This window comes from Pseudopipra pipra, chromosome 27 (assembly GCF_036250125.1).
Source record: "Pseudopipra pipra isolate bDixPip1 chromosome 27, bDixPip1.hap1, whole genome shotgun sequence".
Lineage (NCBI taxonomy): Eukaryota > Metazoa > Chordata > Aves > Passeriformes > Pipridae > Pseudopipra > Pseudopipra pipra.
Genome location: NC_087575.1, coordinates 4,741,773 through 4,859,338, shown reverse-complemented (window position 1 = coordinate 4,859,338; position 117,566 = coordinate 4,741,773). Strand labels below are relative to the sequence as shown.

Genomic DNA, 117,566 nt, shown 5'->3' with positions numbered 1-117,566 from the left:
AAAGGACCGAGAGAGAGAGAGAAAAGAGGCAGAAAATTAATAATTAATTGGGTTTCTCTGAAGCCCTCCAGACACGGCGAGCGGGACCCGGCGGAGCTGGGGGCGAGCAGAAGGTGGTAGACCACAGACAGGATATAACTTTATTTTCAAATAGGGCTCGTCTCACGTACAAACTAAACCCCCCCACCCCACACCCCCGGAGCAGCGCCGAGAGAGAAAACTGCCGGGAAATGAGAAATAAGAACCAAAAAAAAAAAACAAAAAACACCAAAAAAAAAAAGAAAAAACAACAACAACAACCAAACCGGCCGGGGCAGAGGGAAGAGCGGGTTAAAACCGGGGGAAGGACGAGCCCGTTCCCAAATCCCGGCACCCCGAGGGGCTCCCGGGGGTTCGCGGCCCCCGCGCTGGCACCACCCCCCCCTCCAGCTCCGGCTTAGGCCCGGCTTAGTCCAGCCCACTTCGACCCGGGTTTGTCCCTGCCCACGTGTCCGTCCTGCCTTCCCAGGACCACCCCGGCCAAGCCAGAACGCCCCCGGGTTTTGGGGCAGCCCCTCGGGTTTCCCAGGTTTTTCCCAGCGGATCCCTGGTTTCTGGGGCGGCCCCCCCAGATGCGACTTCCCCCCCCCCGGGTTTTGGGGCAGCCCCTCGAGTTATCCCACGGACCCCCCGAGTTTTCCTGCACACCCTCAGGTTTTCCTGCAGACCCCCGGGTTACCCCACAGGCCCCCGGGTTACCCCACAGACCTCCGGATTTTGGGGCAGACCCCCCGGATTTTGGGGCAGACCCCCCGGATTTTGGGGCAGACCCCCCGGATTTGGGGCAGACACTCGGGTTATCCCACGGACCCCCCAAGTTTTCCTACAGACCCTCAGGTTTACTGTGGCCCCTCAGGTTTTCCTGCAGACCCCCAGGTTACCCCACAGACCCCCGGATTTTGGGGCAGACCCCCCGGATTTTGGGGCAGACGCTCAGGTTTTTCCCTCAGTTTTTGGCACAGCCCTCCCGGGGTTACCCTGCAGACCCCCGGATTTTGGGGCAGACCCCCAAGTTTCCCTGCAGGCCCTCGGGTTTCACTCAGACCCTCCGGTTTTGGGGCACACCCTCAGGTCTCCCTGTGGACCCTCGGGTTTTGGGACAGACCCCTGGGCTTTGAGGAAGACCCCCAGGTTTTCCTGCAGCCCCTCAGGTTTTGGGACAGACCCTCGGGTCCTGCCCCAGACACTCAGGTTTCCCAGCAGACCCCCGGATTTTGGTGCAGCCCCTCGGGGTTTCCCTGCAGACCCTCAGGTCTTGGGACCCTCGGTTTTTTAGGACACAGGCCTGGATTTCAGGGAAGACCCCCCAAGTTTCCCTGCAGACCCCCGAGTTCCGGCACAGACTCCCAAGTTTTGGGGCAGACTCTCAGGTTTCGGGACAGAGCCCTGGATTTTGGGGCAAATGCCCAAGTTTTCCAGCAGACCCTCAGGTTTCAGGGCAGACCCTCGGGTTTGCTGCAAACCCTCAGGTTTCCCTGTGGAGGTTTTGGGACAGAGCCCTGGATTTTGGGACAGACCCCCAAGTTTCCCTGCAGACCCTCGGGTTTCCCTGTGGACCCTCAGGTCTTCCTCCAGATCCTCAGTTTTTGGGACAGATTTTGGGGCAGAACCCCAAGTTTCCCAGCAGACCCTCAGGTTTCAGGGCAGACCCTTGGGTTTATTACAATCCCTCAGGTTTCCCCGTGGACCCTCAGTTTTCCCAGCAGACCCTCGGGTCTTCCTGCAGACCCTCAGGATTTCCAGCAGACCCTCAGCTTTCGAGGCAGAGCCCTGGATTTTTGGGGGGCAGACCTCCAAGTTTCCCTGCAGACCCTCGGGTTTACTGCAAACCCTCAGGTTTCCCTGTGTAGCCTCAGGTTTTGGGACAGAGCCCTGGATTTTGAGGCAGACCCCCAAGTTTCCCTGCAGACCCTCAGGTCTTCCAGCAGACCCTTGGGTTTATTATAAACCCTCAGGTTTTCCAGCAGACCCTCGGGTCTTCCTGCAGACCCTCCAGATTTCCAGCAGACCCTCAGGTTTTGGGACAGAGCCCTGGATTTTGGGGTAGAACCCCAAGTTTCCCTGCAGACCCTCAGCTTTCCCAGCAGACCCTCAGGTTTCAGGGCAGACCCTTGGGTTTATTACAAACCCTCAGGTTTCCCCGTGGACCCTCAGATTTTCCAGCAGACCCTCGGGTCTTCCAGCAGACCCTCAGCTTTCCAGCAGACCCTCAGGATTTCCAGCAGACCCTCAGGATTTCCAGGCAGAGCCCCGGATTCTCAGGGGCAGAACCCCAAAGTTTCCCCGCAGCCGCCCCTCGGGTTCATGGCAAACCCTCAGGTTTGGGGGCAGCCCCTGGGGTTCACTGCAAACCCTCAGGTTTGGGGGCAGCCCCTGGGGATCATCACAAACCCTCAGGTTTGGGGGCAGCCCCTGGGGTTCATCGCAAACCCTCAGGTTTGGGGGCAGCCCCTGGGGTTCATCACAAACCCTCAGGTTTGGGGGCAGCCCCTGGGGTTCACTGCAAACCCTCAGCTTTCTTCCCCCCCCCCAAGTTTCCCCGCAGCCCCCCTCAGCTTCGGGGGGAAGGGGGGGGGGCAGCTCATCTCAAACCCTCCAGTTCCGGGACGATTCACGGCATTAAAAAAAAAAAAAAAAGGAAAAAACCCGCAAACGTTTCCCTTCCCCCCCCCTCCCCAAGCCGGGTGCCCAAAACTTTTCCTGCCGCTTCTCCGCCGCTTCCTCCCCCTCTCCCGGCGGGGGGAGCCCCCGGCCGTGCCCCCCCCTCGGCCCGGCGCTGTCCCCGCTGGTGGCCCCGGCGGTGGCCCCGGTGGCCCCGGCGGTGGCCCGGTCCCCTCCCCCACTCCCCTCCCCCGCCCTCCCGAGGCTGTGGCACCAATAATCCGCCTTTGCTGACATGCTCGGGTAGCTGTGCCTATCGGGCAACTCCCAGGATGCACTCCCGCTCCTCCCTGGCACCCCCTCACCCCTGCCCACCCTCCCCTCCTACTTCCCAACCCTCTTTTCCCCCTTTCGTTTTTCATTTTTTTTTTAAATTTTTTTTCGGTTTTGTTTTTGTTTTACCCCCCCCCCCCTCCCCACCGTCACCCCCCCGAACACCCCCGTCCCTGCCCCTCACCCCAATAACCCCCCCACCACCACCCCTCGCACGTCCCTCAGGGGGTTCCCTCCCCCCCCCCGCCATGTCGCCCCCCCACCCCTCATGGCCCTCCCCACCTTTTGCCCCCCCCCCCTCCCTCCTTGCCCTCAGCCGCTCGCCCCCCGGGCCGGGGGGTGTGGGGGGTGCGGGGGTGTCCCCCCCTGTCCCCGCTCCCCGGGGGGGGTGTCCGGGGGGGTGGGGGGCGCGGGTGTCACTCACTGTCCGGAGCCCCCTCAGAGCCGCCTCCTCCTCCTCCTCAGCGGGGCCCGGCCCGGACTGGGGCCGTGGGGGGAGGGGAGGCGGCTCCCTCAGGTGGCCACTGACAGGAGGGGGGGGGGGCGGGGGGGCTGCGCGCGCAGGGGGACCCGCCCCCCCCTCACCCTCCGCCCCCCCCCCGCTGCCCCCCTTCTCTCACCCCCCCCCTCGCCCTCCGACCCCCTCCCCTTCCCCCCCCTCCCCTCCCTCATACCCCCCCCGGGTGAACCCCGACCCCCCCCGGCCCCCCCCGTTGCCAGGCAGATTTGGGACACCCTCGCGCCCGGCCACGCCCCCCTGCCCTTGGCCACGCCCCCCCGCCGGGCCTGGGGCGCTGCGCTGGGGTTTTTTTTAATCTTTAAACTCGTGACTGACGGGTGAGCCGCCCAATCAGAACAGGGCTTGCCCGCGTCGCGGCCAATCAGCGCGCGGAGCCCGCCTTCGCCCCGCCCCCGTAGTAAGCGGCGAAGAAAAGAGGCGTGGCCCCTTATTTGATTGACGCGTCGTGAGCCCCGCCCCCGCGAGGGGAAAGAGGCGCGGCCTCTTTGATTGACGGGCAGTTTGCCCAGTGAGCGCCGCGCCGCGGGCAGCGGCGGCCAATGGGAGCGCGGCCCGCAGGGAGGGGGCGTGTCCCGAGGGGCCGGGCCGGGAGCGGCTCCGCCCGGCGGGTCCCCCCGGGGCCGGGAGCGGCTCCTCCCGGGGCCGGGCCGGGGCCGGCTCCTCCCGGGGCCGGCTGAGGTGATGGCGCTGCCCGCGGGGAGGGGCCGCGGCCGCCCTTATCCGCCCGCGCAGGCCGCGCTGGGGCCGCAGATAGGGAGGGGGGGGGCGGGGAGCGGCGGCGGGAGGAAGCGGCGCGGGGGTGGGATGGGATGGGGTGGGATGGAGGCGGGGGCTCGGCGGGGCCGGGGGGCTCGGCGGGGGCAGCCCCGGGACCCGCCAGTGCCGGTGCCGGGGGCTGGGGCATGTCCCGGGGTCGCAGCTCCAGCCGGTGCCGGGATCAGGAGGAGCCGCTCCCGGAGCAGCTCCAGCCGGTGCCGGGGCAGGTCCCGGCCCGTCCCCCGGTGCCGGTTCGGTGACTCAGCCCCGATGTGGGTCAGGGTTCCCCGGCCCTTCCCCCGCCCCGGCCGCGCCTCCCCCGGGATGTTCCCGCAGGGATTTTTAACCCTTGGGCTGCGGGGACGAACCCGGGCGGGAGCCGAACCCACCTGGCCGAGTCGGCGCCGCAGAGCCGGGAACAAAGGAATTAATAAATGAATTTTCCTCGGGAGACTCCCTGAACAGTTGGATTAATACATTAAAAAAAAAACCGTGTGCTGAGCCGCCACTCCCCCCCCCCCCAGCCCGGCTCTGCCACAGCCCTCGGGATTTGGTATCCAGCGTTTCCAGACACCTGGAAGGGAGGTTGTGCTTCGGAGGGAGAGAAATAAATCTCGGGTGAAGCAGTTTTCTAATGGAGGGGGGGATAAAGTGCCAGGGCTGCACTTTCCAAGGCCAGCACGGAGCTTTCCCCGAGTGTTTTCCACGTGCAGCTGATGGGATTTGAGGTGGCTCCCATCGGGTTGTTGGGGTGCTGGTTTCACTCTGATAACGCCGATTATTTCCATTTATAATCGTCAAGGAGCACGAGGGGAGAATGTTTCCCGTTTTACCGAGGCAGGAGAGGCACCGAGTCGAGGCTTTTGAACCAGAGCTCTAATCCAGGGCTCTCCTCCCTCCCTGCATCCAGAGCCGGGCAGGGAAGCTCCAACAAACTTCACTTTTGCCACTCAACAGGTCAAAGATTCCCAATTTCTGGGAACAACTTTGTGCTCAGCATCCTTTGGGAGAGTGAGCGAGGGCCTGGAGGGACAGGACACAGGGAATGGCTTCCCAGTGCCAGAGGGTTGGATGGGACATTGGGAAGGAATTCCTCCCTGGGAGGGTGGGGAGGGGCTGGGGTGGAATTCCCAGAGAAGCTGTGGCTGCCCCAGCCCTGGAAGTGTCCAAGGCCGGGTTGGAGCAGCCTGGGAGAGTGGGAGGTGTCCCTGCCAGGGCAGGGGGTGGCACTGGGTGGTCTTTCGGGTCCCTTCCCACCCAAACCATTCCAGGATTCCATGAGTTTTCCTGTTAAAAAGCACCTTCTCTCCCCCCCTTTGCACGGCACGATTTTGGGCACTTCTGAGAGAAGTTTTAACTCCCAATTCCCGGTGTTTGAGGAGCCCTGGTGTTATCCCAGACACCTGCTGGAGTTCCAGCAATCCCAGAGCAGCTCCAGCCACGTCCTCCCTGCCCGGGGGGAGCATTTCCAAGCAGGAAAATCCGGGCTGTGGGCCCAGCAGCGACCTCCCCGGGGCTGGGCTGAAGGAATCAATTCTACAAAGCGGTAGAAGAAGTAAAATTTCACTTTATTTAAAAATTCTTCTAATATAGAAAACGAGAGGGGGCCCAGAGGGCGGGGGGCCAGGGCCAGGCCCCCTCTCCTTGCAGGGGTTCAGGGGTATTTACAGGGAGCAGCAGGGGCTGGGGGGCCCTGCCCTGCTCCTGGGGGACATTAAATACAGGGGGGGGCAGGGACAGGGGGCACTGCAGCCTCTCTGCTCCCCCTTTTTCTGCACAGCCAAAAATAAAAAAAAACCTCCCCAGGATTCCCTTCACCCCCCTGTCCGTGGCAGGAACTGCTGGAGGGCTCAGGGAGCCCTGACATCCCTCAGCTCCTGCAGAATTTGGGAAAACTGGATGAAATCAGAGCAGGGGAGCTCAGGCAGCTTCAGGCCCTCGTTTATCAGGCAATTTTTTGCTCCTGATGGGTTTAATTCTTATTTTATTTTGATTTCTTTTGAACTCCCCAGCCTGATCCAGGTGCCCTGGGTGGTTGGGCCTTTGCTGTTCCTGCTGCAGGGAATGGGATACAAGGGGCAAAAACACGTCTCCAGACTGCAGCCTCTATACATATATCAGTTTTTTTACACTATCTACAACCAGGGATTAGGTGGGTTAAAGTTCCTGCTACTCCTTTAAAAATACCCAGAGGAAAAAACCAACCAACCAACCAAAAAAAAAACAAACCCAAACCCCAAACCTGTACATTTCTCTAAATTACATCTTTAGAAGAATAATTTTTTTTTGTGTGTTTTGTGTTTTTTAGAAGCTCATAAAACACTTCAGGGGTCGTTTGGAGAGAGAGAGAGAGAAAATTAAATGATTGGACAAGACAGGTTAGAAATTTGTTCAAATCAAGTCAAACAGACCAAGCACTTTGACAGAGTTATTTTTGTAAACTTCTAGTTTTGCTGTTCAACTTTACACACTGGAAATGAGCAGAACTTCAGCTGAGGGCCTCGTTTTCTCAGCCCTGTTACAATACAAAAGGTACTGGAAAAGCAAAAAAAAAAAAAACTATTAAATAATTTAATATACAAGTGTAGTTAAAAAGCTTCTGTACATTGTCACTGATGTACATCGGGCTGGAGAGATAGAAAATCACCGGGTTAGGTTCAAATTTACACGGGGTTGGAGTCCTGGGGGGGGAAGGGGGCTCTGGAGCTGAGTTTGGGACAGGGGGAGGGGTTTGTTGGGCTCAAAGCCGAGCCCAGGGCGATCCCAGGTGGATCCTCCTGGTGTGGCAGCACATGGATCCTGCTCCAAAGCCCTGAGATCAGCACCAGCCTTCCCTCCAGTCCTCCCTTCCCTCTCCCCTTCCTTTTTGTTCCAGCCTGGAACTCTCCAGAGCAGCCTGGATCACCCCCCCAGGACCAGGAGGAGCCACACTGGGAATTGTCCCTGGGAATTGTGTCCCTGCCCCCCATCTCCAGCTCTGGGGGTCCCTGAGCAGCACGAGGAGGTTGGGAAATGAGCCTTCCCCAACAGGCACTGCTGGACATCTCCCTGCAAGAGGCTTTTCTTCCCCAAGGCCCAGCCCCAACCACAGCTCTCTGGGGTGGGGGTTTTGTCAGTCCTGCCCTACAGGAGCAGCACTTTGACCCTGCCAACATTTCAGGCCCTGGCTGCCCCAGCCCTGGAAGGGTTTAGGCCCAGCTTGGAGCAGCCTGGTCTAGTGGAAGGTGTCCCTGCCCGTGGCAGGGGGTGGGAATTGGATGATCCTTAAGGTCCTTCCCAACCCAACCCACTCTGGGAACCTGCTCCTGAAATTAAAAGCCAATTTCTGAAGAGCTGAGATTAAAGGGAATCACAGAACATTCTGAGCTGGAAGGGACCCAGTTCCTGACAGGGATGGACAGACAGACAGGAGGGAGCCTGGAGCCCCTGCCTGGGACTGGCTTTCCAAGCCCCTCTTTCCCAGTTGCTCCTCGTTCAGGAGCTCAGGGCACTGCCAAGGGCAGGGAAAAGCATCTGGGGGCTTAAAAACTGACTTGTTGCAACTCAGTGACTTCCAGAGGGGAGGAAAAAAAAAAGGGAGATCCTGCTTCCCACACCAGGGAAAGGCAGAGGAGCCCATGGGGCATCAACATTCCCAAGGGGGGTCGTTCCTGACCCCAGTCCCAGCACAGGGGGGGTGCTGAGCTCCTGGGGGTGCAGCAGTGGGACCCCAAAGCTCCCCCCAAACTGGGGGCCCACTGGCCTGGAGCTGCCATGGGAATGCCTTGGGATTCAGAGCCTCAGGCACACCCCAGGAGCTGGATCCCCCCCGGACTGGGACCTCTGGATCCCACATTTCTTTCCTATTTTTTGAGTTTAAACAGCCCTGAGGGTTTCCCTTGCAATGCCAGGGACAAGATTCCCTGCCTGCAGTGGTGTCAAGGCCACATTTTCCCCTCTGGAGACTTAACAAGGCCTAAAACACACCAGAGCCAAGGTCTGGGATCAGGATCTCCACGGGAGAGGAACCACAAAATCCTGCTTTGGGGACTGGACAAACCCCTGTCCCTGGAATGTCCTTCAGAGGGGAAAACTGAAGGGTCTGGATTGCAAAAAAAACACCTCTGAGCTGCTGAGAGAGAGAGGGGAGGGGAACTGGGAAGGAAAAATGAGCCCTGGGGGCTGAAGTGAGATGATTTTAAGGTCCCTTCCAACCCCTCTGTGACTGAAGAAAAGGTTTAGGGGGTCAGTGCCCTCTCTGACTGAATCACTGAGAGCCCTGCACCTTCCTCTGCCCTCCCCTGTTTAAGCTGGGAGATGAATATCCAGAGCTACCAACGGAGAAAAACACCTTTATTCAACCCCAGGGGCCTCCCAGGCACTGCTGGGCCCTGGCAAAACCTGGAATGAACTCCTCCCAGCTCCCTGCAGGCCCAGCCTGTGCCCTGCTCTGGGGCTGCACAGGCACAGGGAGGGAGAACTCACAGCTGGAGAGGCCAGAAAACTGAGCTAGAACAGGGAATCTTACCTGGGAGAGCCTGGAAACTGGGCAGTTTTGCCCAGGGCAAGACTGTGGGTTTATGTTAAGCCTCTGGCTTAGGTTGGGTCTGGGTTTAACCACCTGGTTTAACTCTGTAAATCCTTAAGGCACAGGTGCCTTCACTGCCAGGCTGCAGCAAAGATGCAAAAGGTTGTTTTTTCCCCAGTTGTTTGGCCCATGGAGGGATCAGACAGGAGGAGAGGAACGTTCCTGCTCCCACAAACCCCACAAACCCCACAAACCCCACACAGAGAGCTGTGGTTCTGGGCCAGGGACAGGGAAGGGAGGCCCTCACAGGGACACAGTGGTGGCTCTTTGTCCCACTCTGGTGGGACCTGCCCTGGGACACCAAACCCTGCCCCAGCTCCTCCTTCCCCAACAACAGCACAAAAAAACCCAGAATTCCACCTCAGGAACTACACTGGGAACTTCAGGGCACCCCAAAATCCATCATGATTTCACCCCATCACCCCCAGGGAGGGCACAAGAGCAGGGTCACACTCCAGGGGAGAGGGGGGAGCGGATCCAACGTGGATCCAAGTGAGTCCTCTTTGCTTCCCAGGAGCTCCCAGCCAGGAGGGATCTGAACAGAGTGAAGGAACACGAGTCCTTTGGACTAAAAACCTCAATTCTCAGCCAGAGGGGGAGCAGCTCAAACCAGCACACACACACCCCAGGATATTCCTGCCTGGAAGGAGCAGCTCCTGCTGCCCTTCCCACCAAGGGCTCCTCTTGTCCTTCTGCCACCCCTCTCCCAGCAAGGCCTCCCTCCCAGAGGAACCTGCTGCCTTTTCCTGGCAGAAAAGGGGTTTTGCGTGGATTCTTTTTTTTTTGTGTCTTTTTTTTTCTCCTTTTTTTTGTTTGTTTTGTTTTTTGGCTTTTGTTTGGTGGAGGTTTGTCCTGAATAGTTACTGTGGTTCACAGGAGGCTGGCCAGGCTGGTGGTGGGGCCGTTCTGGGCCTGGAACTGCACGGGGGGGGGTCCATCTGTCCACTGCAAGAAGAACACACGCCGTGAAAATTCCCGGGAAATTTTCTCCCTGGGAAAAGGATTTCTCCCTGGGAAAAGCAGGACTGGCCACCCAGAGCTTCCCTGAAACTTGGGGGAGCCCACCTTTCACCCCCCACACGCCAGGTTTGGGTTTTCCACGTCCCTGGAACGGGTGTTTCTTGGGGAGCCCCTGCACACCCCCACCATTCCCAACCCAGGGGAAGCAATTCCTGCTCTTCCAGGGACAAACTGGACCCCTGAGCACAGGAAAGCCCAGGCAGGGACCCACCTGGATGTGCCAGAGGCTCCCAGGGCAAGGCAAAGGGTGCTCATTTCGTTGCTTATCTCCCCTCTCACCTCGGCCAAAAATCTTCCAAAATTGGGTATTTATTTCTTAATCCTTTTTTTTTTCCCCCTCCAGGTTTTTAATCCAGGGCATCTCTGTGCCTGGCTCAGGATGGATGGGGGCTCAGGGAGGGATGGATGGAGGCACCTGGCTCTGGGATCCCCCAAAACTGCTGCTCACAAACCCTCAAAGCTCTCAGGCTCCCCCCCAGTGAGCAGAGCCAGCAAACAGCTCCTCCCCACTGGCCTTTCCCCCTCCTTTTCCTCCCAAAACATGTCCAGTTCCTCACATCCCACGTTCCCCTCTGGATGTTCTCTCAGTTATTTCAGAACAGAATCACCTCCTGCTGTTGCTGAGGGAACTGTTCCACGTTTTTAAACCTGTGTTAAAATGCTTCTGACAGGAAAAACAGATAAATAAGGTGAATATTTATAGATAAATGGGGAGGGGGAAAAAAACCCCACTTGGGAATGCTGGAGTCCCAGTGCAAACTGCCTGGGACTGGGTTTCCAAGCCCCTCTTTCCCAGTTGTTCCTTGTTCAGGAGCTCAGGGCACTGCCAAGGGCAGGGAAGAGCATTTGGGGGCTTAAAAACTGAGCTGTTGCAACTTCAGTGACTTCCAGAGGGGAGGAAAAACCCCACTTGGGAATGCTGAGGTCCCAATGCAAACTGCCCTTGGAGCTGTGCCCAGCAAAGCATCCCCAGGACAAGGCTTTGGGATGGCCCAGAGCCTCCAGTGGAGTTCAGATCAAAAGCAACAGCTGGCCCCCAAAACAAGAGGCCACCTGATCACATCCAGTGGCCACAAAAGCCATTTCAAAACCCAAACAGGAGCTCTGGGGGTGGCAAGGAAACACCTGTGAGAAGCAAAGCCCAAGAATGAACTCGCTGGGTCCCCTCTCCTGCCGGCAGTGCCACCAACCAACCCTCACAAAAATCACTGTTTGTCACTTTTCCTGCCCTCAGAGCAGTTTGAACTGCAGGGAGCTGACTGAATTCGGGGGGCTGGGTGGGGAGGGGGCAGGGGAGGGCAGGGGCTGTGCCCTCACCGTGATCAGGTTGTGCTCAGGGAGGCTGCAGGCCTCGATGTGGTCCTGGAGCAGCTGCTGGGAGAAGTTCTGGTGCATCTGAGCTGCCTCGTGAGCGTCCATGGCATTCCCACAGGCCTTGTTGAGGTCTGGAAGACACCAGGGGAAACAAATAACCCCCCTGCTTTGCCCCCCAGTGCCAAGGGAGCAGCTCCCTTTCTCCCAAAGCACCGACCCCTGGGTGGGATGGGGATCATTCCAGCCCCAAACCACGTCGGTCCAGAGCAAAAACCCCCCGAGGAAACCCCAACCCTCCCCTTTCCCAGCAGGATTCGCTGCTGTTCCAGCTTCCAGCTATCCAAAGGAACATCAGAGCAGCTCCACGAGGAGGAAGGAAACTCCTGACACCACTGGAAGCCCCTGAGCAGCCTGGGCTGGGATTTTCTGCCTTCCAGCCCCATCTAGTGGGACTGGGACAGACCTGCTGCTTCCACCACACATCCCAGGGATCAAACATCCAACCTTGGGCACTTCCAGGGATGGGGCAGCCACAGCTGCTCTGGGAATTCCATCCCAGCCCTCCCCACCTCAGCCAGGAATTCCTTCCCAGTATCCCATCTATCCCTCTGGCACTGGGATCCATTCCCTGTGTCCTGTCCCTCCAGCCCTTGTCCCCAGTCCCTCTCCAGCTCTCCTGGAGCCCCTTTAGGCCCTGGAAAGAGCTCTCAGCTCTCCCTGGAGCCTTCCCTTCTCCAGGTGAGCACCCCCAGCTCTCCCAGCCTGGCTCCAGAGCCAGGGGAGATTCTGGGTTATCCCATTCCATGTCTGGGCATTCCCAGCCATGCCCAGGAAGGCCCTTTCCCCCCTCACCTCTGAGCAGGGCTGAGGACCAGAGCTGCACAGACATGTCTGGGATCTTGCTGGCCAACTGCATGGCTGGGACCACCATGTTGTTGCTTTCCTGGGGGAGAGCAGAGGGCAAAGCAAACAAAATAAATGGGATATTTGGGGTGGGTTTTTTTCACCCCCTTGCAAACACACAGGTGTCAAATCTGCTGTGAAAAATCTGCCTCCTTTAATTTGTGCCACGTTCTGTCACTCCCAGCTGGGAGCCTTTGATGGGACAACCCCAAAAACTCATCCCAGAGCTGCCTGGGATTTGCTCCATCCTGGGAATTCCAGTGCAGCACAGCAGAAATATTCCCTGTGCTCCAGCACAACAGTGAGATTTCAGGACTGCATCCACAATTCCTCCCTGAACAGTCCAGTGGGACGATGCCACTTGTCCTTTTCCAGCCCCTTTTCCTCAGGCATCACGGAACAGACACCTGATTAAAGTTATTAAATGTGCAAACCACAGATCCAAGGCAACAAAATGCCAACTTTTTGTGGGACAGCAATAAAAAAAAAATGCTGTAGGATCTCTTTCTCACCCTGTGGTTGCCCAGCACGTAGAAGATGTGCCCCAGCAGCACCAGGGAACAGGCTGTGAGCCGGTTCAGATCCTCGGCGTTGGACATCTTCAGGGTCTCCCTCAGGAACCGCCTGGAAAATGGGGATAAAAAGGGGTTTTACAAGAGAAAAACCACCATGGAAAGCTGAATCGAGAGCTGAAGTAACTGGAAAACATCAGGAGTAGGGAATGAACGTGCTGAGGGTGATCTTAAAGCACTGAATTCCCAAAGCTCGGCAGAAAAGGCTGTGGCAGAGCTCCCCCCTTTGGAAAACTGCACCAAGGACATGAGATTCCAAAGGATCCCACGGGAGAGATCTGGATTTTCAGTGGGACAGACCCAACCCAGGCTGAAGTACATCAAAACTACTTTAAAACTTCACCTTGTCTGTTAAAAAGGGGGGAAAAACACGCAATAAGTGATGAAAAAGCACAACCCTTAACTAAATTTCCTGGGAGGGAGTCGGGAATTCAGCTGATAGCTCCAGCTCTGAGAGGCTTGGGGTTCTCCAGGAGTTCTGGGTTCAGCTTTTGTGGGATGGGTGGGCAGGGATTAGGGGAAAGGAGGAATTAATTCAGCTTTTTGGGATGGGAGTGGAAACCCCGAGGCCTCGTTTCTGCCTCTTCTCCCCGTGGGTTTCTCCAACCTCCTGCTCTGTTCAGGGGAGAAGAGCAGGAAAAGCTGCTGGCTTTGGATCCCCCAGGGGTTTGTACTCACTTTGCCTCGTTGTATCTGCCCTGGAAGAAGGAGAAGAGCCCTCGGATGTAAAAAGCTGCAGCTCGGAGACAGTGGGAGCTGGGGAGGAAAGCACAGGTTGGGATCTCAGCCCTGGGCAGGGATCAGGGAATCACACACGGATTGCTGGGAATTCCCACCCCCTAAAAAAAACCCAACAGCTTCCCAATTCATTATTACATAGGTCAGAACTTCTGCCTTGGAAATAAGTGGAGTGTTTTGGTTCCTCTTTCAAACCCTGCCACAAATCCCCTGTTCCCATCCCCGGAATTCTCACCTCACGGGGAAGTTGTGGTCTGGATTTATCCTTTCCAACAGGCTGTAGAGCTGCAGAGTGGGAGAGGAGAGGGAACAATCAGCATTTCTCACACACACAGCCCGACAGAAAGTGCTTTTTTTTGAAGTGTAAGTGGAACCAGAAGGGTGCAAATCATCCCAAACACACCCCAATTCCCCCCCTCTGGTGGGATCAGGGCACACACACTCCAGCATTTGGAGTTTTCGTGCCCGTTTTGATCCCCAAAATCAAGTTCTGGATAAAATATCCTTCCTCAGACCTCAGATGATTTTCTGGACAACTGTTTTATTTCCCCAGGAAACTGGTGGCTGTTGTGTCTCAGCTGTCCAAGAACCCCAAACCAGTGCTGGGTCAGACCTGGGGTTTGATTCCCACCAGAATTCCACTCAGCCATGGAAAAATGGTCCATTTTTAATCATCATTTTTCTCTCTCTCTAAGCCTCTTTCCCCCCCCAAAAAAGTCCTTTTGTGGGTTGTGGCAAAGTTCACGTGGAGCCTCTTCCCCAGACCCCTGCAAACACACCTCTGAGGGCCCCTCACACCCCTGGGAGGGGGGAAATGGGGGATTTGGGGGAAATTTGGGGACTGGAAGGGCCTCAGGGTGAAGCCAAAGGAACACAACACCTGCAGGGACCTGTTGGTGGCTGCCCAGTTACTGATGGAACCTCCCAAAACCCCGAGCAGAGGGACAGGGGAGCCAAAAGGGCGGGGGGGAAGGTGGGAGGAAAGCCACCATTCCCATGGGAAGCTGGGAAGAATCCTGGGGATGAGCCAGAATTCTGGGGATGAGCCAGAACACTCTGACCCAGGACACTCTGACCCAGGACACTCTGACCCAGGACACTCTGACCCAGGACACTCTGACCCAGGACACTCTGACCCAGGACACTCTGACCCAGGACACTCTGACCCAGGACACTCTGACCCAGGACACTCTGACCCACGACACTCTGACCCACGACACTCTGACCCACGACACTCTGACCCACGACACTCTGACCCACGACACTCTGACCCACAACACTGATCCAGAACATTTCTGGCCCAGAACACTGATCCAGAACACTCTGATCCACGACACTCTGACCCAGGACACTCTGGCCCAGAACATTCTGACCCACAACACTGACCCACAACACTCTGATCCACAACACTGATCCAGAACACTCTGACCCAGGACACTCTGACCCAGGACACTCTGACCCAGGACACTCTGACCCAGAACACTCTGACCCAGGACACTCTGACCCAGGACACTCTGACCCAGAACACTCTGACCCACAACACTGACCCACAACACTCTGACCCACAACACTCTGACCCACAACACTCTGACCCACAACACACTGACCCACAACACACTGACCCACAACACTCTGACCCACAACACTCTGACCCACAACACTCTGACCCACAACACTGACCCACAACACTCTGACCCACAACACTCTGACCCAGCTGATTCCTCTCCCACTGCCTGGTGAAGGAGCTGCTGTGCCAGGCAAGGCTCCCACTGCACAAACCCCCAGGGAAAAGCAGAATTCCAAGGCCAGGAGGTGTTTTCCCTGCAGGGAGGGGGGTTCTGGGGGCAGGCAGGGCCCATTTTTACCTCCTGGTGCCTGTTGCCCTCCCGGATGTACACGCTGGCCAGGTTGGTGACAATGAATGCCCAGAGCTCCTGGTGTGTCGTGAGCTGGGAGGGACAGAACAACAACAGCACAGTCACATATTCCACGGATTCCAGAGCCTCCCCTGGCATCTGCTCATCCCATAAACATCCCACATTTTATGCCATAAAACCCTCCAGGCTGGAAGCACAGGAAAAATTAACAGAGCAGTGAAGGTAAATACAGATTATTGCCAGGTTTCCCTTCTGACCTGGCCACTCCCACACAATTCCAACAGCCCCACTCCCACAGGAAAACCTGGAAGCAGAAATCTCACCCTCAGTGCTGTAGTGAATTGTGCTTCTGCATTGTCCATGCAGTTAACAGAGATGCAGTAGAGGCCCTGGAGGAGGAGAAATGTAAATTATGACCCTCACAGCGAAGAAAGGCACCCCCCAAACCCACAGAGATCCCGGGATATCGCCAGGGAAAAGCAGCCAGCAAGCCCTGGATGTGCTTGGCTCCGGGAAAAATAAGGAATTCTTACAGAAAGCCCTTTAAAATAAGTTCATTCATGTAAAAAAAGCTTCATTTAGCTGAGGAAACCTTCATAAATGTCACGCAATGCTCGAAATTTCCTACGTGACAATTCCCATAAAAAACCATCTCCAGCTGCTTTAAACCTCCTGGATTTACCTCCTTGACTATTCGTGACACAAAATCCAATACAAATCTTTTTCCAGAAAACCTGTGGGTTCCCCATCCCTGGAAGTGTCCAAGGCCAGGCTGGAGCAACCTGGGACAGCAGGAGGTGGGATGGGACAGGATGGGATGGGATTTAAGGTCCTTCCAACCCAAACCCACTCCAGGATTCCCCAACACTTATTTCCAAAGGGTTTTAAAAGCCCCTGACAGGTGGGAGTCCCACCAGGGGTGAGGATTCCTGCTGCTCCCCTCCCTGCCTGCCCTGAGCTCCTGGGGATGAGCAGGAGTGGGATCTGGTGCTCCCAGGGATGAGCAGGAGTGGGATCTGGTGCTCCCAGGATGAGCAGGAGTGGGATCTGGTGCTCCCAGGGATGAGCAGGAGTGGGATCTGGTGCTCCCAGGGATGAGCAGGAGTGGGATCTGGTGCTCCCAGGGATGAGCAGGAGTGGGATCTGGTGCTCCCAGGAGCTGCCAGGGCTCATTCCAGGCACTCACCAGGAGCGTGTGGAGCTGGGCAGCGTGGTTGGAGAAGAGCCTGGGTGACTGCTGGCACAGCTGGCACACCTGGGAGATCTGGCACAAGAGAATCACATTTTAGGACACTTTTTCTCCGTTTCCTGCTCCAAATCCACCTCCTCCCCCCCCCACGTGTGTCCAGGTCTCAGTGATTATCCCAAGGATCCCAAATTCTGCTCCTGGGTAGAAGCTGGAGGCTGGATGTGCCCCCAGCCCAGGGACAGGCACTGCCCCATATCCCAACTGCTCTGGAATGGTTTGAACTCCAGCAGCTCCACCCCCTGCAAACCAAGTCACAGATCCCTCCTGACAGACCCCAGACCTGACATTCTGCAGAAAAACTGGGATAAAATATTTCAGGGAACAGGTTTGGGATTGGTTTTACGAGCCAGGAGCAATGACCAGTTCTGGACCTCCCTGCTTGGGATGATCCAGCACCTCCCCTAAACACAGGATGGATGAGCAGGATTTGAAAATGCCTGGGAAAATGGGAAAAGGCTCAGTCCTTCCTTGCACTGAACAACACAAACCCTCCCCTGCTCTCCTTCCACTGTGTGGGAGGAAGGGACAGAGAGGCAGGAGGTCTGAGAGCTGGGAAATGCTGGGACAAGGAAGAGGAAGGAGCCACTCTGGGAAGGGGAAAGACACCCCAGTCAGGCTGTAAATGCAGCAGGAGGGTGTCAGCTGCACCATCAGCCACTGTCCAGCTCCAAAGTGTCCTGGAAATACTGCAGAGGAGCCCATCCCACAGCTCCTGAGCTCCATCCATCCATCCTGGCTCTATCCATCAATAACTCAGCAGAATTCCTGCCTGAGCCCAAATATCTCCCCCCAAACCGAAATTCCCACGTTTTAAAGGCCATCCCTGTGTCCATCCCCATCCCAGGGAGTGCTGGAATCCCAGCCCATCCCAGGGAATACTGGAATCCCAGCCCATCCCAGGGGATGCTGGAATCCCACCCCATCCCAGGGGATTCTGGAATCCCACCCCATCCCAGGGAATGCTGGGATCCCACCCCATCCCAGGGGATGCTGGAACCCCACCCCATCCCAGGGGATGCTGGAATCCACCCCATCCCAGGGAGTGCTGGGATCCCAGCCCATCCCAGGGGATGCTGGAATCCCACCCCAGCCCAGGGAGTGCTGGGATCCCACCCCATCCCAGGGAATGCTGGGATCCCACCCCAGCCCAGGGGATGCTGGGACCCCACCCCATCCCACCTCATCCCAGGGAGTGCTGGGATCCCACCCCCCTCACCTCCTGCAGGGCTGTGGCTTTGTGTCCCGTCACCAGCCGGCACATGATGATGTGTTCCAAGAGAATCACTTGGAATGAGGACAGGATGGGGCTGCAGTCCAGCACTGGAGAGGGAGGGAAGGGAGCACAGCAAGTGGAGTTACCTCAGGAATTTACAACCCAGTTCACTGAGCCACAGCAAAACCCCCCCAAAACTTGATGTTTTAACAGTAACAACATCATTAACAGTATTACTACTAATAATAAACAAACCACTGATTTTTGTGCTCAGAGCAATCAGTTAAAAGAATAAGAGTGGAAGCAGTGAAACAAACTGGGAACAAACTGTGGGAAAAGTTGTTATTCTCAGTAGTGTTTCTGTATTTAAAGCAACCACCCAGCCTTAAAAAAGAACAAAAGTCTCAGTCTGGTCTTTGACTGCCCAGGGAGCCAAAAAAGGCCGTGTTTGGTTTAAATTAGCAACAAATACTAGAATTTTGCAGCATCAGCTGAATCCCAAGCCTTCTCCTTACTTTTTAGCTTCTCCAGCTGCATGAGGGCTTTGTCTGTGTACTTCTGGGCCTTCTCCAGGTACCCTGCCTGCATGGAATGCATCACTGTCACCTGCAGGGAGACACAGCACGGCTCACTCACCTTCCTCAGCCTCCCAGGAGCACTGGGATGGGATTCCCAGACAAACTGGGCACGTCCCAGCCCCTGGAAGTGTCCCAGGGCAGGTTGGAGCAGCCTGGGACAGCAGGAGGGGTCCCTGCCCGGGGCAGGGGGTGGCACTGGATGAGCTTTAAGGTCCCTTCCAACCCAAACCATTCCAGGATTATCTAAAAACTCCTCTGTGCCAAGAGGGAAGGGCTGGCAGCTCCCACGAGGCCTGGGAGTCCCCACAGCTGAGCTTTTCTAGCTCACCCTGGACAACATTTGGGATTTTGAGTCACATTCAGGAAGTGGAACGACCAGTTCCAGAGACCTGGAGTCCAACTGTCACAGCACAGGTAAAAATTGAGCCAAGGTGGCTCCTCTTCACACAAATTAACCCACTTTTCTTTGAGCTGGATATTAATAGAGTTTAATTTTAGTTTTTGGGGTTCTTTCCCCTCTCTTCTCCCACTGGTGGTGCCAGGGATGCCGTGGCAGGATCCAGCTGCTGGTGCAGCACGAAGCAGCCGAGATCCACCCCAGCAGTTTCTACCCAACCCCTCATTAATTAGCGACTAATTAGCGAGCAGAGCTCTCACCAGGTAGACCAGCACACACATGTGCTCCTTGGGCAGCCAGTGGAAGAGGTCAGCGGGGTTGCTGGGCAGGATCTCGTCGTCGTGCAGCGTGGAGATGGTCTGGATGCACTGCTGGAGCTGCTTCAGGCAGGGCTTCACGCTCTTCACCTGGCAACCCACACGGTCCAGAGGCACCATTCCAGGGGGGAAAACCTCCCAGATAACAAATAACACCCCCCCACCCCCAGTCAGGGAATTGCTTTGTGCCCAAAGTGTAACAGGATGAACAACACTCCGCCGTTTGTGGGTGAAAATCTGAGCAAAGTGTTTCCCAAAATCACAGTTTTTTGGCTGGTGGGTGTTACCCCCCCCCAGCAGCACAACACGGAAGCAAAAGAGGCCAAAGAGCACAAAAACACCCCAGAAAACCTTCCCTTGAGGGAGAAATTCAAGTACTTTTCCCCCTCGTTTCACTCGTGACGAAAACCTACAGAAATTCAGTTTTGTTCCCCAAAACCCCCCCAGAGGTGTTTGTGGAGGCAGAGCTGCTCTTCCCAGATTTCCCTGGGATCTCCCACCTACCTGCCCAGCATCCAGGTAGTGTGTGACCTGCAGGACCAGGAAGAAGACCCGCAGGGATTCCTTCTGGATGGGGTTGCCCTGCCAGTTCTCCACGATCTGCCCGCACAGGGTGAGCAGGGGGTGAACCTCCTGCAGCTTCCTCTCCATCAGGAGCAGCTGCAAGTCCAGAGGGAAGAGAAGGAAAACCATGGATTTGGTGTTGAGCAGTTCAAACACTCAGAGAACCACAGCAGAGCCCACTGGGAGGGGCTGAGATAGATGGGATGGAATTCCCAGGGAAGCTGTGGCTGCCCCATCCCTGGAGTTTTCCAAAGGCCAGGCTGGAGAAATCTGGGATAGTGGGAGGTGTCCCTGCCCATGGATGGGCTCTGAGCCCCTTCCAACCCAAACCACTCCAGGATTCTCATTCCAGGCCCATTTGATTTATTCATCCCATTGCAAGAGCCCTTTCCCACAGCCATGGCTTCCCTCCCTCCAGTGACAGTTTCCAATCATCCAATTCCCAGTTATCCTTTTCCCTCCCAGAAATCCTTTCACAGTTCCCAGTTATCCTTTTCCCTCCCAGAAATCCTTTCACAATTCCCAGTTATCCTTTTCCCTCCCAGAAATCCTTCCACAATTCCCAGTTATCCTTTTCCCTCCCAGAAATCATTTTACAAACCTTTCACAATTCCCAGTTATCTTCTTCCCTCTCAGAAATCCTTTCACAATTCCCAATTATCCTTTTCCCTCCCAGAAATCTTTTCACAGTTCCCAGTTATCCTTTTCCCTCCTAGAAATCCTTTTACAATTCCCAGTTATCCTTTTCCCTCCCAGAAATCCCTTCACAATTCCCAGTTATCCTCTTCCCTCCCAGAAATCCTTTTACAAACCTTTCCCAATTCCCAGTTATCCTTTTCCCTCCCAGAAATCCTTTCACAGTTCCCAGTTACCCTTTTCCCTCCCAGAAAAATCACATCATACTTAAGAAGGAAAAAAACCCCAACCCCTCAAACCTATTCCTGAGGATTTCACACCAATCCTGCAGACTCAAAGCTTATCCCAAATATATTTTAAGGCCCTGCTTGCTCACAGGGCAAACAGGAAGATAAAAAAGCACAAAAAGGCACACAAGGCACCTTAAAAATCAGTTTATGGCCAGGCAAGTCTTGTTCATTTGCTCTGGAACTTGCAATAAATGAGTGAAGAGGTTATTTAAGAGAACATCCAACTCACCATCCCCTTGCTGAGCAGGAACAACGCTCTGAAATGGAATAAAACAAAGTTGTGCTCACAGAGAGTTACTCAAACCACAGTTACATGTTAAAAAATAAAGAGGAAAAAAATAAGGATTTGCTTTTCTCCCCCCTTGAAGAGCAGAAGGAAAAGGGTATTAAGGGACCTGCCCCAGGAAACCCATTTCAAAGCTAAGTGGGAAAAGGGCTGCAGGAACCAGAATTCCAGCCTCAGCTTTGCATCCCAGCTTTGGGCAGCTCCAGCTCCAAAAGTTTCTGAGCTCAAACCAGACAAAATTCAGCTTAAAAAGCCCCTCCAGAGTCTGAAGAGGACATGATTGGGTTTAATGGTTCTAATGGTGTGGTGGGAGGTTGGAACTGGAGGATCTTTGAGGCCCTTCCAGCCCAAACCATTCTGGGATTCCAGCAGGAAAGAGCTGGAAAAACCTCCCCAAAGCTGGAGAAACCAACTCAGAAAGGTGATTTCCAGGTGGGTTTTAGAGGCAAACCAACACCTTTAAACAAAACCCAGACCAGCTCTAAATAAAACTGGAGGAAACCAGGATATTCCCCGTGGGGAGGGAGGGTCTCACCTGGTGTACTCGGAGCCCACCACCCTGGCATACTCTGCTCCCACCCCCAGCAGGTCACAGGCAGACACCAAGTCCTTCTCCAGGGTGTGCAGTTGCTGGAATGACAAAAAAAAGGGCCCCAAAAAGGTCAGGGTTTGCTCCAGGAAACCCATTCCTGAGTTCTCCAAGTGTCCCTATCCCTGTGCTTTCCATGGGCCAAAATACAAACCCCCAGACTTTACATTCACACTTCATAATTTAATTATACATTCAATTTTTATATAAATACACTCATATATATATTTATTTTATATACAGTTCTGAGCATATCCCAGAACAGGAATTCAATTCATATCTATTTTTACATAAATACACTTTATATATATATTTATTTTATAAACACTAGTGATCATATTCCAGAGCAGGAGCAGTAACTTTCCCTGGACACCTTTCACCTGCTCCTTTTCCCCCTCCCACACCTACCAAGGCAGTGGAAAACTTTAAAAAGACATTTTAAAAGAAGTTTTAAAAGATATTTTAAAAGGAGTTTTAAAAGACATTTTAAAAGAAGTTTTAAAAGACATTTTAAAAGATATCTCTGAGAAATTTTAAAAGATGTTTTAGAGACATTTTAAAAGCTGTTTTTAAGACCCCAACAAACCCTCAGAGCCTGGCAAACCCTAATTCCAGCAGGATTTTGGGCCATTCCCTGCAAACCCCAATCCCAGCAGGATTTCAGACCATTCCCTGCAAACCCCAATTCCAGCAGGATTTCAGACCATTCCCTGCAAACCCCAAACCCCAATCCCAGCAGGATTTCAGACCATTCCCTGCAAACCCCAATTCCAGCAGGATTTCAGGCCATTCCCTACAAACCCCAGTCCCAGCAGGATTTCAGACCATTCCCTGCAAACCCCAATTCCAGCAGGATTTCAGACCATTCCCTGCAAACCCCAATTCCAGCAGGATTTCAGGCCAATTTCCCGCAAGCCCCAAAATTCCTCCTTTCATTTTTTCCCTGCTCCCCCTCTGGAGCTGTGTGTTCCTGCTTCCCATGGATTCCTCCTTTTATTTTTTTCCCTGCTCCCCCTCTGGAGCTGTGTGTTCCTGCTTCCCATGGATTCCTCCTTTCATTTTTTCCCTGCTCCCCCTCTGGAGCTGTGTGTTCCTGCTTCCCATGGATTCCTCCTTTTATTTTTTTCCCTGCTCCCCCTCTGGAGCTGTGTGTTCCTGCTTCCCATGGGATGATCCCTGCTGCTCCCTGCTGCTCCCTGCCCCACCTGCCTCCCTCCAGCCCAACCAACCCCCGGATCTGTGGCCCGGATTTCTCTCTTCCCTCCCCGTTAAGAGCCCCGTTTGAGGGGGGTGAGAAGGGCATCCCAAAGGGAATGCAGGGCTTTCCCAGCCCCTTTTCCTGCTGCAGGGGCAGGGAGCACTCACAGCCAGCTGGAAGAGCAGGCGGCAGTGCCAGTAGGGAGTCTGCTGGGAGATCTGGATGGCTTTTCGCAGCAGGGGCTTCGCCGTGTCCACGGAATTCTGCAACACAAAGGGGGGACACTGGGAATCCAGGCCCTCCCAAGGAGCTGCAGAGCAGTTCTGGGTCGTGGAGGTGAGGGATTCAAAGCCAGGGAAAGCAGCAGAAGCAAGAGGGGAGAGCCTGGAAGAGGATTCCAGGAGAAGCTGTGGCTGCCCCATCCCTGGGAGTGTCCAAGGCCAGGCTGGAGCAACCTGGGATAGTGGGATGTGTGGTGGCACTGGAGGGGCTTTAATGCCTTTCCAGCCCAACCCCATTCCAGGATTCCAAACCCCTGAGGAAAACCCTCGACTCCCCTCCCACCTCCCAAAATCAACCTCTGCCAAAGCGAGGCCTCACTTCGGAAAATTTGGAAAATTTCCCTTTGGAAAATCCACGTTGCAATTCCAGCAGCAGCTTCCAGAATAAATAAATAAAAAAAAAAAGACAAAAAGCCCTTCATGCCTTTTTTTTTGTTTTGTTTTTAACTCCTCCATATTTACAACCCCAACCCTAAAAATCCCATAAAGTCGTCCTGTTAAGGGGAATCAACTGCTCCAGGGTCTGGAAAGGCAGCTCCTGGTGGTGCCACTCACCTCCTGGCAGTGCCACTCACCTCCTGGCAGTGCCACTCACCTCCTGGCAGTACAGCTCCGACAGCAAACTGGCTGCCTCGAACTTCACATCTTCAAACTGGGGGATCTGGCACCAGAGTCAAGGAATAACGGACACGGGGTGGGAAACAGCCCCAGCCTGGCCCCCAGAAACTCTGAACCCCTCAGGAAAGCTGGGATCAGATGGGCCTTAAGGTCCCTTCCAAGCCAAACCCTCCCGGGGTTCAATGAAAGAGGCCCCCAGTGATGAAAGAGTTTAAAAATAGATTTAAAATAGAATAAAAGCACCAGTTAAACCCCCACCCCAGGCCCTTGGAGGTGCTTGAGGAGTTTCCACGGAGGTGTTTTGTGCTCAGCACCTGTAAAGGACAATTAACTCTCTCTTCAAACACCTCAAGGCTCTTTGGGAGGGAATTTTTCAGCCCTTCCCAGTACTCTGGGATGTGCTCCCAGGAGAAGCAGCAGTGCTGTGCCAGGAAAAGGATACCTGCTGGGATATCAGCCACTGCAAGGGAACACAGGGGGTTAGTCTGGGACCAGCACCCACCGGGACCCCTCCACCAGCCCCTCCCTCATCCCCTCCATCCTGCTCACCACCTTCTCCAGGTGCTGGGACACCTCCCTCCCCTACTCCAGGACCCCCCCGAGCCCCCCAAACCCCTCTCACCACCTTCTCCAGGTGCTGGGACACCCCCATCGCCTCCCTCCCCTACTGCAGGACCCCCCCGAGCCCCCCAGACCCCTCTCACCGCCTTCTCCAGGTGCCCGCGGGCCTGGTCGCCGTTGCGGGTGTGGTGGTAGAGGACGGAGCCGAGCTGGAGGTGCGTGCGGGCCTCCATCCTGGCGGGGGGCTTGCGGGGCAGCACGGCCTGCAGGCAGTGCACGCACAGCCGCACCTTGGGCGGGCTGGACGTGCGGAAGTGCTCGGCCAGGCCCAGCAGCGCCAGGTACCACGACTCGCCCGCGGCCGCGCCGCCGCCCGACCCCGAGCCCGGCGCGGGCCCGGCCGCGCCGCCGCCGCCTCCGCCCGCGCCGCCGCCGCCCCCGGCGCCACCCGCGGCTCCCGCGGCGTCCCCGGAGCCCGTCCCGCCGCCTCCCGCCGGCTGCGGCGGCTGCTGAGGCGGCGGCGGCTGCTGAGGGGCCGCCGCGCCCGCCGCCACCGCCGCCATCTTGGGGCCGCCGACAACACGGGCGGGGGGCGCGGGGCAGGGCGGGAGGTGTAGTTCGCGCGCGGGGGCTCATGGGAGTTGTAGTCCCGCGGCCTAAGAGCGGGGTCGGGGCCTGTCCTGCCCCGTTTAAAACTTCTCTTTTTTTAAAGCTCCTTTTAAAATGGCTTTTAAAATTTATCTAAAACCTCTTTTAAAATGTCTTTTAAAATATCTTTTAAAAAGCCTTTTAAAACTCCTTTAGAACGTCTTTTTAACAAAACTCTCTAGAACGCCTTTTAAAACGCCCTTTAAAATTTCTTTTAAATTTTTTTAAAAAAAATGTTTTTAAGGCGTTTAAAAAGCAAAAGTTCTTTAAAAATGTAAACCCCTCTTTAAACGGAAAGCCCTTTGAAAAATTAAAAATGGCATTTAAAATAGATGGTGTTTAATATATAATATGTAATGTATAATATGTGATATGCAATGTATATAAATTATATGTAATATAAAATATACTATATTATACGTTATAATTTATATTATATAGTATATAGTGTATAGTATATAGTGTATATATAATAGAACTATGTAATATATAATACGTAATACTATATAACACACAATATATAGTAGCTAAAATTTTTATACAATATAAATATATAATATAATATATAATATGCAATCTACTGATATATAATATGTAATATATGTTATATAAAATATAGTACATAATATATAATATTTTTCTCCCACGCTTTGCTCACTGTAGCACCTCAACACTGATTTAGCAAAACTTAAAATTCTCCGATTTTTCCCAAATTTTCCCCGAAACGCCTCGCGGCGCCAAACGGCTCCGCCGGCGATTAATTACGCAATTAACCGTCAAACTTAATTAACCGCCTTCCTCCCTTTGCCCCCCCCCGGGGACCACAACTCCCAGCAGCCCTTGCGGCGGCGCGGCCCCCGCGCGGCGCGCCCGGCGCGGGGCACGCTGGGAAGGGGACTCCAAAATGGACAACCACCGGGATGCTCCAGGTACGGCCCGGCCCCGCTGCTCCCGCCGCTCCCCCCGCGCTCCCGCCGCCCCGGCCCTGCCCTCCCGCCTCCCTCCCGACGCTCCGGGAGCCGCGCGTGGCTGCCCGTGCCCCAGGGGTGGCTGCGTGCCCGTGGGGTGCCGTGGCTTCGCTCCCCCCCCCTCCTCCTCCGTTGGTTTCCTTCTCCCCCCTCCCCGGTTTTCCCGCTGGGAAGGCGGGACGCTCGTTTGCGATGGTCCCTCCGTTAAGATTCCCCTCGGCTTTTCCTGCAGGGCGGTGGTTTGGGATGACCCTTCCCCCCCCCTTCTCCTCCCTTTTCCCATGGGGAAGGCGAGCCGGGGATTTGGGAGACCCCACTGTTGATTTTTTTTTTTTCCCCCAGTGAAGACGAGCCGAGGTTTCGGGGTGGCCCCCCCCCCCGGTTAATTTCTCCCCCTTTTCCCCAGGGAAGCCCAGCCAGTGATTTGGGATTACCCCCATGAATTCCCCCTATTTTTCCCCAGGGAAGCCCAGCCGGTGTTCCAGGACGATCCCCATTAATTCCTTCTCTTTTCCCCAGGGAAAACTAGCCGGTGTTCCAGGATGATCCCCATTAATTCCCCCTGTTTTTTCCCAGGAAGGCCCAGCTGGTGATTTGGGATTACCCCCATTAATTCCCCCTGTTTTCCCCCAGGAAAGCTCAACCAGTGATTTGGGATTACCCCCATTAATTCCCCCTATTTTCCCCCAGGGAAGCCCAGCGGGTGTTCCAGGACAATCCCATTGATTCCCTCTCTTTCCCCCAGGGAAGCCCAGTGGGTTTTCCAGGACAGTCCCCACTAATTCCCTCTCTCTCCCCCAGGAAAGCCCAGCGGGTTTTCCAGGACAGTCCCCATGAATTCCCTGTCTTTCCCCCAGGCAAGGCCAGCTAGTTTTCCAGGACAATCCCATTGATTCCCTCTCTTTCCCCAGGCAAGGCCAGCCGCTGGTTCGGGGTGTTCCAGGACAATCCCCATGAATTCCCTCTCTCCCAGGCAAGGCCAGCCGCTGGTTTGGGGTGTTCCAGGACAATCCCCATGAATTCCCTGTCTCTCCCCAGCAGGCCAGCCGCTGGTTTGGGGTGTTCCAGGACAATCCCCATGAATTCCCTGTCTCTCCCCAGCAAAGGCAGCCGCTGGTTCGGGGTGTTCCAGGACAATCCCACTAATTCCCTGTCTCTCCCCAGGCAAGGCCAGCCGCTGGTTCGGGGTTTTCCAGGACAATCCCATTGATTCCCTCTCTCCCAGGCAAGGCCAGCCGCTGGTTCGGGGTGTTCCAGGACAATCCCCATGAATTCCCTGTCTCTCCCCAGGCAAGGCCAGCCGCTGGTTTGGGGTTTTCCAGGACAATCCCACTAATTCCCTCTCTCCCCAGGCAAGGCCAGCTGCTGGTTCGGGGTGTCCCAGGACAATCCCCATGAATTCCCTCTCTCCCCAGGCAAGGCCAGCCGCTGGTTCGGGGTGTCCCAGTCGAAGGCAGCCAAGACGAGCGTGAACATCCTGCAGCAGGAGGAGCTCATCGCCCAGAAGAAGCGGGAGATCGAGGCCCGGCTGGAGCAGCAGGCGAGGCAGAATTCCCTGAGCATCCCCCAGCTCCCCCTGCTCGGAGAGTACGTGGAGCCCCCACAATTCCAGGGGGAAGGGGGGAGGCAAAGGAGGAGCTCTGCACCTGGAGGGAATTCCTGGGAATGTAGCGAGGGGTGGGATTGGGGTGGCCATGGGGGCACCGGGGGTTTCAGGCTTTAATTTAATTTAATAGAACTAAAATAACTCTAATTCTAATAATTTAATTTAATTTAATAGAAATGCTCCTCAGAAATTGACTTACATATATATAAATACATTTATATATAATTTTTAACCTTATATATTATGATTTACAGTCATCATGTCCTATATATGATTTATTAGCATATTGATATATTTATGACAGAACCTGTATGTTGATATATTCATTACAGTAATTATGTGTGATTTATTAATGTATTGATATATTTATGGTATATTTAGCTTAGGAATTATACCTATGATGTATTAACATTGGTATGTTAGTGATAGAAATTATATATTGACATACTCTAGAATTATATATAGATTTATTAATAGATTGGTATATTATGGTTTATCTATTATAAAAATTATATATGAATATATATTTGTATATTTATCAGAAATTATGGATGTAATTTATTAGTGTATTTATTAGTGTACTGATATATTATGATATATCTATGATAGAAATTATGGATGTGATTTATGAATGTATTTATTAATGTATTGATATATTATGATATATAATATGATATATCCATGATGGGAGTTATATATGGATATATTTATCATAGGTATTATGTATATGATTTATCAATATAATGATATATTATGTATCTGTGATAGGAATTATATATGGATATATTTATCATAGGGATTATAGATGTGATTTATTAATGTATTGATATAATTATGATACATTTGTGATAGAAGTTATATATGGATTTAATATCCTCAGGGGCTGGGGAGCCTCCTGAGCTCCATCTCCCCCTTTCATTAATAATTCCTGGGGGTTTTATCCTGTTTTCTGCCCCCAAATCCCGCTGTGGGAGGGGCTGGGAGGCTCCTCAGCTCCATCTCCCCTTTTATTAATAATTCCCAGGGGTTTTATCCTGTTTTCTGCCCCCAAATCCCTGTGTGGGAGGGGCTGGGGAGGCTCCTGAGCTCCATCTCCCCCTTTTCTCCTCTCCCAACCAGCGACGATGGCTCCGAAGGCGACTCCTCCGTGTCCAACAAGTTCGTGAACGACGGGAGTTTCCTGCAGCAGTTCCTCAAGCTCCAGAAGGAAAAGTCAAATGCTGGTAGGTCCATCCCGAGCTCCAGGCTCTGCTCCTGCCTAAACCCCTGCTAGGAAGTTCTGAGGCGATGATTATCCCTGAAAATTGGGGTTAAAATCTGCATTTTGGATGCTCCAGGAAGGTTTTTCCCCTCTTTCTTTTCACCTTCCTTGTGCTGTGAAGTCGAGCAGTTCTCTCCTGGCTCGAATCTCACTTTGTGAAAAGTCATCAGCAGGGGTTTTTTTGGCTTCTGTTTTAAATTAAATTAAATTTAAATTAAGTGAATAATAACAAATTAAATCGCTTGAATTTCAATGTATTTAATTTAATGATATTTATTTGAAATTTCTTAAAGTCCAGTTCCTTGGGGTCCAGTTCCTTGGGTCCAGTTCCTTGGGGTCCAGTTCCTTGGAGTCCAGTTCCTTGGGGTCAGTTCCTTTCCAAGAATTTTAACTGAAGAAATTCTCCCAAATTCTCCCCAAATTCTCCCCAAATTCTCCCCAAATTCTCCCCAAATTCTCCCCAAATTCTCCCCAAATTCTCCCCAAATTCTCCCCAATTCTCCCCAAATTCTCCCAAATTCTCCCCAAATTCTCCCCAAATTCTCCCCAAATTCTCCCCAAATTTTTCCTTCAAATTTTTTCTCAAATCTCCTCAAATCTCCCTCAAATTTCCCCTCGATTTTCCCTCGATTTCCCCTCGATTTTCCCCTCGATTTTCCCCTCGATTTTCCCCTCGATTTTCCCTCGATTTTCCCCTCGATTTTCCCTCGATTTTCCCCTCGATTTTCCCCTCGATTTTCCCCTCGATTTTCCCCTCGATTTCCCCTCAGATTTCCCCTCAGATTTCCCCTCAGATTTTCCTCGATTTTCCTCAGATTCCCCTCAGATTTCCTCAATTTCCCCTCAGATTTCCCCTCAGATTTCCCCCTCAGATTTCCCCTCAGATTTCCCCTCAGATTTCCCCTCAGATTTCCCCTCAAATTTCCCCTCAAATTTCCCTCAAATTTTCCTCAAATTTCCCTCAGATTTTCCTCAGGTCTTCCTCCAAATCTCCCTCAAATCTCTCCCTCAAATCTCTCCCTCAAATTCCTTTCACTAAATTCATCTAATAATAAATTCAATAATTAACCTAATTAAACCCCAAACCCCACTGCTGTTACTCCGCTTTCCCCTCAGCCCCTCACCCCCCACACCTCACAATGTCTCCCCTGCCCCGGCTCAGGACTCCTTTCCCTGTGTTCCCCTCAGAGCCGCCCCCCGAGCTCCAGTGCGGCCCCGCTGCGGCCCCGAGCGCGGGGGAGCGGCTCCCCGGGAAGCGGCAGCTCCTCAGCCGGATGCTGCACCAGGCCCGCAGCCTCCCCAGCCCCCGGCCCGGCCCCGGCCTGGCCCTCGACAGCGTCTTCCAGGGCCCCGACGAGGACGACGACGAGGACTACGAGCAGTGGCTGGAGATCAAAGGTCAGTGGTCCCTGTGCTCCATTGGTTTGGGATGCAGGAGCACCCATCCTGGGATGGGGTCAGTGTAGGGACAGGACTATGAGCAGTGGCTGGAGATCAAAGGTCAGTGGTTCCCTGTGCTCCATTGGTTTGGGATGCAGGAGCACCCATCCTGGGATAGGGATTCAGTGTAAGGACCTGTGCTCCATTTGGGATGCAGGAGCACCCATCCTGGGATAGGGGTCAGTGCAGGGACAGGACTACGAGCAGTGGCTGGAGATCAAAGGTCAGTGGTTCCCTGTGTTCCATTGGTTTGGGATGCAGGAACACCCATCCTGGGATGGGGTCAGTGTAGGGACAGGACTGGAGCTTTGGCTGGAGATCAAAGGTCAGTGGTTCCCTGTGCTCCGGAGCTTTGGATGCAGGAGCACCCATCCTGGAGAGGGGTCAGTGTAGGGACAGGACTACGAGCAGTGGCTGGAGATCAAAGGTCAGTGATTCCCTGTGCTCCATCAGTTTGGGATGCAGGAGCACCAGTCCTGGATAGGGATTCAGTGTAAGGACCTGTGCTCCATTTGGGATGCAGGAGCACCCATCCTGGGATGGGGTCAGTGTAGGGACAGAGTTATGAGCAGTGGCTGGAGATCAAAGGTCAGTGGTTCCCTGTGCTCGGAGCTTTGGATGCAGGAGCACCAGTCCTGGATAGGGCTCAGTGTAGGGACAGGGACTGTGAGCTTTGGCTGGAGGTCAAAGGTCAGTGGTTCCCTGTGTTCCATTGGTTTGGGATGCAGGAGCACCCATCCTGGATAGGGGTCAGTGTAGGGACTTGTGTTCCATTTGGATGCAGGAACACCAGTCCTGGGATACGGGTCAGTGTAGGGACAGGACTGCAAGCAGTGGCTGGAGGTCAAAGGTCAGTGTTCTCTGGGTTCTGGAGCTCTGGGATGCAGGAGCTCCAATCCTGGGAGAGGGGTTCAGTGTAGAACCTGTGCTCCATCAGTTTGGATGCAGGAGCACCAATCCTGGGATAGGGATTCAGTGTAGGGACCTGTGCTCCATTTGGGATGCAGGATCACCCATCCTGGGAGAGGGCTCAGTGTAGGGACAAGACTACGAGCCGTGGCTGGAGATCAAAGGTCAGTGATCCCTGTGCTCCATCAGTTTGGGATGCAGGAACACCCATCTTGGGACCATCATCCCTGCTGGAGTTCCTGGGCTTTTTCCTTGGCCCAGAAGCCAAATGCAGTTTTTTTGGGAGCAGGACATGGGGCAGTGCCAGCAGGAAGAGCTGCTGCTCCAGCCACACAGTGTCTGTGCCCACGAGCTGGGGACAGGGAATGTCTTGGGAACTGGAATCTGGAATCTCCAGTGAGTAACGTGGTGGTTCAGCCCAAATTCCTGGCCCTCCCTGATGTGTTTTTTATGGAATATAAACAGTCAGGAGCCAGTTGTGCCACGGCTGGAGGGGGTTTGGGCTCAGCTGGGTTGAGCTGAACCTCCACCCGGGGATGGAGCCGTGGATTCCCCACCCCTGGAAGTGCCCAGGGCCGGGTTGGAGCAGCCTGGGATAGCTGGAGAGGCATCCCTGCCCCTGGCAGGGGGTGGCACTGGACGAGCTTTGAGCTCCTCCCAACCCAAACCCGGTCTGGATCCGCATTTTGGCTTTCCTCGTAGGAACCACCCAGCCTGTTCACTGCCACGGGGGTCAGAGCCCACCAGTGAGCTGGGAACGGGGATTCCACGCCCGTGTCCGACGGATGCCCCATTCCCTGCTCCCTGCTCCCGCTCCAGGGGCGTGCAGAGGTTGCTGTTCTGTGTGGTTGTGGGTTGGCCCCAGTACTGGACAGCCTGCTTAAAGTTCTGCCCCCAGAGGACGTGAGACCCGGGAGGTGGTGGAAAAGCTGGCCAGGTTCGTGGCTGAGGGGGCCCCGAGCTAGAGAAGGTCGCTATGGAGGACTACAAGGATAATCGGCGTTTTCGTAAGTCCGGGAGGAGCCTTCCCAAGGGAAACCTTGGCCTTTCCCCAGGGAGGAAACGGCGGCCTTGGGGTGAATCCTTGGTTCCTGGAGGGTGGGGAGGCCCTGGAGCTTAAAATGTGGATTTGGCATCTGTGGGCAGAGCTCTGATCCAAGGATTTGTGTCCCAGTTCGTGTCCAGCCGGGATGGAGGGGGGATTGCCCATCCCTGGGAGTGTCCAAGGCCAGGTTGGAGCAGCCCTGGGGTAGTGGAAGGTGCCCCTGCCTGCTGGAATTGGGTGGAACTGGATGATCCTTCAGATCCTTCCCAACCCAAACCAGTCTGGGATCTTCATTCCAGAGGGTTTTTTAAGCCTCTGATGGGTGGAAATGACACCGGGAGTGAGTCCCCCTGAAGGGGATGATCCATCCAACCCAAACCATTCCAGGATTCCATGATTCTGCATTAAAACCCTTATTTCCAAAGGGTTGTAATCCTCTGATAGGGTAAGTGACACCAGGGGTGAGTGTCCCCCCCTCCTGGGAATGGATGATCCTTCAGATCCCTTCCATCCCAAACCATTCTGAGATTCTGGGATCTTTTTTAATCCTCTGACAGGGTGAGTGACACCAGGGGTGAGTCCCCCCTCCAGGGATGGATGATCCTTCAGATCCCTCCCATCCCAGACTATTCTGGGATCTTTTTTAAACCTCTGACAGGGTGAGTGACACCAGGGGTGAGTCCCCCCTCCTGGGAATGGATGATCCTTCAGATCCCTCCCATCCCGAAGCCTTCCAGGATTCCTGGGTGGATTTAAGCTCTGTTGGGAGTCCCTGTTTCCTGGCTGAGGCAGAAGGTGCCCCTGTGGTGGTGCAGAGGAGGGAACAGAGCTCCTGTGGCACTTCCAGCAGGTGGGAATGCTGGACTGGATCCCAGGAGTGGTGGGCAGAGGGTTCCCTCCCGTGTCAGCACAGATTGTTCCTGATTCCCCTTCGAGTGAATCTGGATGCAAGTCCTTGGATCAGAACTCTGTGTGTCCACAAATGCTAAATCCACCTTTTAAGGGCATTCTGAGGGATTTCTCTGGTTTTCCTTTGGGATTTGAGCTGTTTCTTTACCCCAGAGTATCAATATTTAGGAGCTGCTGATCCAGGGGTGTTTCTTTAGCTGGTTTTTTCCCTCCCTCTCCAGGTTTTTGCACGATAAGAACAGCAGAGAATTCCTTTACTACAGGAAGAAAGTGGCTGAGATAAGAAAAGAGACCTACAGGAAGAAAGTGGCTGAGATAAGAAAAGAGACTCAGAGCTCTCAGGGATCCTCTTCCCAGAAAGGTAATTCCCACTGGGAGCCGGGGCAGATGAACTGCACGGGTTGGTTTGGCTGCCTTGGGACCGTGTCAGCTCTGTCCTGGGAGCACTTGGGGGGGATGTTTGACTGTTAATTCCTGCCTGGAAATCCTATTTTAACGTGGCAGGAGATGGGCACTAAACCACCACCAGGGAGTCCCATTTTTGGGGCCCAAAAAGGGGTTGTTTCCCAAGTCCACAGCGAGATGTTCCACGCTCCAAAGGGGTTTTTTTGGAAGGGATTTTTCCCTTGTGCTTCTCCAAAACCCTTGAACTGAACTCAAATAATTCTCCCATGGGTGTTTCAGCCCTGAAAAAGGGTGGTGTTGTTTTTTTTTTCCCCCAGTTATTTGATTTGTTCCAAATGGAAATGATTTGGTTGGTTTTTGACCCCAATCCCCGTTTCTGCTGCTGTTTCCTTCTCTGAAACTTGGATTTTTCCCGCTTGGGATGTAAATCCTTGCAAGGAAGGGAATGTTTCCAGGTGGGAAAACAGCAGGATTGGGTGATGCCTGCAGCAAATGTCACAGGAGGCTGTCCTGGATCCTTAAATTATTCCCTGGCTCCTTATAAACATGGGATTTATCCTGGAAATCTCCATGGCTGGAGCCTTCTCCATGCCTTGGGAAGAGCCACCTCTTCCAGGGGAGGATTCCATGGGGAATTCCCTCTGCCTTCCCCTGCCTTCCAGGCGTGGAGGGACAGGTGGGATTGTTGGGAATATGGAGTTGGCCACTTTTCCAAAGGTTCTCCCCCTGCTCCTGGGCACTTCTGTGGGAAAAATCCTGAACCAGGGATCATCCTGAGGGGTGCAAGCCTGGGGAAAAGTGCCTGGCACAGGGAAAAATGGGAACCAGGGATAATTCTGAGGGGGTAACCCTATGGAAAAGTGCCTGGCACAGGGAAAAATGGACACTAGGGTAATCCTGAGGGGTCTAACTCTGTGGAATAATGCCTGGCATAGGGAAAAATGGACACCAGGGATAATCCTGAGGGGTGTAACCCTATGGAAAAGTGCCTGGCATAGGGAAAAAATATAAAATCTTTTAACTGGGGATAATCCTGAGTGTTTTAACCTTATGGAAGAGTGCCTGGCATGGGGAAAAATGGAAAGCAGGGATAATTCTGAGGGGTGTAACTGTGGAAAAGTGCCTGGCACAGGGAAAAATGGGAACCAGGGGTAATTCTGAGGGGGGTAACCCTATGGAATAATGCCTGGCATAGGGAAAAATGGAAACCAGGGATAATCCTGAGGGGTGTAATCTTATGGAGAAGTGCCTGGTATGGGGAAAATGGAAACCAGGGATGATTTTGAGGGGTGTGATCTTACAGAAAAGTGCCTGGCATGGGGGAAAAACGGACACCAGGGATAATCCTGAGGGGTGGACCTCTGTGGAATAACACCTGGCCTAGGGAAAAGTGGCATCCCAGCAGGGAGGACCGAGTGCCCCCCCTGGAAGGGGGCCTGGGTGTCCCCTGGGTGTCCCCTGGGTGTCCCCTGGGTGTCCCCTGGGTGTCCCCTGGGTGTCCCCTGGGTGTCCCCTGCCCCGGTGCCAGGGCCGTGCTGTTTGTGCTGTTTTGTGCTGTGAAACTGTTTCTGTGCTGCCGTTTCTCCCGATTAAACTCCACTTTTGCCCTTATTCTGCTCTTGGGGTCCTTAGAACCAGGTAGGCTTTGACTGTTGCTTGTTGAGTTGGGCCCAGTACTCACGGCCTGCTTAAAGTTTCACCCCCAGAGGACGAAGAGACGAGGAATTCGGCGGAAAAGCTGGCCAAGTTTGTGGCAGCCGGGGGGCCCGAGGCGGAGGCAATTGCCCTGCAGAACAACAGAGAGAACCCTGCTTTCAGGTACAGCAGGCCCCTGCTTTTTCATCCCCCCTCTGTGGCTTTTGGGAAGGGGGGGAAGGACAGGCGGGGGCGTGGCGAGGCAGGGAGAGAAGAAAACTTGCTTTTTCCCCCCAAAATAAACACACAGCTTGCACCCCTGCCCGGTTCCCTGCTGCACTGGGGCAGCTGGAACCTTCACACTGCTCCCCATAACTCTGTTTCTTGGGGGCTCCATCCACAACCCTTCATTCAGTCATTCATTTATTCATCTCCTGCCTTGCTCCTTCCAGCGCCCTCACCAAGTGCAGGTAGAATTCCATCCCCCTTTCATGGGAAGAGCCTTTAGATCCCCCTTTGGAGTGTCCTTTCCAGCCCTCCAGGGGAGGGTTGTTCCCTCCAGTGCTCGCTGGCAGCTGGTTGATGCCTCCCCTTGGTCCCCTCCACGTCTGGTTTTGTGCCCTCACAGGCACTCTGGAGCATTCCCTGGCAGGGAAGGCAGCCCTGGGTTTGTTGCTGGTGTTTTTGGCATTTTATTGGCTCCCTCCTTGGCCCTCTGGAACCCTCCCCTGGTGCTGGGAATTGCCCTGGGCAGATGTGCTCCTGCCTGAGCTGCCCCAGTGTTGGCTCCAAAACAACCTCTGTGGTCCCAGCTGAGCAGGGTCAGGTTAAAACACCACCCCCCTCTGGATTCCAGCGGGATTCCCACAGGGAAGGGCCCCATCCTGCCCTCTGGAGCAGTCCCTGATGGTGGTGCTCAAACAGAGGGGTGAGAAACCACGTTTAGGGGATTTTGCAGCCCCTCAGAGAGCTGGTTTTTGCTGCCTGTGCCCGTCGTGTGGCCACGGGTGGGAAGGGTCTGTCATCCCTCGTGTTTTCCTTGGGCAGGAGGATCCCAGTGTTAAAGCCATGGAGTGTTAGACTGATCCCACCAAAAGGGAGGATTGTAGGGGAGTTGGGAACAGGCAGGTTTCCCGTGTGGAGGATTTGGGGTGAGCCCAGAACCCCAACCTGTTTGTAACAAACTTGTTGATTCTCTTCCCTTGCCTGGCTGCTGGATTGAGGGTTCTTCCTGCTCTTCCCACAGACCCCCAGGAGCTCTGTTTTCCCCAAAAAGCTCGGAGATGTACCTATTTCTGGCAGGGCTGGCCAATAAATCCATGCTTTTTTGTGGATGAGGGAGCAGAGGGAGCAGTTGTGGTGTAATTAAGCAGGCTGGTAATGGCAACGCTTCCAGCTTTAACAGGGGGCTTGGGAGCAGTTTCCTCAGGCAGGGATTTGACTTTCCCACTGCTAAAAAATGTTTGTTTTTCTCCTGTGAACTGAAACCCAACACTCCGGAAAACCCGGCAGGTTTTCCAAGCAGGTGGATTCTGGGGGAGGGCTTTGCCTCCCCACGAACCTTTTGCAGAACCCCGGGTTCGTTTGGCACCAAAACCAGGGAACCCCGACCCGCGGGATACGTGGGATCAGGGGGTGGGAAAAGCCCTGCACTGGCCGCGGGCGCACACGGGGCGGTGCTGGAGAGCCGGGAATGGTGTGGAGAGCCGGGAATGGTGTGGAGAGCCGGGAATGGTGTGGAGAGCCGGGAATTGTGTGGAGAGCCGGGAATGGTGTGGAGAGCCGGGAATGGCGTGGAGAGCCGGGAATGGCGTGGAGAGCCGGGAACTGTGTGGAGAGCCGGGAACTGTGTGGAGAGCCGGGAACTGTGTGGAGAGCCGGGAATGGTGTGGAGAGCCGGGAATGGTGTGGAGAGCCGGGAATGGTGTGGAGAGCCGGGAATGGTGTGGAGAGCCGGGAGTGGTGTGGAGAGCCGGGAACTGTGTGGAGAGCCGGGAATGGTGTGGAGAGCCGGGAATGGTGTGGAGAGCCGGGAATGGTGTGGAGAGCCGGGAATGGTGTGGAGAGCCGGGAATGGTGTGGAGAGCCGGGAATGGTGTGGAGAGCCGGGAGTGGTGTGGAGAGCCGGGAATTGCGTGGAGAGCCGGGAATTGTGTGGAGAGCCGGGAATGGTGTGGAGAGCCGGGAATGGCGGGGAGAGCCGGGAATTGTGCGGGAAGGCTCCTGGCACTGCGGGAAGGGAGAGCCCCGAGCCCAGTGCTGGAGCCCGGCCCCGTGTGTGGCTGCCACGGCTCAACTCTTGTCTCTTTTGGGGTCTTTTTTTTTTAGGTTTTTGTATGAGCCAAACAGCAAAGGCTACAAGTATTACAGGCAGAAGCTGGAGGAGTTCCGGAAGGCCAAGGCCAGCCCTGGCTGTGCCCCTTTCCCTGGAGAGCCCAGCCTGAAAAGGAAAACCAGCCCCGAGGCCTCACCCTCCCCTCTGTGCTTCCCCTCCCTGCCTCTGCCCCTTCCCCTGCCCGTCCCCTCCCCTCTGCCCCTTCCCCTGCCCGTCCCCTCCCCTCTGCCCCTTCCCCTGCCCGTCCCCTCCCCTCTGCCCGTGCCCTTGGCAGTGCCCCCAGCCCTCCCCGTGCCCTCCTGCCCCTCCCCATCACCATCCTCCTCCTCCACAACCCCCCCTGAGCAGACAGCCCCAAACCCAGCCCCAAACCCAGCCCCAAACCCCACCACCCCCCCGGCTCCGGGCACCACCAAGAAGAAGCGGAAGAGCCGGTGGGGGCCGGAGGAGGACAAGGTGGAGCTGCCCCTGCCACAGCTGGTGCAGCAGCTGGACTCTCCCTCCCCTCTCTCAGGTCAGTGGGGCCGGGGGATGCCCCTGGATTTACCCTCCTTGCCCCTCTGCCCGAGCTCTGGGTGTGGGGGGAGTTCTCTCCTGCTGGATCTCCTCGGTTGCCAGCTCTTCCCTGGGGGGGATCCCAGATAACCCACCTCACCTCCCCGGCACCAGGGCTTGGATCCCATCGGATCCCATCGTTCCCCTGCTGTCTGGAAGCCCTGCTGTGCTCTCACAGCCACTGCCTGGGACTGCTCCACTCCCAGGAACCAGCTGTCAGAGCTCATTCCCCGTGCTGGGATGGATGGAGTCACTGGAAGCACTCCCACCCCTCACTGGGAATGGCTGTTCCCTGGGATGGAATCCCTGGAAGCACTCCCACCCCTCACTGCTCACTGGGAATGGCTGTTCCCTGGGATGGAATCCCTGGGATGGAATCCCTGGAAGCACTCCCACCCCTCACTGCTCACTGGGAATGGCTGTTCCCTGGGATGGAGTCCTTGGGCAGCACTCCCACCCCTCACTGCTCACTGGGAAGGGCTGTTCCCTGGGATGGAATCCCTGGGATGGAATCCCTGGAAGCACTCCCATCCCTCACTGCTCACTGGGAGTGGCTGTTCCCTGGGTGAGGGGGGACTCGAGCAGAACTTGGGGTTTTGAGCTGTTTTGGCTCAGTTTTGAGGCTCACAGGCCTCACCCAGCTGGTGCTGCTCCACCTGCCCAAGTCCATTCCCACTCTTTCCAAGGGCTGGAATATCATCCCTCCAGCTGAGGCACTTCTGGGGAGCTCTGGAGGCTCAGCTCCACCTGGGCCTGTGCAGAGCAGTAATTGGGAGCTTGGGGAGGGCACAGAACCAGTCACAGGTGAACACAGACACTTCCAAAGGCATCTTTGCCCAATTAGTGTGGAGTGGGAAGGGAGGTGGGAGAAGAAAGGGAAGCCATGAGGCAAATTGAGAGGATTGATGGCCCCAGGGTGGAAGCACAGGAAGAGCAAGAAGGACCTTTTGAAAGAGCAGTAGCAGAACCAATGGAGTGGGACAGGGGCTGGGAAAAGCTCTAATTTTCAGATAATTTGTGGTTCATTTCTCCAGCAAGTCCCTGGCACTGCTCCTGGGGCTGGAATTGCTGCTCAGCATTAATCCTGGGATCAGGCTGGCTGGGCTCTGCTGCCCTGGGCCTGCTCAGGGAGGAGGGAGGAGGGCTCCTGCCCCTTATCCAGCACTCCCAAAGCAGGTGGAGGGGAGTTCCTGGTGACTGTGCCCTGCCCAGGAATCCTGGCTGTGCCTCTGTGCAGTCACTGGCCTGGGGTTGCTGCTCCTTGCAGGGCAGGAATCACATGCAGAAATCTCTCCTGGTGGTTGTATTTCCAGGAATTTCCCCTTGCAGACGTGGATGAAGCTGAGCAGGGGCTCTCAGAGCTGCAGGGGGGGGCTGCAGGGGGGGGCTGCAGGGGGATCCATGTGCTGGAATTCCCCTGGCTCCCTCAGCCCCCCCCAATGGGACAGGGACACGCTCCTGGTGCTGCCTTTGCTCAGGGCTTTGTGTCAGGCAGGAGAAAAGGACAGCAGCCACTTTGCCAGGCAGAACAAATCAGCCCTTAACGCTCTGCAGGGGGAAGGATTAATTCCTGCTATCAGTTCAGCTGGACTAATCCCTTTTGGAATTAACAGCCTCGACCTGACAGGTGAAGGGAGCTGCAAATTGCTGCTCCTGTGGAAGGGGAGAGCTGCTCTGGTACCTAAATGTCCGTGTCTTAGTCCTTTATCCTTAGCAATTGTTTGGGATTTGGGGGAGGATTCTCCTCCTGTCCTCCCTGGGTGATAAATCAGGATGGTGGAGAGGAGAAAGTGTGGCCCTTTCTGGAGAGAGAGACAAGACTCCTCTTCAATATATTGACACCCAGACACTTCCCTGGCTCCCTGCAGGGGCTGAGGGATCCCAAAAGCTGAGCCAGAGATGTGTGATTAGTGAACTCTGGGGGTCAGTGACAAATCCCAGGCTGTCACTGGAACCTGGGGTTGGGTCTGATTAGCCTGGATTAAGATCTGCAGGCTGGGAAGGAGGGAAGCACTCTGAGCTGGGGTTCCTCCTGCCGTCCTCCAAGGACGTTGTTCCCTTCTCCTGTGACAGGCTGCTGCTCCTCAGGCATCTGGGAGAGGGATAAAGCTCCGGGTGCTGCTCTGCCAGCGCTGCAGACACACTGCACCATTCACCCCCTGGGCAGAGCTGATGGCACTCCAGGCAAAAAAAGGGACCTTTTTCCCCCCAACCCTGCTGAACCTGAGCCCCTTGTCTTCTGCACAGTGTTTACCTGGTGCCAGAAAGCTTGGGGGAGCTTATAAACCTTATCTATTTCCAAATCTATTCCCAAATTCCTGGGGGTTGTTAGTGAACACTTTTCCATCTGCAGAGGGAGCTCGGGGTGGAGCTTTTCCCTTTTTTTTTCCCCAACTTTGCCCGTCGTGATCCTTTGGGCTGAGGCCACAAAAAAACACCTCCCAGGGCTGAATTCCTGCACTCAGACAGCCCGGGGGGTGGTTTTGGGAAGGGGAGGAGCAGCGGGATCTCATTCCTGGCAAGGGGAGGGGGATGCTCAGCCTCACCTTTAGGGTTTGCTGGGAAGGCACTGGAGCCTCTGGAGCTCCCAGCTGGGTGTTCCTGCAGCTCAGAGGGAGCTGCTGTGACCTCTGTGAAGGGCAGAGCTTTCCTTGGAGCACTCAGGGAGAGCTTTCCCGTGCCCTGAGCCAGGGGGGTGATGCCAGAGTGCCCACACATCACATGTGGGGCCGGGTCCTTTCCCTGGATCAGCCCTGAAGTGTCCATTAAACCCATTCCCAGCTCCCCCAGGCAGGAACCAGGCTGGCTATCAGCGAGAAATAGGTTTATTCTCCTGTTTGCTCCCGTTCCTGGGGAGCTGACAGTGCAATTCCCAGCACCACACTCCATCCCCTGCTCCTGGAAAACCTCTGGTGGGGTTTTATGTAAAAAGGGGTGAGTGTGCAGGGCCTGGAGCTGGGGGAGGGGGTAAAAGAGCTGGGGAATGTCCTCCTGGAGTTCAGGAAACCACTGGGAGACCTGTGGGGAAGGGGAGGGGGCTCAGAGTGCTCAGGGAGAGGGAGACACCGACCCCGACACCACCACCCTCCCCCCGGGGCAGTGAACAACGATCCTCTCCTAATTGGGGCTCCATAATTAATAGCTCGTGAATAATGAATGAAGCATCACTTAACTGGAGGCTGACCCCGGCTCACACACACACAGGGGGCTTGGCAGGTCGTTAGGAAGAAGAAATCCTTCCCCTTGTGCTGAAAAATGCTGCTCTGAGGCTTCTTTCAGGCCCTTAAATATTTTAACCCGGTGGCATCTGAGCTCTGAGGTGCTTTGGAGAGGAGCTGCCAGCCCTGCTGGAGATGCCTGAACCAAGTTTGCAAGGCAATCTCTCCTGGAAATCTCTTTTTTTGCAGCCCCAGCAGTGGTTTTATTACTTCCCTTCACGCTGCAGCCCTTTATAAATAGGATTTCTTTCCTTTCCCCCCCTCCTCTCTTCCCTTTAACTTGCCCTCTGAACCCGGTGTGGTCACCTCAAATCACTGAGTGCTCTGCCCAGGTGATGAGAAGATCTAATTTCGGGGGTTCAGCTGATGAAGCAGCAGAAATAATTCCAAAGGGGAGCTTCCCACGGGAGATGCTGCAGGGAAAAGGTGCCCCTCTTTGGGAGCACATCCCTGGGGGTGCTGCTGCTGAGCCTGGACATGGACACTGAAACCTCCCCGGGGGATGGCACCTTCCAGGGGCAGGATAACGTGGGAATTTTGTCCTGATGTGGGAATTTTGTCCCGATGTGGGAATTTGCTTTTCATCTGGGGAGGAGTTGCTGTTGGGGGTCCTGGGCCGCTCGTGGCTCCACCTGGATGATGAATTATCACTTTTTGGGATGGCTGGGGTTCACCAGGAGCCTTCTGGGGAGAAGGATCTTAAAGAGAAGGGATTTTTAAAGCAGGTTTCCACACAGTGTGACCCCCCTGGGAGTCTCCCAACACCTCTGGGCAGAGCCGTGGGCCAGGGGAGGGAGGCAAAGGAGCTGCTGCCCAGTGACTTCCCTGCTCCTGGGGCTCCTAAATCCATCTGGATCGAGCCTCTCCAATGCTGGAACCACGAAATGAGTGTAAAAACTTGGGAACACCCCCATCCCTGGGCGACCTGCTCTGGTGGGAGCTGTCCCTGCCCGGGCAGGGGGTGGCACTGGGTGATCCTTTGGGTCCCTTCCAGCCCAAACCAGGCTTTGGGATTTGCTCTCCCTGGTCCCTCAGGTCTCTAATGAGCCTTTTAACCCCTGTTTGTCACAGTTCAGGACCTGAAGGGCCTTGGCTACGAGAAGGGGAAGCCCGTGGGGCTGGTGGGGGTCACCGAGCTCTCCGAGGCCCAGAAGAAGCAGCTGAAGGAGCAGCAGGAGGTGAAGCCCCGAAAGGGTTCCCAAAATTCCCGGGAGGGGGGTGGGGGGGGAGCAAAAAGAAACCTTTTGCAGCGGCCACAAATAAATCTGTGGGATTTGTGCTGGATGCCTGGGAAGCACAGGATGCTGCAGTCAGCAGGAACAGCCCTGGGGCTTTGGGGAATAAGGGTGGAAGCAGCCAATTGCTGCCCTCCCAGCCTAAACCCGAAATCTATAAGGTCTGTGGTGTCACAGCTGCAGCTGGATCAGGGCTGGGGGGGAGGAGGGAGGGGAGCTGAGGGGATTCCTGCAGGATTTGGGGGGGATGGGAGCAGAACTGGCTCTTGGGGATGCTCGGGGGAACAAGTGGGAGCATCCCGGGGCTCTGCTGGAGGAACCAGCCTGGGAATGTGCTGTCTGAGGGGAGGGGGAGCAGCAGCTCTGCCCTGGGGGGTGTGGGGCTGCCCTGGGCTGTGTTTTGGGGGGCAGGGCAGGGCAGGGCTCTGGGCAGGGCTCTGAGCAGGGCAGGGCTCTGGGTAGGGCTCTTTGGGCAGGGCAGGGCTCTGGACAGGGCTCTGGGCAGGGAAGGGCTCTAGGCAGGGCTCTCTGGGCAGGGCTCTGAGCAGGGCAGGGCTCTCTGGGCAGGGCTCTGAGCAGGGCAGGGCTTTGGGCAGGGCTCTGGGCAGGGCAGGGCTCTGGGCAGGACAAGGCTCTGGGCAGGACAAGGCTCTGGGCAGGGCAGGGAAGGGCTCTGGGCAGGGCAGGGCTCTGGGCAGAGCAGGGCAGGGCTCTGGGCAGGGCAGGGAAGGGCTCTGGGCAGGGAAGGACTCTGGGCAGGGCTCTGGACAGGGCTCTGCGCAGGGCAGGGCTCTGAGCAGGGCAGAGCTCTGAGCAGGACTCTGGGCAGGGCAGGGCTCTGGGCAGGACAGGGCAGGGCTGTGAGCTCTCTGTGCCCCGCAGATGCAGCAGATGTACGACATGATCATGAAGCACAAACGGGCCATGCAGGAGATGCAGCTGATGTGGGAAAAGGCCATCCAGCAGCACCAGCACGGCTACGACAGCGACGAGGAGGTGGACAGCGAGCTGGGCACCTGGGAGCACCAGCTGAGGCGCATGGAGATGGACAAGACACGAGGTGGGGGGGTCAGGGCCCACCCCGGGGACATCTCCCACTTCCCACGGCAGGATCGGAGCTGCAGGGTCACCTTCCCCTGAGTGGGGGTGACAAACGTCCATCCCTGTGCCCCACAGCCCCCCTGGAACCCCAGAGAACACCCTGCTATCCCTCTTTCCTCTCTCTTGGCAGAGTGGGCCGAGCAGCTGACCCAGATGGGCAGAGGGAAACATTTCATCGGGGATTTCCTCCCGCCCGACGAGCTGGAGAAGTTCATGGAGACCTTCAAGGCGCTGAAGGTGACACAGCAGAGACTTCCTGGGGTGGTGGCAGCACTTCCAGGGCCAGGTTGGAGAAGGGAAGGCTCCAGGGAGACCTTGGAGCCCCTTCCAGCACCTGAAGGGACTCTGGGAGGGCTGCAGAGGGACGTGGGACAAGGGTCTGGAGAGCCCCAGAGGGCAAGTTTAGATGGGATAGTGGGAAGAAATCCTTTGCTGTGAGGGTGGGGAGGCCCTGGAATGGATTTCCCAGAGGATTCCCCATCCCTGGAAGTGTCCAAGGCCAGGTTGGAGCACCCCTGCTCCAGTGGGAGGTGTCCCTGCCCCTGGCAGGAGGTGGAACTTTAAGGTCCCTCCCGACCCAAACCATTCCACGATCCAACAGTTTTTGGGGGTCTCTGGAATTCCAGACAAGAGCTCTCAGACCACCCTCCTGCAGTTCCTGTTTGGGATAAGTGGCTGCTGATGCCAAGCCAAGGGAAATTTGAATTTTTATCCAGATGATTGCAGCAAAGTGGAAAACACAAAGCCTGCAAAGAGCTTATGCAAAGCACTCCGGCACCTGCCAATTCTTCCCAAAGCCCAGAACTCCTGGATGTTGGCACATCCCTCCCTGTTTCCCTGCATCCAGCGTGGGGCCTGATGTTCCCTGGGGGGTTCAGGCTTAAATAAGAACCGGATCTGCAACTTGATCCATCGAGGAACTTAAAATTCAGGAGCTGATTGTTCCCCAGCCTGATATCCCAGCAGGGCCTGATTCCCTCCCCTGTGCTGCTCCAGAGGAGGAATCCCGGGGGTTATTGGCCAAAACCAGCCCGGCTTTGGGTGCCTGGAGCTGCTTTTTCCCCTCCCCAGAGTGGGAAAGGACCCCCAGGAAAGCTGAGGCTCCCTGTGTGCCCCTGCAGGAGGGCCGGGAGCCGGATTACTCGGAGTACAAGGAGTTCAAGCTGACCGTGGAGAACATCGGCTACCAGATGCTCATGAAGATGGGCTGGAAGGAAGGAGAGGGGCTGGGCTCAGAGGGGCAGGGCATCAAGAACCCCGTCAGCAAGTAAGCACAGCTCTACTCTCCTCTCCCTCTGCTCTCCTCTCCTCCTGTCCCTTCACTTCTTCCCTCCCCGGGATCGGGGTCGGTGCTCCTGCCCTGGGATGCATCACGTGGGATTCTTGGGCACAGGAGGGAATTCCTGCTTTTTTCTGGGCTCTCTTCCCCCCCACCCAACCTGGCTTTGCTGCTGGAGCTGTGGGCTGTGTTCCCCACCCCAGCCTGCACAGGGAGGTGCCTCCCCAGCTGGAAAGACAATGGAGTATCTTTTATAAAGACAACACTTGTCTGCACCTCCCCTCCCTCCAGGGCTGAGTCTTTAAAGGCATAACTTTCTCAGAGCATTAAGGAGCAGTGGCAGACCCAGCCAGAGCTGTGTGTGAGGGGTCTCAGCCCAGCTCAGAGCTCTGTGGGGTCCTGACAGGCCTTGACGTGGCTCTTTGTGCCCAGAAATGTCCTGGATTGATCACACTCTGTGTGTTGCACAGCTCTGGGAGTGGCAGAGTGTCCCTTTTTGGGTGGAATCACCTGTTGGTGACGTGTGTTGGGCTTCAAAGCTGAACACTGGGGAGGGGGAACACTCCTCGAGTTGGTTTTTAGGGATGGATCCCGGTGGGAAGAAGTTCCCTGCTTGCTGCACGGCAGGAAATGTCTGTGCAAAGCTCTGGGGATGTGGTTGTTGGTTCAGAGGTGTTGCCTGGGGTGAAAGGTGGGAAAAACCAGGCTCAGATTCCCGGAGGGAAGGCAGGACGTGGCCGTGGGCCGTGTCGGAATTGCTGGGGAGGGAAGGGATGGATCCCACTGGAGTGACAGAGCAGGAGGCAGGAGCGTGGCTTCCCCATCCCTGCCCCTCCAGGGAGGGAGGTGTTCCTGCTCCTGCTCCCCTGTGGGCATTCCTGCTTCCGTGGGACAGCAGGAGACCTCCTGGGTCTGGGAAGGGGATCCGGGAATGTGGCAGCGCCCGGAGCGGCTCCGTGTGGGATGAACCCCCGGCAGCAGGATGAGTTCCACAGGCTGCTCCTGGGGGAAGGAGCTCTCTCCCACCTGCTTCCCTCCCTTCCCTCTTCCCCCCCAGGGGAACCACGGCCGTGGATGGGGCTGGATTCGGGATCGACCGCCCTGCTGAGCTCACCAAGGAGGACGACGAGTACGAGGCCTTCCGCAAGAGGATGATGTTGGCCTATCGCTTCAGACCCAACCCCCTGGTGAGGGGGCACCCACACTGGGGATAGGAGAGAGCCAGGGGCTGCCAGGGACCTGGGACAGGGCTGGGAGAGACCAGGGATAGGGCTGGGAGAGAGCCAGGGGCTGCCAGGGACCAGGAACAGGGCTGGGAGAAACGAGGGATAGGGCTGGGGGAGAGCCAGGGATGAGGGAGAGAGCAGGGACAGGGCTGGGAGAGATCCAGGGGTGAGGGAGAGACCAGGAACAGGGCTGGGAGAGACCAGGAACAGGGCTGGGATAGGGCCAGGGACAAGGGAGAGACCAGGGACAGGGCTGGGAGAGATCCAGGGGCAGGGAGAGTCCCAAAACCAGGACTCCAGGAATAGGGACAGATCCACTGGTGGGGGAGAGGGCAGGGAACAGAGAAAGGACAGGGAGAGATCCACTGGTGAGGGAGGGTCCCAGAATCAGGGCAGGGACAGGGACAAGGACACCTTTTGAGCTGTAATTGTGGGGCAAAGCTCAGGTTTGCAGGGCAGAAATGACGCGTTTTCAGCGGCTTTTTTGGGGCAGTCGAGCTCAGCTGCTGGGCAAAAACCCCCAGTTGTGATGGTTTCTCTCCTCCTCCTTCCCCACAGAACAACCCACGGCGACCCTATTACTGAGGAGGCTCCAGGGCTGTGAGAGGAGCTTTGCTCCCTGACTGTGAAATGTTTCGGAACCGCTTCGTCCATCCCTCCTTTCCCGGTATTGTCCCAACTCCCCGAGGCCACAGCACCCCCCTCATCCCAGGGGAAAGGCCTGGGAGCCCTCCCAGGTGCCCCCACGGGGGTTTTTGGGGAGGGAACGTGCAAGGGCAGCACCAAAGATCCCCCAGGGAGGAGTTCAGGGGGCTCCCCCTCCGTGCTCCCGCCTTCCCAGGAGCGTGGGGGTGGTTTTTTTTGGGATAACAGCTGGTCTTTCATTGTCCACACCCGAAGCTTGTGCTGCTCTGGGGTTGTTTTTTTTTGTTTTTTTCCCCCCTGGATTTTATGTTTAAATTTCCCACCCAAGGGATTGTGTCCCCCCCCCCAGAGCAGGGTCAGGGCGTTGTTCTGACGGTGCCAGAGGTCTGACCTCCAGCTGACACTGCACCCCAGTGCCTCTGTTTGCCCTCTGCATGGGGTGGATCGTGGATCCCAGGATTTTAAAGGGGGTGCAGGGTGAGTTCCCTCCCCCCCAGGGGTCCCACCCCCCTCGTTTTCTGAGCACTACGTTCCCTCCCCCCGGCACAACCAGAGACTTGCCAACAACACCCCTCCCGTGCTCTGGAGGGGGAGGAAGGAGGAACCAAACCCTCAACCACAGTTTGGCAAAGGCCATTATTTGGGTTCTGTTGTCATTTAAAAACAAAAACACAAAAAAACCAAAACGAACCTCCGAAATATGAATTTTCTTGGTGGAGTCTGTAAATAAAATAAAACTTGTTTGTTCCTTACTTTTAATGGGAGGATTTTCGGGCAGAGAGGGGCTCCTGGGGGTTTCCTCGGGTCGGGAGGTTGCTCTGGAGCTCTTTCTTCCAAGGATTTTGGGGAAAACCAGCTTGAATGGGTCGATTTGGTTCCTTCCCTGGACACTTTGGGGGGTGATTGTGTTTGACTTCCCTCGACGACCTCGAGTCCAGGACTTGGCTCTCAATAAAAACACCCCAAGTGGTCCATTCAGTGGGTTCAGGGGGGTTTTATTTGGAAAGAATCCAAGGTGTGGGAGCCTGGAGCTGGGCCTGGTGCTGTTCCAGTCAGGAATTTGGGAAGGTTGGGAAACCCAGGTGGGAAATCTGCCAGGGACTGAGGTCGCTGTGCCAGCCTGGGGGGGCTGGGACACCCCTCTGCCCTGTCCCCTCCCTATTCCTGCCTGGCACAAGCTGGTTTTCCAGGGTGACCAGAGGCTGGAGCTGCCCAGGGCTCTCCTGGGCTTTCTCTGGGAACCTGGAGGTGTTTGCAGAACCACTTTCATTCCAAGTGTCCTCAGCACAGCAGGATTCTGGCACCAGGGGTGAGGAATCACTGGGAATTCCCGCTGTTCCCGGTGGCATTTGAAGCTGACTGGGCACTTCAATCAGCCCTGTGCATCCCACGGATGTCCCGTTGGCAAAACTGGTTTGATTCCTTTATTTCCCCAGCCTTGGCCCCCCTGAGCCCCCTCTCCCCATCCCTGCAGGGAGGGTTCAACGTTTGGGAGGAGCTGAAGGTCATTGCAGCAAAACACCTCAAATCGCCCACTTTGACCCCTTTTCTCATCGTTGTGCTGCTTTTTGTGCCTTTTCCCTGCACAGCCGGGTGGTTTCTTCAGCCCGAGCCCCGAGTCTGATCCCCCTCCGCTCCCGGGCGCGTTCCCTGCTGGAATTCCCGGGTCATTCCCCTCTCCCTGAGCCGTTCCAGCTCCTCCCCGGGGGCACCGGGACCGAGCCCGGGGCAAAGTGCGGGTTCAGCCCCCGGCCTGCGGGGCACGAGGGCGCAGCAGTGACCCGGGGACACGTTCGGTGACAGTTTTATGACGGAGGGGAAAGGTTGAGCGGCCGCCTCTGGGGGGGGGTGATAAAAGTGCTCCGGGAGGTTTTCCCTCCGTTCCCAGCTCGGCGCGGCTGTGCCGGGGGTCCCCCAGCCCTGCCGGGGGGGTCTCTGGGGGGGTGTGAGCAGAGGAGGGGGCCGGGGCAGCGCAGAGACCTCGGGGCTGCAGCTCCTGCTCCTGCTCCTGCTCCTGCTCCTGCTCCTGCTCCTGCTCCTGCTCCTTCCAGGCGGGGATGAAGCGCTGCCTCCCATCAGCTCCGCTCCCTCCCTCCCTCTCCCGCAGCTCTGAGCAGCCGCCGCGTCCTCTCGGCTCTTTTTTTTAAGATTTCCAGGATGAATTGGAAAAGCGAAAAAGAAAAAATAAAAATAATAATAATAATAAAAAAACCAACCCAACAAAAAACAACAACGCCCCCCCCAAAATTTGCAGTTTTCCCCCCAGGACCTCCTGTCCTTCCCCCTGAGCCCCCCTGTGCCAAAGCCCTGTCCTTCCCCCTGGGACCCCTTGTCCTTTCTTCCCCCTCAGGACCCCCCGTCCTTCCTCTAGGACTCCCCTTTCCTTACCCCGGGACCCCCGTCCCTCCCCCTGGGACCCCTGACCTTCATTTCTCCCAGGACCTCCCGTCCTTCTCTGTGACCCCGTCCTTCCCTCCAGACCCCCTGTCCTTCCCCTTGTGACCCCCTGTCCTTCCCCTTGTGACCCCCTGTCCTTCCCCAGACCCCCTGTCCTTCCCCCTGTGACCCCCTGTCCTTCCCCAGACCCCCTGTCCTTCTCTGTGACCCCCTGTCCTTCCCCACGACCCCCTGTCCTTTCCCAGCCCCCCTGCCCTTCTCCAGCCCCCCCGTCCTCCCCCTGTCCCCCCCTCCCCGGTCCCCACTGTCCCCCCCGGGGCGGCTCTGGCTCTTTAAGGGCGCTGCCCGGGCTCGGTCCCCGCCGTCGGGGCGAAGTCCGCGGGCTCTGTGGCGGCGGCGGGGCCGGGGATGCAGCTCCCGGCGGGGCCGGGCGCCCTGGCCGCCCCCCTGCTCTCCATCCCCGTGGCCTTCGGCATCACCGGCGCCACCGCCCTGGCGGAGTGAGTGCGGCCCCCCGGGGACCCCCGGGCTCGGGGTTTTGGGGTCCTGCTCGGGGAGGGGGACGGGACCAGTCCGGGAGCGGGGGGAGAGTCCGGGCTGTCCCGGGACACGGCTCCGTGCGGGGCTGGGGGGATCCAATCCCGCCCGGGACAGGGGGCCCGTCCCGGGGTCCCACCCGGACCTGGAGAACAGGGAGCGTGTCCTGGGCGGGGACTGGGGCTGTCCCGGGACAGGGAATCCAGGGAATCCATCCCGGATCGTGGGGTCCACCCCGGACAGGGGGCTGGGCCTGCCCGAGATCTGACCCTAAAGATCAGGGGGGTGAGGAGCGTTTCCCGTGGGCAGGGGGGAAATGGGGCTTCACCCCCGGGCTGTGCCTGGTGCTGGACCCCCCCCTGCCCCACAGCAACCCCCCACTGCTGGTGCTGACGGTGACCCTGGTGCTCCTCGGCCTCTTCTCCCTCATCCTCCTCGTCGGCGGCGTGAGCCACTTCCAGGACCCCCTGTTCTGTGGTGAGACCCCCCCCAGGCTGTGGGGTTTGGGATTTGGGATCTGGGGGGAGCCGTGGGCCCCTGGCAGAGCTGCCCTGGCTCCCCCCCCACAGTGTTCGTGGTGTTCTCCTTCGTCTCCGGCGTCGACCTCATCATCGCCCTGGAGGAGGACGGGTTCATCTCCGGCTTCATGGAGCTCTATGTCAGAGAGGTATCACCTCATCCCACCCCAGCCCACCCCACCACACCCCACCACACCCCGGCCCCCTGCTCCCCTGCCCGTGAGGGGCTGGATGGAGCTCTCCCTGCTGGAGCTGCTCCTGCAACACCGGGATCACACACAGGGATCATATACTGGGATCACACACCGGGATCACACAGCGGGATCACACACTGAGGTCACATGCTGGGATCACACACAGGGATCACACACAGGGATCACACACTGGGATCACACACCGGGATCACACACCGGGATCACACACTGGGATCACACACCGGGATCACACACTGGGATCACACACCAGGATCACACACAGGGATCACACACTGGGATCACACACCGGGATCACACACCGGGATCACACACTGGGATCACACACCGGGATCACACACAGGGATCACACACTGGGATCACACACAGGGATCCCACACCAGGATCACACACCGGGATCACACACCAGGATCACACACAGCGATCACACACCAGGATCACACACCAGGATCACACACAGGGATCACACACTGGGATCACACACTGGGATCACACACCGGGATCACACACTGGGATCACACACCAGGATCATATACTGGGATCACACACAGGGATCACACACCGGGATCCCACCCGGAGCAGCCCCATCTCCCGTGGGGTGCCCTGAGGAGGGGGTGGGAAGGCAGCTGCCCCCTCCCTGCCTGACCCAGTCCCTCCCCACGGGCAGGGCGAGCCCTACCTGCGCACGGCCCACGGGATCATGATCTGTTACTGGGATGGCGTCGTCCACTACGGGCTCTACCTCACCATGGTCATGGCCATCGGCCACAGGTGAGCGGGGACCAGGGAGCTGGAGGGGTTCGGGGGGCTTGGAGCATCCCAAACTCCATGGGGAGGGAGCTCTGAGCCTGGCAGAGGTGCCTGAGGAGCTCGGGGGGTTGGAGCATCCCAAATTCCATGAGGAGGGAACCCCAAGTCTGGCAAAGGTGCCAGAGGAGCTCAGGGGGGTTGGAGGATCCCAAATTCTATGAAGGGAGGTCTGAGCCTGACAGAGGTGCCAGAGGAGCTCAGGGGGGTTGGAGCATCCCAAACTCCATGGGGAGGGAGCTCTGAGCCTGGCAGAGGTGCCAGAGGAGCTCAGGGGGTCGGAGGATCCCAAATTCTATGAAGGGAGGTCTGAGCCTGGCAGAGGTGCCAGAGGAGCTCAGGGGGTCGGAGGATCCCACATTCCATGGGGAGGGAGCTCCGAGGTGCCTGTTCCCGGTGTCTCTGCAGGAAGAACTACAGGAACCTGGGGCTCTTCTGGCTGGGCTCGCTGCTGATGAGCGTCGTGGTCTTCCTGCTGGGGAACATGATCGGTACGGGGGGGGAGGAGGGGGCTCCGTCCCCACCGCCCGTGTCCGGCGGGTTTGCTGCTCCCCGCGGGCACAGGAGGGAGGTGCCGGTGCCTCCTCCGTGTCCATCCCGCGCCCTCCTCCCCCAGGGAAATACAGCTCCGAGCTCAGCCCCTCCTTCCTGCTCAACCTGCCCTACATCCTCCTCCTCCTCTGGGCCGGGGCGAGGCTGTTCCAGCAGCCCAGGGAGCCGCTGCTCCTCAGCCCCGAGAAGGTGAGCTGGGGCTCCGGGGGGGCTGCCCCGGGAGCCCGGTGCCCCTCCCGGGGCCGGGCCGGGGGGTGCAGAGCCCAAACCGGGGCGTTTCCCCCCTGGCAGGTGGCGGAGGAGCAGCGCAAACCCCTGTACCGGCGGCCCCAGGACGCGGCCCTGGTGCTGGTGCTGCTGCTCATGGCCTCGTTCACCTTCTTCAGGGGGATGGTGAGTGCTGGGCCCCGCACGGGGGGGTTGGAGGGGCCGGGGAGGGGCTCGGGGAAGGTTCATCCGCCCCCTCACCCGCCTCCCCTCCTCTCTCCACCCCCCAGGTGGTTCTGGACTGTCCTGCCGACTCGTGCTTCGAGTACATCTACCAGCACGAGCCGTACCTGCGCGACCCCGTCGCCTACCCCAAAGTGCAGGTGAGTGTCGGGGGGGTCCAAATGGGGCCGGAGACCCCCCCGGCGGCACCGGGGACGGGGTGACCTTCTCTCTGTCCCTCCCCAGATGCTGATCTACATGTTCTACGCCCTCCCCTTCTTCCTGCTCTGCATCTACGGGCTGGTGCTGCCCGGCTGCTCCTGGCTGCCCGACTGGAGCCTGGTGTTTGCCGGGGCCGTGGCACAGGTGAGGCCGTCCCGGCGCACGGGGGGGCAACTCTGGGACCCCCAGGGCTGGGTTTTGGTCCCAGCCAGGGGCAGGGGGGGTTGGGGCTGAGCTTGGGGGCTCAGCTCTGCGCCCGCACGTGGAGCAGCAGCTCTGCCGCTGCCTGGAAATTGCTTTGGCCCCGGCGGATTTTCCCGGGCCCGGGGATTCGCTGGCCAGAAATAGGCTGGGGCAGGGCTATAATAGGATGTGCCGCCCGTGCTGCTGCCACCACACACCCTTTGGGGCCGGGCGGGCCGCACAAGACCCTCCCCCTCCCCAGTGCCACCCCTTCCCTGTGTCCCCAGGCTCAGTTCTCCCACCTGGGCTCGTCGCTGCACGCCCGGACCCCCTTCCCCTACCAGACCCCCGACGACGTCCTGTGGAGCTTCCTCCTCTCCAACATCCTCTACGCGCTGGGCCCGCAGCTCCTGGTGCTCCGCTGCCTGCGCTGCCCCGCCTTCTTCCTGCCCCCCGCTCCTGCCGGCCTGCTCCGGGCAAAGAAACACCAGTGACGGGGCCTGCCCGGCCCGGGGGGCTGCTCTGCCCACCTTGGGGGCTGCTCTGCCCACCTTGGGGGCTGCTGTGCCCACCCTGAGGACTGCTGTGCCCACCTTGGGAACTGCTGTGCCCACCCTGGGGGCTGCTGTGCCCACCTTGGGAACTGCTGTGCCCACCCTAGGGACTGCTGTGCCCACCTTGGGGGCTGCTGTGTCCAGCCTGGGGGCTGCTGTGCCCACCCTGAGGGCTGCTGTGCCCACCCTGGGGACTGCTGTCCCCCCCCGGGGGCTGCTGTGCCCACCCTGGGGGCTGCTGTGTCCAGCCTGGGGGCTGCTGTGCCCACCTTGGGAACTGCTGTGCCCACCCTGGGGGCTGCTATGCCCACCCTGGGGGCTGCTCTGCCCGGTGCCCCCATCCTGCTCGAGGAGCCCCAGAGCAGTGGGACCCAGAGATGTCCCAGAGGGGCTGCCAGAGGTGTCCCCAGGGGTGCTCTGGGGGTCCCCCGGTGTCCCCAAAGGCTGTGGGGACCCCCGGATGCTCTACAGCGACGTTGTGGCTGCAGCCACAGCCCTGCCCGTGCCCAGGGGGGTCTCACTGGTGGGGGTCTCCCCTCCCGGCGGGTCCCGGGGGTCCGTGGGTGCCCTGTCCCACCCCGGCCACGCCGGGAGGACTCGGGAGGGGGGGCAGTGCCAGGAAAACACTGTTTACAAAATAAAGGAGCCAAGGGTCGTTCCGGAGCCGTGTCCCTGCCGTGCCCGGGGATGTCCCTCCGTGCCAGCGGTGGGAGCACAGGGATGGGACCCCCCCGGGCACCCCCAGGGATGAAGAGCCCCACGACCACTCCCCTGCGGCCCTTTGGGGTGGGGCCGGGGGGTCCCCGCGTGTGCCCGCGGGGGGGTGCGGTGGGCACGCGGGTGTGGGGGGGTTGTAGGAGGGTTTGTGAGGGTGGGCTGGGGGCGCACGGGTGGGCGGTGGGCACACGGGTGGGCGGTGGGCACACGCTGCCCTTGCCGTGCCCGGGGCGGGGGATTTCCCCGACAAAACTCCCCGTGCCCCGCGCGTCCCGCGGGGGTCCTGGCAGCACCGGGGGGTCCCGGGATTGGGGAGCAGGCGGGCGGGCCGGTGACCTTGGCGAGCCGCCGGCCCTGCGCAGCGCCGGGAGAGCCGGGGCAGGGCCGGGCCGAGCTCCCGGTGCCGCCCCCTCCCTGCGCGGAGCCGCACCGGCGGCACCGGCGGCACCGTCGCGCTGCTGCGGGCGGGCCCCTCCCGCCGCCGGCACCGGGGACACGGTGAGTGCGGGGCTGCGGCGGCTCCGCTCGCTGCGGGGCGGGCGCGGGGCGCCGGGACGGGACCCCCCCGGTGCCGGTGCCGGTTTCCCGCCCCCCCCCTCCCCGCGCTGCGCTGCCCGGGCACCGGAGTCCCGCAGCCCCGGGGCCGCCGCCGCAGTGTCCCGCACTGCAACACCGCGCCGGGCCCGCGGCCGCGGGCGGGCACAGCCGGGGCTGCCGCATCCCCCCGCCCCGCCCGGGCACCGCGACCCCCCGGAGGGGCTGCGCAGCCCCCTCTGCCCCCGCGCTCGGCACCGGGACCCCCGGGAGGGGCTGCCCCGCTCTCACTGCCCCCGGCACGGGGCACCGGAGCCCCCCGAGGGTCTGCCCCGTTCTTTCTGCCCCCGGAGGGAACACCGGAATCCTCGAAGGGGACTTTCCCGCTCCCCCTGCCCCGGCCGGGCACCGGGACCCCCGGGGGGGCTGCCCCGCTCCACAACCCCGCGGACCGACCGGGGCTGCCCCGCTCCCCCTTACCCTGCACTTGGCACCGGGACCACCGGGAGGGGCTGCCCCGCTCCCCCTGCCCCCGGACATGGCACCGGGACCACTGGGAGGGGCTGCCCCGCTCCCCCTGCCCCCCGCTCGGGCACCGGGACCTCCGGGGGGGGGGCACACACGCTCCTCTCCCTATGCCCCCAGACAGAGCAGCGAGACCCCCGGGGGGGTCTGTTCCGCTTCCCGTGCTCCCGGAGCGGGCACCAGGACCCCCGGGGGATGCCCCGCTCCCTCTTCCCCCGGACTTGGCACCGGGACCACCGGGACGGGCCGCCCCTCTCCCGCTGCCCCGATCAGGCACCGGCGCTCCCGGGGGGCTGCCCCGCTCCCCCCGCCCCACATCCAGCTCCCGGCGCCCCTTCCCCACCCTCCCCTGCGCTTGGGGGGGGCTCATTCCCGCGGTGAGGGGGGACGCGGAACCAGGCTGGGATCTGGGGCACCCCCAGAACGCGGGGCTCGGGATCGCAGCCCCCGGGGATCAGGAGGCCGTGCCCCGGGAAGGGGGGGGGGGGGGCGCAGCCGGGGGTCTCGGGGGGCTCCGGCCGCCGCCGCCGCCGCTCCAGCCCCATCAGTTCGGTTTCCAGATGTGCCGGCGCTGCCATAAATAACTCAGGAGAAGCGGCCCGGCGCGCCTGCCATGAAATATTCATCGCGGCTGTAACCGAGCGGGGCAAGCCGAGTTCAGCGCCGGGGGCACGGGGGTCCCTGGGGCACGGGGGGGGCGGCGCGGGGAGACAACGAGAGCCCCAGCGCTGCCGGTGCCCCCCCTCCACTCGGGGCGGGTCGGGGGGTGGCGGTGGGTGATGGCACCCGGGGGGGCGGGTCGGGGACCGGCGTCGCTGCTGGGGGGCTGCCGAGGCCGGGGGTCGGGCAGAGCGGGGTCTCCTCCCGGGGGGGGCTGGAGGGGGTGCTGAGGGCTCTGCTGTCCCCCCCAGATGCGTCCCCAAAGCCCCTGGGCCGCCGGCCCGGCAGCTCTGCTGCTCCTCGCGGGAATCCTCGGCTCCGAGGCGCTGCAGAGCCCCCGGGGCAGGAAGAAGGTGGTTCATGTCATGGGTGAGTGGGGAGGGGCGTCCCGGGGTGGGGTGGGGTGGGATGGGTTAGGATTAGGGTTAGAGTGGTGACAGGGACAGGGCCAGTCCTGAGCTGGGTGTCCCTTGTCCTGAGCAGGGTGTCCCTTGCAGAGAGTGACAGGGCCAGCCCTGATCTGGGTGTCCCTTGTCCTAATCTGGGTGTCCCTTGCAGAGGGTGACAAGGCCAGTCCTGAGCAGGGTGTCCCTTGTCCTGACCTGGGTGTCCCTTGCAGAGGGTGACAGGGCCAGCCCTGATCTGGATGTCCCTTGTCCTGACCCGGGTGTCCCTTGTCCTGACCCGGGTGTCCCTTGTCCTGGCCTGGGTGTCCCTTGCAGGGAGTGACAGGGCCAGTCCTCATATGGGTGTCCCTTGCAGAGGGTGAAAGGTCCAGCCCTGAGCAGGGTGTCCCTTGCAGAGGGTGACAGGGCCAGCCCTGACCCGGGTGTCCCTTGCAGAGGGTGACAGGGCCAGCCCTGATCTGGATGTCCCTTGTCCTGACCCGGGTGTCCCTTCTCCTGACCCGGGTGTCCCTTGCAGAGGGTGACAGGGCCAGTCCTGACCCGGGTGTCCCTTGCAGAGGGTGACAGGGCCATCCCTGACCCGGGTGTCCCTTGCAGAGGGTGACAGCGGGGCCGTGGTGGTGCAGACAGCCCCGGGCAAGGTGGTGACTCACCGGGGCGGGACCATCATCCTGCCCTGCCGCTACCACTACGACGTGTCCGCGCACGACCCGGCCGAGATCCGCCTCAAGTGGACCAAAGTGACGGAGCCCATGGCGTTCGTGGACGTGTTCGTGGCGCTGGGCGAGGCCCGCCGGGCGTTCGGGCCCTACCGCGGCCGCACGGCCCTGCAGGAGGACGGGGCGGGCGACGCCTCCCTCATCATCCGCAACGTGACCCTGCAGGACTACGGGCGCTACGAGTGCGAGGTCACCAACGAGCTGGAGGACGACACCGGCGTGGTCAAGCTGGACCTCGAAGGTACCGGCATAGGGGATGCTCCTGGGGGCTTGGGGAAGGGCTGGACGGCACCAGGTGTAAAACCCGATGCCCAAAATGCCCCCAAAGGACCCTCCGAGGCTCTTTTTTGAGCGTCAGAAAGCAAAAGCACTCATTTATTTATTTATTTATTTATTTGTTTGTTCCTGCTGTCCTGGGTGCGTGGGGATCGTTCCCGAAGTGCCCCCACGCCGAGGTGCAGAGATGCTCGTGGTGGTTTTGTGCCCCACGCAGCCCCCCCCCCCAAAAAAAATGACAGGCAGGGGAAGTTCAGGAAAGTTTGATCCAAAAAGTCGGGAACGCCGGACTTCGAGAGGAAAAGCTGCCACCCCTCCTGTTCCCTGAGAAACACACCCCCTCCTGTGTGGGCTTTTATCTTCCCTGCCCTCCCCTCCCAGGCCCTGGGAGTTTCTCTCTCCTCGTACCTGTGACTTCCCTCTGGAATGCACGAGGAGAAATCCCCCGGATTATCCTCATTACCCCCGAGCAAGGCGCTTCTCCCGGGCCGGGACAGCATTCCCGGGCGGGACGAGCCCCCTCCCCTGGCCACGAATCCCCCAGGAGGGATCTCCCCCCTCCTCCCCCCGCGGTGTGGGATGGTTGGGATGCATTTCCCGGTGCCTGTGTCCCGTTCTCCCCGGGGCCGGGCGCTTTTCCCGGCGCGTGCCGGTGGTTTATTGCCGCCGTTCTTGGTTTTTACTGTTGCTCCGGGTTTATGGGATGGCAGCTCGTAAACTCCGAGGGCAGGCGGCGGCTCCGGGGCTCGTAAAGCACCCGGCTGGGGGGGATGAGGGGCTGGGAGCAGCTCCGGGGCTCGTAAAGCACCCGGCTGGGGGGGATGAGGGGCTGGGAGCAGCTCCGAGCCCTCCGGGATGTCGGGAAAGGGGGAAAACCTTCTTTTTGGGGGCTGCTGCGGGGGTGGAAGGGCCTGGCTGGACACCAGTGGTGTCCCCGTTCTCCCGGAGCCTGGGGGTGGAATGGGGATCCCTGGGGGTGGAACGGGGATCCCTAAAGCCACAGCGTGGAGGGTCTGGGGGCTCTCAACCTCCCCCCCGAGCACAGGCAGGGGCAGCTCATCGTGGCCGGGCTTTGCAGCCGTTTGTGGACAAATCTCGGGGGCAAGAAAGAAAAAAAAAAAAAAAGGGAAAAAAGCAGCGAGGTTTGAGAAACGTTGGATCGCGAGACACGGAGTAAAAACTGAACCTGAAAACGGCTTTTCCAGAAGGTGACGTTAAAAACTTTTAGTGAAAGCAAACTGAACCGCAGCCACCCCGACCCGGGCAGTGCCGACCCCAGCGTTCAGGCAGGGGAGAACCTCCCGCCCCCAGTTCCTCCTCCCACCCCTCCTCTCCATTTCCCACCTCCATGGGTTCAGGCAGGGGAGAACCTCCCGCCCCCAGTTCCTCCTCCCACCCCTCCTCTCCATTTCCCACCTCCATGGGTTCGGGCAGGGGAGAACCTCCCGCCCCCAGTTCCTCCTCCCACCCCTCCTCTCCCCCCTCCAGGCGTGATCTTCCCGTACCACCCCCGCCTGGGCCGCTACACCCTCAACTTCCACGAGGCTCAGCAGGCGTGCCTGGAGCAGGACGGCATCCTGGCGTCCCACGACCAGCTGCACCAGGCCTGGCTGGAGGGCATGGACTGGTGCAACGCGGGCTGGCTGGAGGACGGCTCGGTGCAATACCCCATCTCCCGGCCGCGGGAGGAGTGCGGCCGCAAGGACACGCCCGTGGGCGTGCGGAACTACGGCTACCGGCACAAGGAGAGCGAGCACTACGACGCCTTCTGCTTCACCTCCAACCTCAACGGTACCCGCGGAGGGGCCGCCGAGCCCGCCCGGGAGGAGGGGAGGGATGAGGGGGAGGTTCCCATGGAGACCCGGGAGGATGCTCCGCCCTGGGGAGGGGGGAGGTGGCCGCGCGTCCCTTCCCTGGATCCCTCCCTTCCCTGGATCCCTCCCTTCCCTGGATCCCTCCCTTCCCTGGATCCCTCCCTTCCCTGGATCCCTCCCTTCCCTGGATCCCTCCCTTCCCTGGTTCAGTGGTGGGGACCCCCCTTCCCCTCAGCAGGGACCGGCCTCCACCCTTGTTGGTTCTGGGGCTGGAACACCCGGTTTTAGCAACACCCTCTCTCTTTTTTTAGCAAAAACCTCTCTTTTTTTAGCAAAAAATTCTCTCATTTTTTAGCAAAACCCTCTCTTTTTTTAGCAAAAACCTCTCTTTTTTTAGCAAAAACCTCTCTTTTTTTAGCAAATCCCTCTCTTGTTTTAGCAAAAAACTCTTTTTTTTTTTTTTTTAGAGAAGACCTCTCTCCTTTAGCGAAGACCACTCTTTTTTAGCAAAAACCTCTCCTTTTTAGAGAAAACATCTCTGGTTTTCAGCAAAAACCTTTCGTTTTTAACTAAAACCTCTCTTTTTTTCTTTTTTTTTAAAAACCCTCCTTTTTTTTTTTTTTAGCAAAAACCTCTCCTTTTTTTTTTCCTATTTTTTTTTTTTTAGCAAAAACCTCTCTCTTTTTTTTTCCTTTTTTTTGTCAAAACCCCTCCGGTTTGTTTTTTTTTTGGTTTTTTTTTAGCACAACCATCTCTGGCAGGCAGGAGCAGGGCACGGAGGTAATTGCAGCAGCCCCGGGTGATGGATGAGGCCGGGCCCACGCAAGACAGATGGAGCCAGGAGGGCTCCCGGGCTCTGTAAATCCCTCCTGCCTGGCAGGGGGGGCCGGAGGGGGCCCTGCTGATGTTTATTTAGTGGTGGCAGGTGGGATAAATAGCGGGTGACACCGGCACAAGGAGCTGGCACTGCCCTCACCCCCCTAAATCTGCCCATGCTGCGGGTCCCCAGAGCCCACCCAGCCCCTCACCCCCTCCTGCCCCCCAAAATGGGTTGGGGGGGTCCTCAGGGCTTGTATCACGTGTTTTTTTCAGCCCCCTCAAAAAAATGCACTGGGGGGAGTCCACAGGATTGCACCACCCTTCCTTCAGCCCCCCAAAAATGTGGTGGGGGGAACCCTCCAGGGCTGGCATCACTCGCCTCCTCCAGCCCCCCAAATGTGCTGGGGGGGTCCACCAGACAGGTACCACCCACCCTCCAACTCCAGCCCCCCAAAAATGCATTGGGGTTGGTCCATAGGGTTTGTGCCACTCACCACCTCCAGCCCCCCAAAAATGCACTGAGGGGGCTCCAAAAATGCGTTGAGGGGGCTCGACAGGGTTTGTGCCCCTCACCACCTCCAGCCCCCAAAAATGCACTGAAGGGGCTCCAAAAATGCGTTGAGGGGCCTCCACAGGGTTTGTGCCACTCACCACCTCCAGCCCCCAAAAATGCACTGAGGGGGCTCCAAAAATGCATTGAGGGGGCTCCACAGGGTTTGTGCCCCTCACCACCTCCAGCACCGTCAAAAATACACTGAAGGGGCTCCAAAAATGCGTTGAGGGGCCTCCACAGGGTTTGTGCCACTCACCACCTCCAGCCCCCAAAAATGCACTGAAGGGGCTTCAAAAATGCATTGAGAGGGCTCCAAAAATGCATTGAGGGGGCTCCACAGGGTTTGTGCCACTCACCACCTCCAGCCCCCAAAAATGCACTGAGGGGGCTCCAAAAATGCATTGAGGGGGCTCCACAGGGTTTGTGCCCCTCACCACCTCCAGCACCGTCAAAAATACACTGAAGGGGCTCCAAAAATGCATTGACTGGGCTCCATTGGGTTTGTGCCCCTCACCACCTCCAGCACCCTCAAAAATGCACCGAGGGGGCTCCAAAAACGCATTGAAGGGGGCTCCAAAAATGCACTGAGGGGGCTCCACATGGCTCGTCCCCCTCGCCCCACCCCAGCCCACCGATCCCACAGGATGCTCCAGCACTGACCTCCCCCCCCCCCTCCCCGCTCTGTGCCCCCTCCCCAGGCAAAGTTTACTTCCTGAAGACGTTCCGCAAGCTGAGCTACCCGGAGGCGGTGCAGGCCTGCAAGAACAACGGCGCGGCCGTGGCCAAGGTGGGGCAGCTGTACGCGGCCTGGAAGCTGCAGCTGCTGGACCGCTGCGAGGCGGGCTGGCTGGAGGACGGCAGCATCCGCTACCCCATCGTCAACCCCCGCGCCCGCTGCGGCGGCCGCGAGCCCGGCGTGCGCAACCTGGGCTTCCCCGACAAGAAGTACAAGCTCTTCGGCGTCTACTGCTTCAAAAAGGCCGGGGATGCACCCCAGGAGAAGGCCGCGGGAGGGGGGACGCACCCCAACCGCGTGTGAGGGAGCATCTCCCCAGGTTTGGCCGGGGAACGCGGGGCCCCCCCAAAAAAAAACGCGCCTGGGTGTTTGTTGCCGGGCTCCCCGGGGGTCGCGGCGGAGCTGCGGGCAGCCCCCGCCTCGGGCCGGAGCCCGGTGGCGCTCGGGGGGGGGGAAAAACTTGAGGCAGCGGGAGGGGAAGGACTTTGGGAGCGCTGCCCGCGCCCGGGGCTGGCTCCCCGCGCTCCCCGCTCGTCGCAGCTCTTGCTTCTCGACCTGCCTGTTGCATGTGTGCTAAAGGCCCATCGGAGCCTCCATCCTCACCCCCTCGGCGTCCCCCCCACAGCGCTGATACCCCCCCGCCCCAACCCCCGGGAGGTGCCGCGGGCCACCGGTGTCACGGCACCGTCAGGTCTCTGCAGGGGACCGACCTGCCGCGGGCTCCCCAAAACGCCTCTTTGGCGCTGGGCAAGGACTGGGGGCACCGGGCAGCCTGGGGGGGCACTGGGCAGCCCGGGGGGGGCACTGGGCAGCCTGGGAGGGGGCACCCACAGCCCCTCCAGCCCCCGCCGGGGCCGGGGCAGCTCCTTCGCTTGGCTTCGTGCGGACGAAGTGGGAGGGGCTGGGTGGGCACCGCCCCCCGCGCCCCCCCCGCCGGGCACCCCCCGAGGCTTTTGGCAGCCCTGGGCACCCCCCCGAGGCTTTTGGCAGCCCTGAACGTAGATGAAATAAAAGCTTCGGCCGCTTTGGAGAGCTGAGCCGGGCTCTGCTGTGTCCTTCGCCGGTGCCACCCCCGAGGGGCGTCTCGGGGACCCCGGCGCTGCTCGGCCTCACCTTCCCCCCCTGTTTCCAGCACGTTCAGAGCATCCCAACAGCATCCTGCTTGGATTTGTTGGGACCAGATCCAAGGGAGCAGCCCAGGAGCCACCTTGGGGGTTGGCAGGACACGGATGGGGACCCCGGGGTCCCCCAGAGGGGCTGGGGGCTTCCTCCCCACCCCGGCCCAGCTGAGCACGGCCCATCCATCACCTTCACCGGCTGATGGAAACAAAGAGCTGCTGGGATGTGACAGCCCTGGCAGGGCACGGCGGGCGTCGGGGGCCACTGGGGTGGGGGACGGGGGGTGGGGTGCAGGGAGGACCCCAATAAATCCATCAGGGTCTCCCCAGCTCGAGGGGGGTCCGTGGCCACGCTGGGGACACACGTGGCAGCCACCACCGGGGTGACTCGTGGGGAGCACCAGGAGCCCCGGGAGAGGGGTTGGGTTTGCTGCGAGTTAAGTCCCTGTGGTGAAAGGAGGTGGCAAAAAGGACACGGGGGGACCTTCTTGGGGGGACCTTCCTGGGGGTCCCCACAGCCCCCAGGAGGGCACCAGGCTCGGGGAACTCGCTCAACTGTTAAAAAAATTTATTAAAATGTCCAGCAGTACAGAAAGGCAGAGTCAGAAACGGGGGGGAAGGGGGGGCCAGGGCTGGGGAGGGGGGTCAGGACACGGCAGTCACGTCGCAAACAGCAGAGATCAGAAAGCGCCGTACACACACACACACACACACACACACACACACACACACACACACACACACACACACGCCACTCCAACGGGACCGGGACAGCGGGAGCGGGGCAGGAGCAACCGACCGGCCCCAGAGCGGGCACGGGGCGGGACCACGGCCCTGGTGGCACCTGGTGGCACCTGGTGGCACTTGGTGGCACCGTGTCCCCGCCCCGCGGGCAGGACCGGGGTGCCGGGGAAGGAAAAGGGGGGAGGCTGCTAAAAAAACCAGAGCCACCCGAGTGGACGGCCGGGGTGGGACACGGGGGGGCTGCCTGGGTAACCCCCACTTTGGGGACGGGGCCAGAGCCCAGCCGGGGGGGGGGGGGGGGGGGGGTCCCTGTGCGGGGCTGGGGGCTCGACCCCGGGCCGGGGGGGGCTGAGCGTGGGGCATGCAGGGAGGGCTGGGGACGCACACGCAGCCGCCCCCTCCGGATCCTATTCCCTACGGGGCCGGGCATCCTAAGGAGCTAAAGCCAAAAGGGGGTTATAAAAGAGAGGGGGGGGGGGCGGGGGAAGGGGGTGGGAGAGGGGGGCGGGAAACGTCACCACACCCCGCGGGGGACCCTTGTGCTCGGCGGCCCCCCGGCTCTAGAAGTAGTGCCCCTCCTCCATCCAGTCCAGCCGGAGGTGCTTGCGGTGTTTTCGCCGCTCCTTGCGGGGTTTGTGGTGGTGGTGCTGGTGGTGGGGGTGGCTGTGCCGGTGCCGGCGGTGCCGCCGCGCTCGGTGCGACCGCCTGGCTAACGGGGGGGAAAGGGGGGGCAACCGGGGGGAAAGGGGGGGTTAGGAACGGGCACCCCCCCCCCCGGGACCACCCCCTGCCCGCCCCGCCCCGCCCCGTCCCCACTAACGTTTTGTGCAGAGGATTTTGGGCCGGTCCCACTTGCCGGTGCTGTGGCACTTGATGGTGGGCACGTGGCGCTGGGTGAAGCCCTCCTGGCACTGGTAGCGCACGCTGGAGTGGATGTTGTACTTCTCCTTCCTCTTCCCCACCGGGAAGGCGTTGGCCACCTCCGGGGGGGGCCCACACAGCACTGGGGAGGGGACACACACACAGAGCCCTGTCACCCCCCTGCTGCTGGGAGGGGACAAGGGGACACTGCCACCATCACTGGTTCTCTCCAGGAGCCCCCCATTCCCGGGAGGGGACAAGGGGACACTGCCACCATCACTGGTTCTCTCCAGGAGGGGACAAGGGGACACTGCCACTGTCACTGGTTCTCTCCAGGAGTTCCCCATTCCCAGGAGGGGACAAGGGGACACTGCCACTGTCACTGGTTCTCTCCAGGAGCCCCCATTCCCAGGAGGGGACAAGGGGACACTGCCACTGTCACTGGTTCTCTCCAGGAGCCCCCCATTCCCAGGAGGGGACAAGGGGACACCCTGCCACCAGCGGTGGTGGCTTTAGGAGAGGCTCCTCCATCAGGGTGTCCCCGAGGTGTCCCCAGGATTTAATTTGTTAATTAACGGCCCTACTGGGCCGTCATTAACACGCGGGGCGGGGAGGAGCTGGAGGTTAATAAAGCTTCCAAGATAAGGGATGGGAACTTAATGGGTTTAATGGTGGCAAATTAAAGGAGTTCAAGCGGCGAGGGAGGAATTGATTGGGACAAAGAGAGGAAACACAGAGATTCAGGGGGAACCCCTGGAGAGGTTTGCTGAGGATGAGGAGGTTTCCTGGAGAGAGACCGTGGGATGGGAACAGGGATGCTGGGAACTGTGGGGTGGGGGTGCTGCAGGATGGGAATGTTGGGGGCTGCAGGATGGGGATGGGGAGCCCTGTGGGACGGGGACACCAGGGACTGTGGGATGGGGACACCAGGGACTGTGGGACCGGGACACCAGGGACTGTGGGATGGGGACACCAGGGACTGTGGGATGGGGACACCAGGGACTGTGGGATGGGGACATCAGGGACTGTGGGATGGGGAGCCCTGTGGGATGGGGACACCAGGGACTGTGGGATGGGGACACCAGGGACTGTGGGACAGGGACACCAGGGACTATGGGATGGGGACACCAGGGACTGTGGGATGTGGACACCAGGGACTGTGGGATAGGGACACCAGGGACTGTGGGATGGGGACACCAGGGACTGTGGGACGGGGACAGGGGTGCCAGGGGCTGCGGGCTGGGGGTGCCCCAGGGTGAGGGCCCCTGGGCAGGCGGTACCTGTGCCTTTCTTGCAGATGTAGGGCAGGTTGTAGTTGCAGGGCACGTCGTTCCACTTGCCGATCTCGTGGGACACCAGCACCACGCAGTCCTCACCCCCCGCAAAGAAGTTGTCGGGTTGGTTCTCCCGCCAGTTCTCGTATTGCTGCGGGACCCCAGCGAGGGTGAGACCCCCCCCTGCCCCATGCCCCGAGCCCCCCCTCGCCCCCCAAAAGGCCCTCACCAAGCCCGTGTTGTCGGTCCACTGGAAGTCCTGCTCCACGATCCTGTCATTGAGCCCGATCCAGGTGTTCTCGTGCCCAAAACCTGCGGGGAGGGGCACGCCCGGCCCTCAGGGGGGGAGGGGAGGGGCGCCCGGGGGGGCGGGACGGGGTGTGACCCCCACACACACCCACCGTTGATGAAGCCGTGCTCCTCCGGGGAGTGGATGCTGGTGAGGTGCCCGGAGCGGCGCCGGCAATCCCGCTCCGCGTCCTCCCAGGAGCGCCGGCGGGAGAAGTACCGGTAGCAGTGCCCCTGGAACTTGTGCCAGTTGTGGTCACAGCCCTCCGTGTCTGCGGAGGGGACACGGGGACGGTGGGGACAGAGAAAGGGGACCGGCGGCACGGGGAGGGACGCGGGGAGCGGCTCCTCATCCCGCGCCCCCTCCCAGCACCCCCAGAGCGGCGGGGGGGTGCCCAGCACCCCTCGGGGGCCTCCCCCACCCCGTGGCGACCCACCCGGGGGGTTCGTGGGGACACCGGGGGCTGCTCCCCACCTTTCTCGCAGCGGCTGCCGCCGTAGCTGGGCAGGCAGAGGCACACGAAGGAGTTCACCTCGTCGATGCAGGTGCCGCCGTTCTGGCAGGGGCTGGACAGGCAGTCGTCGATGTCTGCGGGGACACCGCGGGGGGCTGTGGGCACGGGGAGACCCCCCTGGCACCCCACCACCACCCACCCCGCCCATCGCCCCCTCCAGTGCCGGCGGTGACCGAGGGTGGGGGATTGGGCAGGACTTGGAGCCGCGGCCCCATTCCCGCGGCTGCTGCTCCGCGCTGGGCTGGGACAGGGATTGGGATGCTCCCGTGTGGGGCAGGGATTGGGATGCTCCCGTGTGGGGCAGGGATTGGGATACTCCTGTGCCGGGGCAGGGTTTGGGATGCTCCTGTTCCGGGGCAAGTTTGGGATGCTCCCGTGCCGGATAAGGGCTCGGGATGCTCCTGTTCCGGGGCAGGTTTGAGATGTTCCTGTGCCGGGGCAGGGCTCAGGATGCTCCTGTTCCGGGGCAAGTTTGGGATGCTCCCGTTCTAGGGCAGGGTTTGGGATGCTCCTATTCCGGGGCAGGTTTGGGATGCTCCCGTTCCGGGGGAGGTTTCGGATACTCCCGTGCCGGGGCAGGATTTGGGATGCTCCTGTGCCGGGGGAGGTTTGGGATGCTCCCGTGCCATGGCAGGATTTGGGATGCTCCTGTGCCGGGGGAGGTTTGGGATGCTCCTGTGCCGGGGGAGGTTTGGGATGCTCCCTTGCAGGGGCAGGGCTCGGGACGCCCCGGCTCTCACCGATCTCGCAGTTCTCCCCGGTGAACCCGGGGGCGCAGCTGCAGCCGCAGACGGTGCCGTTGGCGCGGCAGGTCCCGCCGTGCAGGCAGGGGTTGTTCTCGCAGGGGTCCGACGGGGCTGGGGAGGGGGGGAGCAGGAGCCCTGAGCCCGGGCGGGGGGACACAGCGGCCCCCACCCCATCCCCGCTCCCATCCCACCCGCGCCCAGTTGGTGGAAACTCCCCAGGGACTGAACTGGTTTGGGTAAAAGGAGAGAAATCTCCCAAACCTCCCCCCCAAACCCTCCCGGTGGGTCAGCAGGAAGCTCCCGCCTCCCCAGCCCGTCGTCCCTGTGCCCATCAGCCGCGGGGGACACGGGGACACGCTGCCATCGCACTCACCGTGCCGGGTGGCGTTGCCGGTGCCCCCCCAGGCCAGCAGCTCCCGCTCCTCCGTTCCCGGCCCCTCGCCGCTCCCGCTGTCGGCGTCCAGCAGCGGGGACCCCCCCGGGCCCCCCAGCTCCGCTGCCACCGAGGGCTCGGAGAGCAGCCCCGCGCCGGGGGGCTCGGGGGTCCCCTCCACCCCCGGGTGGGCAGCAGTGGGTGGTGACCAGGGGCCGCGGGTGGCCGAGCCGAGGGGCGCGGGGGGCTCTTCCCTCCTCGCCTCCCCGGAGGAATCCTCCTGGCTGGGGGATGTTGGAGCATCCTCGTGGCTGGGGGGGACTGAGGAGCCCAGGGGGGGCTGCCGAGGGCCCGGGGGGGGCAGGAGGAGCTGCTCCCCTGCCCCCAGCTCCGGCCCAGCGTGGCCGGTGGGATGGGGGGCTGCGGGGCCGAAGCCCGTGGACCCCTCCTCGGCCGCCGGCTCCAGCACCGCCGCCTCCACCGGCCCCTCGGAGCTGGCCCACGGGGTCCCCGCGGTGGCCGCGGGAGGAGTTGATGGCGAGGGGACGTCCCAACCCGGCGGGGGCGCGGCCGCTTCACTGCTGGGCTCGGCTGCGCCTTTCCCGACATCCCTGGATTCCTCTGGCTGCTCCCGGCCGGGCTCAGCCGGCCCGTGGGGGGCCGTGGGGCTCAGCCCCCCCTGGGCATGAGGAGCAGCCCCCTCGGTGGGGCCGGGGGTGGCCGGGTGACCCGTGGAGGGGCCATCTGGGAGCAGGAAGGTCACCGCCTTCCTCTGCCTCTCCAGCGAGGCGTCCCCCGGGGCCCCGCTGCCGTCACCGTCACCGCGGGGCTGTGGGGCCGGCTCGGGACCCTCGGCCACCAGCGGGGCGGGGGGCAGCGGGGGCCACGCTGGGACAGAGCCACCGTCCTCCTGGGACACGGTGTCCCCGGAGAAGTCCTCGGTGGCCTCGGCGGGCGGCCGGGGGGAGTCCCCGCGGGCGCTGGGGACACGAGGCTGGGCCTCATCCGTGGGGATGTCCCGGCGGCCCAGAGCGTCGTGGGGAGTCACAGAGACAGGCAGGGGTGGGGACGGCACGGGGGGTGTTCCCACAGGCCCCCCAGGACCGCGGGGGCTCCACAATTCCTGCGGGGAATCCCTCGGGGCCGGCGCCTGTGGCGAGGGCGACGCCGGGGCGGTGGCCGGTGCCATCAGCTCTGCAAGAGATGGCACAGCCGTGGGGTCCCCAACCCAGCACAGCCCCCGCCAGACCCCCCCTGGCCGTTCCTGGGTGTCACTTACCGGGGCTGATCTCCTCCTCCAGCGTGTTGGGGGACACGTCGGGGCCCTCCCGCCGCAGGCTCTCGGTGCCGGCTCGGGGGACGTTCCACGGCTCCACCGCGTTGGCCGCAGCTTCCTTCACCTCCAGGGCCAGGACGGGGGCCTGGGTGGCTGTCCCCACTGGGTCCCCAGCCACTGTGGGGTCCCCAGCTGCCACCGTGGGGTCCCCAGTTGCCACCGTGGGGTCCCCAACTGCCACCGTGGGGTCCCGGCTCTGCCGCTGGAGCTGGAAGTAGCGCCCGTTCAGCCCAGCGTGGCTCTTCCTCGGGGGGTGGGAGCTGGGGAGGGGCAGGCTGGGGGTCTCTGCTGCTGTGCTGGGGACCATCCCCAGCCCGGGTGGTGCCAGTGATGCTCCGGTGCTGTGCTCCCGGGCTGGGCTTTGGGAAGGTGGCAGGAGGGTGACCGGGGGCTCCTCGGGGTCTTCTTGCACCGGCAGCGCTGGGCTGGCACCGGCCGGATCCCGCCAGGAGCTCTCCAGGGCCTGATCCACCACATTGAGAGCCTCCTCCTCGTGGGGCCACGCCAGCGAGGGGGCCGTGGGGGTGGCAGGGGTGTCCCACCGTCCATCCCCAGCCCGGGAGCTGTCGGTGCCAGGGCGGCCCCCGGGAGGTCCCCGCGCTGGGCTGTGGCCATGGGGCTGCTGCTCGCCGGCCTCAGCTGCTCCTCCTCCTCCTCCTCCTCCTCCTCCTTGCCTGGCCCCGAGGGCCCCGGCTGTGGCAGGAGCTCGTAGTGGTGGCGGGGGGTGTCCCTGGTGTCCCCCGAGGTGCCCAGCTCCTCGCTGTGCTCCACCAGCACGTTGTCACTGCCCGGCGGGTCGGGCACGGGCGGCACCGGCTCCTCCACATCCCTCTGCCCCGCGGCTGCAGGGACACCACGAGCATCAGAGGGGCAGGACGGGCTTCCAGGTCACGGGGTGGGTCCCACAGCCCCCCTTGAGTGTCTGTGCCAGGCACTGCACCCCCCCAGCCAGGGTGACACCCGGGGCTGGGCTCCCTCCCAGCGCCACTCTCCTCATCCATCCCGTTAATTCCCCAATTAAATAAATATTCATCCTCAGCAATTTTCCTGGCCACGCCCACTGATTCCCAAGGCATCTCGGTGCTGCTGAGGGGTCGGGGGGGAGCTGGGTGGCACCGTGGCTGGTCCCCCTTACCTTGGTAGCAGTAGGCGTCGAACCTGGAGGCGGCGGGGGGGAACCCGGTGCGGTTGGGGAACTGGTAGAGGGTCCTGACCCCCGGGGCCTCTCCCCCACACTTCCTGCGGGGCACCCTGATGGGGTAGCGGACGCTGCCGTCGGCCAACCAGCCCGGGTCACACTGGTCCAGCCCCTCCCGCCAGGCCAGGTACAGCTGCCCCGTGGTGGCCAGCGAGGCCCCCCGGCTCCGGCAGTGCCGCCGGGCCCCCTGCCAGGTGAACCTCCCCGGCGCCGTGGCGTAGAACACCGTCCCTGCAGGAGAGAGAGGCCTTGGGCACACGGGGACAGGGAGCCGTGATGGTCCCCACGGCCCCGAGCCCAGCCATGGCTCTGTCACTTGGGTGCCGTGGCCACGCCGTGCCAAGGATGGCACGGGGCACTGGCACCGGCCTGGCACCGGCCCTGCAGCCAAACCCCAGCAGGAGAGCCAAGGATGGAGATGCCTGTGCTCCCAGCCGTGCCATGGTCATGGAGGGACACCCCTGGGCATCCAGCTGTGCTCCCAGCTGTGCCATGGCCACAGAGGGACATCCCTGGGCATCCAGCCGTGCCATGGCCATGGAGGGACATCCCTGGGCATCCAGCTGTGCTCCTGGCCATGGAGGGACATCCCTGGGCATCCAGCTGTGCCACGGCCATGGAGGGACATCCCTGGGCATCCAGCTGTGCTCCTGGCCATGGAGGGACACCCCTGGGCATGCAGCTGTGCTCCTGGCCATGGAGGGACACCCCTGGGCATCCAGCTGTGCCATGGCCACGGAGGGACACCCCTGGGCATCCAGCTGTGCCATGGCCATGGAGGAACACCCCTGGGCATCCAGCTGTGCCATGGCCACGGAGGGACACCCCTGGGCATCCAGCTGTGCCGTGGCCATGGAGGGACATCCCTGGGCATCCAGCCGTGCTCCTGGCCGTGCCGTAGCCGTGGTGGGACACCCCCGGGCCCCCATGCCCACCCCCATCCCTTGCCTCTCAGCTCCCGGGCGTAGCAGTACACGTCGTACTGTTCCTCGGGCTCCCTCCGCCCGTAGCTCCGGACCCCGGGGAGGCTGTTGCGGTCTCCATAGCAACCGGGCCGGGACAGCATGATGGGATACCTGTGGAGAGGGACAGTGTGATGGGATGGATACCTGTGGAGAGGGACAGTGTGATGGGATGGATACCTGTGGAGAGGGACAGTGTGATGGGATGGATACCTGTGGAGAGGGGCTGTGTGGTGGGATGGGTACCTGTGGAGAGGGACAGTGTGATGGGATGGATACCTGTGGAGAGGGACAGTGTGATGGGATACCTGTGGAGAGGGACAGTGTGATGGGATGGATACCTGTGGAGAGGGACAGTGTGATGGGATGGGTACCTGTGGAGAGGGACAGTGTGATGGATGGATACCTGTGGAGAGGGGCTGTGTGGTGGGATGGATACCTGTGGAAAGGGGCTGTGTGGTGGGATGGATACCTGTGGAAAGGGCTGTGTGGTGGGATGGATACCTATGGAAAGGGGCTGTGTGGTGGGATGGATACCTATGGAAAGGGGCTGTGTGATGGGATGGGTATCTATGGAAAGGGGCTGTGTGATGGGATGGATACCTGTGGAGAGGGGCTGTGTGTGGGATACCTGCCAGAGAGGGGCGGTGTGAGCGCTCAGTCCCGCTGAGGGAGGGTCCCGGCCGCCCTCCCTCCCTCCCTCCCGCCGTGCCCGCACTCACCGCACGCTCTGGTCGCCCAGCCAGCCCGCGTCGCAGTTGTCGTAGCCGTCCTCGAAGGCGGCCTGGAGGTGCCGGGGGGAGGCGATGACGGCCGAGTTGTCCCGGCAGGCGCGGCGGGCGGCGGGGAAGGTGAGGGCGTAGCGCTGGCCCGCGGGCCGGTAGTGGAACACGACGCCTGGGAGGGCACAGGAGTGCAGGGAACCGTCGGCAGAGGAGGGGGGACGCGGCACGGGGGGCAGGGCTGGCGCGGGGTACGCGGGGCACGGAGATCACACGGGGTGCAGGGCTTTTGTGGGGCGAGGGGACTACACGGGGTGAACGGCTCTCATGGGGTGTGTGGGGTTTATTGGGGTGCACGGTTCTCATGGAGTGAATGGCTCTCATGGGGTGCAGGGAGTACGTGGGATGCATGGGGTACATTGGGGTGCATGGGGTACATTGGGGTGCATGGGTACATTGGGGTGCATGGCTCACATGGGGTGCACAGAGCTCTCATGGGGTGCAGGGAGTACATGGGGTGCATGGGGTACGTTGGGGTGTACAGCTCTCATGGTGTGCACAGAGCTGTCATGGGGTGCCTGGGGTACATTGGGGTGTATGGGGTACATTAGGGTGCACAGCTCTCATGGGGTGAATGGCTCTTGTGGGGTGCATTGGGTACATTGGGGTGCATGGGGTACATTGGGGTGTGTGGCTCTCGCGGGGTGCATGGCTCTCCCAGGGCACACAGCTCACCCGGGGTGCACTCACAGCTCACCCGGGGTACACTCACAGCTCACCCGGGGTGCACTCACAGCTCACCCAGGGTACACTCACAGCTCACCCTCCTCGTCTCGGACCCGTGGGGTGCCCACCCCTCACAGCTCCCGCACCACCCCGCCGTGCCCCCCCCGCCCTCCCGGCCGTGCCGGGGCCCGGCTCACCTGTCACCTCCAGCGGCAGCAGGTCCTGCTCGTCCTCGATGCCGGCCACCACCTCGCACCGGTAGAGCCCCGAGTCGCTGGCGCGGGCCCCGCGCAGCTCCAGCGTGGCGTTGGAGCGGTCACGGGGGTAGCCGGGCAGGGACACGCGGCCCTCGTAGGCTCTCACCACCTTCACCGCGTTGTCCTTGGCCACCAGGATGGGCGCGTCCTCCCTCTGCCCGGTGGCCGAGCGCACCTTGCTCCATTTGACGCGGGGCGGGTCGGGGGGCTCGTTGGGCCCCAGGGAGGCGGAGGGGTGGAGCAGGAAGAGGCAGGGCAGGGCCACGGGCTCCCCCAGCCCCACGCGCAGCGCCTGGTGCTGCACCCTGCTGATGTGGATCACCTTCCCATCGTCCTGGGAGCCTGCGGGGGGAGGAGCCCGGGTACCGCGGGGCTCTTGTGCACAGCGGGCAGAGCCGGGGGTGTTGCAGGGTGTGGGGGGGCACCCCTGAGCCCCCCAGAGTGGAGCTCGAGTGCAGCCACCCTGTCTTGTGGCCAGGGAGACACTTTGCCCATTAAATCTGCCCAGACTCGGATGAGGTCCCCAACTGCCCCTGGATGCTGCTCGTGGGTCCACACCCACTGCTCTGTGCCCGTGGGTCCCACATTGCTCTGTGGGGATACCAGCACTTCCCGAGGGGATATCAGTGCTTCCCGAGGGGATACCAGCACTCTATGAGGAGATACCAGCACTCCATGAGGGGATATCAGCACTCCCCGAGGGGATATCAGCACTTCCCGAGGGGATACCAGCACTCCATGAGGGGATACCAGTGCTTCCTGAGGAGATACCAGCACTCCATGAGGGGATATCAGCGCTTCCCGAGGGGATACCAGCACTCCATGAGGGGATACCAGCATTCCCCGAGGGGATACCAGCACTCCCCATCCCTGCCTGCAGAGGTGGATCCCTCACCATCTACCCGGGGCTGCCCAACCCCTGTGGCACGAGCAGAAAAGCCCCCCCGCCTCCTCCCTGCTGGGATAAGACATGGCAGGACCATGACCTCCTCCTCCTCCTCCTCCTCCTCCTCCTCCCGCACTAATCCTGCCCCAGCCTGTGCAGCCTCCCAGCTCCGCCGCCACAAATCCCCCACATCTCGGGTCCCCCGTGGTCCTGCTCCCCCTGCCCACAGCGGGCTCAGGGGGTGTCCCCTGCAGAGCTCAGCCAGCTGGGGACTGGGAAGGCCACTAATCACCCCCCCAGCACCTTCCTCCCCCCGGCTCCCCACCCTCCATCGCACCCCACACCCTCGGCCCACGGGGGGACACACACGGGCAGCGTTCCGGGGTGGGGGATCCCAAATCATCCCCCCCGTGCAGGAGGACGCTGCAGGGACAGGGGGGGACACGGGCTGTCGTGGCTGGAGCCACAGCAAATCCCCGGGGGGCTCAGCCCCGCGGCCGGGGGGGGGGGGGCTGCCAGCGGGATTAAGGATTTAAGGTCTCGCCTGTGGGGATCCCAGCACGGGGCGGGGGGGGGATCCACACAGGCGCCTGGGGGGCTTCTCCCTCCCTAATCCCGCAGGCCGGGCCCTCCCCGGGTCATTATGCGCCCTCACGGTTCGCTCTGGCCGCCAGTTCATTATTTCCTGCTGTTTGCTCTCAGCGCTCCCTCGGCCCTGGCAGCACTTACCCAGCACGGCGATGGGGAGCAGGGAGAGCCCGAGCAGGACCCAGCAGCCGGCATCCCCCATCCCATGGACCATCCTTGACCTGCAACGACAGCGGGGGGTGGGTGGGAGGCCATAAATCACCGCGGGGGCACTGCAGGATTAGCCCCTCTCAGCGGGGTCCCTCTCAGCAGGGACTGGCCATAAGCCCGGAGAGAGTTCGATCTCACTCTTGGAATGAGGTCGGGATGAGGGATGAGGTGCCCCCATCGCCAGCTGGGGGTCCCTGTGTGTCCCTGCCATCAGTGCCACCCACGGTGACATCCCTGTGGGCACCCGGTGTGCGGCTGGAGGTGGGACACGTGTGCCCGTGGTGGGCAAACCTGGGGGTCCCGCAGCCCCCCAGCCCTGTGCTGGGTGCAACTGTCACCAGGTGCCCACCACCACCATCACCACAACTCCCACACCACCATCACCACAACTCCCATCATCACCATCACCCAGCTCCCACCACCACCATCTCCAGGCATGAACACGACCGTTGCCCAGCTCCCACTACCATCATCACCCAGAACTCCCCATCACCATCACCCAGATCTCCTCATCACCACCCCACAGATTTCCCCACCACCATCTCCCGATTCCCTCCCCATCACAGCCACACTCAGGTTTTGTCTGGACACCAAACCAGCCAAGCAGAGGCAGCAGGGGCACAACCAGCACCCCCAAACCCCAAATCCCACACTGGAGCTTGGCACCACTCAGCCACGAGCTTGAACCACACCCCGGGTCCCCCCTGCACCGGCAGATCCACCGTGGGGTTTGCTGGTCCCCCCCAGCTCCAACATCGATCCCTGCCCGGTCTCAGACAGCAATTTGGGGAGCACTCAGCCTTTGGGGGGACACCAGGAGCCCCCCATCCCTCTCCCAGCTGCCCAGAACCGAGTCTCTGCCTCATCCCACCGGCTCCCCCATCCCTGATGCTCCATTTCCCAGCCCTTGATTTCTCGTTTTGTCCCTTCTGTGCTTTTATGGGACAAAAATAGCAAGAAAGAGCAAAACGACGAGAAAAAAAGAGACACCCCCCCCCCCCCCCCCCCCGTGTTCGGTGCTGGCAAAGGGCCTTTTTGGGGATGCAGAACCGAGTTTTATCTTATTTCCTCTAAAGAAGAAAGCGTTGGCAGCCCCTTCCCTCCCCCGGCAGCTCCGCGGGGCGTTCTGCCCCCGAAGCCAACTGCTGGGAGAAGAGGAGGAGGTGACCGTGACCCCGGCCATGGGGGGGAATTCCCGGGGCGTGGAGCCGGGAGTGGGCTGTGCCACATCTGAACATTCCCAGAGCATCCCCGAGGCCGCTCCAGGGCACCCACAGCAGCTCCTTCATCCCCTCTCGGAGGTGCTCCGGGAGGGAAATCCCTCCTTCTCTCATCCTCGGCAGCGCCGAAGTTTTCCCAGTTTTCCCGCTACGGGGGGGAAAACCAGAAAGAATTGCTTGGCAGGGCCGGGCCCGGGAGGTTCCAGCTCCTCCCACTGAAATGCTAATCCTGATTTTCCGGGATGTCCAGGAGCCCTCCCAGTGCAAACCATCGCCCAGACACCGCCCGGGACCTGCTGGGGACGGTGGGTGATGGAAGGTGCGGGAAGGGAACGCCCAGGACACTCAGCTCCAGGGGAAAAGGGAGCCCCGGGCTGTGCTCGCACGTCCCAGGGCTTCAAACCACCCCTTTTAGGTCTTTTCACCTGTTTGAAAGACTTTTCGACGTTTTCACCCAGTTTCTTTTCCTCATCCCTTGATGCTCCCCCTCTGCAGCTTCCAAGCAGTTTTTCCCACCGAAAGGCAGGACAAGGCAGTTTCCCACGTGGGACAACAGCGGTTGGATCTCCCTCCCTGCCGCCTCCCTACAGCATCCCTGAGACCTTCCTCTCCTCCATCCTCCTCCTCCCTGGCCCGTGGAGCTCCCAGCGGAGCATCCCCCGTTCCCAGGGAGCCCCCGGGGGCCACCAGCCCCATCCCTGTGCCCGGTGCCACGCGGGGAAGGTGGGATGGAGCCGGGAGAGGCCCCGCAGAGCCGCGTTCACACGAGGAGTACAAATCCTCCTCCGGGCTCCCGGCTGTTTACTCAGAGCCGGGTCCTCGCTGAGCAAACACCCGGCGTTTATTTAAATGTTAAACACCGGAGTTGCTCTCTGGGTTTCCAGTCACCCCCCGGGCGGCTGCGGAGCCGGGAGGGAGGGAAGGGACGGGCCCTGAGCCCGGCGGGGACACCCCGGGCTGGCTGGGCGTGGGGAGTGGGTGCTGCCGGGGGCTCGGGGGTGCTCGGGGCCGGGGGGGTCACAGGGCTGTGCGGCTCCAGCTGCACCGGCGCCTTCCCTGACATCAGCAGTTCCGCGGGATTTGCTTTCGCAGCAGGGAAGGAGCCGCGGCGGGAAGGGCCGGCCCTGCCCGCGGCACCCGCTGCCTCCTCGGGGTGACCTGACCACGACTGGGGGGGTCCCGGGCGTCCCCCACGCCAGGGACGGGGCGCACAGCCCCTGCCACCGCCTCGGGGACACCCGGCTGGCACCCCCGCCCCTGGAAGGTGCAGGGAGCACATTCCCCGTGTCCCCGGCACGTTCCGTCCCCACCCCAGCCCCTCGCTGGACCCCCCCCGGCCGCCGCCCCTGCCGAGCCCGGCGATGTGCTGAGCCAGCGAAAAGTTTATCCCAAGGTCAGGACAAGTGACACGATGGGCTCCACTCCCCGCCGGGGCCGGAGCCACCACACGCCGTGTCCCCGCACGGGGACCCCCGGCATTGTCCTCAGCCCCTCCCAGCCCCGGCGCCTCGTTAATTATTGAGATCGTCTCCGTCCCACCTCCCCTGGATCCACTAACCCACAATCCAGCTCCCGCAGCGCCCGGGAGGCAGCCCGGGGGTGGCACGGCCGCATCCCGACCCCGCGGTGCCACCGGGATCAGCCCCGGCTGGGTCCGGGATGCCCAGCACGGGCAGCACCGGCTCAGCACCACCAGCCCCTGTTCCAGAGCCAGGGGCAGCATCGGCCCCATCCCGCTGGGGCGGGATCCAGCTGGGAATCCCCATGGAAGGAGCCCCGGGCTCGGCCGTGAGGGCATCACCGCGCCGTCCCCGGCAGTGCCAGCGAGGCGACAAGGTGACAAGGTGAGGAGGGTGGCGGGGGGGTGGCCGGGCGGGGAGGGCGGCAGTGCCACCTCGAGCACACCGGGGGCTGAATTTCGCAGGGGGGTCTCTCTCTCTCTGCAGTCACGGCGATGCCACGGTGACGTCCCCGATGCCACGTGGCCGGGCCCCCTCGGGGACAAGGAGCGTGTCCCTGTCCCTCAGCGTCCCAGCCCAACCGGGGGAACGGCAGGCGAGAGAAATTTAAAATAACGCCGGTGCAAACCGCCCCCCCCCCCCACACACACACGGGTGAACATTTTCACATCTGTCACTAGCTGTCACCTCATGAATAATTCATATTTCTCATGAATATGCAAAGCCGGGACTGATGATTAGCTTGAGCTGAAACATAGCTTAATTCCACACAGGCCGGTGGGCGCCGGGACCACCCGGACAGTTTCGGGGTCACCTCTGTCCCCAACCTGCCCCGAGCCATGGGCTGGGCCGGGGGCAGCTGAGGAGCCCGGGGTGTCCACGGAGCAGAGGGGACATTTGGGACGGTGCTGGGGACACGAGATTGGGACGGGTGGGAGGGGAGGCGATGCACTGCCCACCCACCCAGGCAGCCTGGATGCAGCTGGACGTGGGTGCGCCCGACCCCGGGGACGCCCCAGCCCTGGGGGTGCCCCCAACTTCCCCCCAGCCAGGACGGAGCCCCCGTGACCTCCGTTGTCCCCACGGGTCACTCCAGTCCCCGGTGCCACCGGCGCACACGCAGCACTTGGGTGCCCACCCACCCGGCGTGTCCCCCCCGCCGCGGACACCCCGCGGGGCTGACCCCGCACCCCCCGCCCCCAACCCCGCCGGGACCACCAGCCCCCCGCGGCACCCACCTCCCTCCCGGCGGTGCCCCCGCCGCCCCGGCGGGCTGGGGGTGTCCGCCGAGGGACCCCCCCGGGGCTGCGCGGCCGCGGCAGGAGCCCGGCGGCGGGGCCGGCTCCGCGTCCCCTCCTCTCTGCCCACAACAAAGGAATTCTGCAAACCTCGCTGCCGTCACATCTCACAGGCAACGTGATGCTTCCCGCTCCCCCCCAGCCTGCCAGAATAAATTAGCACCTCGGCAAACTGTGATCCCGTCCAATATGGGCCCTTTGCTGGGTGCGATTTTTATTAGGCAGACAGTCTGCAGCCTTTATTTTGGAATTTGCTCCTCTTTGTTTTTTTTTTTTTTTTTGGTTTGGTTTTGGTTTTTTTCTTTTCACTCTTTTATTCTTTCTGCCCCCCTTTCTCGTCTCTCCCCGGGAAGCCCAGAGCGCGGCGGGAGCCGCGAAGCCGGCGCAGCATCCTCGGCTCCATCCCCGGGGAGGGTTCGCCCACCCCCTCAGCGGCTCTGAACACGGCGCCGGTGCCTGGCACCAAGAAACGGGCAGGAGACCCCCGGGCCAGGCCTCTGGCACCGTCCCCCCACCACCGCCGGTGTTTGGCTTTGCCGAGCCCCTCACCGGGATCCGCGCCCTCCTCCGCCCGTCCCGGCCTATCCACGCGGGTGCGGGACACGCGGGTGGGGCTCATCCTGCCCGCGGTGCTCAGCACCCGGCGCTCTGCCAGCCCTGCCAGCGCCCTGGCAGCCTGGGGGCACCCCGGGACAGGGAACTTCCCGGCTCCCGACCTGCCACCGGCAGCACCACAGGGATGGCCGAGGCACACCCGGCTCTGGCACCGCAGCGGGGTGACACCCCGGGGGCACCCACCCGCCAGCACCCACTGCTCTCCCTCCACCCCTCACCCCCTGCCCCTGCCCGTGTCTCACTGCCAGGCCCTGGGGGTCTCAGGGCACGGTGTCCCCCAGCCTGTCCCCGAGCTGGAGTCCCCCAGCCCTTCTGAGCCCCAAGCCCGGTGTCCCCAGCCCCCCCCCGAGCCCTGGCCCCTGCAGTGTCCACCTGTCCTGATGTCCCCAGTGTCCCCCTGTCCTGCTGTGCCCACAACCCCAGTGGCCACACCCCCACTGTCCACCTGTCCCGGTGCCCCCAACCCCACTCCTGATCCCCCCAGTGTCCCCTCCAGCCCCACCGTTCCCAACCCCCGCACCCCTGACAGCCCCCCACGCCCTCAGTGTCCCCAGCCCTCAGTGACAGCATCTCCCCCACCCCAGGGCCACCATCCCTCATCCCTGCCCACCCCGGTCCCCACAGTGTCCCCCCGCCCCGAGCCCCGAGTGTCCCCCAGCTCCCGCATTCCCACGGCGGCCCCAGCCTGGATTCATCCCTCTCCTGCCACAGCGGCGCCAGTGTCACCGTCCCCATCCCCGGCACCGGGACCCGCGTGCTCCTCCCCCAATCCCGCATCCCCCCCGCGCCCCCAGCCCCGATCGGTCCCTCTCCCGCCGCCGCGGTGCCGCTGACAATGCCGCTGTCACCGGCCCCAGCCCCGCGCCCGCAGCGCTGCCGGTGCCGGTGTCCCCGTCCCCATCCCCGGCCCCGCATTCCTGCAGCCTCCGCACCCCCACGGCGTCCCCAGCCCGGATCCAGCCCGGATCCAGCCCGGATCCATCCCTCTCCATCCCTCTGCTGCCGTAGCGGTGCCGCTGTCACCATCCCCACATCCCCATCCCCGGGCCCCGCGTCCCCGCCATCCCCCGCATCCCCGCCGTGCCCGCAGCCCTCCCGCAGCCCTCCCGCTCCCGCCGCGGCGGTGCCGGTGCCGGTACCGGTGTCGGTGTCACCGTCCCCAGCCCCGGGCCCCCTCGTTCCCTTCGCCCCCCCCCCGTCCCCTCCTCCCCCCGCCCGCCTCCGTCCCGCTGCCGCCGCCGCGGTGCCGGTGCCGGTGTCCCCCATCCCCGGCGCTGTCCCCGCAGCGGGGGCGGTGCCGGTGCCGGTGCCGGTGCCGTGCCGGTGCCGGTGCCGGTGCCGCACGTACCTGCTCCGCGCTCAGGGCGCGCCGGGACTCATCGCCGCCGGTGGAGCCGAACGCCCCGCCGGCAACCGGGGGCTTAAAAGCGGGGCTCGGGGAGGGGGGCGGCGGGCCGGGCTCCCCCCGGAGGGGGCCGAGCCGGGCCGGGCCGGGCCAATCGCGGCTGGCGGCGGGCGCGGCCCCCCCGCCGCCGGTGCCGCCGGTGCCGCCCGCCCCGCACCTGCCCCGCAGCGGCCCCGAACCCGCGCCCGCTCCGCGCCCGCCGCGCTGCCCCGGCGCAGGGCGAGGGGCTGCCGCGCATGCGCCGCCTCACCCCCCCCCAAAAAAAAAACCCGGCTCCCCCCACCAACCTCCCCCCCCCAAAAAAAAAAAAAAAACCACGGGGCCGCCCCCTCCCCATGGAACGGGGCCAATCCCCCGCCGGGGGGGGCAGGGGGGGGCTGGGGGGGTGTCTGTAATGAGGGGGGGTCTCTAAGAGGGGAGGGGGGTGCCTGTAATGGGGGGGGTCTCCGAGATGGGAAGGGGGGGTCCTTGTGATGAGGGTGGGGTCCTGAGAGAAAGGGGGGCATCCCTGTAACAGGGGTGGGGTCCCTAAGAGGGGAGAGCATGTCCTTGTAAGGGAGTGGGGTCCCTAAGAGGGGGCGGGGGGTCCCTAAGGTGGGGGGGATTCTCTGTAATAGGGCTGGGGTCCCAAAGATGGGAGGGGGTGTCCCTGCAATGGAAGCAGGGTCCCTAAGAGAGGAGAGGGGACCCCAGAAGGATTTTGGGGTATCTCCCAAGAGGGGAGCCTCTCCCAGCCCCTCTGCACCCCAAAATCCCTCCCAAGCCATACAGGCTGCATCCAGCAGCATCCTCCAGCCCCTCTGCACCCCCAAATCCCTTTTAAGCCACAGAGGTGCAACCAGCAGCATCTTCCAGCCCCTCAGCACCCCACACGGCCCCTTCTGGGGTGTGCAGAGGGGGTGGAAGGTGCTGAGAACTCAAAAAGGCACGAAAAACCCCAAACAACCCCCCAGAAATGGGTGAGATGCTCCGAAGAGCTGCTACAAGAAACGACCCCCCAATATGGGAAAGAAAACCATCACTACTGGGGAAGGTTGGGTTTTTTTTTTGGGGGGGGGGGGGAGGGAGGGGTCACCTTCCCGCCGGTGACTGAAGAATGCCCCCCTGTCTCCCACGGGCTTGGCACCAAATAATATATCCCCCCTCCTTATTTTGCCCATAGGATGGATCCGTGGAAACCCGAGAGCAAAGTTCTCATTTCCGACTCCATTGTGCCAGACTTTTCGTGGCGTTTCCTGCCTTTTGTGAGCCCCCCCTGCTCCGGCACAATCCCGGCGTTGCCGGCACACAGAGCTCCTCTGTTCCCCTCCTTTATGTGGCTGCAGCTGGCGGCCCCATGGAGGTGCCCGAGCCTGGGGGACGGGGGACAGGGGGTGATGTCCCCAGGGGGTTTGCCAAGGAGAACGGGGGAGAGGGTCCCAGGGGGTTTGCCTGAACCCTGAAGTCCCGGCTTCTTCCCTGTCCTGGTGGATCCAGGCACCCCACAGGAGCTGGATCCTGCTCTCTCGCTTCGGGAAGGGCACCCATGGGGTGGTGCACCCTGTGGGTGCCCTTTGGGGTTGTTGGGAGGAGGGTGCTGCCCTGCTCAGGGAGGGGGAGTGGTGGTGGCAGGGCTGTGGGGTGGGGGCTGGCTCCGAGGTTCTCCCCCTGCTCATGGAAAAGCCTGGACACCCTTTGGGGTGACGATGCTCCTGCTGCCCCTCACCCCAGCCGGGCCCTGCACCCACAGCCCAAATCCCTCCCCCCTGCTCCTCACCCTCCTAAACTTCCCCTGGGAAAGCCACAGCACCGGCAGGGTCTGACCCACGTGAGGCATCAGGGGTCAGAGGGGTCCCTCCAGGAGCCCAACTGCTTCCCAGTGGGAAGGTGGGGTCCCCCTGCGCCCACCTCCCAGGGACCATCCCTGGAGGACAACCCCCAAGGATGCAGCTGCTCCCACCCACCCCTGACCCGGGAAGGATCCCGGGAAAAGCGGAGCCGGAGCCGCTCGGGGCCTCAAACCTGCCCAGGGGCTGGAGGCAGGGGAGGGGGGACAGAGGGACCCCCGGGCACCCACCCGGGCACCTCCCGGGGGCCACAGAGCCTGGCTGGGCCTGGCAGGGGCAGCGTGGTGGTGGCTCTGGCTCTGGCCGTCTGTGTGGCAGAGGGAGGTGCTGGCAGGGAGTCACCGGAGCTCCGCTCTCGAGTGGAGATAAATGTCACAGCAGCCACCAGCCAGCGCAGCCCCGGCACGGGGATTTCATGGACACCTCTCCCCCCGCTCCAGCAGCTGCTCCACGCCTGGGAATGCAGCCCGGGACCAGCTCCTCCGCTGGCAGCAGTTTGGAGCCCCAGCGTCCCCCGGGCTGGTCCCTGAGCTGGGAGGGGACTTCACGGGGCCTCATCGTTCCCCCGAGCCCAGCTTGGAGCCCCAACATCCCACCGTGGCCAAACCTTCACCTGGTGGGAGAGCCAGCTGTGCTGGCACCGAGGGGTGTCCCCACGTCCCCATCCCTGCCTGGGTTGGGGTCCCTTCCACACCCCCAGCCCCACATCCAGCGGCATCATCCCGGGAGCACTGAGCTGCTCCCACGAGGCACCACCTGCCATCACCAGGTCCCCGCCGTGCCCCACGTCCCCAGCCCTGCCGGGGACAGGCCGGGTGGCCCCGGGGCAGTGGTGGTGGGGTGACCCCATCCCTCTGTGCCACCCCCCCAGCCCCAGCCCCGGTGTCTGTGCAGGCAGGGACCGAGCGTCTCTCTGAGCCCAAACCCGGCTTTCTGGTGAAATCCTGCAGCAGTGTTGCCGTGACGACCCTCCCGCAGTTTCCATCCAGAGATGTTTTCCTTTGTTGTGACAGGGACGTGGGGAGCGGCCGCGGGGCCGTCGGGGTGTGATGATGGGGGGGGGGGGCTCCCGCTGCCAGGGGCAGGGACCCCCAGAGCCCGCAGGGGGACCCAGCTGGGCTCCAGCACCAGAGCAGGGCTGGGGGGGGTCTCCACGGCTCCAGCACTGCCCTGGCTTGGCCCCAACCACCCAGGGGACAGCAGAGGGGCCGGGAGCCAGGTGACACGAGTTTGAGAGGTCTCAGCCGGGTCTTGCTCCCCCCAGGAGCCACAACAGAGCGGAGACAGAGGGGAGCCGTGGCCAAGGGGCAGCACGGGGGCACCGCGGGGTCCTGGGGGGGGTGGAGGGGTTGGCTCTGTGCGAGGGGGTGCTGAGCACCCTCGTGCCCCCGGGACAGAGCTGGTTTGGGGGTCAGGGGGGGCCCAGGAGCCTCCCGAGCTGCCCGGTCTGGCAGCCGGGGCGGCGGCACCGTGACCGGGGTGCTGAGCAGTGCGACCGCGGCCACCCCGGGGGTGCTGAGCCCCCCGGGTGCCGGGGACCCTCCCTGCAGCCCCCCCTCAGCCAGAGCGTGTCTGTGTGCTCCCCATCCCTGGGTAGGGGGCTCACAGAGGGAGGGGGGTCCCCGTCCCGCGCCCCACGGAGCCGCTTGTTATTCCGCTCAGGTCCGAGGGCGGCTAATGAAGCCCGTTCCAGGAGAGCTGCCACATTCATCAGGATTGCAGCTCATTAACGGGGCCTCTGCCACCGCAGCTGGGGCCAGCGCTCGGGGCACTGGCACGGGGACAGGCAGCGGGCGGGCAGACGGGCAGACGGACGGACGGACGGACGGACAGGCGGCTCCACGGCAGGGACAACCCGCAGCTGGGGCCTGGCCTGGCCGAGGGGCTGCTCTGGAGTTGGGCAGCCACGGAGCTGCTCAGATCTGCTCAGCCACGGAGCTGCTCCAGAGGGGACAGGGTGAATCCCGGCACCGCCGTGGATCCCACGCTGCCCCCATCCCGCTGTCCCGGCTCGTTTCGGCTTCTGGCCGGGGCCAAACCTGATCCAGGGCACGAGCTGGGCATGGCAGCCCAGGGCCGAGGGCTGCAGAACCACCCCCCAGGGATGCAGGGATGCCGCCCTGCCCAGGCCCAACTTCCCTCCGAACCCACCAGCAGGATGCATCGATTTTATTTTCTGTTTCCATGGCAACTGCCTCCTTCCCTTCCCCCTTCCGGCAGCCGGACCCGCTCCTCGCCCTCCGGCAGCACCCACCCTGCTCCCGGGGCACGGGCTGGGATACAGCCCCTCCTGGGCATCCCCGGGGTGGCAGTGCCACCAGCTCACCCCTGTGCCCTCCGCGGTGCCAGCGGGGGATTTGGGGCCGGCGCGGGACAGGAGGGACCCCAGGACAGCCCCTCCCTGCCGGCAGCAATGATCAGCGGCAGGGCTGGCGGGACGCCGTGCTGGCTCATTAGCCAGGGCGGTAATTGTGCCCCCCCCGTGTGGGGACACCGAGCAGCATCTCCCGGTGGCAGAGCCGAGCTCGTTAATGGCACATCCCACCCTCGCAGCTGCTCACACCCCTGTGCCACATCCCCGGCACCCCCGGCGTGGGGACACCGGCACTGCCACAGCCCGGCCACAGCCCCTGCCCTCACCCCTCGGGACTAAAGGTCAGCCCGCGTCTTAAAACCGGCGTTAGAATGATGTGACTATGATTATATCCCGTATCCACCCCATTCCAGAGGCTCCCACCCCTCGCCGCCGTGCCCGACTCCTTCCCCGGCACAGAGATGCCACCACATTGTCATTCAGCATCAATCACAAACCACATCGGGCTGTGCCAAATCCTGCCCCCCCCCCGCCCTCCCCCGGGACCTCCCGTCCCCCCCGCTCGGGGGGGGATTTATCCATGAGAAAGGCCCATCCTGGAGAACAGGCAGAGCCCTGTGCCGGCAGCGCGGCCGCTGAATTCCGCCCGCGCCGCATCCCCCCGGGAATCTCCAGGGCTTTCGCGGAAGCGGAATTCAATCGGCACAAGCGATTAATTAATTAATGGTGAAGGGGCACAAGACCCGCTTCTTCTTCGGAAGCGGCTCCCGGGGCTGCTCAGCAAACCCCACACGCCGGCACCCGCCGCACAAAGGGCGCCGGCACCCGCTTCCCGCCGGGAGCGGGGGTCTGGATCCCTGCCGGCGCCTCCTTTGGCACCGGCCCGTCCATCAGCTCCCGGATCAATGGCCAAGCCCCCCCGGCGGGCGGCGGAGGGCCGGGCTGGCCGGCAGCCGGGAGCCGGCGGCGATGCCAGGCCGGCCCAGCCCGCGGGGCGCGGCCCCGGCGCGTTCCTCGACAGCCAGCGCGGGGCCCGGGCCGCGATCCCGCCGTCCCGCTGCCTCCCGCTTCCCCACGGGGCTGGAGGGGCCGGGGGCGCTGGGCTGAGGGGGGAGGGAGTGCCGGGAGGTGGCCCAGCTGGCCGAGCTGTCTGTCCCCCTGTCTGTCGCCCTGTCTGTCCCCCGGCGCGCAATTAGCCCGGGGGCAAATGAGGCTCCTGCGGTTTTTGACCCAATTTCTCCGGCGGCTCCCGGCGGGGGGAAGGAGGGGAGGAGGGAGGAGGGAGACGGAGCCAGTCACGAGTGTGCTGGTGTGTGTCACACGTGTGAGTGAGCACGCTGGGGCACACACGTGTGTGCTGGTTGGCATGTGTGGGCATGTTCAGGCACACACGTGTGTGCTCCCTGACATGTGTGTGCTCCTTGACATGTGTGTGCCCACTGAAACCTGTGTGTGCTGGTTGACATACGTGTGCAGGCTCGGGCACACGCGTGTGTGCTGGATGACACGTGTGTGCTGGATGACACGTGTGTGCTCCCTGGCACGTGTGTGCTGGCTGACATGTATGTGCTCCCTGCAGGGATACAGGGATGAGCAGGATTGCTGGGCCGAGTAAGGGTTCTGGGATCTGCAGGGATGTGCAGGGATCTGCAGGTATAGGCAGGGATATGCAGGGATGTGCAGGGATGCGGGATTCAGGGATGCAGAGATGTGCAGGAATTCAGGGATGCAGGGATATGCAGGGATGGGGGATTCAGGGATGCAGAGATGTGCAGGAATTCAGGGATGCAGGGATATGCAGGGATATGCAGGGATATGCAGGGATGTGCACGGTTGCAGGGATATGCAGGGATGCGGGATCCAGGCATCCCTCCCACCCCGCACTCCCTCCCTCCCGGTCCCACCTACAGCGCTGCCCCGGGGGGTCCCCGCGCCTCCCGCCGGGTCCCCCCTGTACCGGGGGGGGGGTCCCCCCGATCCCAAGGACACGCGGGGCCGGGATGGACGAGGCTTTGGCAGAGGGGGCGAACACGGGGGGGTCCCGGGGCTGCCCCGCGGGGCGCGGGGGGGTCCCCGCAGCGGGGAGGGCGGAGCGGGGGGAGGGCAGGGGGGAGGTACCGGACACCGGGAACGGGGAAGCGGCTCCGCCTCTTCCTGCGGCGGGCGGTGAGTGCGGGGATGGCCCGGCGGGACGGGGGTGGGCGTGGGGGCGGCTCCGGGCGGGGGGACGGGGCTGCCGGGGGTCCCCATCGCTGTGCGGGTCCCCCCGATGCTGTCCCAGGGTCCCCATCGCTGTCCCAGGGTCCCCAGTACGATCCAAGGGTCTCCATTCCTGCCGAGGTGTTCCCGGTGCTGCTTTGGCTGTCTCCAATATAGCTCAGGGGTCCCCAGTGCTGCTCAGGGGTCCCCAGTGCTGCTCAGGGGTCCCCAATGCAATCCAAGGGTCTCCGTTCCTGCCCAGGGGTCCCCACCACTGCCAGAGTGTCCCCAATGGTACTTGAGGGTCCCCAATACTATCCAAGGGTCTCCATTCCTGCCCAGGAGTCCCCAACGCTGCCAGAGTGTCCCCAGTGCTGCCCAGAGTGTCCCCAGTCCTGCCCAGGGGTCCCAGTCCTGCCCAGGGGTCCCATGTCCCCTCCCCTCGGGGTCTCTCCCCAGGCCGCGATGCCGCTGCAGCCCCTGGTCTGTGCTGACACAACCACGCGGTGAGTGCTGATCCCTGCCGGGTGTCCCTTGGTCCCTGCCGGGTGTCCCCTGGTCCTTGCTGGGTGTCCCCTGGTCCCTGCCGGGTGTCCCCCGGTCCTTGCTGGGTGTCCCTTGATCCCTGCCAGGTGTCCCCCGCTGCCCCCAGGCCCCAGGAGGGTCTCATGCCCCCAGCCTGTCCCCTGCCCTGTCCCTGCAGGGTGAGCTCGGTGCTGAACCGGGACGTGAAGCAGTTTGGGAAGCAGCACATGTTCGACGCCAGCGAGGAGACCTGCTGGAACTCGGACCAGGTTTGGGGGCACGGGGACGGGAGAGCCACGGGGGTGGCCCAGGAGCCCCGCTCTGCCCCCTCTGTGACATCCCTGTGACATCCCTGTGTCGTTCCTGCCCCCAGGGCTCGTGCCAGTGGGTCACCCTGGACTTCCCCCGCCCCGTCAAGGTCTCGCAGCTCCAGGTCCAGTTCCAGGGGGGATTCTCCAGCCGGCTGTGCACGCTGGAAGGTGGGGTTTGGGGGTACCTGGGCAGTCCCCTTGCCTTGGTTTGCCCACACCTGGGTCCTGCAGGCGGGGAAGGGAAGGCCCAGGGGGGTTTGTTGGCCGTTCCCAAAGCCCAGGAGGGGCTGAGGCCGTGGGCTGGAGCAGCTCCCGGGGTGGACAGCCAGGAGCTGGGGGGTCTCGGGGTGCTGGGAGGATTTTGGGACAGCCACCGGGGGCTCCCCAGCACCTGAACCTCCCCCCTCATCCTCCACAGGCTGCAGAGCAGGTGAAGAGCTGGTGAAGATCTCCGAGCTGTACCCCCAGGACAGCCATGCCATGCAAATATCCTTTGCCATGTGTGGCCCTCCCCTTGGTGGGGGGGCTCGGAGCCCCCCGAGGCTGTGGAGGGGGGATGAGGGCACAGTTGGGAACCTGGTGGGGCTTTGCCACTGCCAGAGCTGCTCAGCAGAGCTGGAGCACCCAGGCTGTGAACCCCAGGGGTGCCCACCGGGAGCAGGTCTCCCACTGCCTGTTCTATTCCTGGTTTATTCCTGTTCTATTCCTGTTTTATTCCTGTTCTATTCCTATTTTATTCCTGTTCTACTCCTGGTTGGTTCCTTCACGGGCCCTGCAGAGGTTCCAGGTAGAGGAGAAGGTGCTGGACAGGCTGAAGATCACCTTTGAGAACAGCACAGACTTCTTTGGCAGGATCGTGGTCTATCACCTGGGGGTGCTGGGGGAGAGGCTGTAGGACACTGGGGGGGCTGCCCCCGCCCCTGGGGGGCTCTGAAAACCTGCCCCAGCTGCCCCCCAAGGAACCCCCATCCCCAGGGATGGCAGTGATGGAGGGACACCCCCATCCCCGTGGGATCCCCTGGGTGGGACTCGGGTGTGCAACCAGATGAATAAAGGGTGTCCCTGCTCCCTCCTGGCTGCTCCTTGGGAAGTGGCCCCCCAGGACTGAGCCCTTGGGGGTTTGGCTTGAGCAGGAGGGAGGAGGAGTGTCCCCTCAGGAGTGTCCCCACGGGCTGTCTGTCACCTTTGCTGGCCGCCCCTGAACTCCTTGGGGCAGCTCCTGCCTGGGATGGCAGCGTGCCAGGGCTGTGCTACATTCCTGGCTGCCAGGGCGATGCTTCCTGCAGGATTTTCCTCCTTCCTCCTCCCTGGCTGGGTGCAGGGGAGGCTTGGCAGGTTTATGGGAGGGGATACCAGGGTGTCGGGCCCAGTTCCCCCTGTGGTTCCCCAGTAAGTGGGACTGGGAGGGAACAGGGGCTGTGACAGGCCAAGGCAATGCACAGGGCTCCACAGGGCTGCTTTAGGGTTTAATTCCGAAAATGTGATCCTGGGATACACAGAGCAGCTGAGCCTGGGATGGGGCAGAAACGCAGCTGCCCTGAGGAATGAACGTCCCTGGGTGTGAGCACCGGGGCTGTGCCAACCCTGGGAGAGCTGTGGATCCATGGAGGGCTGGATTCCTGGACTCCTCTGTGTGCCCCTTGCCTGCAGCATCGTGCCATGGCCCGTTTCCTGGTCCCAGAGCAGAGCTGGGGCTGCAGCCCCGTGTCACTCCAGCCCCTTGTTCTGGAACAGCTTCAGGATGTGGTTCTCGATGACCTGTTGGACTAAGGGAGGGAGAGAGGTGGCACCTGGGGAAGCCAAGCCTGTGAGGAGCCACTGCTGCTGTGGGAAGGAGCTGGTCACCCTTGTGCTCCTGTTTCCTGATGGAAAACCCCCTTCTCCAGGGGCCTGTCCCCCCCTCCCCATCCCAGCCCTATCCCCAGGGTTGGGAAGCGGAGCCCGAGGAGGATCCGATTTCCCTGGATTGATGTCTCTGCGTGGCAGGGCTGTGGGGGGAGGTCAAAGCAAGCCCCAGGCAGTGCTGGAAGCTGGGAATCACCTGGAGGTTTTCCAGGGAGGGAAGGGGAGGGGACACCTGCCTTTCTTGTGGCCCAGGGCCACGGCCAGATCCATGGGGGTGTAGCCGGAATCCGCCTCCTCCGTCAGGTCAGCGCCGTGAGCTGCGGGCAGAGAGCAGGGCAGGGGGGGTGAGGGGACCCCCAAAAGCTGCCCCTGCACCCCCCCAGGGGCGTGTCCCTCTCTTCCCGAGGCGGGGGAGCAGCAGTTCCAGGCTCAGGGGTTCCCCTTACCCAGCAGGGCCTCCACACACTTGACGTGGTTCCCGCGCACGGCGTAGAGCAGGGGGGTGCCGCCGTTCTGGGGACAGGGGGACAGGGACGGTCACTGCAGGGCTCCCACAGCTCCTGCTCCTCCCTGACAGGGAGGCCCCAACCTGCTGGGATCCCCCTTCCACCCCCTACCAACCTCCAGGCTGGGATCCCCCTCCTGCCCTTCTTCCCAGCTTCCCAGGCTGGGACTCGCTGGGATCCCTCTTACACCTTCCCCCAGTTCTGGGTTGGGAACCACTGGGATCCCCCTCTCACCCTCTCCCACCTCCTGCTGGGACCCACTGGGATTGCCCTTCTGCCCTCTTCCAGCTCCAGGTTGGGATCCTCCTTCCACCCTCTCCCAGCTCTGGGTGGGATCCCCCTTCCACCCTCTCCCACTGCAATCTCCATCCTCTCCCAGCTCCAGGCTGGGATTCACAGGGATCCCCCTTCCACCCTCTCCCAGCTCCAGGCTGGGATCCCCCTTCCACCCTCTCCCAGCTCCCTGCTGCTGTTCCCTCCCAGAGCAGCTCCCTGCAGGTTTTATTCTTCCCTCTGCGACACAATAACTTTTAATCTGTGTCACTGCTAAAAACCACCCCAATCTCTGCTCGTGGGGAGTTTCCTCATGGAAAAAAACCATTTAAAATTATTATCCCAGTTAATTTATGGGAACAACCACAGGAGCAAGGCTGGGAGCCTGGGAAGCACCAGCCTGGAAGGATGGGAAACAAGCTTTGTGGAGGCCTGTCCTGGTGGCCCTGGTGGCCCTGGTGGCCCTGGTGGCACTCACCCAGTCGTAGATGTTGATGTCCACGTTCCTCTCCAGCAGCAGGGTGACAATGTCCGTGTATCCCCCCATGCTGGCCAGGGACAGGGCACTCTCCCTCTCCTTGGCCAGGGCGTGGGGATCAGCCCCCTGGGAACGACACCGGGGTTGGTCCTGGCAGGTGGCAGAGCCCTGGGACACCCTGGGGGGCTCATCCCGGAGCCAGGTCCCCACAGGGCACGGGGTTCACACCTTCCCAGCCAACCAAAATCCCCTCCTGGCCAAAATCCTTGCTGGGCGTGTTTCAATCATCACCAAGCATCTCATGTGAGGCCTAAAAAGCCCTTCTCCAGTGTCCTGATGGATCCTGTCACTCAGCATCACCAGGGACAGCATCCCTGGCCTGTCTGGATGTCTGCACAGTATCCGGGGTCTTTTTTGCACTGATTCCCATGGAAAACCTCCCTGTCCTCCAAGCCCTGCCAGCCCCGGGCCCCTCCTGGCCTTCATCTGGGGGCCACCTCATTTATGGGGTTTCTGTTTGTCCTTCTGTCCTGCTGCTGACACAGGAGCAGAGCTTGGTCGGTGCTTCCCAGAGCTGTGGGTGTTTCCCAGCCCTTGGATCCAGGGGGATGTGGGAGCAGCCCCCTCCAGAGGGCGGGATGTGATCCCTGCTCCCTCCCCTGGGCTGCACACCCGGCACTCCCGGGCTCCTGAAGGGCCACCACACCTCACTGAGCACATTTGCTGGCAGATCAGAGGGCCCCAGTGATAAACCCGATCCCAAATGAGCAGTGAGCAGAGATTTAATTACAAACAGCCCCTCCTGGCTGGGGGATGAGGCTCTGAGTGCTCCTGGCCGAGCTCACGGCCCGAGGGGCACCCGGCAGCTCCTGCTGGATGCCAAGGGAAAGCCTGGCTGAGGAGGCACCAGGACGGTGCTGGACAGTTTGGGAGCCACTGGGATTGGGGTGGGAAGCTCCCTGTTATCCAGGGGCTGCCTGGATAAGCCTTACCCACTCCAGCAGGTGCCGGACCGTCTCGATCTCCCCGAAGGCGGCCGCCCAGATGAGGGGGGTGAAGCCTCTCTCGTCGGGTTTGTTCACCAGGTTCTCACCTGCACAGACACGGGGGGACACTGGTGGGAAGGGCAAAGCCCCCTCTGCTCCCTGTCCTCCCAGCAAACCCAGCAGAACCTCCTCAGCTGGCTGGAGCTGAGGATCCTCGAGGTCTTTTCCCACCTTAAGGATCCCGTGGCTGGATGAAAACCGAGCTGGGGGTGTGGGAGTCACCAGCCAGGACCTGGCAGGACCTGGGCTGAGAGAGGGAGCCACGAACCTTTCCGAAGGTGCTCCTTCAGCTGGATGAGCTCCCCTTGGGCAGCAAGTTGGTGGATGGACAGTGCTGGGGGAGAGAGGAAGGATTCACCCACCGGGACAAAACCCTTCCCCAGCTGCAGGTGGGTCCCTGGCCCAAAAATCCCTCCCTCCTGCCACTCAGTGGTGTGAAGAGCACGACACAGAGGGTCCCCCCCGTGTCCTGCTGTCCCTCTGTCCCCTCCACACCCCCTCTGTGACCCTCTGCCTGGTGGCACTCACTGTCCAGCGTGGCTGGCAGGGCTGAGACCTCGTTGCCTCGTTGCCTGTTGGTCAGAGTGTTGGAGTGTTTCAGGGGGAAACCTGGTCCAGGGAGAGGAGAGAGGGTTCATTCTCTATTTATTTATTCTCTACTCATTTACCTTTTATTCTCTTTTTTTTTTATTCTCTATTCATTTAGCTTTTATTCTCTATTTTTTTTTATTCTCTACTCATTTACCTTTTATTCTCTATTTATTTATTCTCTATTCATTTAGCTTTTATTCTCTATTTTTTTTATTCTCTACTCATTTAGGTTTTATTCTCTATTTTTTTCTATTCTCTACTCATTCAGGTTTCATTCTCTGCATTTATTCCCCGTGCACAGGGAGGAGCTGCTTCCTGAGAGCTCAGGCCTCATCCGAAGCTGTTCCCTGGCAAAAACCGAGTCCTGCAAAACCAGGGATCAACCCCTTGCAAGTAAAAACTCTGGAGAATGAGGTTTGACAGAGACCAAGAGCTGAGCAGGGAGACAAACCAGCCCCAGGGAGATAAACCAGCCCCAAGAGCTGCCTGAGGAGGGACAGGATCCACCCAGGGGGGAAGCAGGGACCTGGAATTGAGGGCATAAATGCAGATGTGCACTCAGGTCCATCCTCCTATTTCCTGCCCTTGGGAGGCTCCACTCGGAAATCCCAGCGTGTCTTCGAGCAGTTTTTAATCAGGGAAGCCCGTGGAAGGGCTTTCCCAGCTCCAGTTCCACTGCGTGGAGCTGCAGCGACCTCTCACTGCTGGCACGAGGCAGCGCCAAGGGCTGGGGCTGGGAATGGCTCTGGGAGGGCCTGGAGCTGGGAATGGCTTTGGGAGGGCCTGGCAGCAGTCTGGGACTGTTCTCCAGCAGATCTGCCGGGCTGGGAGCACCCGGGGAGCTCCGTCTCCCTCTGGCTCTGCAACACTCACCGTCCAGGGCGGGCAGGTCGGCGCTGCTCTGGGCGTCCAGCGAGGGGTTCCTGGGGGGCTCAGCTCCACCTGCAAACCAGGGCGGCTCTCAGGGACCCTGGGGGACCCCACACCCCATGTGTCTGAGCCCAGGGGGGCTCCAGGACAGCTGGGAGTGGGACAGGATTTCTGGGGTGCCCTGTGCAGGGACAGGGGTTGTTGGGGTGCCCTGTGCAGAACCTGGATTTTTGGGGTGCCCTGTGCAGGGTCAGGATTGTTGGGGTGCCCTGTGCAGGGTCAGGATTGTTGGGGTGCCCTGTTCCCGCACAGGGGTCGGACTGATGATCCTGATGCCTCCCTTCCCACTCAGGATACTCCACGATTCCCAGCCCGGCAGGGACCCCACTGTGCCCACCCCAGAGCAGAAGGCACTTTGATCCCCTGAATCCCGATTTACAGTGGGGGGCAGGATCCCGGATCCACACATCCTCCATCCCAGACTCACCATCCCCTCCGTCCCCCGCATCCCTGCTCTCCTCCAGCTCCTCCTCCTCCTCCTCCTCCTCCTCGTTTTCATCCCGTTCCCCCCCAATTCTCGCCCTTTTCCTTGGCGTCCCCGTGGCTCGGGCTGGGGGGTCTCGGGGGGGTCTCCGCGACCCCCACCAGCTGCTCCTTCACCTTCGGGAGGGGGACACCTGCAAGAAAGTGTTGGGAAGAGGGGGAAAAGCCGGGGAAAAGCGGGGAAATGTGGGACACAACCCCCCCCCAGCACCAAGTCCTTGCGACCCCCAACCCGCGGCACAATTTGGGGGTCCCCCCCTTACCCCCCTCCCCCCAAATCCCAGCGCCCACCGGAGCTCAGGGAAGGGGGACCCCAACTCCCCCTCCCCAATATTCCTCCCCAGCCCCTCACCGCGGTCTCCGCTCCCTGTTCCCCGTTCCCGGGAAGGCTCCGGGGGGGTGGATTTTGGGGGGTTTCGGGGGGTCCCGTCCCGGCTCCACCCGCCCGCTGACGACGGGGGAGGGAACGCGGCCTTAAAGCGACAGGGATGGCGGGGACAGGGTGGCGGAGGGGCGGCGAGACCCTCCCCCGGCCTTGGGGACACGTGGGGGACATCTTGGGGACACTCCCCCCCTTTATCCCTTTATCCCTTATCCCGCCCCGGACAGCGGATTCAGCCCCCAGCCCACGGGAATGGGAGTATCCAAACACCCACAGCGCCACGGGGGGCTGTGAGGGGACACGGGGGGAGCCCAGGGGGGTCCCCAGGGTGTCGCAGCCCCGGGAAGGAGGGGGATGGCGGGGAGGTGACACCCCACACACCCCGGACCCCCATCTCCCCTCCGCGCTGGCTCGGGGCAGCGGGGGCGCCCCGGCCCGACCCGGGGGCGGCCAAACCGGGCAACTCCGAGGCCGCCTCGCGATGTGACCGTGGAGGGGCTGGTCTGGGGACACTGAGCCCGGGGAGCGCCCGGTTTTGGGGAAGGGGGGACCCCCCACATCTCAAGGGCTCAGCGGAACGGTGTCTCCGCGGCCGTGTTTCCACCCGGCGCTGTTTTCGCCGTCGGGGCGCGGCCGGGGCGGTTTCGGGGACGCGCCGGCGGAAGCGGAAGTGGCGGCGGGCGGCGATGGAGGAGCCCGAGATGCAGCTGAAGGTGAAGAAAGGTGGGAACGGGTTTGGATGTCTCCAGGAGGGGTTGGGATGTCTCCAGGAGGGGTTGGGATGTCTCCAGGAGGGGTTGGAATGTCTCCAGGAGGGGTTGGGATGTCTCCAGGAGGGGTTGGGATGTCTCCAGGAGGGGTTGGGATGTCTCCAGGAGAGGTTGGGATATCTCCAGGAGGGGTTGGGATATCTCCAGGAGGGGTTGGGATGTTTCCAGGAGAGGTTGGGATGTCTCCAGGAGGGGTTGGGATATCTCCAGGAGGGGTTGGGATGTCTCCAGGAGGGGTTGGGATATCTCCAGGAGGGACTGGAATGTCTCCAGGAGGGGTTGGGTGGGGCTTTGCTCTGATCTCTCACTTGCTGTGTCAGGACCAAGGCCAGGGGACCCTTCCCAAGGCCCTGGAGCTCCTGATCTTCCCTAATCCCACGTTTCCCTGCAGTCACAGACAAGTTCACGGAGAGCCTGTACGTGCTGGCCAACGAGCCCTCGGTGGCCCTGTTCCGGCTGCAGGAGCACGTCCGCAGGTCCCTCCCGGAGCTCGCCCAGCACAAGGTCGGTTCCTCCCCAAAATCCCACCCAACCCTGCCCTCTGTCCTTGGGAAGCCATTCCCCCTTTCCTGGCACTCCAGGGTTCTCCTGGAGCCCCTTTAGGCCCTGGAAGGGGCTCTGAGGTTTCCCCGGAGCTTCTCTGCTCCAGCCTGGCCTTGGGCACTTCCAGGGCTGGGGCAGCCACAGCTTCTCTGGGAATTCCATCCCAGCCCCTCCCCACCCTCCCAGGGAGGAATTCCTTCCCAATATCCCATCCAACCCTCCCTCTGGCAGTGGGAAGCCATTCCCCATTATCCTGTCATTCCATCCCTTTTCCAAAGTCCCTCTCCATCTTTCCTGTCAGCTCCTCCAGGTCCTGGAAGGCCACAATCAGGTCACCCCAAAGCTTCTTTTCTCCAGGCTGGACAATCCCAGCTCTCCCAGCTTTTCCTCACAGCAGAGCTGCTCCATCCCTGAATCATCTACATCCCTCCCTATTTTCATGGGAGAACAGGAAGGAGGGAATCCCCCTGGAACAGGAAAAGGGAACGTTGCCGACTTATCCACCCATCTGAGGCCAAAAACTCAGGATTCCCAACCACGATCCTGCAGCTGGAGGGGAAGCAAAACAAGCCCTGCAGGGAGAGGTTTTTCCTTCCCACATAAATTGAGGAGCAGGGGGAGAGGAGGGGAGGGAGAACCACGGGATAATGAACTGCCCATCCCATCTTTCCTCTGGAGCTCTGCTCTGCCAGCCAGGATTCATCAGGAATGTTGCCTCTGGAATGGCTCCCTGCCTCCTGTCCGTGCTGATGCACTGTCAGGGCCCCTTCTCCACCTTGGCTTTAAATGCCCTGCTTCCCAAATTTCCCCGGATTGGGACACTGGAGTATCCAATGATTTATGAAGTGCTGCTGTGGGAGGGCTCTGGAGGTGGGGACGAGGCACATTCCAAGGGGATTGGCTTGGGATCTCATCCCTCAGCTGTCACTTGCTTCCTTTCCATGAGAGTGGTCCCAGTTTCCAGGGAATGTGCCCCAGGCAGAGGGAAGTTGAGGGAATTGTTTCCCTCCCTGCCCAGGAGCAGGGGGAGGAGCTGCAGGACAATCCCTGGCCCTGGAGCAGCTCCCAGGCCTGTTCCCAGTGGCACAGAAGGACCCCTCCTGCAGAGAGCCCCTGGCATGCAGGGGCTTGTTCCTTTTGTATCCCGGGCTCTGGGCTCCACATTCCAGGCTTTGAGCAGCAGGAAGGCTTTGGGATGAAGTCCAAGCTCCTTCCCGACCTCCTGCACTCGGGAGAGGCCTCTGGATTCCCTCTGGATTCCCTCTGGATTCCCTCTGGTGTGTGTCAGCTATTCCAGCAGGACGGCCTGGGGAAGGAGCTCCCCTGAGAACACCCTCTGGAGCGCCCAGGAACTCCTCCAGGACTTTGGGAATCATTGTCCCTGGAGCTGCAGCCCCGAGTTCAGCCCTCATTCCTGGATTTGTTGGGTTTTCCCTTTGTTTGGGAGCTGGGGGGGTGCAATTCCATCCCGGGCCAGGCCTGGCTGGGCGCAGAGCCGAGTTTGTGGGAGGTTTACAGGGCTCATTCCAGGTGGGAAAGGAAGGAGATGGTGAAGATTCCTGCTTGGGATCAGCCTCTGGAGTTTGGGAGCATTCATGGGACATTCGTGGCTGGGAAAACATCGGAGTGGCAAATCTAAAGAAACCTGATGAAACCTGAACTTGGAGCGCCGGGAAAGCTTTTCCCTCTTTATTTTTTTTTTTAGGAAGGACTAAGGGCTGAATTCCACAGGGGTTGGGATCCCAGCTGGGCCAAACACCCCGTGGGTGGGTGCTGCTCCAAACACTGGGAATTGGGCTCAGTGCTCAGCTCACCCCCTGCCCGAGGGTGACTCCCAGCTGGCCCAAACACCTCCAAACCCAGGGAATTCCGGCCGGAATATCCCAATTCCTGCAGCAGCCCTTCCAGAAACACACTCCATAAACCCTGATTTCAGAGAGCCCCGTTCCCAGTGGGAAGCAGCCCTTTTTGGGAGAGGCTGGCAGGGCTGTGGGCAGTGCCCTCCTGACCCTGGGCAGTGCCTTCCTGACCCTGCCATCCCCCTTTTCCAGTCGGACATGCAGAGCTGGGAGGAGCAGAGCCAGGGAGCCATTTACACCGTGGAATACGCCTGCAGGTACCTGTGCTCGCCCCTGCAGCCCTGGGAGGGGATAACCAAAAGCAGGATCCACCCCCAGGGAGCCAGGATGAGCAGGAGGGGGGGTGTGGGCTGGGAAATGTCGGGAATTGTCAGGAATTCCGGGGCTCTGAGCTCTTCCCACCTCTCCGGGAATCCGCGAAGTTAAAACTGAGATTCCCTCTCCACAACCCTCTCCCTCAGGGAGGGGGGGGACTGTGGGACTTGAAACCCTCGGGAATGGCAGTTCCCTGTGCCCCCATCCCCCTTTTTTCCTTTTTTTCCCCCCCTCTCCCAGCGCCATCAAGAACATGACTGACAGCACCGTGTACTTCAAGAGCATCGACAGCCTCCTCAGGCACGCCATCGCCACCAAGGAGCAGCTCCACGCCGCCCAGGGCAAGAGGTAGCCATGGAAAAGGGCTCTCCAGAGCCTGCAGCAGCCCTGGGGGACCTAAAGATTTTAGGGAGAACTCTCCAGAGCAGTTACCTCAGCGGTGGGATTGCAAAATAACCCTGGGAGAGAGTTGATTTCCCCCCCTCGGGAAAGGGAGGTTTGGGTGTGGAACGTGGGAAGTCTTTGCTGCCCCGAGGGTGTTTGGTGCTGCAAGGGGTGGGGAGAGGCTGGTTTGGGGCAGTTTTCTGTCTTTTTGGGGGCAGAATCCCTCAGAAATAAGTGGCAGCAGGAGGATGATGCATTTCTGTGTCTGCAGTTGAGCTCCAGCTACTGAAATATCCTGTGACAGGTTGTCTGACTCTGGTGTGTTTGTCTCTCCTGAGAACGGGGTTGGCACTGCAGTGGGAGGGAGAAAATTCCCAAATCCCTGACAACCCACCCCAGCAAACAGAGCCCCCTCTGCCCCTGCAGAGAGGCCACGAGATTCCTGGTTCAGGATCCACCTCCTCCCAGCTCCTGCACGCCAGGGTCGCACTCTGGGCCTCCCAGAGCATTTTTATTTGGGTTTTGGGGGGCTGTGGGTGCAGAGGTGGCTCTGACACCCCCCAGGGGCTGCTGTGGCAAAGGTGTCCTTGTCCCAGCTGCTCCCCTGCAAACACCAGGAGGGTTTTACTGGAGAGGAGCCCTGATTTTTCACATTTCAGGGCAGCTGGACGTGACTCTCCCTCCTTCTTTTTGCAGCACCGTTGCCCCCCAAGCCAAGAATCCTCCAGCCAGCTCCTGATTTCCTCCAGACCATCCTGTGCTGCCCTTTCCAGCCCAGCTCTGCTCTCCAGCCTCGGGAAGGAGCGAGGAACAACCTGCCCAACCTGTGGGGCTGCCCAGGTAGAGAGTCCAGAAGGTTCTGGGCCTTCCCTGAGTGGGAAAATCCTGCCTTTGGGGGGTGCTCTCGTGTCCCTTTCCACAGCACCTGCCCAAGGGAGAGGGGCTGGTTGGGTTTGTCCTTTCCAGTTCTTCCTCTGCCTCTTGGTCACAGAAATGTCTCAGAAGAAAAAAAGCCAAAAAAAACCCCCCAACAAACAAACAACAAAAGAAAACCCCAAACTAGGCCTTGCTTTCAGTGTTTTGGAGGTGGTTGTGGAAGGGCTGGAATGTGGGCACGCTCCAGCTCTGTCCAGCAGGAATTCTGCAAGGAGAGCTTTTCCTGTCTCTGTGCCAGGGGGTTGCTGGGTTCGGTTTTAATGAGAACCATAATAAAAAGAAGAGGAAAAGCAAAACAAAACACCAAAAAAAAAATAAACCAAGAAGAAAGTTCTGTTCCAAACCTTCCCCCCCTCGGGCTGGGGGGTCCTGGCTCCACGTGTTCCAAAGGGCACAGAGCAGAGCAGTGCAGAGCTGGAGGCTTTCAAGTGGGAAAAGGGACTGTCCTGTTCTTTAAAAACCAACAAAACAAAATAAGGAGGGGGGGATTTCTTCATCCCCTGTCGAGCAGTGGGAAGCAGGGCTGTGCTCACAGCTCTGGGGGTCACTGGAAAGAGGATCTTTGGAGTTCATCTCTCCTGGATCCAGCGGGATTCTCCTGCTGAGGAGTCTGCCAAGGATACAGGGAACAGAGCAGTGGCACCCCAGACCCCCTCTGTGCCAGCCCAGCCCACCCTGTGCAGGCTGAGTGATGCCTAAAATCCACATAAACACATATTTAAGGCATCCTGGGGACTCCTCTGGTTCCTTCTCACTCCTCCATCACCTCCCTCGGATTCCAACAGCAGGGAAAGCCAGCCCTGCTCAGCTGGTGTAGGGGTGAGGATGGAGGAGGGAGGGAAGGAGGCAGGGGAAGGGCAGGGAGGTACAACCAGCCAGACAAACCACCTGGAATGTGCTGGAGAAGGAGGGAGGGTCGATCTCCTCATGGACCAGCTCCACTTGCTGCTTCTCCCCCACACATTCCACGTCCTTTCCCAGGGCTGGAAAACCAGGGGGAGGGTCCTGGCTGGGGGGGCTCCAGGCAGGGGTTCAGAGGCTTTTGGCTTCGAGCAGAAGTGGTGATTTATTCAGCAAAAGCAGCAAAAAGGCACAAGGCAGGAGGGGATGGGGAGGGAGGAGCAGCTTCGCGAGCCCCGACCCCGCGTGGGCTCCGAGCTGGGGGTGCAAATCCCAGCGCTGGCGCCTTCAGCTGCCCCGGGACGAGGCCTGGAGAGGGTCCCCCCTTGCCCTCACACCAGCGTGAGGTCCTTGCCGGGGGTTTTTCTCGCCATGGCGTCCCCCATCTCCGGCGGGATGACATTCCAGGCTTTGCCCTGCGCCTGCAGCATCCCGGACTCCGCCGACAGCGTCCTGTGCGCGCGGGGCTGCCCCGAGCCCTCCCTGCTCTCCAGGAAAACCGGGAAGGAAAATTTCCGGTGGATGTCGGGGCGGGGCCGCGGCTCGGCCCCGTCGGAGGAGTCTCCGTTCTCGTAGGGGCCGGGGGAGGCTCCGGGGAGGCGGCGCCGGGACGCGCGGAGCGCCCGGAGCAGGGTGTGGGTCACCGTGATGAGCAGCGCGATGATCCCGGAGAACAGGGCGCAGGCGGCGGGAATTCCGACCCTCAGCGCCGACACCCTCAGCACGTGGAGGGCGAGAGCTGGAAGGAAAGGAGGGCACGGAGCCCCGTGAGGAGCCGGGGGGGAGGAAGGGATGCTTTTACAGAATCCCTGAGGTTGGGAAAGAGTTCATGGATCCGCCCTGTGCCCCATCCCCTCCTTGTCCCCCAACCCGGAGCACTGAGGGCCACCTCCAGTCCTTCCTTGGACACCTCCAGAGGTGGGGACTCCAAACCTCCCTTCCAATGCCTGAGCACCCTTTCCATGGAGAAATTCCTCCTGGTGTCCAGCCTGACCCTCCCCTGGCACAGCTTGGGGCTCTTTCATCCTGTCCCTTGTTCCCTGGGAGCAGAGCCCGACGCCCCCCCAGCTCCCCCCTCCTGTCAGGGAGTTGGAGAAAGTGAGAAGGTCCCCCCAGTCCTCCTTTTCTCCAGGTTGAGCCCCCCCAGCTCCCTCAGCTCCTCCTCATCCCACTGACTCTCCAGCCCCCTCCCTCAGCTCCTCCTCATCCCACTGACTCTCCAGCCCCCTCCCCTTCTCCATTCCCTTCTCCAGCCCCTGCAAAGCTCAGGCCTGTGGTGAGCTCTGGGCACCCGGGGAAGTTCCCACTCCAGGAATGAGCTGGCAAAGCCCTTTTCAAACCCAAGCAGAGCCCAGCCCGGGGTGCAGGGGCTGGGAGGAGCCCTTGCCTGTGAGGTAACAGCAGATCCCGCAGCAGAAGAGGCCGACGGCGGCGTGCCGGACCTTCCTGGTGTCCTGGAGGAACCTGTCAGCCCTGCAAAACAGGGCACAGGGACACTGAAACCCCAGAGAAGCACCAGAGGAACACCAGAGAAGCACCAGAGGAACACCAGGGCTCCTGGCACAGGAGAAATGCTGGTACTCAACCCCTGCTGAGCAAAGGGAACCCTGGCTTTGGGTAGAGGAAGAGGTTCAGGGCTGGGTCGCAGCCCCGGGATGTGCTGAGCTTGTGCAGCTCTCAGGGCTCCTGTTCTTCCTCTTCCTGTTGCCCCGGAATAGGAGATTTGGAGATCACTTGGAATTTTAAACTTTCCCTGCCTGGCTCCTCCTGGGCTTCCAAGGCCCGATGGGGATGAGTTCAGGAGAGACAAACGCTTGGGGGAGGCTTTTTGCAGGTGATTTGCCCCTTTTCAGCAAACCCTGGAGAAGGAACAAGGGTGGGTCCAGCCCATCTCCCCCTCCAAGGGCTGGCACCTTGAATTAAGCAAGGCCGGGTTGTCTCGTCACCCTTGGGGGAATTCAGAATCCAAGGGGGATTTAAGACTTCAAGGGGTGAATTCAGCAGCCAAGGGGTGAATTCAGAAGCCAAAGGGTGAACTCAGCAAGCAAGGAATTAATTCAGAATCCAAGGGGTGAATTCAGCAGCCAAAGGGGGGAATTCAGCAACCAAGGAATTAATTCAGAATCCAAGGGGTGGATTCAGCAGCCAGGGAATGAACTCAGAAGCCACGGGGGGAATTCAGCAGCCCAGGATGCTCTGCCCTGTCCCTCTCCCCCCAGCGTGGCCCCCTCCCCTCCTCGCTGCAGCCCCTGGGCCGTGTCCTGCAGCCCGGGGCCGATTCCAGCCCCTGGAGCCGCTCCCGGGGCCGGTGGGGAAGAGCGGCCGCTTTGTTTTATTAATTAATTAATTACCTGCGGCGGGAGGGAGGAGTGGGGAGGGGAAGGACTTTGTTTGGAGCTGGCCCGGAGCAAGGGAGCGCTGAGTAATTCAGTGTGACAGCCCCAACGTGGGAAAGGGCCCCGGGCCGTGAGCGGGTCCCCTAATGACCCCCGAGGGGATGGGGACCCTGCCGGCACCTCCCGCCCGCGGGCAGCCTGCAAAGCTGCGTGCCCGTGTCCCAAACCCTCCCATCCTTCCAACACTTGATGCCCCCAAACCCTCACATTTCTTCCATCCCCCAGTGCCCACAACCCCACCCATCCTTCCATCCCCTGGTGCCCCCAAACCCTCCCATCCCCTCAACCCCCAGTGCCCCTCGAACCCTCCCATCCTTCCAATACTTGATGCCCCCAAACCCACCCATCCTTCCATCCTCCAGTGCCCCCAACCCCACCCATTGTTCCATCCCCTGGTGCTCCCAAACCCTCCCATCCCCTCAACCCCCTGTGCCCCCAAATCCTCCCATCCCCTCAAGACCCTGTGTCCCCAAACCCTCCTGTGCCCCCAAACCCTCCCGCTCCCCAAACCCTCCTGTGCCCCCAAGCCCTTCTGCTCCCCAAACCCTCCCATCCTTCCAACCCTTGATGCCCCCAAACCCTCCCATTTCTTCAACCCCCTGTGCCCCCAAACCCTCCCATCCCCTCAACCCCCTGTGCCCCCAAACCCTCCCGCTCCCCAAACCCTCCCATCCTTCCAACCCTCGGCGCACCCCGACCCCCCCCATCCTCCCACCCCCCGCGGCCCTCACCGGTCGTGCCCGGGCTGCCCCCGGCCCAGCTCGGTGCCGAGGTGGCCGTGCAGGAGGCAGAGCAGGAGGCAGCTCAGGTTGAGCATCAGGCAGAGCGCGGCCAGCGTGGCCTCCGCCACCTCCATCGAGCGCTTCGCCCAGCCCGGCAGCTCCCAGTGCTCTTCCTGCGAGAGCTGCAGCAGGAGGTTGGAGGAGAGCAGGGCCATGACGGCGGACAGGGCGCCGAAGAGCAGCAGCACCGTCAGGGCCCGCTCCCGGTAAGCGCCGGCCATGGCGGGGTCGGGCACCGGGGGGGCTCCGGGGGGTCCCACCCGACGGTGCGTGCGCTCCCCAACTCCTCGGGGCTCCCGCCGCCGGATCCCGGCCACCGGGAAAGGGAACTGATAACGGGCACCGGGAGCGGGAAAGGGAACTGATAACGGGCACCGGGAGCGGGAAAGGGAACTGATAACGGGCACCGGGAGCGGGAAAGGGAACTGATAACGGGCACCGGGAAGCGGCACCGAGCCGGGAGCGCCCCCGGCCGCCTTCCTGCCCCGCCCGTGGCCGCCGGGGCGGGTCGGTCCTGCCCCCGGGCCGGTCCTGCCCCCGGGCCCTCCCCTCGCAGACCGACCCCCCCCCTCCGTCCCCCGGGCCGGCTCCGCCCGCCGCCCGCCCCCGGCGGGGCCCCCGGAGCCTCCTCGGGGCAGGGGGGGCTCGGGAGGGCGATGGAGGAGGGTCCGAGGAGCCCCTTTGGGCTCGGCGGGAGGGACAGACGGACACCGAGCAGAGCATCCTGCCGCTCCCCCTCGCTCTCCACGTTCCCAGCCCCGACCGTCCCGCTCCTGGGAAACCCCCGGGATTGACCCCCGGCGACACAACCCCGGCCCCAGAGAGGAGAGGACAAGGGGGAGGGTGGTGGGAAGGGGCCACCGCGGTGCCCTCATCCCGCGTCCCCCCAGGAGAGGCACCTTTGGCCTCCACCTGCAGGGGGAGAATCGTCTCCAGGTCCGGGGGGAGCACCCAAAACGTTCTCAGTCCCGGAAGGCTGGGAAAGGACCCCCGGGGCTCTGCGCTGCCGTCAGCCCCCGGCCCTTGGGGCCCCCACGAGTTTCCCATGTCTTATAAATATCCTGGGAAGCAGAATCGCCTTCCCCTCTGGGACCTGCCCTGCCAGCGGGGCCCCCTGGGAATCGGGGAGCATTAAAGCAGGATTAACTCGGGGAAAATTCACTCCACAGGTCACCTATTACCTCGGGAAAGACCCCAAGCCTCGGGAGTGGTGGAGAAGCCAAGGCAGAGTTTCCCCCCTCAAACCCACCCCCCTGGCATGGGAATTCCCCCCGTGTGGGGGACAAGGGGACACCGGGGGACATCGGGGTCTGGCCTTCCCGGGCACATCCTGGGCACCCTGCCAGGGCCAGGCCAGGGGAGCGGGTGTGACACAGCCCCCTCCATCCCGGTGGCAGCAGTGCCTGGGCCCGTGCCCGGGCCTGGCTGTGGGATCTGGAAGGGGTGACCTTTCCGTCTGGCGCGGGGGCAGTGCCGGCCCGGCCTTCCCGTCCCGCGTGGGTGGTTCCCCTGGCACCCCCCGCTCCCGGAGCCGACAGGGGCTATTTTGAAAGCTGCCGTGTTGCCCTTGGCAGCAGCTCGGGTTTGGCTCCCGGCTCCTTTCCAGCCCCGCTTGTATTTTTGCCTGGAGGGGGATGTCAGTCCCCGGGACTGTGTCCCCAAAGTCCCCAAACCATTGGCAGCATCCCTGTCCCTTCCCCCTGGCCGGGAGAGGGACAGGGCTCAGCCGTGTCCTACCCTGGGGTGCAGAGCACTGCAGGTCTCATCCCAGGGCATCCAGCAGCTCGGGCTCCCCGAAACCCCAGGATTTTGGGGCAGGAAGAGCCTCAAGAGGGAGCTCAAAGCTTTCAAGTCTCTCAAGGGGGTTCCGGGCAGCCCCTTTGCCCAAAGAGGGGCTCAGTTGCCACGGCTGGAAGCGGCTCTTGCCTTGCCCAAACCCCTGGGAAGCCCGAGACGAAGGGAGAAGGACGGGGCAGGGATGTCCCACACCCCAGGCAGGCAAAGGGGCACCGTGTGTGTCCCCACCCCCTGTCCCGGGGCAGGATGGGCAGCTGGATGTGTCACCTCGGACCCAGGACGTGGCTTTGTGGGCGCTCTGGCACTTCTGCTCTCCCCCTCTTCAGGATCAATTAAGATTGGGCCAATTACCAGCCTGCTAATTGCGCTCTGTAAATCACGAGCTTTAAAAGCAGCTCTGAGAAAGATGCCACGTCCTGTTCTCCAATGCATCCGGAGAGCCCCCATCCCTCCAGCCTCCCTTCCCAAACCCCCCCCCGGGGCTGGGGGCTGGCACTGGGTCCCCAGTATGGCCAGGGTGGAAGGGCATGTCCCTGATATCAGGGATTCCCTGATAAACCCCTTCCCACCTGCTGCCCGGGCGCTCCGCTCCCGCAACGGGAGCTCGGGAATTGCATCAGTTCCCCCTGACTGCTGTAAACACGGGTGTCACCCCCATCCCAGACCCCAAATCCCCCCCACTGTCACCCCAACCCCAGACCCCCCAAACCCCACCACCCTCACTGGCCCCGCCCCTTCCCCGTCGCCCCGCCCCTTTTCCAAGCGGGGGCGTGGTTATGCAAACCAACCCCCGGGCTTTCGCCAATGGCGAGCGGGCCCGGCGCCGCTATGCAAATGTACGGCGGGGGTGGGCGGGGTTATGCAAATATCGCCGGCGCGGCTCGGGCGGGCAGCGCGCGCTGCGGGGACACGGGACCGGGACCGGGATCGGGACCGGGATCGGGACCGGGATCGGGATCGGCACTGGAGGGGCCGCCCCGGCTCCGCCGCAGCGCCGGGAACGCGCGTCCGGAGCTGCCGAGGAGGACGAGCCGCTGTCCCGGTGCGTGGTGGCCCCGGGCGGGGAGGGAGGAGGGTCCCGCACGCCCCGGGGGGGGGTCCCGCACGCCCCAGGGCTCCGGTGTGGCCGGTCCCGAGGAGTCGGGGGACAGAACGGCAGCCGCGTGCCCCCCATTCCCGGCTCCGTCCCGCCGTTCCTGCGGGGCGCTGCACCGCATCCCCCCGGCCGCGCCGTCGGGGCGCACGGGCAGGGGGAGCGGGGCCGGCCCGAGGAGGGGCCGGTGCGGCCGGACCGGCGCCCGGCGGGCTGGTCTGGGCACGGCGGAACCCCGGCCCCCGCCCCGCCGTCTAGGGATGGCGGGCTATAAAAAGCCTGCGGTTTGCGCCGCGCTCGGGGCGGTTATTTTTACTCGTGTCTGTGCAGGGAGGAACGCCCGGGTTTAACCCAAAAGTGCAGCCTGGATGGCAGCCGCCCTGCCCCGGCCCCGCCGCCGCCTCCTGAGCCCACCGGGCCCTTTGGGCGCTGGGGCTGAGCCCACCGTGGAGAGGGGAAACTGAGGCACGGCCCCGCGGGGCTGGTGGCTCGACGTGCGGGGAGTGTGACAGTGACAGCGGTGACACCCCGGTGCGGCGCCAGGGCCTGGTGACAACTGGGCTGTCACTGCTCTGGCTGTTCCCAGCACTCGCTGGCTCCTTCCCGCTCCCAGGTGGGGATGGGACACGGCTCCTGCCAGCACGTGGCATCTCCAGAGTGTCCCGGTCTCCCTCCCTCACCCGGGAAGGGCGAGGTGGATCCTCTGCTGGATCCTCTGCTGGATCCTCCTGCCCGGCACAGCCGATTGCCAGCACATCCCCGGCCCCATCCCTGGGGCTTTACTCCTTTAATGAGAGAAAGTTTCCCAGAGCTGCTGGCTCTGGGGTTTCACAGGGAAGGAATTAACGTGGATGAGCAGGAAGGCAGGGCCAGGACCACGGGCTGTGCCCCCACGGTGCCCCCACGTCCCTCGGGGCATCAGGTGCCAGTTGGGAAGGGAGTGTGGGCGAACTGGTGAGCCAAATCCTGGCCCTTTTCCATGTCCCTGGCTGCCAGCTGGACATGGCACGTGTGGGGAGACCTGTGGATCTCAGGAAGGAAGGGAGATCCGGGAGGGACAGGCAGGCCTAGGTTTGGTTTAGGATGTCAAACGTTCCCGCTCATCTCCAAGCCTGGAGCACTGATGAAAAGGAAAGTAATTTTGGGAAACTTTGGAAAACTGAGTGTTGCAAGGGGACAGGGATCCTGCTGACTCCCAGGAGAAGCATCCTGGCAGTGAGGGAGCTGGAAAGCTTGGCATGCCACGCTGCAGTGGGAATGCCTGGAAGGATTTGGGGGGAGGGAACTGGTGCGTTTAAGACCCTCTGAATTTCCCTCCTCTTCACCAGAATTGCAGCAGGATTGTGAGGAGCAAACCAGGTTTGGGAACCACGCAGCCCTGACGCCACAGGGGTGGGCTCAGGCCAACCAGGAGCGACTTTGCTGCACCCAGCAGAGCCTCCAGCAGCAAATATCCCCCATATTAATTCCCTCCATCATTCCCCAACCCTGTGGGAACCGCGTGTCCCTTCCCTTGGCGAACACGGAGCAGAAAAGGTGGTGCAGGCCCGGAGGGGGGGTCTGTGCGTCCGTCTCTCTCCCCCCAAGGGGAAGAGCTGCCTCATTTTTGGTGGTGGTGGAGGGGTGTTTCGATCCCTCCTGCTTCCACACAGTCATTTTGGAACCGAAAAGCCTCCGCCCATCGCGCTCCGCCGGCGGCACCGGCCCGTGGCAGCGCCGGGCACCGGTGGCACTTTCGCTCTGTGTCACCCCCCGGCAGGACGGAGCTGAGGCTGGAGGGTCCCTCCAAGCCCAGCCAACACCTGGATTTGGCTCCAGAGGGTCACCCAGCCGTGATTCCATGCTGGGACGGGGGTGGGTAAATCAATTCTAATCAATCAATTAGAACTCCCCCCCCCCCCCCCCGGGGGTTTTGTGGGCCCTGGGGAAGGGGGTCGGTGGAGGTGCTGGTGGTCCCTGAGCCCCCGCAGGACCCCTTTCCCACCAGCCTCTCCTTTCCCCTACTTCCCAGCCTTCCTCCTGCCTTCCCACCCCCCCTCCCAGCGCTGCCAGCCCTGCTCTGGTTTGTACTGGTCGCTTGTCTAAACAACCTATAAAAAGCAGAAGGGCCTGACAGCCCCGGCACAAACCCTGCTCTGCTCAGGCCGTTCCCTGCTCCGGGGCCGGGATGCTGCTCACACCGGCCCTGCCATTCCCTGGGGAGCTGTGGGATCCAGGGCTGGGAGCAGGGCAGCACCAGCCAGGGGTGGATGTGCCCCCCCCCCCCCCAGTCCCAGCACTGTGTGTCCATCCGTGTCCTGTGCTCCTCCGACCCCGCTGCCCTCCCGGTCCCGGCGAGGCAGCATCAGCCCTGCCCTCCTCTGGGATTTTCCCCCCCCTGCCAAACCCAGCTGCTTCTCCCTGTGAAAGATGGGATGGAAAATCTTTCTTCCCGCTTTAATCTTCGTTTTTCTCCGAGAAGACGCTTTTTGGGAGCTGACAAATGCCGACAGCAATTGATAACCACTCTGTCTCCCCCCCCCTTCCTGTTCCCACCCAGTCACCCCCAGCTTTCAGGTTTGCAACTGAATCCCCATAATTTGGCAAAAACAATATTTCCCCCCAATTTCTGTGTCCCATGGGAGGAAGAATCACCAGGGAGCTCAGAGGGGTTATTAGGGGAGTGCTCAGGCCCTGGAGAGGCTTTGCCCCCCGAGCGCTCCCCTAATAACCCACCTGCTTTGATATTAGGATAAATCTGATGGATTTAACACTTCTGGGGTCACTCAGGGACACAAAGGTGTCAAAGGCAGTGTTGGGAACTCCCGTTATCGTGCCGAGCATCCCACACCACACACGGAAAAACACTCCCCTCTCCAGGGGTTCGCTCGGTCTCAGAGCACTAATTAGGGGCTGGGGTGGGGAGTTTACACACCCAGGCGTGATGCAAACGACCCCAAAAGGTGTGGAGGACCCGGGGTGTTAATTACAAAGGTGGTGGCAGCGCAGGGGTCAGGGTGACACCCCGCTGTGGGTGCTGGCACGGGCAGGGGGGGTTGAGGGGCTGCGGGACCGCGCCCGGTGCGTGCGAGCGAGCAGAGCCCGGGCTAAAGATAAGCTGGCGTGGGAGGGAGCGGAGCCTGACGGGATGCCAGGCAGCACCAGGGCCTCTGCCTGGCACAGGGAGCGCAGAGTGACTCCTGCCTGGAAGGTTTCGAGGGCTCCAGAGCTGCGGGTTCTGTCGGGATGACGGTGCTGGAGGGTGGTTCGCTCATCACACGAGGAGCCTCCGCGGGACGTGGGGCCTGGTGGGGACACCCCGATGGGGAGCTGAGGGGTCTCTCCAGGGCTGGCTCCCCTCTCCCTCCTGCTCGAGGCCACGAGCCCTCCCTGGATGTCACCCCCTCCCCGGAGCTGCTCCCCCGGGGCTGTCCCTGTCCCACGGACGGGCTTCTCAGTTCCACAATGACTGTGTGGAAGGAGGGAGGACGGAAACACCCCCCAAACACGAGGCAGCTCTTGCCCTGGGGGACACAGACAGACACACAGAGCCCCTCCAGGCCCAGGGGGTGCCACCCCTCTGTACCAGGGGCTGGAGGTGGCGATGCCAGGCAGAGCCTGTGCCCGTCAGGAATTGCTGCCCATCCCTTTATCACCCTTAAAACACAGCGTCAAAGCCCCCTCTCCCCTCCCAGCCATTGGTACCTGTTGGGGTGGCCGTGGTGACACTCTGGGTTGGCCATGGTGACACTCTGGAGTGGCCGTGGTGACACTCTGGGGGGCTGTGGTGACACTCTGGGGGGGCTGTGGTGACACTCTGGGGTGGCCGTGGTGGCACTCTGGGGGGGCCTGGTGACACTCTGGGGGGGCCTGGTGACACTGGGGTGGCCGTGGTGACACTGGGGTGGCCGTGGTGACACGTTGAGGTGGCTGTGGTGGCACACTGGGGTGGCCGTGGTGACACTCTGGGGGGGCCGTGGTGACACTTTGGGGTGGCCGTGGTGACACTGGGGTGGCCGTGGTGACACTCTGGGGTGGCCGTGGCGACACTCTGGGGGGGCCATGGTGACACTGGCATGGCCGTGGTGACACTGGGGTGGCCGTGGTGACACTGGGGGGGCCGTGGTGACACTCTGGGGTGGCCGTGGTGACACTGGCGTGGCCATGGTGACACTGGGGGGGCCGTGGTGACACTGGGGGGGCCGTGGTGACACTGGCATGGCCGTGGTGACACTCTGGGGTGGCCGTGGTGGCACTCAGGGGTGGCCGTGGTGACACTGGGGTGGCCATGGTGACACTGGGGTGGCTGTGGTGACACTCTGGTGTGGCCGTGGTGACACTCTGGGGTGGCCGTGGTGACACTCTGGGGTGGCCGTGGTGACACTGGGGTGGCTGTGGTGACACACTGGGGTGGCCGTGGTGGCACTCAGGGGTGGCCGTGGTGACACTCTGGCGTGGCCGTGGTGACACTGGGGTGGCCGTGGTGACACTCTGGCGTGGCCGTGGTGACACTGGCGTGGCCGTGGTGACACTGGGGTGGCCATGGTGACACGTTGAGGTGGCTGTGGTGGCACACTGGGGTGGCCGTGGTGACACTGGCATGGCCGTGGTGACACTGGGGTGGCCATGGTGACACTGGGGTGGCTGTGGTGACACTGGCATGGCCGTGGTGACACTCTGGGGGGGCCGTGGTGACACTGGCATGGCCGTGGCTCCGCGTGTCCCTCCCACCCTGCGGGCCCCCCGCCCATGGCACGGTGCTGGTGGCAGTGGTGGCCCAGCCGTGGGTGTCCCCAGGGGTGCCAGAGTGGGCTGGGTGGCCGAGGGGACCCCCCGGGAGGAGCAGAGCCCTCGTGGGCAGGGTGGGGCTGATGAAACTGCCCCAGGGGTTGCACGAGGCCTCCGCCGGCTCCGCCACTGCTGACCGGGGGTCCGGCTGTGGTGGGTGCCCCTCACCCCCCTGGCCCCACGGTGCTGAGGCTGCTGCTTCCTCTGGACTCCCCCCCCCCAGCTGCTGGGCTGGGCTGGGACCACCAGAGCATTGTCTTGTGGGTGCTGGTCCCATCCAGGACCCCCACAGAGTCACCTCGTGGGTGCTGGTGTCATACAGGACCCCCACAGAGTCGCCTCAGGAGTGCTGGGACCCCCTTGGGACCCCCACAGAGTCACCTTGTGGATGCTGGTGTCATCCAGGACCCCCACAGAGTCACCCTATGGGTGCTGGTACCCCCCTGGGACCACTGCAGCATTGCCCCATAGGTGCTCCTTCCCTCCAGGACCCCCACAGCCTCACCCCATGGGTGCTGGGACCCCCCTGGGACCCCCACAAAGTCACCCCATGGGTTCTGGGACCCCCCTGGGACCCCCACAGAGTCACCCCATGGGTTCTGGGACCCCCCTGGGACCCCCACAAAGTCACCCCATGGGTTCTGGGACCCCCCTGGGACCCCCACAGCCTCACCCCATGGGACACTGGGGCACCACAGCACCCAAGGAGCCAGGAGGGGACTGTCCCCACACAGACCCTTGGCAGCAGGTGGGTGACACACCTTCCATCCCCAGCACCCCAGAGCCCTAAAAACCCCCCTGGGGCGAGGCAGAGCAGGGATATGGGGGGGAATCCCAGCTGGGGGAGCACCCCCTGCCCCAAACAGGCCAGACCCCGCTGGCACCCCGAGCCCCCTGGGGAACAGCCCCTCTTTCCACACCCCAAACCGAACCCCGTGGGGGTGGGCAGCCAGAGCTGACCCCTCGGGGTGGCCCCAGGATTTACTGGGAGCATCCTCAGTGTGGTGCCACAGGTGTCGGGGCCGGGAGAGCGGGAGCTGGTCGGGAAAACCTCCTCCCTTCCCGCCGGGAACCGGCGGCTCTTTCCGGCGGGGCCGGGGTGGTCCGGGCACCCCCCGCGCCCCCCGTGCCCTGCGTGGGCCCCGGGACACAGGGTGGCAGCGGGGCCGTGGGAACGGCAGCGCCATTTCCTTCCATAAATTAAAATTAGTCTTGATCAGCTAAATTTAGCAGATGGCAAAATGGCAACGGGCTCGAGACGGGGGGAAGCGGGACCGGCCCGGGGGGCACCGGGGCAGCGAAGGGTTGGCTGGTCCCCAACTGCCCCCCCGGGTGCAGCCCTGGGGATGGATGGGCTGTTTGGGGTTCCCAGGGTGCTGCTTGTCCCCAGCACTGGGTTCCCGGCCCTGTTGGCTTCCCAGCTTGGCCCTGGCTTGGGGACAGCGGGGACAGCACCAGGCAGGATCTGCCCCCAAACTGGGGCACCCATTAGGAGTGCCTCGATGCCCCCCGTGGCTCTGCCCCAGAGGCACTGGGGGGGATCCCAGAGGGGTTTTGGGGTGACTGGGGCTGGGGGACGGCAGAGGGGCGAGAGTCGGGGCCGTGTGGCAGCAGAGGGGGGGGCACGGTGGGGTCACACCCCCGTGCCAGGCTCTGAGGGGTGCGGGCACCCCCCAGGCAGGGGGGCTGTGGGGTCCTCAGGCCCCTCGCCCTTCCCAGGGCGGGCTCACATGGCCATGGGAGGTGGGTGGTTTCGCTTTGCCGTCTCCTCGTGCAGCCACTTCCTGGCCTGCGCATGGCGGGGGTCAAATTTAGCCCGTCAGTCTGAGCTAGAGAGAAGAAAAAAAAAATAAAAAAGAAATTTAAAAAAAAAAATCCCCAACTGGAGCCCAAAACCAGCCCCTTCGTTGGAGGGACCCTCCCCGTCACCCGCCCTTAAATCCGCCCTCCCCGTCCCACGGACCCGCCGGCAGCAGCGCCAAGGGCAGCATCGGAGCAGCCCCCCCGGCCTTGAGGGGGGAGCAGAGGGATGGAAAGTCTCCTCCTGAGCTCCCGGTGAAGGATTTGGCATCCCAGCACCGTGGGTTTCCAGCCAACACCCAGAGGTGCTCAGGGTGATGGAGCCGGGGCGGCCGGGCAGGGCTGAGGGCATTTTTCCCCCTCTACCCCATCAGAACTCCCCAATTTATATTTTTCCCCCCCACTTTCCAGTTTGCTGCCATCTTTGCGGAAGACAAGACAAAAAAAAAAAAACCCAAAAAACCCAAAACTTCCTCCAGAAAAAACTTTTTTTTTTTCTCTTTTTTTTTTTTCTTTCTTTTTTTTTTTTTTTCAGCAAAAAGCTGATTTTTGGCGGTGCTGGGGCGGGGATGCTCGCTCGGGGCGGCCCTGGGGCCGCGGGGGGCTCAGGGGCTTCTCGCTCTCTTCCAGCCCCGAAACCCGGCGCGGGAGGCGAAAATGGGCCGTAAAAAAATACAGATCAGCCGAATTTTGGACCAGAGGAACCGGCAGGTAGGACCCGCCCAGGGGGGGCAGCGGGGACGGGGGGCAAAACCTCTGTGTGCTCCCACCACCCTCGGGGGCGCTGGGCCCTGCAGAGGGTCCCCAGAGGAGGGTGTGGGGCGAGTCCGGGGGTCTCCAGCGCGGTGTCCCCCCCCCAAGGTGACGTTCACCAAGCGGAAATTCGGGCTGATGAAGAAGGCCTACGAGCTGAGCGTGCTGTGCGACTGCGAGATCGCCCTCATCATCTTCAACAGCACCAACCGGCTCTTCCAGTACGCCAGCACCGACATGGACAAGGTGCTGCTCAAGTACACGGAGTACAGCGAGCCCCACGAGAGCCGCACCAACTCCGACATCCTCGAGGTACCGGCCCGGAGGGGCAGCCCGGGGAGGGGCCGGGGCGGCTGAGGGACCCCCCTGATGGCCCCGCTGTCCCCCTCCCCAGACGCTGAAGCGCAAGGGGCTGGGGCTGGAGAGCCACGAGCTGGAGCTGGACGAGGGCCCGGAGCCGGGGGACAAGGGGAGGAGGCTGAGCGAGGGCGTGGACCTGTCGGTGGCACGGAACAGGTTCTACGTGAGTCGGTGGGGGGGGGGTGAGGGACCTCCAGAGACTCCGTCCCCCCTCCCCTATGTGTGTGGTCTCAGCCCTGCAGAGCTCTGAGGGACCTTGAGAGTCCCCATCCCCTTCTTGTCCTTGATCCTGGCCCTGCAGAGCCCTGAGTGCCCCCAAGAGTCTCCATCTCCTCCCATATCTGTGATCTCAGCCCTGCAGAGCCCTGAGTGTCCCCAAGAGTCCCCATCCCCTCCCCTGTCTGGGATCTTGGCCCTGCAGAGCCCTGAGTGTCCCCAGGAGTCCCCATCCCCTCCCTGTCCTTGACCTCTCCTTTGGCCTGAGAGTCCCAGGGATCCCCAAGGTCCTCATCCCCTCCTTCGACCTCTGCTTTGCCCTGCACATCCCTGAGGGTCCCCGGGAGTCCCCATCCCCTCCCTTGACCTCTCTTTTGCCTTGCAGGGCTCCGAGGGTCCCCTCCCTCGACCTCTGCCTCTCTCTGCCCATCCCTGAGGGTCCCCAGGGGTCCCCAAAGAGTCCCTGTCCCCTCCCTGTCCTTGACCTCTGTCTGTCCCTGCAGAGCCCGGTGCCGCTGCCCGAGGCCGTCTATGGCAGCTCCCCCCCGGGCACGGACACGTCCCTGGGCAGTGCCAGCAGCTCCCCCCAGGGCCAGGGCCGCTCCCCCGCCTTCAAACCGGCAGCCCCGAAGCCCCCGGGACGGTCCCCGGGGCCACTGCCCCCAGGTAGGCTGGGACCCTTCAGCTGGGGACGCTGTGGGGAGTGGGGTGTAGGGGAGGAGGTCCCTGCTGTGGGTGCCACATCCCTGCTGTGGGCACCCCATCCCCACCAGGGACACCCTGTCCACAACAGGGACACCCTGTCCACACCAGGGACACCCCGCCCCTGCCATGGGCACCCTGGACCTGCCATGGGCACCCTGACCTTGATGCAGGCACCTCACCCCCACAACAGGCACCCCACCCCTGCCACGAGCACCCCATCCCCACCGTGGGCACCCTATTCCCACCATGGGCACTACATCCTTATCATGGGCACCCCATCCCTGCCATGGATATCCCAACCCCACCATGGGCACCCCATACTTTCCATGGGCACCCCATCCCTGCCATGGGCACCCCATACTTTCCGTGGGCACCCCATCCCCACCATGGGCACCCCATCCCTGCCATGAGCACCCCAACCCCACCATGGGTACTCCATCCCCACCATGGGCACCCCATCCCTGCCATGGATATCCGATCCCACCATGGGCATCCCAACCCCACCATGAGCACCCTATTTCCACCACGGTCACCCCATCCCTCCCATGAGCACCCCATCCACACCACGAGCATCCCCTTCCTTCCATGGATATCCCAACCCCACCATGAGCACCCTGTTCCTGCCATGAGCACCCTGTTCCCACCATGGGCACCCCATCCACACCATGGGCACCCCATCCCCACCACGGGCACCCTATTCCCACCATAGGCACCCCATCCCTGCCACGAACACCCCAACCCCACCATGGGTACCCCATCCCTGCCATGAACACCCCAACCCTACCATGGGTACTCCATCCCCACCATGGGCACCCCATCCCTGCCATGGATATCCCAACTCCACCCTGGGCACCTCATCCCCACCATGGGCACCCCAAACCCACCACGGGCACCCCATCCCCGCCATGAGCACCCCATCCCCTCCATGAGCACCCCAACCCCGCTGACCCCGCGGGGGTTTTCCCAGCCAGGCCCCACATGCAAAGCTGCCCTCGCAGCCTCTCCCGGGGATTTACCGGGCGCGGGGCCGGGGCGGCTGCGTGGGCAGGGAGAGCTGCTGCAGCTCCAGCTGTGGAAACACCGGCCCCGGGCCCCCCTCCAGCTGCTTCCTGCCCCCCCCAGCACCCAGCACCCAGCACCCAGCACCCAGCTGGGCCCTCACCCCACACCCAGAGCCCGAGCACGGCACGAGGGGCTCGTCCTGCCCGGCGGTGACAGGGACCCGGTGGCCTCCGGGCCCAGGTGGCTGATGGAAAAGCTGATGGAAAAAAAAGAGATGCTGGGCCTTGGCCAGTGGAAACCCCCCCGCCCCGGGTGGGTGGGTGGCGGGTGTGGGGGTGCAGCGTCCCCGTCTGTCTCCTCGGGGTGCTGGACGTCCCCCCTCGGGAGGTCCTGGCTGTTCCATGGGGGGTTGAGGTGTGGGAGCTCCCCGTGGCAGGGTCCGGAGGGGGGGTTGGCAGCCTGCCGGCACCGGGGTTGGGTGCAGCCATCGCCTCCGTGTGTCACCTCTTGTCACAGCCCGTGGCCGCAGCCCAGCTGCGCCGGTGGCCCCGGAGGATGTGGCCATGAGGATGTGGCCACGAGGGCACCGGGGCGGCCACCGTCACACCCGCGGGGATCCCCCCTCCGTCCCCACATCCCCTGGAGCCACTCCCTGCATCCCCCTGTCGCTCTGTCCCTGCAGGTCTCGGCTACCCCCTGTTCCCTGCGGGCGGCCTGAACCGAGCCCTGGCCACCAAGACCCCCCCCCCGCTGTACCTGGGGGCCGAGGGCCGGCGCGGGGAAGCCCAGGGCAGCCTGGCGAGCGCCCGGGGCGGCGGCAGCACCGCGGTGAGTCCGGCTGTCCCCGGGGCCACGGCGGTGTCCCCTCCCCAAACCCAGCTCCTCCCAGCTCCCCTTCCCCAGCCCAGCACCGGGGCTTTGCTGGGGGGCGCAAGAAAAGCCCGGGGTGGGGGGAGACGCTGCATCACGGTCCCCTCGCCCCCCCGAGGGCTCCGGTGGCACAAAGCCTGACGGGCTCACCCCCTGCTCCCACAGCGGCCGCTCTACCCGGCCCTGCAGACCCTGAGCCCCGTCCTCGCCCCGGGCAGCTCCAGCATCCCGAGCCACGGCCTCGCCGGCTTCCCCTTCCTCAGCCCGGCCCAGGCGGGTGAGTCCTGGTCCCTCAGCCTTGGGACAGCATCGGCATCCTCCTCCCCGTCCCCCCTCCCGACCTGTGGGTCCCCCTCCCCCGGATCCCGCTCACTCCTGTCCTCCTGCCCAGCAGATTTCGGGGCTGGCGAGGTCCCGCCGCCCCCCGGGTTCCTGCAGCCCGGCCCCCCGGCGTGGCAGCACCCCCGGGACATGGCAGCGCTGGGGTAAGGACGGACGGGGGGACTGCAGGGGGGGGGACAGGGGAGTGTCTGCTCGTGGGTGCCACCTCCCAGCACCCAAGGCACAGCCCCCCACCCTCCACGCTGGTGCCTGTCCGGCTTCACCCCAAAACTGGGGTAGGGTCACCCCCCAGACTCCTTCCCAGCTCGCCACTGTGGGCAGAGCCTGTTTCCAACTGGATTTCCCCATGGAGCCGGTCCCCATGTGCCCCCCCAGTCACACACCAGGCTCCCAGCAGCTGGATGGGCACCTGCCCAGTGCCCAGCTGGGCCAGAGCCGGGGCATGACACGAGTTTGGGGGGTCTCAGCCCCTCTAGCGATGAAAAGCAGGGGTGAGCTCAGCCTTTCTCCACCCTGCGCACCCCGGCAGGGCATCCAGGGAGACCCGGCCTCACCCTCCTCCCCTCTCACCCCAGGGTCAGCAGCCGAATCGTCTCTGCCGAAGACCCTCCCCCGGCCCCCGGCTCCTCCCCGCAGCACCCAGCCATCAGCATCAAGTCGGAGCGGGTCTCCCCGGGGCTGGGCTGCCCCTCGGGCACCCCCCAGACCTCCCTGGCCAGCCTGGCGTCCCTCAGCGAAGCCTCCCGAGGCCCCGGTGACCTCCAGCCCCGGGACGACTACGCCAAGGGGTACCCCTACCCCCTCGGTGCCCCCCGGCCGCCGGCGGAGGAGCAGAGGGTCGCGGTGCCCCCGCGGCGGGCGCAGCCCATGGACGTTTGGCAGAGATAGCGAGGCCGAGGGGGCGCGGGGGGGTGGGCCGGGGGAAGCCGTGCTTGGGGGGAGCAGCCCCCCCTTCGCCCCCACCCTCAGGCCCTCGGGGAGAGCCCCCCGTGCCCTTTGCAGAGCGCGAGCGGTGCCACGGGGGCTTCTGGCGGGGTCCCGGCCCCCCACCCCGCTGCCCCCCACATGCCACCCACCCCCCTCCCCGCTGCGCTGCCCCCGTGACCCCCGCGAGGCCGGGACCCCCAGGGGCAAGGAGCGCTGCCCCCGGTGCCCATCCCCGCCCGTCCCCGCACCGGAGTGTCCCCAGCGAGCGGGAGTGGCCGAGAAGTGCCACGCGGTGGCAGCAGGACTGAGAGCACCGGCACCAGCTCCGACCCCGCACCCCCCCCCCGGCCCAATCCTGCGCACAGGGGGGGCTGCCGGGGTCCCGCAGCGAAGGGGGGATGAGGGGGGAAAGAAGGGAAGGGGGCGGCCGGGGTGGTGGGTGCTGCCCCCCCACCCCCCCGCAGGGGCTCTTTTCTATTTATTATTATTATCTTCTCGTCAATAAAGAGCTGGGGGTGTCGGGGTGTCTGCTGTGATCTCTTGCTGTGATCTCCTGCCCTGGGGTGGCAGGTCCTTAATGTCCCCGGGGGGAGACGTGGCGCTTTGTCTCAGTGTTGCTGTCCCCCCCCCGTGTCCCCCGGGCTCAGAGCCACCCCTCCAGGGTCACCAGCCAGCGAGGTGGGTGCCAGCCGGGTCACCCCCAGCCTGGCCAGGCCCCCGCGGCCCAGCCGTGCCGTCCCCACCCCTCGGTGACCCCAAAAAGCTGCTCGGAGGGTCTCAGTGCCACGGCCCGGCGCTGGGAGCGGGTGGGAGGAGGAAAAACCCCTTCTGTGCCCTTAAGATCGGCACCGGCGGGGCAAGGGGGGGGTTAAGCGGAGGGGTGGGACCGGCCCGGCTGAGCTGTGCCTCTTATAGCTCAGGGCTGGGCTG

General features: G+C 61.8%; 10 protein-coding genes and 1 long non-coding RNA gene across 11 annotated transcripts; 7 read left to right on the top strand and 4 right to left on the bottom strand.

The window, feature by feature from the left end:
* Nucleotides 1-5,796: 5,796 nt before the first annotated feature.
* On the bottom strand, nucleotides 5,797-24,595 carry MAU2 (MAU2 sister chromatid cohesion factor). Its single transcript, XM_064637552.1, has 19 exons — nucleotides 24,161-24,595; nucleotides 23,899-23,916; nucleotides 23,434-23,499; nucleotides 22,725-22,820; nucleotides 21,306-21,400; nucleotides 20,714-20,741; nucleotides 19,499-19,654; nucleotides 18,938-19,084; nucleotides 18,218-18,308; nucleotides 17,706-17,809; nucleotides 16,427-16,504; nucleotides 15,564-15,629; nucleotides 15,229-15,312; nucleotides 13,599-13,648; nucleotides 13,304-13,381; nucleotides 12,566-12,677; nucleotides 12,003-12,093; nucleotides 11,154-11,281; nucleotides 5,797-9,761 (listed from the first exon to the last, which is right to left on the bottom strand). The coding sequence occupies exons 1-19, from the start codon at nucleotides 24,578-24,580 to the stop codon at nucleotides 9,687-9,689; spliced, it is 1,983 nt and encodes a 660-aa protein (XP_064493622.1). The 5' UTR covers nucleotides 24,581-24,595; the 3' UTR covers nucleotides 5,797-9,686.
* Nucleotides 18,459-92,202, top strand: LOC135403506 (uncharacterized). Its single transcript, XR_010425416.1, has 3 exons — nucleotides 18,459-18,469; nucleotides 87,942-91,122; nucleotides 91,626-92,202. It is a non-coding gene; the product is annotated as an uncharacterized LOC135403506 (long non-coding RNA).
* SUGP1 (SURP and G-patch domain containing 1) lies at nucleotides 25,515-47,189 on the top strand. Its single transcript, XM_064637515.1, is given in 16 exon segments — nucleotides 25,515-25,594; nucleotides 27,049-27,220; nucleotides 28,359-28,462; nucleotides 29,689-29,898; nucleotides 31,736-31,750; nucleotides 31,753-31,794; nucleotides 31,797-31,860; nucleotides 33,025-33,164; nucleotides 34,903-35,026; nucleotides 37,172-37,692; nucleotides 42,023-42,129; nucleotides 43,069-43,246; nucleotides 43,418-43,524; nucleotides 44,409-44,554; nucleotides 45,624-45,753; nucleotides 46,351-47,189. Coding segments are annotated over 16 exon segments (2,112 nt in total). The 5' UTR covers nucleotides 25,515-25,569; the 3' UTR covers nucleotides 46,378-47,189.
* On the top strand, nucleotides 49,189-53,511 carry TM6SF2 (transmembrane 6 superfamily member 2). The gene is made up of 10 exons (XM_064637514.1): nucleotides 49,189-49,334; nucleotides 49,742-49,848; nucleotides 49,941-50,038; nucleotides 50,769-50,872; nucleotides 51,317-51,399; nucleotides 51,525-51,649; nucleotides 51,752-51,853; nucleotides 51,958-52,050; nucleotides 52,136-52,255; nucleotides 52,582-53,511. Exons 1-10 carry the CDS (start codon nucleotides 49,243-49,245, stop codon nucleotides 52,786-52,788), a joined length of 1,131 nt encoding a protein of 376 aa, XP_064493584.1. The 5' UTR covers nucleotides 49,189-49,242; the 3' UTR covers nucleotides 52,789-53,511.
* On the top strand, nucleotides 53,960-61,645 carry HAPLN4 (hyaluronan and proteoglycan link protein 4). The gene is made up of 5 exons (XM_064637571.1): nucleotides 53,960-54,063; nucleotides 55,536-55,653; nucleotides 56,289-56,651; nucleotides 58,175-58,477; nucleotides 60,571-61,645. The coding sequence occupies exons 2-5, from the start codon at nucleotides 55,536-55,538 to the stop codon at nucleotides 60,909-60,911; spliced, it is 1,125 nt and encodes a 374-aa protein (XP_064493641.1). The 5' UTR covers nucleotides 53,960-54,063; the 3' UTR covers nucleotides 60,912-61,645.
* Nucleotides 62,280-79,500, bottom strand: NCAN (neurocan). The gene is made up of 16 exons (XM_064637595.1): nucleotides 79,354-79,500; nucleotides 73,344-73,423; nucleotides 71,669-72,070; nucleotides 70,746-70,920; nucleotides 70,010-70,137; nucleotides 68,999-69,292; nucleotides 68,445-68,705; nucleotides 67,807-68,403; nucleotides 66,528-67,721; nucleotides 66,149-66,265; nucleotides 65,369-65,482; nucleotides 65,007-65,165; nucleotides 64,835-64,917; nucleotides 64,612-64,756; nucleotides 63,291-63,473; nucleotides 62,280-63,179 (listed from the first exon to the last, which is right to left on the bottom strand). Exons 2-16 carry the CDS (start codon nucleotides 73,414-73,416, stop codon nucleotides 63,031-63,033), a joined length of 4,074 nt encoding a protein of 1,357 aa, XP_064493665.1. The 5' UTR covers nucleotides 73,417-73,423; nucleotides 79,354-79,500; the 3' UTR covers nucleotides 62,280-63,030.
* Nucleotides 85,671-87,480, top strand: NR2C2AP (nuclear receptor 2C2 associated protein). The gene is made up of 6 exons (XM_064636941.1): nucleotides 85,671-85,716; nucleotides 86,209-86,255; nucleotides 86,453-86,543; nucleotides 86,648-86,753; nucleotides 87,004-87,164; nucleotides 87,364-87,480. The coding sequence occupies exons 2-6, from the start codon at nucleotides 86,215-86,217 to the stop codon at nucleotides 87,478-87,480; spliced, it is 516 nt and encodes a 171-aa protein (XP_064493011.1). The 5' UTR covers nucleotides 85,671-85,716; nucleotides 86,209-86,214.
* RFXANK (regulatory factor X associated ankyrin containing protein) lies at nucleotides 88,039-89,807 on the bottom strand. Its single transcript, XM_064637593.1, has 4 exons — nucleotides 89,688-89,807; nucleotides 88,877-88,943; nucleotides 88,667-88,747; nucleotides 88,039-88,351 (listed from the first exon to the last, which is right to left on the bottom strand). The coding sequence occupies exons 1-4, from the start codon at nucleotides 89,754-89,756 to the stop codon at nucleotides 88,293-88,295; spliced, it is 276 nt and encodes a 91-aa protein (XP_064493663.1). The 5' UTR covers nucleotides 89,757-89,807; the 3' UTR covers nucleotides 88,039-88,292.
* A 1,539-nt stretch (nucleotides 92,203-93,741) lies between the features above and the next one.
* BORCS8 (BLOC-1 related complex subunit 8) lies at nucleotides 93,742-98,652 on the top strand. The gene is made up of 5 exons (XM_064637570.1): nucleotides 93,742-93,842; nucleotides 94,281-94,393; nucleotides 96,484-96,548; nucleotides 96,847-96,954; nucleotides 97,687-98,652. The coding sequence occupies exons 1-5, from the start codon at nucleotides 93,806-93,808 to the stop codon at nucleotides 97,727-97,729; spliced, it is 366 nt and encodes a 121-aa protein (XP_064493640.1). The 5' UTR covers nucleotides 93,742-93,805; the 3' UTR covers nucleotides 97,730-98,652.
* A 314-nt stretch (nucleotides 98,653-98,966) lies between these two features.
* TMEM221 (transmembrane protein 221) lies at nucleotides 98,967-104,444 on the bottom strand. Its single transcript, XM_064637567.1, has 3 exons — nucleotides 101,954-104,444; nucleotides 100,214-100,299; nucleotides 98,967-99,565 (listed from the first exon to the last, which is right to left on the bottom strand). The coding sequence occupies exons 1-3, from the start codon at nucleotides 102,877-102,879 to the stop codon at nucleotides 99,159-99,161; spliced, it is 1,419 nt and encodes a 472-aa protein (XP_064493637.1). The 5' UTR covers nucleotides 102,880-104,444; the 3' UTR covers nucleotides 98,967-99,158.
* Nucleotides 104,445-104,683: 239 nt separating this feature from the next.
* Nucleotides 104,684-117,145, top strand: MEF2B (myocyte enhancer factor 2B). Its single transcript, XM_064637569.1, has 9 exons — nucleotides 104,684-104,843; nucleotides 112,092-112,172; nucleotides 112,323-112,526; nucleotides 112,609-112,737; nucleotides 113,294-113,456; nucleotides 115,180-115,325; nucleotides 115,533-115,644; nucleotides 115,762-115,852; nucleotides 116,285-117,145. Exons 2-9 carry the CDS (start codon nucleotides 112,119-112,121, stop codon nucleotides 116,595-116,597), a joined length of 1,212 nt encoding a protein of 403 aa, XP_064493639.1. The 5' UTR covers nucleotides 104,684-104,843; nucleotides 112,092-112,118; the 3' UTR covers nucleotides 116,598-117,145.
* The last annotated feature ends 421 nt before the right edge of the window (nucleotides 117,146-117,566 follow it).

Bases quoted from the DNA above. Each gene is read 5' to 3' on its own strand.
- MAU2 (XM_064637552.1), bottom strand. From the start codon at position 24,580: ATGGCGGCGGTGGCGGCGGGCGCGGCGGCCCCTCAGCAGCCGCCGCCG. The intron at 19,085-19,498 runs GTAGGTGGGAGA...GTGGGTTGCCAG, and splicing joins ACTACCTGGATGCTGGGCAG to GTGAAGAGCGTGAAGCCCTG. The intron at 11,282-12,002 runs GTGAGGGGGGAA...GGTGTCTTCCAG, and splicing joins GTCCTCAGCCCTGCTCAGAG to ACCTCAACAAGGCCTGTGGG.
- TM6SF2 (XM_064637514.1), top strand. From the start codon at position 49,243: ATGCAGCTCCCGGCGGGGCCGGGCGCCCTGGCCGCCCCCCTGCTCTCC. The intron at 49,849-49,940 runs GTGAGACCCCCC...CCCCCCCCACAG, and splicing joins CCAGGACCCCCTGTTCTGTG to TGTTCGTGGTGTTCTCCTTC. The intron at 50,873-51,316 runs GTGAGCGGGGAC...GTGTCTCTGCAG, and splicing joins GTCATGGCCATCGGCCACAG to GAAGAACTACAGGAACCTGG.
- HAPLN4 (XM_064637571.1), top strand. From the start codon at position 55,536: ATGCGTCCCCAAAGCCCCTGGGCCGCCGGCCCGGCAGCTCTGCTGCTC. The intron at 56,652-58,174 runs GTACCGGCATAG...TCCCCCCTCCAG, and splicing joins GGTCAAGCTGGACCTCGAAG to GCGTGATCTTCCCGTACCAC. The intron at 58,478-60,570 runs GTACCCGCGGAG...CCCCCTCCCCAG, and splicing joins CTTCACCTCCAACCTCAACG to GCAAAGTTTACTTCCTGAAG.
- NCAN (XM_064637595.1), bottom strand. From the start codon at position 73,416: ATGGTCCATGGGATGGGGGATGCCGGCTGCTGGGTCCTGCTCGGGCTC. The intron at 67,722-67,806 runs GTAAGTGACACC...CATCTCTTGCAG, and splicing joins GGAGGAGGAGATCAGCCCCG to AGCTGATGGCACCGGCCACC. The intron at 65,166-65,368 runs GTGGGGAGCAGC...TCCCCTCCGCAG, and splicing joins CGGCAGCCGCTGCGAGAAAG to ACACGGAGGGCTGTGACCAC.
- NR2C2AP (XM_064636941.1), top strand. From the start codon at position 86,215: ATGCCGCTGCAGCCCCTGGTCTGTGCTGACACAACCACGCG. The intron at 86,256-86,452 runs GTGAGTGCTGAT...CTGTCCCTGCAG, and splicing joins TGTGCTGACACAACCACGCG to GGTGAGCTCGGTGCTGAACC. The intron at 87,165-87,363 runs GTGGGGCTTTGC...CGGGCCCTGCAG, and splicing joins AGGGCACAGTTGGGAACCTG to AGGTTCCAGGTAGAGGAGAA.
- RFXANK (XM_064637593.1), bottom strand. From the start codon at position 89,756: ATGGGGGGATACACGGACATTGTCACCCTGCTGCTGGAGAGGAACGTG. The intron at 88,944-89,687 runs GTGAGTGCCACC...CCCTGTCCCCAG, and splicing joins ACATCAACATCTACGACTGG to AACGGCGGCACCCCCCTGCT. The intron at 88,748-88,876 runs GTAAGGGGAACC...CTCTGCCCGCAG, and splicing joins GTGTGTGGAGGCCCTGCTGG to CTCACGGCGCTGACCTGACG.
- BORCS8 (XM_064637570.1), top strand. From the start codon at position 93,806: ATGGAGGAGCCCGAGATGCAGCTGAAGGTGAAGAAAG. The intron at 94,394-96,483 runs GTCGGTTCCTCC...CCCCTTTTCCAG, and splicing joins CGGAGCTCGCCCAGCACAAG to TCGGACATGCAGAGCTGGGA. The intron at 96,955-97,686 runs GTAGCCATGGAA...TTCTTTTTGCAG, and splicing joins CACGCCGCCCAGGGCAAGAG to CACCGTTGCCCCCCAAGCCA.
- TMEM221 (XM_064637567.1), bottom strand. From the start codon at position 102,879: ATGAGGGCACCGCGGTGGCCCCTTCCCACCACCCTCCCCCTTGTCCTC. The intron at 100,300-101,953 runs GTGAGGGCCGCG...CCTGTTTTGCAG, and splicing joins GGGCAGCCCGGGCACGACCG to GGCTGACAGGTTCCTCCAGG. The intron at 99,566-100,213 runs GCAAGGGCTCCT...CTTTCCTTCCAG, and splicing joins GATCTGCTGTTACCTCACAG to CTCTCGCCCTCCACGTGCTG.
- MEF2B (XM_064637569.1), top strand. From the start codon at position 112,119: ATGGGCCGTAAAAAAATACAGATCAGCCGAATTTTGGACCAGAGGAAC. The intron at 112,738-113,293 runs GTGAGTCGGTGG...CTGTCCCTGCAG, and splicing joins TGGCACGGAACAGGTTCTAC to AGCCCGGTGCCGCTGCCCGA. The intron at 115,853-116,284 runs GTAAGGACGGAC...CTCTCACCCCAG, and splicing joins CGGGACATGGCAGCGCTGGG to GGTCAGCAGCCGAATCGTCT.